The sequence below is a fragment of the Manis javanica genome, chromosome 13 (genome assembly GCF_040802235.1).
Source record: "Manis javanica isolate MJ-LG chromosome 13, MJ_LKY, whole genome shotgun sequence".
NCBI lineage: Eukaryota > Metazoa > Chordata > Mammalia > Pholidota > Manidae > Manis > Manis javanica.
In genome coordinates this window covers 42,480,060-42,624,238 of record NC_133168.1, presented here as the reverse complement: position 1 = coordinate 42,624,238, position 144,179 = coordinate 42,480,060, and the positions used below count along the sequence as shown (strand labels likewise).

Below are 144,179 nucleotides of genomic sequence, written 5' to 3'. Positions count from 1 at the left end.
TTCCAGTAATATTTTATCATTTTTTTCATGACATCTTTTGTTAGATTTATATCTGGTATCCTATAATTGTCATTATAAATGGAAACTTTAAAAATTTCATTTTCTAGTTGTTTGTTGGTATATAGAAATGCGATTGATTTTCTACCTTGATGCATTCTTTATGTATGTGTATATGTAGATAACATACTGTGGGTAAAATTGCAATATTTCCAGAATATCTCACCTGGCTTTAGTACATGTGCATATCAGAAGGCATTCAGAGGTGGAAAGGAGTATGGCTTTAGTGCATTTGTATCATTACCCAGGGGTGGAGAGAAGTTCACTTCCATATCAATGGGTAATTACCTGGCCAATGGAGGGCTTATCTGTACCTGAGAGGTGAGGGGAGAGCCGGTTTTGCTTCTGCTGGAGCAGGAAAGAGAGAAACGACCCCAGACTGCAGTTTGTAAGCAATAAGTTGATTATAAACTTTATTTCTCCCTTTGACTCATTTCAGTTTTTAGAGGTATTTTGCCCTGGGATTTCCTCTCCCTGGACTTACACATATATATAAATAAATACCTGTTATCTTTTATCTATATATCTCTGTGTCTATCATCTACTTATTCTTGTCAAACAGAGCTAGCTAGGACCTCCAATACAATATTATATAGTATTGTTGATAGTGAGCATCCTTAGCTTTATCCCAGGGAACATATTTCTAATATCTCCCTATTTAGTATCATCTTTGCTTTAAGCAAACAGGATATTTCCTTCTATTTCCAGATAGGCTGGGTTAAGCTGTAATAATAATAACACTTGAATGTCTTTCAAAGAAAGGTTTATGTCTAGCTCACACTTTTTTTCCTCTTGTGGGCCAGCCATGGCTCTGCTTTCATCACCTTATGCCAGGTGAAAGTACGAGTGAGCTGCTTCTGTCTATAACATTAGCAGTTACATGGCTAAGGGAAACAGTTTATGGTGAACAGTGTCATGGCTCCTAAAGTTTCTCTATACACACACAAACACCTTCACATCACTTACTAATTTACATCTTATAGTGATAATCTATATTATCTGACAAATGAATTTCCAGTGTTTTTCTTTCTTATTTAAATACGTAATTTCCTAAAATACATGTCTAGACATGGGGACACATCTCTTCTGCTTACATTTCTTTGACTAAAGAAAGTCTAATAGCCCTGCCTAATTTAGACAGGTTGGGAATATACAATCCTTCCTTAGGGATAGGGCACCATAAAGAGAGGTTGCAAGTATTTGAACACTAATATAAATGCCCACAATGGGTAGATTCAACTTTTTAAATAGCTATATCTACTTCAGTTTTATAATGTATTTTGTCCACTATTTCAAATTTATTGGCATGGAGTTATTTTATTCTCCCTCTTTCTCTTCTTCTAAATGAAAGGAAAGTATTGTCTGAATAAATAAGCAAACTTCTCCAAATCTTAACAAATCTAATTTAAGTAATCAATATCTTTTTACACCTTGTTAAATGTCTTTGGGGAGAATTATTATCTCATGAAGATAAATTGTTGGCATTCTCCTCTGAATGGGTTTGGTTCTAAGTGTTATGATATAGATACAGGAAAGCTGAAAAATGCAGTTTCTTTTTCTTGATATAAACTTATGCTCCTGACACTTCTGATAGAGTCATGAGTATTAGAATATTATCTTCTAAGAATGACATTATTATAGGAGAGGGCTCTACGGAATCTGGGATTGTTTGAGATTATGACTGATTGTATTTAAATAAGATAGAAACCAAAAGGAAAACATTGGAAACTCATTTGTCAGATAATATAGATTGTCACTATAAGATGTAAATTAGTATAGTGATGTGAAGGTGTTTGTGTGTGTACAGAGAAATTACAGAAGAGATTATAACAGTTGCCAGACATCTATATAAATCTGATGCAAGTTTTCTGCTGTGTTAGGTTTAAGAGATTCCTATGGTGTTCTTGAGCACGATGTCCTTATTATGAAGAGAATAAAATTTCATAGGCCTTTTGTGAGGAAGGTTAATGTCAGTTGTCTTTGTCTAGCCCAGGATCCCAAGGTGCTCTGGCTGAGTGGAGGACCCTGGTGTGGCTAGGGTGTTTCCAGCCAAAATACTTGCCTCTCAAAGACTGAGATCAGTATTTCTCAACTCTTCTTTCTCATCTGTTTTACCTGCTTCTTTTGAGTCAATAATTGAAAGCCAACTATTTTAGTTACATGTATTATATTAGACTTCTAAAACTGTACAACTTCTTCTTTGTACTTGCCTTAAAAGATTTACCTATTTAAAAAAAATCAAATATTTTACAGACAAAATTTTTCTTAGTTTTCAAACATCATTATGAAAATTACAAAAATAACTCTAGGCATAGTAGAAAGATTTCTGGACTGGGAGTCAGAATACTTGAGCCCAGACTGTTAATAAGCATTTTTCTAGTTACAGGACTTAGGCAAATAGTGTAACCTGTCTGGGTCCCACTATCCTCGTACCTAAAATAAGTGGGTGAGACCAGGTGAAATTTGCTGAGTAGTTTTTCACCAGTGTATCTAAAATAAGTTATTTTTTTATTGTAGGTATTCTGTTCAAGGTAGGCCAGCCTCCTTGAACATTAAAACAAGGAAATAAGTGTCAGAGAGAAAATGGTCAATTCTTGCAACTAAAGTTAAAATATTTTTGGAACACCTAGCACAAGTCTGTACTTCCTTAGCCAAACATACAGATTCTTCCACTGACAGACTTCTGCCTAGCTTTCCAATGTTACCTTTTTTCTCATGCTGAACAAGTGTGCCAATAGCTTTCCCAAATAAACCTCACTGTTTCATGACCCCAAGACTTAATGCACACCATTACACCATTTTCTCTGCTTTGGGTGCTCATATTTATCTTATATGTCTTGTGAATTCTTAGTCTTTCATAGCTCAGATTTTCTCAGTCTCCTTCATGAGCAATGTTTGCTAGTTTCTTTTTTTTTAAGTGTTGCCTAGTATATTCTTTTATCATGTCCTTAATCATGGACTGACCTGTTTGTTGAAAAAGATAATACAGATAAAATCTTAGCACAACACCTGGCACATAAGTTGTGTCCAGTATATGAACCTATATATATAAACAACATATAAACATATAAAAAGTCTGATGCATGTAGGTGCTCAAAAAAAATTAGTTCAATTAATTTAAGAACCAGTCTCTTCTTTATTTCATTAATCCTGTTCATTCCTTTGAAATTCTTGTTTTTGTATTTAAGATGTCATTTCAAAAAGAAAATCATTAAGATTTGTTGTTCACTTCTAAATTCACATACAAATCATTTCCACAGGCTGTGATCAGAGAAAATACATCTGTTTCTCAGTTTAAGTAACAGCATTTCCATAGCAAGATTTCTGATGCCAGCTTACAAGAGGGCAAAGTCTTTAAAAAGGCGTTTTGTTTTTTTCAAACATGATATTGGTTTTCTATTGTTGTGTAACAATTTACCACAAACTTAGTGGCTTGAAACAGCAGTCATTTACTATTTCACAGCATATAAGTAAAAAATCCAGGTAGGTTCAGCTGGGTACTCTAGCCTCACAAGGCTAAAATTAAGGTGGCAACTAGATGAGGATTTTATATGGTGATTCTGGGCAGGGGGAGGCAATTGGCTTCCAGTCTCATTCAGGTTAACAGAACTCAGTTCCTTGTGGTTACAGGACTGCAGTCCCTGTTCTCTTTGTGGCTGCTGCTGCAGGGGTTTCCTAGCTTCTGGAGGTTACCTACATTCCTTGGCTCAGGTATATTCTGTCTCCAAAGTCAACAATGGCATGATGAATCCTTCTCCTGACTCTCCCTTCTGGCACCACTTAGAAAAGTTCTTTTGTTATTAGATTTCCTCTGGGCTTGTGTGATCTCCCTATTTAAAGATCAGCTGTGCTGTATAGCATTGTGTAATCACAGAAGTGGTATATTTACAAGTTCTGGGTATTAGAACATCTAATAGTTCTAGGGTAGAACATCTTTAGAAGACCATAGTTCTATCTATCCCTCTGCTCTCCACCCCCAAGATTTGTATCTATTACACTTGTAAAATACATTCATCCCATTTCAAGGACCTCAAAAATCATTTCAGTAAAACATCATCTCAAAATTAAAAGTCTCATCACATAAAGCATCTGCATCAGTGCAAATGAAGCTCCTGGGCATAATTCCTAACATGTATGAATCTCCAATAGTAAATAAACATTTAATTTTCTCCCAACATAAAATGGTGAGACATCAGGAAGATAATAATTCAGACATTATGGCACAAAATGCGAAGGGGAAGATAAAAGGGAGTCACTGGTCCAGAGAAGTTTCAAAATCCATCTGGGAAGATTCCTTAGGCTTCAAAGCCTGGTAAAAATTGTTTGGCAGCTCTCAGCTCTCAGTTTCCCTCCCTGGGCTCTTGGCCCACTTGTTCCTGCCTGTAGAATTCCAACAACCTTCTCTCATTTTGCAATCTCTTTTCCCTTCTCAGTCTATGCTGGCAGTATATCTGCTGACACAGATTTCTCAAGAAACTTGTGGGTCTCCCATAACACAAAGATTCATCATTTGACAGATCTTGAGTCTACACATCATTTTGAGATGATCCCTTCTCTATCTTTGGCTTCTGTTGAAATGCTGAGGGACAACAGCCTTAAGCTTCCTAGAAGCTTCCTGATTTGAATGAGAGGTAAACTCTTGGTCTCTTGTAACTTAATATTCTGATGTTTTGGACTTTCCCAGATTAGAGCAAAGGCCGCATACTCAGCCACCCTCTTAGCTTTTCCCTATGCTACACTTTCAGAAGCAATTTCTTTATTTCAAATCTGAGAATTTCCCAGATCATCAAGTCCTGGTTCCTTTTTGTTTAACAGTTTTCTATCAGGTTGTCTCTGTCCTCTCACATATTACTACAAGCAGTAAATCAAAACTAGGTCTACAAGCTACTGGTCTATGGAGTAGCCAAAGTCTATTCTACAGCTGTGGCAGTCTACAGCTGTGGCTCTGAACATTGGCTTGCATTAGAAACACCTGGAAAAGTAAAAAAAATCCTGTGCATAGGTCACACCCCTGAGCAATTAAGTTAGAATTTTTGATACTGAGACCCAGGCTTCAGTGTTTTTACAATCTACCCCAGGATATAAAAATGTGTAGGTAGGCTTGAGAAACCAGTGGTTGGAAGATTACTGTCCCTCGTCATTGGCAAGAGCTGGTGGGTTAACTCCAGTGGTACTTGAGAATCACTCATAAACAGTCAAATTACTCTATTACAATAGACTGCAGCTGAGAAAACAAACATGTACCGCATTATTTAAATAAAATCCCAGCACACAGAGAATATGTTTGGCTTCATAGATCCTCAGACATGTTATTGTTTATGTCTTTGCATAATTTTGCTGTTGAGTTCCTGTGTATAAGCACATCTTGGGAATAGTGGTTAAAATAAGAAAAATAAGCCATTACATTTTTTCCCTGCATGATCCTGGAGTGATTGGAAGGCTGACTTCTTCACATGACTTGTCTGATCTTCTCAGGAATGGCACTATTCCAGGGAATGGAGTCTTGAGTGTTGGTTCTAACTTATCCTGGTCCATTCTCTTAAAAATGAGTTTTTTCCCAATGTAGATCCTCTAATAACAGGGATTACCTCTATTTTCCACATATAATTAATTTTTAGTGTATCATCAACTCTTAGAAGTGTTTTCTTTTGCTCAAGCTAAAATATTCTTAACTGCAAGCATCTGAAAGGAAGTCTGAGCAAATTAAATAGAAAAGGAGTTTATTTAATCAGATAACAGGCAGTCAAAGGACCATTGGACATCTGAAGAACCAGATTCAAGGTTAAATGTGCAGCAACGATGCCCAGAACACACTGTAAAATTGTCTGAAGGAAAATATTGCTGCAGCTGTTAAATATGAAAATTTTCTCTGCTGCCATTTTGCACCAGGAATACAACATTGCTGTCACTTTGTGGCTGCTGTGGGATACATTCCCATCTCCACCCTCACTAGCAAACTGATTTTGTGTGCTTCCTCCCATTGTTCACTGAGGACTCCTACTGGGATGTCTGATTGAGTTTCAGGATTGCTCCTAACTGCAGGGTGATTTCCTACCTTGGCAAAGCTGGTCTTAAATGATGGGAAATTCTTCAGACACAGGAAGGGTATTAGAAACAAGCTGGGGCAATAAAGAACTATGTCAACGGTCCACTGCCCCTACTAGGATCCTTCTTTTGTAGTTCAGGTTAAGTATAGGCAGCATCAAATTTATTTCACTGCAATGAGCATTTACTCAGGGTCTACTACACTCACAATGTAAACATACTTACAAAGTAAACAAGGTGGAGGTCTTTTGGTAGAAGTGCCTGCAGTTCGTTAGGAAAAGTGTTACATGAATTATTGTAATATAGCATTGTAAAATGTAATGGACTGACATATATATACAGAAGAGGATACCTTAGCACCATAATCTGAGAACAAAGTTGGAGAAATTAATATACCATTTCACAGCTCATTTTCCTTGATTTAAATCAGGTATAGTGAAATAGCTAGTGTGTGTATTATATTTGTGTTTTTCTGTGCCTTTCTTGACAAGGGTTATATAAGCTCTTCATAGGTACAAATCTTTTAAATTTTTTAATTTTCATAGTATCTAGCACATAAGTAGACACAGTAAGTGCCCAAGTATTCTTTGTTGAGTTGAATTATTTTGAGAAATGTATACAGTCAAGATGCTCCAAAACATACCCAACCATACTATGTCAATAATTTATAAAAGGAAATCCTGTTTTACATCTTAACTGTTTGACCAGTGCAATGATAATTAATAGTTGTTGAACTGACATTTGAAAGATTTAAGACTGTTATAGTTTTCAGGAGATTAATTCTTTCTAACTTAAACTATAGCTGAGACAAGATTTATGTGAAAAAAATGACATTAATATTTCTCATGATATTAACTGTCCTGATGTTTATTATCATTATTGTTGTTATTATTCCTTATTTAACAGACACTTTTCCAAGACTAGGTTTGAGTATGTGGCTTATTCACAACTAAGAGGATGGAAATGTCTCAGAGGTTTCTTGTGCATATTTGGGATGCCCATGGGTTAGGAAGATGATTACACAGCTGACTAGGCAGAATCAGAATGCTTAGGAGAAAACAAAGTATCCAAAACAATATAGTTTGCAAGGAATAGGAACCAGTTGGAAATAGCTTAAGGAAAAAAGGCAAATTTATTAAAATGATACACAGCATCCTGTATTATCCAAAGATAGAAAGCTGTGCCTCAAGAACAAACCAGAATCTGGAACTGGAAATGTGTCAAGAATTCAGGGAGTATTCTCTGTCTTTCATCTCTGCTTCTCTATGTCTATACAAGTCCTTGGCAGTACTAATCTTCAATTATTTCAATGCATAACTTTTGCTGGCTCACATTGAAAGTAACTGTTTTTCTTCACAATATCTTCATTTCTTTTTTGTTTTCCCCCCTCATTTTTATTGAGATATAATTGACATTTAACATTGTGTAAGTTTAAGGTGTACTGCATGATGATTTGATATATATTGTGAAATGATCATAGGATTAGTTAACACCTTCATCACCTCACATAATTTTGTGTGTGTGGTGAGAACACTTAAGATAATACTTTCTTAGCAACTTTCAAGTATGTAATATAGTATTGTTAACTATAGTCACGATACCATACATTAAATCCCCAGAACTTACTCATCTTATAACTGGAAGCTCGTACCCTTAGACATCTCCCCATTTCCTCTGACCCCTAGCCAACCACCCTTCTATTCTCTGTTTCTATGAGTTCAACTTCTTTAGATTCCTCTTGGCCAAGGATTTGACAGTTAAGATATCACTTCCCACTGTTATATTTTTCCTCTCTTCAGCTTTGCCTTTACTCAGTAGTACATCCCAGAAAACAAGGATCTTTCTACCTTTTCTCTCACTTTTGGTGGCCTTATATGTCTCACTGTAAAATTGGACAGCACTTACACAGTGTAAATCCAATATTCTCTTTCAATCCTGTTGCAATTTCATGATTTACACTTCTTGCCAAAAAACGAATACTTGGATCTTCATTTCACAAGTTTTTTTTCCAGAATTAATTTTTCTGAAAAGAACATATTCTACACTTTTTGCTCTTGGAACACTTACATAATTTTATTTTTACAATTAATTCATTTAAAATTAATTAAAAAAATAATGTATGCATTTTTCAAAAGAAAATCCAAGCATATAAGGAACCCATTCATTATCATCTACAAAACTAGTCCCGTCCACTCATTTGTAATTCTTGATTGAGATATATCAAGTAGGATATATCCTTTAATATCTTTCTACATGCCCTTAAAAACATGTATAAACACACACAGTTTATTTCTTAATTTTTTCTAACTTAATATATCAGCTAATAGCTATAGCTCTAATTATTTTTTTATCTTCAAAATATTCCATTTTAAAGTTGTACTAAGACATATTCAATCATTCTTCTATTATAAATATTCAGGCAGTTTCTAGTATTTTTACAATTAAAAATACTGTCACAACCTCCATGTACAAATATCCGTATATTATGGTATTTTTAACAGAATTGGGATTACTGGACACGATAGATTCTGCTTTTGTGAACAGTTACTCAATATCCCCCTCCCTGTCACCATAAAGAAAATATATACCCTCAATATTGTTATGTGACTTAGTACCTCCCTATGGGGTTATTAAAATTACAGACAAAGCTTTTCATCATATTTCTTCATCTTAATGACTTCAGGAGCTGTTGTGATGTCACTATTTCATTTATGATACTGGTAATTTGCATGTGTCCTCTGGTTCTGTTGATTATTTAATCTCTTGACAATGCTTTTTTTCCCTCTTATTTCTACTAAAAATCAAATTGTGATATTTAATAATATAATAGTACTCAGATGTATAGTCAAACATTATTCTGGATGTTTCTATGAGGGTGTTTTTGGATGAGAATAACATTTAAATTGGTAGCCTTTGAGTAAAGCAGATTGTGCTCCATAATGCGGGGGGGCCTCATTCAATCAAATGAAGGACTCAGTGAAACAAAAGACTGACCTTCATTGAACAACAGGGCATTCTGCCAATAGCCAGCTTCTGTACTTCAACTCCAACATCAGCTCATCCCTGAATCCTCAGCTTGATGGCCTTCAGACTTGAATTGCCCCATCAGTTCTTTCTTAGTCTCCAGGGTGCTGACACACCCTGCAGATTTTGGTCATGCCAGCCTCTATAATCACGAGCCAATTCCTTAAAACATATCTCTTTCTATAAATAGACACACACATACTATTGGTTCTATTTCCTTGGAGAACACTGATTAACAGACAAGTCTTGTAATTACTGATTGATTACCAGCCATTGTGTGGAGACAGTAGAGGCTGAGAAAAATAATATTGATGCTTTGGAATGCATGTACATTTTTTTTATCAGTTTATTATTATGAGAGTTTAGTCAATATAATTTATAGTGGTGCTAGGTTTTATTTTTGTTGTTGTTATCATTATCCTTATTACAATTTAGGCTTCAAATACATCCAGTGGTGGCCTGTTATTACCTTGTGCTTACTATGGCGGCTGGAGTAGCAGATAGTTTATCTCTGGGTTCTTCCTCAACCCCAAAATTGGAGCAGTCCTTTTACTTGGTCTTCTTGTCTGTCCTCAGTCTTAGGCAGAGTGTGCATGCCCAGATCTTGGAAATGGGGCCTTCTCAGCATTCTTGGTCCTCTTTTTGATGGCAGTCAAACACGTATTATATCTTTGGAGGTTTATTATATCCTGGGCAGGATAGAGTTTTCTCACTCCTTCACAGTGGAAGCTAGATTTTTTTTTTATCAGTGTATGATCCTGGGATCAGAAGATTTTCCTGCCCCTTCCACAGAAATAGATTTTACTTCTATTTCTTTAAAAAGCAGTTAATCTTTGATTTTTTGGGGTGGGAGATGATGATTTCTACCACTGCTCAAAAGCAGTGATCTGTTTTTGGGCTGTGGTAGCAAGAATATTTACTACTTTTTGTCCAGTATCTTAAGGTTTTTGCCTCATGTGGGAGAATGGAAGCAGCAGTCTTTTTTGCCTGGGCCTCAGATGTGGCTACTTACCATCCATGTATTCCTTTTAGGGGTGGCTGTCCCTGTTTTTCTGCCCTGACCATCCATGTATTCCTTTGAGGGGCAGCTATCTCTTTCTTCTGCCCTGATCCAGAATCTTTCTTATGAGTACCTAGTAGAGGCCCATGAAAAAGAGTTTGTGAATATGAGGGTCTAAATTATTCTAGATTCTAGAACCTTTGTCTAGGGCTCTAAATTATACCAAATTGTTATGTGCCCATACTTGGCCTTTAGGAATTTGTTAAAGTTTTAGCTGATTTATTCTTGCCTACATTTTTGGCAGCCACCATTTCCTCCTGTGCTCTACCTAAGATGAAACAGTTCATGTCTCCAATCTCCTTTCAGAAACACTTGTCACACTTGAAATTCCATGCAGTTGGTTGCTTTGTTACCTGAGGTCTCTGATGCATTCAAGAGAAAGCTTTTTGCAGATTAAACGGATTTTTCTTGTTGTTCAGATAGCCATGATGTTCTCTTGCAGCTTTCTAAACTCTAAGCAGAATAATTTTCATTTAAATAATATTTTGCCTTTTAAAGAAATTAAAAAGGGAAAACATTATCTTTTGCATTTACAACATAATTACCCACATATTTACCTTTTTCACTCAGTGCTTGTCATTTCTTCCTGTTTGAATCTCCATCAGGTATCATTTCTGTCAACCGAAGGAACTTCTTTCAGCATCTCTTCGTTCTGCTGACAACAACTTTTGTGAAATTTTATGCATCTGAAAATGATTTTTTTTGTGTTTATTTTTGAAAGATATCTCACCACATTCAAAATCTAATGTTGACAGATTTTCTGTTTTCATTTCAGACCTTAAAGGAACTACTATATTTTACTGGGTTAGGCAGCATACCTCATCTTATTTGTGTAAGATAAATTCTAGCTGAAACAAGCAGGCTACGAGAGGCAACAAAGGGCCAGGCAGTTTATTTGAGCACAATTCCCGGGCAAGGTTCACCAGTCTACATAAATAGAGGCTGGAGAAGTTGCACCCAGTCAGGGAGGTGGGGATTTATAAGGGGTTAGGAGGGGGAGGAGTGGGCAAGCTATCCTAGGGGGTGTGGAGAGGTATGATTGGCTAAAGGTGACATGATAGACAAGTAGATACTTTTTTTCCTTCCAAGAGGGAGGAGGCTGACATCTGGGTCTTAGTTGGCACATCAGAAGGATGGAATTCAGGAAGAGCTGTCCCCTTTCCATATAAGGCACGGACCTTGGGGTCTGGTCTGTTCTCCTTTTATGGTATCTCTCTTTTCTGTTTGCATGTCCTTGTTTTTCCTTCCTCCAGCCTAACATTCCAGCCTTTTGGTCATAATGGGCAATGACTTGATCTGGCTACTTCTGGCTGACAAGGGGTGTTGTGGGGGTTTGAGGCTGGTATTAGGCCGAAGGAAGGGGTTCAGTAGGAAAAGGTGCATAACTGAAGTAACATCTGGTTGGTGGTGACCTGGGTCATCTGGGCTAGCTGCTGTTGGAGGAACTTGAGGACACAAGGGGCAACTAAGAGTAAACCACAAACTATTAAGGGGCCTAGTAGGGGCATTAGCCAGGCCATTATGGGGGACTGAAGCTACTTATAAGAGTTGCCTTCAGGTACTCGCGCTTTGTGGAGGTCTCTTTGTAGTTCTTGTAGTTTTTTTACACTTTGTTCCACGACCCCAGACTCTTTGATATAGTAGCAGCATTCTTCCTGCAAGAAAATACAGGTTCTGCCTTTTTCTGTGGTAAGCAGATCTAAGGCCTGCTGATTTTGAAGGGTGACCTGGGCAAGGGAAGTAAGTTGTCACTGGAGGAAGATGAGGGAGGTTGATGTTTTTCTCAAGGTTAGGCTCACTCTATCATTTAATGTTGCCAATTGACTTGCTAGACACTGAGAGCTGACTAAGCTATGGCCTAACACTCTTGCCCCTGTGGCGGCTGCAGTCACTGCAGTAACTAGGCTCACTCCTACTAGCACAGGTAGAAAAATTGCCCTCTTTTGTCTAGTGTTTTGATATATAGACTATTTGTCCAGTACCTGTGTTACTTCAGGTTTGCTGTACAATGTTAGTTGGGAAACCAGCATCACCGAAAAGCAGGGTTCTTCCGTGGTGCTGTTGATGCACTGGGTAAGCGTATTATTGCACCAGAAGAACTCACCCTCTTGAAGAGAAATTAGAGTGTCTACTGTCACCTGTCACCAGCATTGGTTTCTTATTGGTAGCCTGAGATGTTGGAGCATTGGGTCAAGTAGCTAGTTAGAGAGGAAGATGCTTTTTTGCGCTGTTTCTCTGTGGTCCTGGGTCTACATTGAGTCTCGGGCTTATGGCTCTCTTCTACATTGGTATTTCACCTAGGAGGAGGCTGCAGTCTTTCTCATGAGAATTTACTGGTATAGTATGAAAGAAACTGATGGGAACTGCCGCCACCAGGGGGCGGTGGAGGGAAGCACAGAGGAAGCAATTGGACACGTTTCTTAGGATGTGTGAAGTGTTAAGAAACTGCACTGTTTCTCCAATGATTCCGGCCCACGATGGTGGCACTGTAGCTGGTCGTAGGGAATGGGGGTATGGGTCTGACTGAATTTTCTGTTTTAGTGCCTGTTCTGTTTGTAGAATAGTACTAGCTACTTGGACTTGGGTGTTTAGGACTTCCGTGAGAGTGAGATTTACAGTGATCCATTATCTCTTTACGTATACTGTGCCCTGTGGGGACCATTGGTAACTATCGTATGGCTTGCCCTGTACTCCTTTTCCTCAGCATGGGTCTCATGGGTCACTAATGGTAATGTATAGCCTATCTTGTATTCTGAAGAACATGTTGTCAGAGACTCTTCTTGCTGTATCTTCTACTGCATGAATTCTACATGTGTCTAATTCAGGATGACATCTCCCATACATGTCGGACTGGAAAATACATGTATGAGAGATTTAGTCATACGGAGACCACAGTGTAGGGTTTGAGAAAGTGTTTAAGATGTCTGTGTGTACCGGTATTTGAATTGGTGCTTGACAACTCACGTGGGCAACTTTGGGTGCCTACTTCTCAGGCTTTGGTTCCCTGAGGAAGAGTTAGTTGGAGCTTAAACTTCTATGCAGAGTAACTTTGCCTGGAGACCCCCGGGATATTCATCAGGCTGGCTGCATTTGACATGATTAACCTGCAGCTTAAGAGGACCCACCTCACAAGACACCCAATCATCGTGTCTGAGCACCCGTTTGAGCCTAGAAAGGTGATACCAGGAGGAATGCCCATGTAGTTTGACTGCTGAGAGCATAGTGAGGATTACTGTATAAGGCCCTGTCCAGTGGGGTTGGAAGGACTTTGGCTGGAGTTTTCTTAGAAGTACCTTGTCTCCTCACTGAAGGATCGCTGCATTTCCTGAGTTGTTGGATGACGTAGGTTGGGGTTGGAGCTGGTCTGCGTGTTCTCTGAGAAGATGTCTCAACAGTGAAAAGTAAGGAAGATAGGTGGCCAAAGGAGGAGAAGTAGTGGGCAGGCTTGTGTTCAGTAAGAAGGGCCTGCCATACATTAGCTCAAATGCTCTTAGTCTAGCTGGTCCCTGGGGGGCAGCACACAGATGAGTGAGAGCTATAGGGAGAAGACTGGGCCATGAGAGCTTTACCTCTAGAGACAGCTTAGTTAGTTGGTCCTTTAGGAGACAGTTAGCCCTTTTGACCTTACCCGATGATTGGGGGTGATAGGGTATATGGAGGTTCTAGGTGACATTGAGAGCCTTGGCTATTAGCTGAGTGACTCGAGAGATGAAAGCAGGCCCGTTGTCTGACTGTAGCAAGGTAGGCAGGCTAAAATGGGGAAAGATATGCACTACTAATTTCTGTGCTACTACCGAAGCTGCTTCCTGGCTGGTGGGGAAGGCTTCAATCCTCCCTGAAAAGGTATCAACCAGAATTAGTAAATACTGGAACTTTTTATGCTTAGGCATATGGGTGAAATTGACCTGCCAGTCCTGTCCGGGGATTGTTCCTCTCATCTGGTGGAGGGCCATTTGGGTCTTCAGAGCACCTTGAGATGAGACGCAATGACAAGTAGCGTAGGTATGATGCACCTGATCTATTGTCTTGTGGAGACCATAAGGAGCAAATATGGGGGAGAGAAACCAGTGCATGGTCTCCAGCCCAATGTGTAGAAACTGATGAATTTTGGATATGATATTTCTGCCTTGGACTTGGGGGAGGGCAATTCATCCCCCAAGGTATATCCATCCCTGATCTCCCAACATCCCCTCTTGATGTAGAAGCAGTCGCCATTCGTCATCAGGGTATTGGGACAATAGAGAGGGGGAAAGAAACAGCACAGAGGGTGGGCTAGACCCGGATGTTAACTGTGAGGCCATGGTGTCTGCCAATGCATTACCTTTGGTTACTGGATCGTTTCCAGACTGATGTCTCTTACAATGCATGATGGCCACCTCTTTGGCAACTTATAGGGCCTGTAGCAGGTGGCTGATAGCTCTGCCATTGATGATTGGGGTTCCCTTAGTGGTAAGGAAGCCCCTTCCCTTCTAAATTGCAGCATGAGTGTGTGTAATTAGGAAGGCATATTTAAAGTCAGTATAAATTTTGGCCCTCTTCCCTGCTGCCAGCTGTAATGCCTGGGTAAGAGCTACTAATTCAGCTTTCTGGGAGGTGGTTCCAGATGAGAGTAGGTTTGCTTCTATCACTTGCGACAGAGTCATCACTGCATAGGCCGCCCTTCACACCCATCACTCCTCTTCACTGAGCTTCCATCTATGAAAAAAGTCAAGTCAGGGTCCTTGAGGGGCACATATTGTAGACCCTCTCTAGGTTTTCTAAGAGCCTCTACAATCTCTACACAGGAATGAGTGGGCTGATCTGCCTGATTGCTGATGGGAAGCAAGGAGGCTAGGTTAAGGGGTAGAGAGACTTGTAGGGTTACCTGTGGCTGTTCAATGAACAGAAGATGGAATTCCTGTACCCTTGAAGGACTCAAGGAGACCAGGGATTTATGACTCAAAAGATCTTGCAACCGTTGTGAGGGATATACAGTAATGGGCTGTTGAAGAGTTAATTTCAGGGCTTCTCAGGCTAGACTTCTCGCAGCTGCCAGGGCTCAGAGGAAAGGCTGCCACCCCCTGGTGGTCGTATTTAACTGTTTGGAGAGAAAGGCAACAAGACAGTACCTTGGCCCCACTGGCTGTACCCGGACTATGGTGGCCACCCCTGCCCTCTCTGCTTTATATAGGGTGAAGGGCTTAGTTAAGTTGGGGAGCATCAACAGGGGATGATGAGAGCAACACATCCTGCAACTGATTGAAAGCAGAAGCCACCTTGGTGGGTGAAGTTAGTGGCCCAGTAGGAGTCTCTGTGGCAGCTACATAAAGCAGTCTGGCCAGAAGGACAAAGTTAGGCACCCAGTGTCTGAAAAACCCTACCAATCCTAGAAAGGATAGTATTTTGGGTCCTAAAGTAGGTGGCAAGAGACCTTTAATCGCAGCTGCTTGGCCTGCTGTTAGGGCTTTAGTGGTGGGAGTTAGAGTTAGCCCAAGGTATGTAACCCAGGGTAGAGACAGCTGTGCTTTGGCATTGGATACCCCATATCCCATGTCTGCCAGGAACTTAAGAAGGTATGTGGTGTCCAGAACTGAGGCCTCCTTTGAGGGGCTGCAAAGTAAAAGTTCATCTACATATTGGAGGAGAGTACTCTCACCCATTGAATGTCACATGAGGTTTTCTGCCAGGGCCTGTCTAAAAAGATGGGGGGTATCTCTAAAACCTTGAGGTAGAACTGTCCAGGTCAATTGTCTACATCGACAGGTGTCAGGGTCTTCCCATGTGAAGGCAAATAGCGGCTGCGAGTCTGAGTGGATAGGTATAGTGAAAAAGGCATCTTTAAGGTCCAGTACAGTAAAATGAGAGGTACTGGAAGGGACCTGAGACAGAAGAGTATATGGGTTAGGTACCACTGGGTGTAAGGGAATAACAGCCTCGTTAACAGCCTCGTTAATTATTTGGATGTCCTGAATGAGGTGTTACGCTCCAGAAGGCTTTTCTACTGGCAAGATGGGAGTATTGCATGGAGAGTTAGTTGGTATACTAAAAGCCCCTGCGAGAGTAGACGATTAACAATAATCTTTGGTCCCCTTTGGTGAGCCTGCGAAATAGGAAATTGAGACCAAGAAGGGAAGTGGGATCGGTATTTAAGGTGTATTAAAACTGGGGTGTGGTGGGTTGCCACCACAGGGGTGGAGATGTCCCACATGACTGGACTGACAGCAGTCCAGGGAGTTGGGAGACTCAGGTTCCTATCGTCTAACCCTCCTTCACCAACTAAAGCAATGAGGGAACCTAAGTGTTCAAAAGGTGGGAGGGAAATAGAGGCTCCTAACTTATAGAGCAAATCTTGTCCTAACAGAGGGGTAGGACAGGAAGGCATGACCAGAAAGGAATGGTAAATGGGATGCCTTGAAAAGTGCAGTCCACCAGGCCGATCTCTAAAGGCTTGGAAAGAGTTCCCATGACCCCAACTATGGAGATCCTGGCACGGTACAAAAGCCCTTTAAAGGAGGGGAGAATAGAGTAGGTAGCCCCCATGTACATCAAGAAGGAGATGGACTTACCCGCTACCCACAGCTTGACCTTGGGCTCGGCGAGGGTGATCGGGGTGTCCGAGTCCAGGCGTCTTCAATCTTTGAGGATGCCCAGCAGGTCTGAGGGGTAGTCTCTCAAGGGCATTCACCCCCTGTGGGGCTCTGCTGCTGGTGGAGGACAACCCCCTAGTGGACAGTCCACTTTCCAATGACCTCGCTTACCACAGCTGGGGCATGGTTTGGTCGGTTTGCATGGGCTGGGGCACTTCCTTGCCCAGTGCCCTTCTTCACCACACCAAAGCAAGGACCGGAGGTTCGAGTCGATCTTCAGGGATACCCCAACGATCTCCATGAGCCGGCTGCAGAGAAGCTGTTACAGTGTGAGTCTGTTCTGCCATTTGGGCAGCTGACCTCCTTTCGCTCTTGTCCTCTCGGGCATGAAAACCTTTAAATACCGTACCTACTAGGTATCTTGGAGGGGTCTGGGGACCATCCTCAGCCTTCTTTTTTTTTTTTTTTTGAGAGGGCATCTCTCATATTTATTGATCAAATGGTTGTTAACAACAATAAAATTCTGTATAGGGGGGTCAATGCTCAATGTACAATCATTAATCCATCTCAAGCCTGATTCTCGTCAGTCTCCAATCTTCTGAAGCATAACAAACAAGTTCTTACATGGTGAACAAATTCTTACATAGTGAATAAATTCTTACATGGTGAACAGTACAAGGGGATTCATCACAGAAACTTTCAGTTTTGATCACGCATTATGAAGTATAAACAATCAGGTCAAATATGAATATTCGTTCGATTTTTATACTTGATTTATATGTGGATCCCACATTTCTCCCTTTATTATTATTATTATTTTTATTTTTAATAAAATGCTGAAGTGGTAGGTAGATGCAAGATAAAGGTAGAAAACATAGTTTAGTGCTGTAAGAGGGCAAATGTAGATGATCAGGTGTGTGCCTGTGGACTAAGTATTAATCCAAGCTAGACAAGGGCAGCAAAACATACACGAATGCAGAAGATTTCTCTCAAAATGGGGGGTGAGGTTCTAAGCCTCACCTCTGTTGATCCCCAATTTCTTACCTGATGGCCCCCCTGCAACTGTGCCTGTCTTAGTTGTTCCTCCCTTGATGAATCTTACCCGTATCTGGCTAACCAGTCATCTTCCGGGGCCATACAGGGAAATGTAAAGTTGGTAAGTGAGAGAGAAGCCATATTGTTTGAAAAGGTTAGCTTTTCACTTCTTTTCAGATTTATGCCCTGTGGCTTCTATGCCCAGCACTTGTCTCGAGGTATCTTTACCACCTGGAGGAATTATGATACTCAGTAAATTCGATATGAGGCATGAATTCTATTTAAGGGTTATAATTAGGAAGGAAGAAGAAAAGCTATAGAGGTAGCATATGGAAGAAAACATGGGAGGATTGATTATTTCTTTGACATATCTTCTTGTAGAGTACCTTAAGTATGTATAGGTTTTAAACTACTAACTAATTTGCACACACATATTAACATACTAGGAATACAGTGACATAAACAAAGCAAATCTATAATTACCATCCATCTCCAGTGAAGCCACGAAAACCATTTAGGCACCCTAGGCATTTGTGAAAATTTGTCTATGATATGATGGATATTTTCCTACTGTACTTGAATAGTCTGAGAAAAATCAGACAAATTAAAGCAACCCATTTGTGGGATCTGTTCACATCCCATATGTTCTTTTAACCATAGATAGTCTATAGTCATAAGATTTTGGAGTGCTACAACTTGCACCTCTCCCAACTCCTGGTTGAGTTCCAACAGTACAGATCTGGTCAAATTCGTTGTCTCACTGTATGCACATGCCAGCCTAGACATCTCCCTCCTCATTCCAATGGCAAGTCCAGGAAACGGTGGGGTGGATGCAGCCACAACTGCAGCATCGCCCGGATCCCTGTGGAGGCTTTTTGATGATCATCCCCCAGCACGAGTCCTCCAGAGAGTGCTGATGCCGGAAACTCCTCCTCATATCGTATCTTAGTTCATTTTCTGGGTATCCAAGCTAGGCCTTGATCTTGTGCATAGAAACAAACAGACCCTTTGCCAACACTTTGACATGCCCTCTATACCACTGTGCAGAACTCATTGGAGGTCAGCACACAGGGACTGCTTTTTTTTTTTTTATTAAGAGAAAGGAATATTATCAGAAAAGAGTACCTCCATAGTTGATTATCTGACACCCTTTAAGTGATCAACATTAACGATATTTAAAGCATGCATTGATCTTTGATTTACCAATAGTTTTATCCTATCAAGGATTAATCCTTTTCTTTCTTTCTTTCTTTTCTTTTTTTTTAATCTTTAATCTACACTTACATGAAGAATACTATGTTTACTATGCTCTCTCCTATATCAGGTCCCCCCTAAAAACCACATTACGGTTACTGTCCATCCACTTAGTAAAATGTTGTAGAATCACTACTTGTCCTCTCTGTGTTGTACAGCCCACCCTCCCCTTTCTCCCTCCCCCCCAGTGCATGCTAATCTTACTACCCCCCTTCTTCTTCACCTCCCCCCTTATCCCTCCCTGCCCACCCATCCTCCCCAGTTCCTTTCCCTTTGGTATGTGTTAGTCCATTTTTGGGTTCTGTAATTCCGCTGCTGTTTTGTTCCTTCAGTTTTTTCTTTGTTCTTATACTCCTCAGATGAGTGAAATCATTTGGTATTTCTCTTTCTTCGCTTGGCTTATTTCACTGAGCATAATACTCTCCAGCTCCATCCATGTTGCTGCAAATGGTTGGATTTTTCCACTTCTTATGGCTGAGTAGTATTCCATTATTGTGTATATGTACCACATCTTCTTTATCTATTCATCTACCGATGGACATTTAGGTTGCTTCCAATTCTTGGCTATTGTAAATAGTGCTGCGATAAACATAGGGGTGCATCTGTCTTTCTCAAACTTGATTGCTGCGTTCTTAGGGTAAATTCCTAGGAGTGGAATTCCTGGGTCAAATGGTAGGTCTGTTTTGAGCATTTTGATGCACCTCCATACTGCTTTCCACAATGGTTGAACTAATTTACATTCCCACCAGCAGTGTAGGAGGGTTCCCCTTTCTCCACAGCCTCGCCAACATTTGTTGTTGTTTGTCTTTTGGATGGCAGCTATCCTTACTGGTGTGAAGTGATACCTCATTGTAGTTTTAATTTGCATTTCTCTGATAATTAGCGATGTGGAGCATCTTTTCATGTGTCTGTTGGCCATCTGTATTTCTTTTTTAGAGAACTGTCTGTTCAGTTCCTCTGCCCATTTTTTAATTGGGTTGTTTGTTTTTTGTTTGTTGAGGCGTGTGAGCTCTTTATATATTCTGGACGTCTAGCCTTTATCGGATCTGTCATTTTCAAATATATTCTCCCATACTGTAGGGTTCCTTTTTGTTCTATTGATGGTGTCTTTTGCTGTACAGAAGCTTTTCAGCTTAATGTAGTCCCATTGCTCAGTTTTGCTGTTGTTTTCCTTGCCCGGGGAGATATGTTCAAGAAGAGGTCACTCATGTTTATGTCTAAGAGGTTTTTGCCTATATTTTTTTCCAAGAGTTTAATGGTTTCATGACTTACATTCAGGTCTTTGATCCATTTTGAGTTTACCGTTGTATATGGGGTTAGACAATGGTCCAGTTTCATTCTCCTACATGTAGCTGTCCAGTTTTGCCAGCACCATCTGTTGAAGAGACTGTCATTTTGCCATTGTATGTCCATGGCTCCTTTATCAAATATTAATTGACCATATTTGTGTGGGTTAATTTCTGGAGTCTCTAATCTGTTCCACTGGTCTGTGGCTCTGTTCTTGTGCTAGTACCAAATTGTCTTGATTACTATGGCTTGTAGTAGAGCTTGAAGTTGGGGAGTGAGATCCCCCCTACTTTATTCTTCTCTTTCAGGATTGCTTTGGCTATTCGGGGTCGTTGGTGTTTCCATATGAATTTTTGAACTATTTGTTCCAGTTTGTTGAAGAATGTTGCTGGTAGTTTCATAGGGATTGCATCAAATCTGTATATTGCTTTGGGCAGGATGGCCATTTTGACGACATTAATTCTTCCTAGCCATGAGCATGGGATGAGTTTCCATTTGTTAGTGTCCCCTTTAATTTCTCTTAAGAGTGACTTGTAGTTTTCAGAGTATAAGTCTTTCACTTCTTTGGTTAGGTTTATTCCTAGATATTTTATTCTTTTTGATGCAATGGTGAATGGAATTGTTTTCCTGATTTCTCTTTCTATTGATTCATTGTTTGTGTATAGGAAAGCTACAGATTTCTGTGTGTTAATTTTTTATCCTGCAACTTTGCTGTATTCCGATATCAGTTCTAGTTGTTTTGGAGTGGAGTCTTTAGGGTTTTTTATGTACAGTATCATATCATCTGCAAATAGTGACAGTTTAACTTCTTCTTTATCAATCTGGATTCCTTGTATTTCTTTGTTTTGTCTGTTTGCCGTGGCTAGGACCTCCAGTACTATGTTACATAACAGTGGGGAGAGTGGGCATCCCTGTCTTGTTCCCAATCTCAGAGGAAATGCTTTCAGCTTCTCGCTGTTCAGTATAATGCTGGCTGTGGGTTTATCATATATGGCCTTTATTATGTTGAGGTACTTGCCCTCTATTCCCATTTTGCTGAGAGTTTTTATCATGAATGGATGTTGAATTTTGTCAAATGCTTTTTCAGCATCTATGGAGATGATCATGTGGTTTTTGTCTTTCTTTTAGTTGATGTGGTGGATGATGTTGATGGATTTTCGAATGTTGTACCATCCTTGCATCCCTGGGATGAATCCCACTTGGTCATGGTGTATGATCCTTTTGATATACTGTTGAATTCTGTTTGCTAATATTTTATTGAATATTTTTGCATCTACATTCATCAGGGATATTGGTCTGTAATTTTCTTTTTTGGTTGGGTGTTTGCCTGGTTTTGGTATTAGGGTGATGTTTGGCTTCATAGAATGAGTTTGGGAGTATTCCCTCTTCTTCTATTTTTTGGAACACTGTAAGGAGAATGGGTATTATGTCTTCTCTGTGTGTCTGATAAAATTCCTATGTAAATGTTTTTCCATCACTTGACTTTTAGTCTATGCTTATCTTTAGGTTTAAGGTGAGTTTCTTGTAAGCAGCATATAGATGGGTCTTGCTTTTTTGTCCATTTTATTACTCTGTGTCTTTTGATTGGTGCATTAAGTCCATTTACATTTAGGGTGACTATTGAGAGATATGTACTTATTGCCATTGCAGGCTTTAGATTCGTGGTTACCAAAGGTTCAAGGTTAGCTTCTTTAGTATCTTACTGCCTAACTTAGCTCGCTTATTGAGCTGTTATATACACTGTCTGGAGATTCTTTTCTTCTCTCCCTTCTTATTCCTCCTCCTCCCTTCTTCATATGTTGGGTGTTTTGTTCTGTGTTCTTTTTAGGGGTGCTCCCATCTAGAGCAGTCCCTGTAGGATGCTCTGTAGAGGTGGTTTGTGGGAAGCAAATTCCCTAAACTTTTGCTTTTCTGGGAATTGTTTAATCCCGCCATCATATTTAAATAATAGTCGTGCTGGATACAGTATCCTTGGTTCAAGGCCCTTCTGTTTCATTGCATTAAATATATCATGCCATTCTCTTCTGGCCTGTAAGGTTTCTGTCGAGAAGTCTGATGTTAGCCTGATGGGTTTTCTTTTATAGGTGACCTTTTTCTCTCTAGCTGCCTTTAAAACTCTTTCCTTGTCCTTGATCCTTGCCATTTTAATTATTATGTGTCTTGGTGTTATCCTCCTTGGGTCCTTTCTGTTGGGAGTTCTGTGTATTTCCGTGGTCTGTTCCATTATTTCCTCCCCCAGTTTGGGGAAGTTTTCAGAAATTATTTCTTCAAAGAGACTTTCTATCCCTTTTCCTCTTTCTTCTTCTTCTGTTACCCCTATGATACGAATGTTATTCCTTTTGACTTGGTCACATAGTTCTCTTAGTGTTGTTTCATTCATGGAGATCCTTTTTTCTCTCTCTATGTCAGCTTCTATATGTTCCTGTTCTCTGGCTTCTATTCCTTCATTGGCCTCTTGCATCTTATCCCTTCTGCTTATAAATCCTTCCAGGGATTGTTTCACTTCTGTGATCTCCTTCCTGACATCTGTGATCTCCCTCCGGACTTCATCCCACTGCTCTTGCATTTTTCTCTGCATCTCATCCCATTGCTCTTGCATTTTTCTCTGCATCTCTGTCAGCATGTTCATGATTTTTATTTTGAATTTTTTTCAGCAGGACTGGTTAGGTCTGTCTCCTTCTCAGGTGTTGTCTCTGTGATCTTTGTCTGCCTATAGTTTTGCCTTTTCATGGTGATAGAGATAGAAACTGAGGGACTCACAGGAAAATAGTCCATGCAGCGGAGAGCAGGCTGAGGTACTGGGTTGGGGAAGGAGGGGGGCAGGGCCACCAATGGCCAGTTCGGGCCCCATGTTCACTGCCCTTCCCAGGTTTCGGCACCAAATGTAAGATAAATTCTAGCTGAAATAAGCAGGCGACAAGAGGCAACAAAGGGCCAGGCAGTTTATTTGAGCACAATTCCCTGGTGAGGTTCACCAGTCCATGTAAATAGAGGCTGGAGAATTCGCACCCGGTCAGGGAGTTGGGGGCTTATAAGGGGTTAGGAGGTGGAGGAGTGAGCAAGCTCTCCTAGGGAGCGTGGAGAGGTATGATTGGCTAAAGATGACATGATAGACAACTAGAAACTTTTCCTTCCAAGAGGGAGGAGGCTGACATCCAGGTCTTAGTTGGCACATCAGAGGGATGGAATTCAGGAAGAGCTGTCCCCTTTCCATATAAGGCACGGACCTTGGGGTCTAGTCTGTTCTCCTTTTATGGTATCTCTCTGTTCTGTTTGCATGTCCTTGTTTTTCCTTCCTCCAGCCTAACAATTTGTGATTTAATTGCACAACTTTTGTTTAAAACAATTTTTTTTTTGTTTCAGAGTCTAAATTTGAGAGGTAAAACTAATGGCATTAAATCCAGAGTAGCTCAGGAAGAGGAGTAACATTTGCATAACATATGTCTAGATAATGACTGCTCAGCTGGAAGCAATTCAATTACAAGGTGTCCTCATCTTTTAATAGCTGCCATTATCTTCTAAATCATAGTAAGGAGCCACATTTTAGTTCCTTACTAACTGATATATTGCATCAAGTTTATTTACAACAGGCAGTACAATCTTCCATTTTCAGTGGAGAAAAAAGCACTTTGAGACTTCAAAAGTAATATTTTTTGAGATTCCAGAAGTAATATTTTATAAGCCCAAAGGACCCTTGCTGGAGAAAGTAGTCAAGAAATAGTCATGTTTATTATTGGTTTCTCAATGTTTTTTCTGTCATGAACCTAAATTATTTCTCCAACTAGGTACACATTTTCTTTACTTCTTCACAGTTCATCAAAACAAAGACTGAAGTAATTCTCCTTACTGATAAAAAATTTACTCTTGGTATTTGCCAAGAACCCATTCTCAGTTCAATGTCATTTTCTCTATTTTCCAAATACTCATGATGTTGTTTGCTTGCTAGACTGCCTATTGCTTCATTCCACCAGCAGTTAATATCTAGTTGATAGTCAAATTACTTTAGAGTTGATCAAAATATAAGCATGCCTAAGAATAAAAGCAAAAATTTTAGATATTAATAAAATATTTAAATTTTTGTTTTTCTCATTCAGCCATTATTCAGTTATGACATAAGGAAGATAGATATTAAAAATAAGAGAAAATGTGAATTTAAATGGCATCAGGAAGTCAACTTTTAAAATTTAATAATGGTGTCATCTTTCAAAAGGGCCTTGTTATATTGTTTCATTGGAATTTTGCTAAAGAGAATAGACAAGATCAGATTCATATGGGAAATTCTATTTACTATTGAGTATTTAATATACCTATAATTTAATTATATCAACTAAATATTTGTCAATACTTTTTCACATACTTTATTAAATTTCTCTAAATTATCTTATTATCTTCTGAGCTTTGCAACCATATTGTCACCTGTAAGTTGGTAAGTATTCACTGTTAACATTTAAAACTATTTTAGAGAATATAACTGCAATTAATTGATAACCCCTAGAATGTGGCATGTTTTATCTTTGCTTTCCCTTCTTGTTATAATTTACATCTATACAAATCCTTTAAAAGAGCCATATACAACTATAGCAGATATGGACCTATATTGTCACTGTTTATTTTCTGTGAAACAACTCAATTTACATTTTCCATTTTCACTCATCTCTGCTGTTGCAACAAGTTGAGGTTAGAAATTAGGTAATATTTATCCTTCCTAGTGTTTCCTCTGACTCTCTGGTTTTTACCAATGCCCCAGGGTCTTAGCCAGGTGTGAATGTGTGTACAGCAGCAGTGACTTTATCTTTGTTCTAGCAATGATAGAGATGGTCCCAGAAGTATGGCTCTTTTAGTTCTGGCTACTTTCTGGTGTTTCAATACCATTCTTGGGGCATGGGGATCCTTTGAAAGACTCTTTCTACCTCGATGTACCATAAAGCCATTTATTTGTTGAGTCTTATCTTTTATTCCTGGCGCTGTTATAAAGCAGAAAGCATTCTCTTCCTTCTGTTAGGATCCCCACACTTCTGTTTCTCACTTTTCCTTACCTTTGTTGGTTGGTGATTGAGAAAATATGAGGGAGGCTGAATATCTATTTCTCCAAAATTAGTATTAGATTGGAAGACTTAAGGGTAACAGTGGGCAACTGAGTGTTGAGTGGTGGCTAATTATTTCCATATTTCTTTTTCTGAATCACCTGCATTATAACTACTTCTCCTATGGTAGACTACATCTTGGACCAGCCCGATAGTCAAATGAGAATGGATAAGTTGGAGGTGAGATACTGTTCTCAGGCAACAACTAATGGAAGGGAAAGAAAAGAAAATAGAAGAGGAAAGAAAGTTTCTAATTAATGAAATGGTGAGGGAAGATGGGAAGATGTGGAAGGGGAATTTTACTGTTGTCAGGCAGGGTATGATTCAGTGATTTACTGTCTTTTCAAACATGCATACATGCACACTTAATAGAAACCTATTAGAGCATGAATTTTAATGTGATGCAGATGTTATTTGAAGTGTATCTGCAAATAATAAGACTTGAAAATGGTGGCTAGAGAGTAAGACTTCACCACATATCCATGTGATCTTTTTTCAGTTAGATGGAGACCATGTGTATAATTCTGACCATGGGCAGAAATGATGCATCCCGATTATGACCTGACTATGAAATAGTTCTTTAGGACCTTCTAGCTACATTTTCTACTGCCACAGAAGTCCTAGAAGCCAGGAGTCGAAATGGAGAGAGCCTGAATCACTGAGTTACCTCATGAAAGAGAAATGCTTTAAATTATTCCTTAACTAGTATCAGAATGTGATTAAAAAAACCTCAAACTTTGATATGTTAAGCCATTGATACTTGGAATTTATATGCTATTGTAGCATAGGCTACCCCATAATAACTAATATAATTTGGAAGGTAAGATGAATATTCTCTGGAGCTGCCATTTTGTTACATGAATTTTTGTGTCCCAAAAATATTCACTGCAAACGTCCTTTGAGTAAAAAAATAGTATCCATTTCTTCTTTGTTTTAAAATTATAAATCATTTACTATAGGACAGGTTCTCACTGAGAAACTAAAAGACAATTATTGAGCATTTCTGCCAGTTGAAGAATGATTTGGGATAAAGAAAAAGCATGTTAGAAATTATAAGTTAGTGGAGAAATATGATTCCATTAGAAAAAATAAAAGATTTATGAATAACATTTGGATGACATGTCCATCCCCAAAAATGAGGTTTTCTCAAGACGAAGTCATACAGATTGAGGCAGTTTCTTGCCATTAAAAATTGATTTAAATGTTCTCTATTATCTCAGTAAAGTTCAACATCTAATGTAGAGAAGTCTTACATGAAAGACCCATATTTTATGATGATGTGTATAGCTATTACCCCAAACCTGAAAGATATAAGTTTAGGGGATCTCAGTGTTTTGGGTTATAGAAGGCCTTAGTAGTTCTTTTAATCTGTTTGTAAGCAAAAAGCTCTTGATTTAGAAAGTTAATATTTTTTTCTGAGTAAGAATTTAGATTCTCTGGTTCTCTTCTTCTAGTTCCTTTTCTTCTTTTTCTTCCTTCTTTAAATTCCTTTGATTCTAGAGGAGTTAATTCTCTATTTTCATAATTATTTGAAATTAGGTCATATAAAATACTTTTAAAGTATTTGAGATAATCTTTGTAAGTCCATTTAATTTTCTATCTCCTCTGAAATACTTTCTGTAACATTAAAACATTAGATGTATATTCCTAGGCTCTTCCAGCTTGTCACATTGTGATTATTTCTGGAATTTATTTACCTCTGTTGAACTTTCTCAGGCAATTGACTTGAATTCACTTATATTAGTAGAGTCATATTATTTCCCCACACTTTATTATAAAACCTTATTACGACTTACAGAGATATTTAGAACAAATTGGAAAACATATCTTTAAGGTTTATTCTTTAGCAGGCATCAGAGCTGTATTTTTACAAATACCATAATCAGAATTTTGGGGGTTCATGGTAAATAGTGAGTGGGAACAAAGAAGGAAGTTATTTTATGACAAATGGGGAAAAGGAATAAGCCAAAGTGCAATTTAACATCGGAATTTAATATGTCTAAACTTCCCTTATGACCTGAGCAGATGTTTTGCCTTCTCCCAGTACACACCTAATGGCAGGAATATTTAATGGAAAGGTGTGGTGGTGGTGGTGGTGGGAGAATATAAGTTCTAAAGTTAGTTCTCAAACTGAAATCATACAGTCACAATTACCTTTAAAAAAAAAATCTCTCAATAGCCAATAAGCCATCAAGACAATATTGGTTTGTTTTTCTTTGCATTGTCATGACTCCCCTTTGTCTGGGACAGTGGAAGACAAGACTTTGTTTAAGTTGGGAGAACAAGTTCAAGATAAGAATTTCTCTCCCTTTCCCTACCTCTTCATACTCTATTACTATAACATAGTCTATTTTGCCTAAAGCATTATTCTGAGGAAAACACTTTAACAAAAAAGTCCTGAGTTCCAGATGGCATGAAGAGAAATTGCCCACAGCATTACTTAACAATCACCTATTTGCTTATTCTTTTTCATTAGGTAAGTTGCAACTGTGAGCAAGTAAAGGAAATGGAGTGGACAGCTTGCTCTTCCTGTCCAAGGGTTGGTCTGTCTCTCCTCTCCAGGCTGCTGTTCACTCCTAGCCAGTGTCTTGTGATCTCTGTTCATGATTTTCACAGTGTAGGTGGCCTCTTATGGTCAGTGTTGGGTGGTCTGCAGGCGGCTCAACAGTCTGGGAAGATGGAGGGAGTTGATACTCAGTTCTGGTTTGATGGGCCAAGTTCACCTCCTAACTGAAAGGGTCTTGGACACTATGACTATTGGTCAACAGCTAAAACAGCCACATTAAAATTGGTTACAGTTTATGTTATTCATTAGATGAATTATAGGAGTTATATATTTCCAAGTCAGTGCATTTCAGAACCTATTAGCATGTTCTAAAACATGTCTACATACCCTGAGGTAAACACTTTTGAAAGAAAGAACATGTTTACCAGCAAGGAATATTTATAGCAGGAAACCCAGTTTTAGATACAGTAAACATATTTATACTTGCATATTAAAATGTAGGATTAAAATTGTTTATAAGCTTCATTTCACACATAATTATCTAAAAAGCATGTATGACATGACTCTGCTTTATCGGTCATAATGGTATCCTGTTATTAACCCAACAGAATTTCTTCAAAAGGGTATGTCTTGAAATCAATTTCAACATATTTTTCCTCTTCGAAATATAATTTTCCTCATGTTCTGGAAATGTCAAAGCATGTTTCCCTGGTTTTAGGTCATGCACTGAATCCTAATTTGCTACTAAACTTTCCCTCGCTTTCTGTTTATGCTTTGAGCCAGCCGACTCCACTTGAAAATGTTGATGTATTTGTGTATGTGTGTTCACATAAAATGTGCAGCTCAAATTTATATTTTCAATTAAAAAAGTGTCCAGACACCAATAAAACATTAGGTTAAAGAAGAGATCAAATATATTGTAAAATATGTTTCCCAGTAGAAATAAAAAAAGTCACAACTGCTTGAATATAATATAAAAGCATACATGATGGAGAATCTTAGTACCATGGCTTACCTGCCAAATGCTAAATTATTGTTTACTATTCATGCTTGGAAGGCAGGATATACAGTGATTAAGATCTGGTGTTGTGGAATTAGGCCAACCTTGGTTAAAATCCCAGTCCCATTATTTTCTATTTATGTGACCATGGGCATTTAGTTAATATTAAGAATCACCTTTCTTATCTGAAAGTGAGGATGTTAGGACCATCCTCATAAAGTACAGTAGACCTTAAATGGGACGATGTATGCAGAAAACCTATCCTAGTACATGGAAAATAATATGCTTGTAGTTAAAGTTATTATCAATATTTTTATTAAACTTTCAGAAAAGAGATTTCCAATCTTTTCCTAGAGCAATTGATAACATTTATAAATGTGAGGCTCCAGGTTTCTCTATTTTGCTCTATATTCCATTTTTCTCTTCTGTTTCATTAATCTGTTCATAGGAACAGTATAAATATATAGAGGATGGATTAGGTGGCTCATACAACACAGAAGTTGATTTTCTCTCATGTAATAGTACAGAGGTCGATGGATCCAGGGCACTTGTCAGCCCTGTTCAGTGAGGTTGTCCACGAATCTGATCACCTTTACTTTTGTTGTGCAGTCTTTTAGGATGTCTACTTCAACACCTGCTTCCCTAGCACCTTGCCCATGTTCTCATCTTGGAAGTGGGGAAGGAGAATGTAGACAGCAAGCATCTTCCTTTTAGAGGATTGTCCCAGAAGTGGCATATCTCAATTCAATCCACATCCCACTGATCAGAATATAGTCATATAGGGATATTTATCTGTAAGGAAGGATTTAAAAGGTGGTCTCTATTGCGTGACCCTGAGCTAGGAAAAAATGCAGTGGTTCTATTGCTAAAGTGAAGAGGACAGTCACAGTCTTTGCCACAAATAATGTGATAAAGTGCAAAAATGCCACTGGCTTAGAGGTCAGCACAACTGGTAATATGGCTTCGGTCAGTTCAAAGCAGTCTTGTGACCAGAAATCACCGAGCTTCCAGGAGTCTTAGCTTTCTCTAGGTTTCTATGCCTTTCTGCTTCACTGTCTAGGGCACTGCTTAATCCTTCATCATATGACGTATTAATGATTAACTTTTATTGAGCTCTTGCCTCGTGCTAGTACTAATCCAAATATTTTATGTCTCCTCTCATTTAATATTGTCAACAACAGTGTGAAGTAGGTACTATTGTCATTTTTACTTTATAGACAAGAAAACTGAAGCATGGAAAAGGTAAGTGACTTGTACTGTTGGGATTTAATCTCAGGTTTCTTAACTCTATAGCTCAAGGGTTGATGTAAAATGTAGCAACTAGTTTAACCACAACTAGTTTAATGGCTTAACTGAATGTTTTAGGTTCTTATTTCTGCTGTAGCAAATTACTATAAATTTGGTGGCTTACAATAACACATATTTATTATCTTATAGTTCTGGAGGTCAAAAGTATGAAATGGTCTCATGGGACTAAAATCACGATATTAGGAGGGCTGGTTTCCTGGAGGTTTTAGGGGAGGGAGGATAGGTTTCCCTGATTTTTCAGTTTCTAGCGGCCACTTGCTTTCCTTTCTCGTGGCACCGTGGCCAGCAATTGTATTACTCCAAACTTAGTTTACTTCTTTCACTCTCCTGCCTCCCTCTTTCATTTGTAAAGACATGTGATTATATTTAAGACAAGCCAAGATAACCCTTCGTTTCAAATTTTTAAATTTAATCACATCTGCAAAGTTCCTTTTGCCATGTAAGGTAAACTTTTACAGGTTCAGGAGATTTGGATGTGGACAACTTTGGGGAGCCATTTTTTCTGACTTCTTACCACAAATTTTTTTTGAAGGATGTCTGTCATTTATTCGCAAATCCAAACGACTTCCTCAGGTTTTACACATTTGACCTACTTATAACAGTTGATACTGTCCACCATATACTCTCTTGAAACTCTTCCCACCCATGATTTAATTACAACTTGCTCGCATTTCTGCCCTCTGTGATGACGTTTTCTCTTCTATTCCTTCTCTTGCTCTCTTCCATGCAGATGTTTCTCAAGGACCTGTTTTGATTCTTCATTCTTCTCACTCTGTACTCTTTGCCTTGGTATTCTCTTTTATCCAGTTTTAGAACAGAATCTGTAATCAATATAAGATAACACTTTTGTATCTTTTGAGTTTTTGCTTTTGAATTTCGATGCAACATTTAAAAATGTCTGCTAGATACATTCCCCTGACTGTTCTGACTTTTCAAAATAAGCATTCCAAGCTGAAATTACGGACTGCCTTTCCATATCTGCTGTTCTCTTGGGTTTAAAATTTTTGTTGATGACTCTTCATCTTCACAGTCATCCAGCCTCATGAACTCATGGGCCTTTTAGAATCTTTTAACTCACCTGTTCCTGAAAACTTTTGGATTCTACTTGTATAATATATTATTCTCATTCTTCCTATTTGCTCCATTTCCACTGCCATTTTTATAGTTCTCTTGTCAGGTGTGTCTCATTAGCATACCAATCCATTTTACACATTGCTACCAAATTTTTCTGTTTAAAACTGAGCTTTAGTCTTATTACACCCATTCATCTCAAACATCGTTGGTTACAGAATTGGCTAGCTTTCCAAGAACCTCCTTCATTTACCTTCAACATTATTTTTTCATAAACGTACTTACATACTTTTTGTTTCTGGCAAATTGGACTCTGTTACCTATTCCTCATGTACTTTCTGTCTGCTTGCTCATCATTTCTTTATATTTGAAACATCTTTCTCAACTATTTAAATTTTTCTGAATCCAATCCATTCTTTGAGTCTGTGTAATACTACTTCTATCAAGAAGCCTTCAGATATCTTTCACTTTTTTGAATTATCAGATACTTTCCCATCTTTTATTATATTTAACACATTTTATTCATTTATATAGTTATTTTTGAAAATAGCAATGAAGAAAAAATTGTATCGGGTTCATCACCCAGATAAGTGTTTGAAAAAGTCTTCCCAAGGGCATGAATCCGTAGCATGGGAAAGTTGGACAAGAGCAATGATTTTCAATCAGGAGAGTATGGGAAGAATGCCAGAATCTTGCATGTGTGGAATTGTTTCAAAAGGTATAGAATTGTTTCTTCTTTGGAGAATTATCTGTCCATATCCTTCACCCATTTTTTTAATCATGTTATTTGCTTGCCTGTGAGTTCTTTATATATTTTGGATATTAACCCTTTACCAGATGAGCCATTTAATAATATGTTTTCCCATACTGGAGGATGCCTTTTTGCTCTGCTGATGGTGTCCTTTGCTATACAGAAGCTTTTTAGTTTGATGGAGTCCCACTTGTTCATTTTTTATTCTATTTCCTTGCCTGTAGAGATGTATCCAGGGAAAACTTGCTAATACTTATTTTGGCCAGAGTAATTTAGTTAACAATCAGGTTTACAGAAATTTCAATTCTTTAAACAACAAATTGTCAAGCTAAAATGACTCAACCATTAATGATCAGCTTTATTTTAATTATAGATTTCTCTCTGGTGGTGTTCCTAGTAAATTAAAATAAACATGTTTTTTTTCTATCCTCTTGCAATGTCAACTGACAGAGAAGAAAATCGTTTATTTTATAAGTAAATGTTTTCAACATAGATGTAATTGAAAGGGAATATACAGGGAATGATAAAAAGTATAATACAGTTGTTGAATATCAAGAAATTTTTAACTCATGAGCATAGCTGAAATAATTCATCTGTATTTTAATTTTAATTATGTTATATAATAAAAATGTACAAATGAATATATAGCATTGCCAACTTTGGCTATACATTAGAATCATTTTGGGAGCTTTGAAAAAAAAAGCCAATTTGATCAGAATTCCTGAGAATGAAGTTGGGACATCCATAATTATTAACAGCTCCCAAGGAGATTCCAGTGGTCAGTCAGGTTTGAAAACTGCTGGGATGATACTTGGCTTTACCTATTAGGTTGACATATGAGAATGCACATACTGCCTTTGTGTGTGTGTGTGTGTGTGTGTGTGTGTGTGTGTGTGTGTGTGTGTGTGTGTAATATATACTACACAGATTTGCATAGAAGGGAAATAAGATAATGAATCCAATTCCTTATTTTTGCATGTGTGGCTTTTACTATGACATTTTTTTATTTTTTATTTACCAGGATATACTTTTACATAACATTTATTATGATAAGGCTAATGTTTAATGAGCCAAATGCCAGTGACTACTAGTGTCCTTAATGTATTTTTAATTTATGTTTCACAATACCTTTATGGAATATGTATTCTCTCCACTTTAATGGTGAAGAAACTGAGTCACGGAAATGTCAAGTTACTTGTCCAGTATCATATTACTGAGAAACTGTACAGCCATAATTTGAAGATAAGACCTCTGAATCAGATCCTGTTAATTATTTTGCCACACTGCTTATTTAGTAGTAATTTTTAAATTACTAGTTAAATGGTTATAACAGTAAAAAGTTAACTAGATGACATTAAGACAGCTATGAAACTATAGATTGAGATATTTATTATTTATATATTATTTGATATATGAAAGCTAATTTGCTAAAAGTATTCTAGATTTTAAATACTTGTCATTTATTTTTTTATTAAGTGTATTTTGGTTTAAAAGATAAAGTCCAACAAATACGAAGAAATTTCAGATATCATCTGGAAGGTTCTAATGAACAGGGAGCTCTCTCATCTATTCTTTTTTTGGAGAATGTTGGCTAATACATCAAATCTGTTTACTGTAGGAGTTCTTTGTCCTTTTATATCAGAAAAAAATTTAAATATTTAGGCTAAAATTCCCTAAAGCCTGTAGATGGCAGCAACTTTCTATTCTTGTGTATTTGCTCTTCATAAGCACTTTTGGCTGGAGAGAAGACTGAAGTTAGATGTAAGATGATGATCTGTGGTGGCTGTGTGCTAAGGTATGCAAGTATCCTGAGGTGTATTCACTCTTTGGCTTTCCAAAAGCAATTTTCTTTTATTGGCTTTGAAAAGCTATCCCATGCCCTTTAAATAAAGATTGAATCACATTTGTCTGAATCTGAAAGAAAAAGCTGAACCAAAGGCAGGGCATTCTCAATAAAAATAATATCAGGGAGCATTCTGTTATTCTTTGACATCGCATTTAGGCAGTTATACATTTTTTCTAAATACAGTGACCTGCATGATTTAAGTAGAATTCTAAAAGCAATGATCCAGTAAATTTACTAACAGTTCTAGTAAACTTGCTTCACAGATCCCGCATCTGATGATTGCCTTCTGCTCTTGACATTTTCTGCCTAATAGGCCGTGTAATATGGTTCAAATCAAGAGTTTTATTTTGTCAAATCATTCAGTGGAGAGGCAAGTGAAGCCTTTTACTGTGTATTAAACCAATCAAAGCCACTGATGGTTTGGGTTTCATTGCTTTTGAAGGTCTTATTAGAGATGCCAAGGAAAAAGTCATCCATAATCTTATTGCCCTTCAAACAAATTTACTTAAACATCTTGGATGCTTCTTATTTTTATGTTACATTACAAAGTACTAAAACTGCTATAACTGAGGTAACTTTTTGTTCAATATCCCTCTTTGGATTAAGTGGAATTGATGAGAAAGGATGGCTCATTAACAAGATTTAATAGAATTAGGACATTAGGTCTCCAGTATCCCAGACATTTGGAACTTTTGCAGCACTTTTTGAGTTTAAAGAAACAGAGAAAACCATTTCGTGGATCTGACCCTCTGTGTGTTGCCATCTAACTGACAGATAAGTTTTGGCTTAACTGTATTATTCAGGCTGGTTTCTGACATCTTTTTTTTTTTTTTTTGTCAGTGGGCCAGAATCCAAATAAATATTTTTGGAAGCAGGACACCTTGTTCAAAAGTTGACAAGTCCAAGTAAATGTTTGTGTTTACTAAGACCAAATGAGAGATGAGATGAGCCGAAAATTCTTACAGATGGGAGCTCATTCTCTTTATGTAATTGGTCCTAAATGGAAGAAGAAAGCTAATGAGCCCCAGGGATTTACCCTGTAATTAGTTTTACACTGTCATGGATACAATGATGCACAATTTGTAAATTGATGCACAATTTATAGAGTAGAATGCCTTTACAATTCTAACATGTAATGGCAAGAGCAACATCTGCTATTTGTTAATTTAGTGGAGAAGTTTCTTTATATAACTATCTCCAGGAATTTGATTAGCACCACAAAATCATTTTATAGTCAGATGATTAATGGAGTAACTCTATTCTATGACAGAACTGTCACCCAACCTTTTCTTTTTTTTTACTTTTTATTTTGAATTAAGTTAACACTATGGAAAAGTTGTAAAAATAAGATAGTTATCATATATTCCTCAATTGATCCCCATAACATTAGGTGACCTTTACATAACCATAATACAATTATTAGAACTAGGAAATTAACATGGAGACAATACTGTTAACCAAATTATAGATTCTGTTAGAACTTTACCAGTTATTCCACTAATACATTTAAAAAAAAATCAGTACTACATTTAATTGGTATTTCTTCTTAATCTTGTCCAATCTTTGTCCAATCATTTTTTAATTGTTTAAAGTAAAAAAGACTATCAGTACAGTTTCTGTCATGTATAGAGGTGTTTAATGAACCAGAAAAAAGTATCTTTAATTTCTCTGTCTTTACTGATATCATGTTCAGTAATATAGCTGAAATAGTATTAATGGTTCAAAGGATTTTGTTTCTAGTGCCATTAATGAAATTTTCTGAAGGCCATTTCTTGGAGCCATAAGAGATTATTCCCAATTTTAATTGAATACCAGAGACTTGAATTTCATAAAATAATTCTTTCATACAATAAATATTTGAGTGCCTATTTTATGTAGCAATGTACTTGTCAATGAAAATGACATGGTTCCCACACTCATAGAATTTGGGTTCTTCCAGGGGAGAAGGAGGTTAAACAACAAATTTTACAAGGTTACTTTAAAAATTATAACCGCGGGTTTTATGTTAGAGTATTATGTGTCATGAAAACATTCAAAAGAATGGTATAATAGAATATGGAATTTAAGAGGAAACTTCTTCAGAGTTTATTTTTAATTATTAATCTAAAATAACATAAGATTTTGACATATACATAGTTTACTTATTTCTACTGTTGAATGGAGGCTCTACTTTTACATAGTACGGTTATATGACAACTCAAAGCACAAAATACGCAGGAATTAGAAAAAAGTTGGCATATTCCGTTAGCAAAAACATGGATATGTTGGCTATAAGTTCTTAATAAATCTCTCATATTTATCAAATAGACATATCTGACTTTAAATGAGAGAAGATAGATATATTTTTAGAAATGAATTTAACTTCCATTTAAATGAATTAAGTTTGATTTTTAAGTTACTTTGTAAGATGATCCTTAACAGAATCATGCAAGTGGATTAAATTATCCTGGAAATGCATAGTCTAAAAACTAAGAGAATATTTCCTAGGAAAAAGCATGTTAGATTCGGGTGAATATAAATTGGTAGAAAAGTAAGTCAGGAAAATATGTGATATTCAGTTCTGTGTATTGGTTTTGCCCACCTCTTGTGAAAATGGATCAGAGTTCAGACTTGTAAAGCATCGATACTTTATCCTAGACCCCAAGGGAGACAAAAAGCTCTTCATACCTTTGACATTTAATTCGGATCAATTTTAAGTATAAGGGATTGATTTACAGTGATAGAGTTTGATTTTAGCAATAGAATAGTTTTTAAAACTCAAAAGTTGCTGGAAATGTTTAAGAGAGAGAAAAAAAGAGAGGCTCTCAACAACAAATTTAGTGGGAAAAAAAACAAAAAATGCTGAAAAAGAAACATAAAATGACAACTGAAAGGACACATTCAATCCTGGAAGATATAGAGAAACGAACTGTCATTTTGATGCAAGAAATCTTTCTTTCACTCCTAAAATATATGCAAAAATGCACTAACTGTCCATGTCTTTGACATACTTTTTAAATAAAAATTCTCTTTTTATCTACTTCATCCTGTATGTATTTTCAAGTCTTGTCAGCTAAGATGTCTGTTTTTCTCTTCAGTCTTATCAAAACTTCTTTCATCGTGCATGTTATTTTATTTACTTTTTTATGAATGTATGATTGATATACACTCTTATGAATGTTTCACATGAAAAAACAATGTGGTTACTCCATTTACCCATATTATCAAGTCCCCACCCATATCCCAATGCAGACACTGTCCATCAGTTCAGCAAGTTGCCAGAGATCCACTATGTCCCTTCTCTGTGATACACTGTTCTCCCCGTGATCCCCCACACCATGTGTACTAAACATAATACCTCTCAGTCCCCTTCTTCCTCCTCCCCACCCGCCCTCCCACACCCCTCCCCTTTGGTAACCACTGGTTCCTTCTTGCAGTCTGTGAGTCTGCTGCTGTTTTGTTCCTTCAGTTTTGTTTCGTTGTTAAACTCCACAAATAAGGGAAATCATTTGGCATTTGTCTTTCTCCACCTGGCTTATTTCACTGAGCATAATATCCTCCAGCTACATCCATGTTGTTGCAAATGGTAGGATTTGTTTCTTTCTTATGGTTGAATAGTATTCCATTGTATATATGTACCACATCTTCTTTATCCATTCATCTACTGATGGACACTTAGGTTGCTTCCATTTCTTGGCTATTGCAAAAAGTGCTGCGATGAGCATATCTCTTTTTGAATCTGAGAAGTTGTATTCTTTGGGTATATTCCAAGGAGTGGGATTCTGGGGTCAAATGTTATTTCTATTTTTAGTTTTTTGAGGAACCTCCATATTGCTTTCCACAATGGCTGAACTAGCTTACATTCCCACCAGCAGTGTAGGAGGATTCCCCTTTCTCTGCATCCTCACCAGCATTTGTTGTTCTTAGACTTTTTGATTCTGGTCATCTTAACTGGTGTGAGGTGGTATCTCATTGTGGTTTTAATTTGCATTTCCCCGGTGATTACTGATGTAGAGCATCTTTTCATGTGTCTGTTGGCCATCTGAATTTCTTCTTTGGAGAACTGTCTCTTTGTATCCTCTGCCCATTTGTTAATCGGGTTATTTGCATTTTGGGTGTTGAGGTGTGTAAGTTCTTTATATATTTTGCATGTTAACCCCTTGTTGGATATGTCATTTCCAAATATATTCTCCCATACTGTAGGATGCCTTTTTGTTTTGTTGATGATGTCCTTTGCCGTACAAGCCTTTTTAGTTTGATGTAGTCCCATGAGTTCTTTTTTGTGCATGTCATTTTTTTATGCAGAATTTTGCTTTGTTTCATGAATATTAACCTCTATAATTCGTTCTGAAGTTTATGTTAGCCTAGATAAATTAATCCAAAACTATGCAAATTCCTCTCAAATTGAACCGGAATTTAAAAATTTGGTAAAACATGTCCCAATGATTTTCATTTTTTTTTGCAGAAGTTATTCTACTGTGGTTACTTAAGAATTTTCTTAATCAATTTCATTTTGTATTTAGTTCCTAGAAGTTTCTTCAAAGACGTCTTCAAAGAAATCACTTGTTACCCTGCTGACATACAATGTGTAAAGATACCTGCTTAAATAGTTAGATTTGAGGCTGTGCACACTACTAACAATGGGTATATTTTTCTGTGATATTTAACACTCATCTACTGTATGCAAACATAGTGCTACTGATGGTGTTCAATGAACAAGACTTATTTGTTGAAGAAAATAAAGAAAGATTTACTAAGTCTCTGAAGCCATAAAACATTGAAAAAATTATTATTATGCAAGGGATAGTGACCATCTGTTCTCTATCTCCACTGAAGCCAGAACATGAGAAAATAAACTTTGCAGTATGAGGTAGCTAGGTTAGAATAATTGAGGAATTTCCTAATAGGGATGTTAAATTCTAAAAGGAGTCAGGAAGAGAGGTTGTGAAATCGGCTTAGATTCTTTTCTCCCTTTATTATTAACTTCTGAAGATCTAATTGCCTGTATGATTTCATGAATTCTTTCGAGTGTTAATGTAAGAGCAGGGACCATGAAAAACTAACAATAATCAAATAATAGCCAAAATTTGTTGGATTTTTATTGTAAGGTAAGTTCCGTGAAGAACTTTGCAAACACTGTCATTTGGATGCAGTAATGAAACAGGTCATTCAGTCTGCATGGATTCCACTTTTAAGCTGATGTGACGACCACAGTGAAGAACTCATTGCTGCCAGCAGAGTTGTTACCTCTTAAACTTACTAAGGGGATTGAAGAGTCACTCTTTCTCTAACAGTGGTACTTCCTGTATTTTGAAAGGGACAGAAACACAGCATGGGAAATGACTTGGCCAGGTCATTTTGGATATGCGAACATGACATAGCGAAACTGAGTGTCACTTTCACAGAGCTGTGTCAGGAAACTCGTTATTTCCAAAGCTCTGTATTATCTGTAATGATAACATGATTATGGGCTCTCCTATGCATGTGCTGTGACTCATTGAGCAAACTGAAGAATTCTGTGTTTTTCTTCCCAAAGACAGAATGCACTTTGCAAAAGAATGAACCCAAGTGGCTAACAATAGTTATCATACAGAGAAGAAATCTATGTTTTTAATGGCCCCAGATCTTTGATGCTCAAATAACAATAACCATCCCTTTGCCATCTCTTCTTCCACTGAAACAAACCCTTCATTTAGGTTTCATAATGGGTAAGTCTTAGGTCTTCCCTGAGTTTGCCAGTCCCATGTGATGAAACTTGGTATTTATATTTGTTCTTTTGATTGTGAACTTTAGCAACAGGGGTGTGTCTTGATTTCACAACCTTGTAAGCATGCCCAGCAGTTTCATTGATGAGAGATGCTGTTAAATCCAATGGCAGGAAATAATTTTGGTGAAAACATGTAAGTTGGCAGACAGTTTGCTAGATTCCCCTAAGTTGGTGAAAGAAAAGAACATTCTCCTCTTTTGATAAGGCTTCCAAAATGCATGCATATTCTTTAGTTATGCTTGCACTACTGTTTGCTGTTTCCCAGTCCTGGTCTGTCTTATGAATATTGGAAATTCCCAAGGGTGGGAGTAGTGAACAAGAAGTCCAGAACTCTGAGTTCTAATTGAGGCTTGCCATTTAAATTACCAAGATTAAACTGACACAGGCCACAAAATTGAAACAGATTTTCTTTGTGGCTTTTAGATTGTTTTAAACAACTTTACTTTTTTTTTAGAAGAACAGCAATCAAAAACAGCACAGAGGTATTGATAAGGCCAGATATTTCCATGGCTTAGGTAATTCACAGAATGTAAATTACACATCTTTAAAAAGTGAGTGAATTATTTACTAAGGTTTGTCATTGCCTTCTTGGCTTTGTTTAATTTTTCTTTTCTTTTTTCTTCTTAACATTGCTGCTAGAAATCATTCTCATCCATGAGAGCAAGGGGCCTTTAACCCTTCTTGGCTTACAGGAGGACCGTGTAATACAGCGCCTACTTGTTAGGGCTCTTCAGTTAGATACTCCTCCTATTAACAGTGTGAATATGGGCAATTCACTAGTTGTCCCTCTCGTCTCCTGTAGGATGTGCAATCTCCTGAATTTTCATGACCTTCACATTTTGTCAGATACTAGTCAAGGATTTTGTAGAATGTGCCTTAATTTTGGTTTGTTTAGTATTTTTTTCATGCTTAGACTGGTATTGTGATTTTGGGGGAATAACAGAACTGAAGTGCCGTTCTCATCAGATTAGATCAGGTGGCACATGCTATCAACACGACTTATTGCTGTAGAGGTTAGCACTGATCACCTGCCAGAGGCAGTGTTTTCCTAGTACTTTCCCTTCTTTTTTGTATTTTATTCTTTGGAAGCAAATAAGTTCAGCCTACCTCCAAGGGGCTGGGGATGTAATATTTTAAGATTATTTATTCAGCTAATCATCAGAACCAAAGGCATAAGGTATAGAGCTTTGAATTTCTTAGAATAAATATACAAAGTTAAATGAAACTGTGGATCACCTGACTTTCATTGAGTCACTGTCCCAAGTTGAATTATGACACTCAGTAGTAAGCAGTTATTTTTTTCTTTTCCATCAGTTGGGATGAATTGGAGCAAAGCTGATAAAGGTCAATTTCATGTTGACATGATGAAGTGACTTCATCCAGATCCTCAAGAAGACATTGAGTCAGGTCTTAATATAGTGACTCAGGATGTCCCACCATTATGGTGGCCATATCTAGACCTGTAGCACCATTTTATAGTCAGTTTATACAAATCTTGGAAGAAGTAGCAATGGTTTGCACAATGAATACAACCCTTGACTTGTACCCAATAGCTACCACCTCCCTCATTAATTATTGAGCACCTATTATGTGGTACAAGCTTTTGAGGCATTTGTAGTACTTTATCTTAATGATAAAATGATTTTATGATGTAGTGTTAATATTCCTATTTTATAAGGAAATTGAGGCTTAAAGAGGTCAAATAACTTGGCCATACTAGTAGGAATTGGGTCTGGAACTTAAAATAAGTTTTCTCCACCCTAAACTTCATAATTTTTCTACTGTATGTGAATTACATATAAACTAAATATAATTTAGAAAATCTGTCATAATAGTAAATGTCTGAGAATGTGGGATTTTAGTAGTTATTTTCATAATCACAGTAAGATTTTTTCTATAATAATTTAAGGTTAATAGCTATTTCATTTGGATTACAGCAACACAAAAGTAATTTTGTGGCCACACTATCCCCAGATCCAAGTAAATTCTGAATATTATGGTGTATGCCAAAATTCTCCAGGTGGATAAAAAAGTTCATTAGGTTGAGAAGCATTCATCTGAAGGTGCTGCTGGAAGCAATTTTGTTTCATTTTCCTCTGATTGCACACTTGCTGCTAATTTTGTTTTGTGTATTGAGAGTTAGCATCAGAAATTGTTTAACAGTCAAGGTACAGGAGAAAATCAAGTCAAAGATCTGTCTTGAATATTGTTTGAGAAAAGCTAATCTGTAGGCATCCAGTTCTTAATTCCCAGATACTTTAAAAATATGATGAAAAGTCATTGAGCATGGAACAAATCCTTAAATTCCTGTAAAAGCTTATAAAATTATTTTCCTGGTAGCTGAATAAAGAGCTGAGTTAAAACCAAATATGCAGGTGAAAAGTCCATTCCATTACCCATTTGGAAAACCCTCGCTTGCTGAATATGAACCAGAAAAACTGATCACTCCTCTATTTCCAGGTTTCTTTTGGAAATGGTTTTATGTAGCTTGACATTATTCAAATTCATTATGAGCTCACAATAAAGTTTGCTGCTCAGAAGACAAGTGATTTGAGATTTAGGGAAAGGTGGCTGTTTCATACATTTGATGGAAAATTATGACCAGAATTAAAAAAAAGAAAATATCTAACTGAGGAGACATGGAAGTGACATCTGTGGAAATCTTTAAAAGCAGAACAGCTTCTCATTGGTTTTGTACTGTCCAGATTTTCAGTGTCTTTTCCTAAATCTGTCCATCTGGCATTGTGTAAGAGAGAGAACACCAGGAAAAAATTTAAAATAGTGATTTTTTCCCCCATTCTTTCTTGCCACTTTTGTTATAGTTTTTCCTTCACTCAAATCACTTTTTTTAAATTACTTAGGTCCTTCTTGCCAAGCGGAAAAGATACAGTCTTTAAAAGCTTGGTGTGAGTTATTTAGAGTGTATATTTATAGAAAGAAACCCTTAGGAGGAACCCTTGAGTCACTGTCCCAAGTTGGATTATGACACTCAGTAATAAGCATTGAATTTTGGATAAATAATGTTGGATAAATAATGGATAAATTATTTTGGATAAATAATGTTTTCATGCACAGTTCTAGATAGGAAACATATTTTGGGCAACTAGATCATTAAATTAATCAAAGTCTAACCATATCAAAGATCTTCCTGTGATATTTTAAAAACTATTTACCTTAGCTAAAAGAAACAAGGACAATTTATTTATTAACAATATTCATAAACACTTACTTAGTATGAGTCAGGCACTATTCACAGTTAGGCAGAAGTCTCTGTTCTCATGGAGTGTATAGTCTAGAAGAAGGATGCAATAATAAGAAAACACACACATACACACACAAGTAAATAGTTGCCAAATGGTAATAAATTGAAAGAATTTAAAAATAGGAAGAAAAATTATTAGTGTATAAACTGTTGAAATTGTCAGGAGGCAATGATGACAACAAACAGTTTTTTTACTTTATTTTTTAGAACAGTTCTAGGTTCAAAGTGAAATTGAGTGGAAAGTACAAAGATTTCTTGTATGTCCCCTGTCCCCACACAAGCACAGCATCCCTCACTAGCAATATGCCACACCAGGGGGGTACATTTGTTATGACTGATGAACCTACATTGCGACATAATCATCAAAGGTCTATAGGTTACATTAGGGTTCCCTCTTTATATTATGCATGCTATGGGTTTTGACAAATGTAGAGAAAATAAAAGTTCCTATGGCCAGGATTCTCAACTGACCTTGGTCGGCTTGCTCACTGGACACATGTAGGCAATACCTTTTATTGACTCTATAAAAGAGCTCTGCCCAGTGTTCTGGGCTGCAAGCCTGCAGGAGAGCAGAGGTTGGAGTGGTGGCAGCGCCAAGGACAGAGACTGAGACAGCTGAAGGGGTAGAGAGGCCCAGAGACAGAGACCAGCTTGCGGCATGCAGATTCGCTCTGAGTGGACAGAATCTTAGCGCTTGACTTGCCACCATGACAATAAAGTTGGGTATAAACCCTTTCACCCAAGAAAGTTCCATTGTCAGTTTTCAGTCTCACCGAATCAAGAGTGAACTTGCCTGAGGCTGAAACCCACTGGCAAGCAACATGTATCCACCATTACAGTATCACACAGAATAATTTCACTACCTTAAAATCCTCTATGCTCCACCTTCTTCTCCTTCCCCCTCTCCTAACTCCTGGCAACCACTGATCTTTTCACTGTCTTCACAGTTTTATCCTTCACAGAATGCCATGTATTCAGAATCAGGCAGTATGTAGTCTCTTCAGATTGCCTTTTTTCACTTAGTAACAGGTGTTTAAGGTTTATCTACATCTTTTCATGGCTTGATCACTAATTTCTTTTTAGTCCTGAATATATTCCAGTATCTGAGCATACTAAAGGTTATTTAGCCATTCACTTACTGAAGAACATCCTGTTTGCTTCCATGTTTTGTCAATAATGAATAAAGCAGCTATAAATATTTAAGTGAAGGTTTTGTGTGGACCTAAGTTTTGTGGACCTAAGTTTTCAGCTCATTTGGATTAATACCAAAAGCCTAGTTGATAGATATTATGGTAAGAGTATGTTCAGTTTTGTAAGAAATTGCAAAACTGTCTCCCCAAGTTGATGCACTATTATGTGCTCCCTCCAGCAATGAATGAAAATGTTGCTCCATGTTTTCACCAGCATTTGCTGCTGTCAGTTTGGATTTTTCATCATCCTAAGAGGTATGTGGTAGAATTTCATTGTTTTAATTTTCAATTTCCTAATGAAATGTTATGTTGGGCACCTCTTCATATGCTTATTTGCCATGTATATATCTTTGCAAGGTGTCTATTCAGGTCTTTTGCTCATTTTTAATTTTGTTGTTCATTTTCTTATTGGTGCATTCAAGAGTTCTTTTTCTGTATATTTTTAATAACAGTCCTTTATCAGATATTTCTTCTGTGAATATTTTATTCCAGTCTGGCTTGTCTTGGTAATATAAACTTCTGATGTGGGGTAATATAGGACATTTTGTAATGAAAATAGCTGCATCTTTGGAATGTTTTAGCAGATCAAGGGGAAGGCACCAGAAATAGAGTAGACTAGTCCATGATATGCTCCAGTTTTTAATCTCATTTAAGTTTCCTATACCTTAAAAACACTAGTTTTTATATGCTGGGCAACATACAAGCACATCACATGTCTTATTTCACTTAATCCTCACACTGATCTTGTACTGTAGGTAGGATTACCCCTACTTGTAGTTTAGAGATAAGGGAACTGGTGCTCAAACAGGTTAGGTACTTTGTCTGGGATCACAGTTAGTAAGTGTCAAAGACAGAAAGAGGACTCAGCACTGTCTGACTCCATAGCCCCTGTTTGAGTTTTCACATCTGCTCCATTGCAGTCTGTCAGCACCTACCTATTTTCCTGTTTCCATCTCTCCTAGACTTTTAGCTTGACCATGATGTGTTCATTCTGAAGGATCAGTCTCACCTCTTCCTGAACAAATACTAAAATAGGTAAGATTGAAAGAGAAACAATAATGGCTCCTTGAGGATGTACAAATAACTTGGGAAAAGTTAAAATATATTACAAATAATGTGAACTATTTTGGAATATTTGGACAGCTCCATAACAAGTAAGTATTTTTGTTGAAGCAGATTTCATTTTAAAAAACAAATTACAAGGACAGAAGGACAAGTTAAATGTCACCACAAACAGGTGAGTCTAGTATGTAGGACATTCTATGGGAAAACAGACCTGGTTTTTGTGTTAAGTCAAAGGCATGAATAAAACCTGGGGGTGGAACCACTCTGGATTAAAAGGGATGAGAGAGACGTAACAACCAAATGTAATATATGGGTGTTGTTTCAATCCTGATTCAAACAAATCAACTTTAAAGAAACAATATCAAATATTGACTGCTATTTTTGTTTGTTGGGAAAATGGCATTGTGATTATGGAAGAAGAAGTTCATATATTTTTTATAGATGAATACTGAATTATTAAAATAGAAATAATACAATGTGGGAATAAAAGGAAAAAGGTAGTTGAAGCAAATGTGGCAAAATTGTGGTAATTATTGAATTGGCTTGATGGATATACAGGAGTTCATTTCCTAATGAAATGTTATGACTTGACTGAGAAAAGTTATTTTCTTTACTTTTGTATATGAAGCAATATTTTTACAATAAAAATTAAAGCTGTTTCTAGGAACAGTGACAAATGTGTGGGCACTTATCTTAGGATTTGGCAAATACTTCTTGGAAACTTTTGCTATGAGAGCAGAAAACAGAGTCCTATCACTTTCATTAATCTATTCAACAAATATTTATTGGGCTCTTTTGTGTGCTCAGCAATGGATATACATGTTGTCAAGCATGGTGCAAAGTTCCTGATGTCACAGAAATTACCACCTAGTGGGAAATACAGATGCAACAAACCATTTCAACCATTAGAGCATCAAGAAAGGTGAAGAACAGGGTGCAGAGTATCACAGGGCTATGACACAGAAACCGGAGGTCATGGAAAGACTCCCCTGGGGAGCAGAGTTAAAGCTGAGAGTGCTGTAGGCATAGAATTGAGCCAATAAAATGTTGGAGTGATGTAACACTTAGAAGGATGAGCCAATGTGGTAGGGATGTTGGGAGGTGGAGTGGGGGACAATGGAGCATTGGCAGAGATCAGCATTTCAACGTTCTGGAAGCAGTAGAGACCATGGTGAGAGTATGAGGAGCAGAGTTGGGAAAACAGAAAAAAATGATTGTCAAGAAGTAGGCAGCCGTGGTCCTCTTATGCTTTATAGTCCATGTTAAGATTTTATTCAATCTTATCCTAAGGAAAATGGAAGGTTAAGCAAATGTCTTAATGGGAAGGAAAGACGACACAGTTAAAATATCCATTTGCAGATTGAAAAGTGGATGGAATATGGAATGATTGGGAGGAAAGGTATCAGTTATGATGATACTGTAGAAATACCTGTGAGAGAGCCTTTAGCTTTGACAAGATGGTGGTGATTGGAAATAAAAAGATAAGAGAAACAGGAGGCAGAACTGACAAGATTTGATGATAGTTTAAATGTCATTTACCCTAAAAACATCTCTCTTTGGCTATGGTCAGGGAACAAGCCTAAGTAAGAACTGAAGGCACTACTGGTTATTAAAGGAGGAAGATATTTCTTAGGTAAAAGGTATCTGAACACCTTAGGGCAGGTAGGCAAAGAATTTGATAAATGGTATCACAAGCTGTTTAATTATTTATTTGGTACCTGTCTAAAGACTATAAATTTTACTAACTTTTGAGAGATGCTAACTTCTGGACCAACCACCCTGATAATGCAGAAATGAAAAAAGTCCTATGTAGTGAGAACCCAGCTATATCACAAGCCCCATCCATTAGACTGTGTGAGAGGACATGCCCTTCACGGTGGGTTTTTGGAAGATGTCTTGACTGAGAAAAGTGTCAAATTATACAGAAAAATTGAACAGTTTCTGAATAGCATAACATGCCGGTTTTGAGATGTACAATCAGATTTTCTGCCACTCTTTGCCAAAAATCTGATTTGGACATCAGCCTTCCGATTGATGGCCCCTGACTACTCTTTTGGAGCGATTCAACAACCTCCCTTCTAGGTAGTGCAGAAGGGCTTCTCCAGGCTCTGCAGAAGTGGCTTGCAGACAAAAAGATATGAAGAATGGCATTCTCATGAAAATAAGCTCTAGCAGAAATAAGCAGAGCTGAAAATCTCATTAAAAAGCCAGTGAAAAATCAGGCTGTAGGCCAAAAGTGACTTTACCATGGCACTAAAATAAATGAAATAAAATTTGCCTTTCTTCCACTTGTCTGGGAATCTGTGTTCTTAGAGCTATAAGGTATGGTCTCTTGGCTTAGTAATTTGGAAGCAGTGACAGAGCGGAGAGGTTGCCTCTGAGGGATAAAAATGTTTTTTGAGATAAAAAGACAAGACATTAAAAATATTATGGTCTGAATAAAATTTTTGCAAAGCAGGTGAAATCTAAAAATGATTTGCAACATTATTTGATATGGTAGAACTTGAGATTTTATTGACCATTCGTTCCAAATGTTTAAAGACTTTCTTCACTTAGTCCTGCTTACTTTCTCACAAAGTCAGCAAACCTGTAAAGTATTGTACAGCTGTTTGTCTTCTGCAGGTATGTGGGTTAATGAAGTGAGGGCAGACAGGTGAGGAATTTGTTTAGGCTGATGCAAACATATAGCTCTTTTTATCCCTTTTGGGGGAATACACTGAAGATTTTGTCTCTGTTATTCTACTCAAGCAGTTCTCTTACATATAGTTAATGATGGAAGGACAGTAGCCGGATCTGACTTACATAAAAGTGGATTGAGAGGCTGATGCAGTAGTTTTTGTAGATGTCAGCATGCAATTGACCAAGAATATTACCCTACTGTGGACTCCCTGTCTCCGACCCCACTGACATGTTTATAGTATTATAATGCCCCTTGATTACCAACTTGTGACATCTGTTTCAAATGGTTAGAATAGTATTTTCCCCAAGAAGATGCATGTTAAATATCAACCTATCCTCAATGATTAATTTATCTATTTACCTATTATCACCTGTTGTTACAAATCTCAAGGTAGGTAGTGAGAAAAAAAAGTTAATTTTTGTTTGGCAGAGAAGAATAGAAATATTAGAAACTGGAGTTGGCATGATCTCATAATGGAGGGAAGGGAGGTGCTGAACTGGACAGTGAGAGAGCAGCAGTCCAGCACTCAGAGGGTGGAGCTCTAACAAAACATGGGTTGGACTAAGCCGGAGGTGTTATTGTAGCATAGCTAGATAAGGGCATTGTCTTTGGAATCCAGCAAATCTGGGATAGCAACTTAATCCTCTTAGTAAATGTTTGGCCTTGGAAAAGTCACTTAACCTCTCTAAGCCTTGATCTCCTCATCTGTATAATAATTATAATAATGATACCTTTATCAAAACATTGTCAAAAGTCATTGAACATTATTGTTTTAATATTGTTAGATCAATATTATTATTGCTTCCATTTAATGATAGAGTCTGGCAAAACCTACAGATTTATCAGAGAGGTCTTTCTGGGCATGAAGAATCCACTAATGCTGGATTAACTTGGAGAAACCAGACAGAGTCTACTTAAATTATTCAAGGGCAGAATCTCCTAGGTAGCCCCCATTACTATATACTTGTTCTTCTTTATGCCCAGCAGTAAAATGAATCTATGTCTGCAAATATTGATGTTTTCAAGTCTTGCCACTTGCCTATCTGGGTCAATCATTATGGCCAGAGGAAAGAATGAACATAGCTGATTTTAGATCATAGGCTCCATTCTTGGGCCAGTAGGTAAAGACAGTTTTATCAGAACCACCTGAATCTGTAAATTAAATTGGAAATTTTTCTAATAGGTAAAGAGAAGAAAAACCAACGTATGGCAACCCCAGAATGTCTACCACACATGAGCCAGAGGAAATGGCCCTCACAGGATAGAATTTTTGGGGTTAATGATAGGTGTTATGAGGGAGTGCTGGGGACAGGGAAGCAGGGCTTTCCTGGATGTTACGATACCATTCATGAGGAGAACTTAAGCATTCATGGCATGAGTATAGCTAGCTAGTTGGAGAGACCTCTAGCCCAAGTGCCAATTTTAGGTTTGAATTCTGGCCCTGCCACTTAGTAGATGTGTAACCTTGGGGAGATTGCTTATCCTCTGTAAGCTTCAATTTTCCCATCTGTAAAATGGAGGTGGTAGTAGTAATAATATCTATAATACTGTGTAAATGAGATAATTAAAGTGTTTAGCATTAAAGTGTTCTGGCACACTTAGAAGTAGAGAGTTAATACGTGCTAGCTCTTACTGGAATTACTTTCATATACTTTCTACAGAAATCCCTAAATAGGCTGTAAGCCTAGATAATTGAATGAACAATTTATGAAAACGTTTAGCCATAGTAGTCAGAGAGTGATCCTCTTTCATTTTGCATCACTGATATGTCTCCTGGAGACAGAATCATGATCATTTTTGGAGTAATGGCCTTATGCTCTCCACCAGTCTTGGGAACTACTGAAATCCATCATATTTAGGGTGACCGTATAATTCATCATTCAAATCAGGACACTTTTGAAAGTGATAGGAGGCACTTAAAACAACTAACATGTAATTGAGATAGAAGAGGTATAAATTGGAACTTCCTCAGGTAAACTGATTCAGTCTAATGATATTGAACATATTTTTATAAGACAGAAAGCTTTAGAGCAAAATTGCCTAGGGGCCTAACAAAGGTAAATGATTCTAAAAAGAAAAAATGTTTTCTTTTCTCTTTCCTTATGCACTATCAGTGAAAACTGTATCAGCATTAAGCATTATTTATTTATTTATTTATTTATACCCTATATTGATTAGTATTCTTTTAAGAGATGGAATATTTGCCTTACACAATGTTATACTTTAAGCTTAGTTACAGAATATTAATAAAGAGATTTACAGATAGAAAAATGAATAAAAGTTTTTATGTACTTTAAAAATGTTACCTAATAAAAAATGATTGCTACCTTATACATAAAGGAGATAACTGAGTAAAATATCTGAAGCATTGAACATATAACAATATTATTGTAAATGCCAATATTTATGACTATTATGAAGGCAGTAGTAAAAAAGTAAGTTGTAACAAAAAGTTTGGAACAACTACTTAAAATATCTTAATTTTAAAATCATTGTAAATTCAAGTGTTTTCCTTCTTCTAAATTTTTACTTCATATGATAGTGAATGCCTTATGTTTATAAGCAGGCATTCATGAGTACAGTATATCTTACACACAAAATATTCACAGAGTCTTCCATGATTCTTCTGTAAACATAACTATTGTCTATCTATTGCTATCAGTTGTAAGGTTGGAAGGCACTTTGAAACAGATGACTGATTAAAAAAAGAAGAAAATGTATCTTTCATTAAGACAGACCACTGACAGTGAATGCTGGTTCTTCAGAATCCAAAGGATTTGCTAATCCTTATGTCCCATAATTTTGCAGGCAGTCTGTGCTCTATATTGCTTTATGGCCATATTAATCTTTCATTCCAATGCATTTTCTTAGTTCAGCTGCAGTTTTTTCCAGTTTTTCAATGTTCCATTGCTATTGTCTTCTGTTTGACTGAAGTTTGTTCACCTGACAGTGCAAATGCTTAAGAATTGCACCATATCTCTTATGTTGTATGTTTTGTCCTACTATTTTTAGTTTTATAATAAATCTTGATCTCTATTTCTTTTCTTAATTTTTCATGGGTATTTTTTTCTTCTTCAAGAAAACAAGTTCTTTCAATGATAGATTCTTTTACAGTTATAATTTGATCCTTTAGCTTTGTAATGTCTTCCTGTACTTGTTTTATCTGGTTTCCTTCTGTATTTTGGGAATCTTGTGTAAGTTCCTCTTTCATTGTCATTAGTTTTTTAACAAGATCTTGTTTTTCATGGAGTTCAGTCATGAATGACCATTTGCTTTCTATCTCCCCCAAACTATCTTTATGTACTTTCATTTTTGCATAATATTCATTATATCTTAGCATGTGTTCCTCTAAGTCTTCTTGGGCTGCTTCTATGTCAAATTTAAGCTTTACATTTTCTGTATGTAAAGATTTGATTTGAGTTTCCAGGTTTCCACACTGAAGCTTGATATTTTCTATGGCAGCATCTTGTTGATAAATTTGCATTTTTCTTTTTTTAGTTTCTGCAGAAACAGATGCTTTGTTTTTCAAGCTCATGAAGTTCATTCTTCTTCAGGAACTCTATGACTCTTCCTTTCTTTATTGAATGACATTCTTCTGTGCTTCTTTTCCCCTTTTTGCTTTACCTTTACTCCTGAGGAAAGGCTTCCACTTGCAGAAGGGTCCGCCGTCTCCTGCCAGCCAGCCGGCATTGCCCCATGCCCCTCTGGGGCCACCCGCCAGCCTGCCTGCTGCCCTGCTCCCTCCGGGGCCTGCCCGACACCCGGCTTCGCGATTGCTGACCCTCTGGCTACTGTCACAGGGCCCTTCGGCAGCTCTGGTTCCTGTTCTGCCCCGACGGGGTCACTGAGCTCGGGTTTGGCGGGCTGTTTATTTATGTAAAATATTGTTAGAGTGGTTCATACATCCACACGAATATTATAGTAGATGTATTTTTCTCTTAATTTGAGTTCATTTGTAACATAAATTGAACTAGAGCCAAGAATAATTAATGTAGAAAAGACGGTCTCTTCGATAAATGGTTCTGGGATAATTGTATATTCACACGTAAGAATGAAATTTGACCGTATCTTATACCTCCCATAGAAATTAACTCAAAATGGATTAAAGACAAATGGAAGTTCTGAAACCATGAAAACTTCTAGAAGAAAGCATAAGAATAAAAATACTTGACATGGTCTTGGTAATGAATTTTTGCATATGATACATACAGCACAAACAACATCAAACTAAAAAGATTGTTTCAGAAAAAGAAACCATTAACAAAGCAAAGAAATAGCCTACAGAATGGAAAAAAAATATTTGTAAACCACATATCTGAAAAGGGGTTAATGTCTAAAGTATATAAAACTCATATAACTCAATAGCAAAAAAGACAAACAACCCAATTTAAAAACAGGCCAAGAACCATGAATAGACATTTCTCCAAAGAGTATATATTAAAGGCCAAAAGGTACATGTAAAGGTACTCAACATCACTAGTCATCAGGGAAATGCAAATAAAAACCACAGTGAGATATTACCTCACACCTGATAAACTAGCTATCATCAAAAAGAGAAGACATAAAAAGTGCTGGCTTGGGTGTGGAGAAAAGGGAACCCTTGCGTACTTTGGTGGAATTGTAAACTGATACAGCCACTATGGAAAACAGATGGAGGATCCCCAAAAATTAAAAATAGAACTACCATATAATGTGGTAATTCCACTTCTGGGAATATATCAAAAGGAAACAAAAACACTAACTCAAAATGGTATTTTCTGAACCCCCATGATCATAGCTGCATGATTTGCAATGCCAAGACATGGAAATACCTAAGTGTCCATTGATGGAAGAATGGATCAAAAAGTAAGAATATATACACGTGGATATATACATGATGGAATATTATTCAGTCATAAAAAATGAGGAAATCCTCCCACTTGCAATAATGTGGATGGGCCTTGAAGGCATTATGCTAAGTGAAATAAGTCACACAGAGAAAGACAAATATTATATGATCTCATTTATATGTGGAACCTAAAGAGCCCAAAGCTCATAGAAATGCCATAGAAAAAGATAATCTGACTTGTGGTTACCAGAGGCAGAGATAAAGGGGCAGGAAATTGGGGGAAGGTGATCAAAGGCACAAACCTCCAGTTATAAGATAAATAAGTACTAGATATGCTTGATGACTATAGCTAATGCTGCTGATGTATAATATACGGGAAAGGTAAGAGAGTAAATCCTAAGAGTTCTCATCAGAAGGAAAACTTTTTTCCTTTTTTTCTTTCTCTTATTTTACTTGTTTCTAAATGAGAAGATGGATGTTAGCTAAAACAATGTGGCAATCATTTCACAATATATGTAACAAACCATCAAACTGTATGCCTTAAACTTAGTAGTAATGTATGCCAATTGTTTCCCAATGAGGCTGAAAAAAAAGTTATTAAAAATTAATTGAACCAACCCAAACACATTGGTATGGTTATATTTAAATATATCAACACTTTTAAAATAATAAAATTGATTAAATTTCATTCTGTTGATGAACGACTGACATGTTAATCTGAATTTGGAGTCAGTATAGTGCTTTAATATCAGGTTTCTGATTTTTGAACCATTAAATTTATTTGATTTCTCATGCTTTTATTTTCCTATGAGTTAAATAGAATTTATAGTACTGATAGCCAAGGACTCTACAAACAACTCTTGAGTTAAGATGATATAATTATCATTCATAGTCTATTTTAATTCCTGTATTACTTTAGGTGTCTTAAGTGGGTAACTAAAAATACCAATGATAGCATAGCTGACTAGTCAATTAATGTAGAATCTGTGTTGTTCCAGAAGTGATTTAAGAAATAGTACAGGAATATCTACATTTGAAAAGATGAATGATTTAAATTAAGCAAAAAGGAAATAAGAGTAGGAAGAAAAGATGGCCTCTGGAAATGATGTTAGAACATAAAACATAAGTCATGAATTTATATTTGCTTCCTGGAAAGGGTACATAAATAAAATAAATCCCTAAATTTTAGCAGTCACAAATTAAAAAAAGGAAAACATAATCAGGTCCAACTGTTAGAAAGTTCATAAGCTAAAAACAAAGCCACTGGTCAGAAAAAGCACAATTCTTCTTATACTGAGAGTAAAGAAAAATTTCTTCCCTTAGAGATGTACATGATATGACTTCCTTTCTATTCCACAAGATTGCTTATGTCATAATCTAATAATAGCAGATAACATTATGTTCTCTTCCTTAACTTGGTGCTCACAACACTAAAAAACAACAAATTCCCTTATTTATTTTTAACCCTTTCACTCAAGTAACTGGCTTTTGTACTGTTTATGTAATAGTCTGATGTTCTAATAATATTCTTCTTGTATCTTGTATAAAAATATGCAGATTGCAATGTGAAGTAAATATGAACTTTCAACAGATTAATATAAATGCACATGTGGAGGTGCAATGTTTCAAAATACAGACTTTATTTTTATCCCACATAAGTATCTTTTTGTATTTATAGGCCATGCTAGCTTTCTTTCATCTAATAGACATTATTTTTCTTGTCAGTAGCCTTAAGCTTAAGGAAGCTGGTTCAGGAAGCTGTGTTCCGTGAGACATGATACTCTGAGAAGATTAAAATGGAGGGAATCTTGGCCTATGGATCTTGCATCTGTGAGTGTGAAGTAGATTTGTCCTACTTGAGAATCAGATTGCCTTTGCTAAGGCAAACCCACTTCTGTGAATGTGAGTGTGGCAGAAAACATACATTTAATGTGTATGCTAAAATCCAGACCAGGCATTTAATAAAAATATTGATGTAACACAAATTGAACTGGAGAATGGGCAATCATCTGGCTAATTAGAAATGAAAATAAATGTTGCGGTTTAGGAGCTCCAATACATATCATCCCTGCCCTCTTCTGGTTTGGAACTAGTGGAAACATAGACATAGATTCTGATAGATGAAGATTTAAAAGCTGTGAATTTGAGCATGCAGCTTAACCCATGGCCACAATTCAGGGCTATAAAGATGTAACACCATGAATTAAACTATGATGTCTTCCTGGGTCTGGTAAAGACCTCTATAGAGAGAAGTAGCACGTGTCCAGAGAAGAGGATGCTTCACAAAGGAGGATCCAAAGGAAATGAAGTCAGATTTGGTTTCATATAACAGAAAACTCAAAATTGCAGAGGCTCAAACAGTTAAAGGTTATTTTTCTCTCACATAAAAGAAGTCTGGAGGTAGGCTGAATCAGGCCTATTAGGGAGTTGGCCTCCATTGTTTCCTAGCTGCGTAACAAGGAAAGTTACATCTCATTATGAGTCTCAGTTTCCTCACATATAAAATGAGTACATTGGTGGCTGTATCATAGAGATGTTGTTAGATTAAATAAGATATAAGGCAATTATCAGAGCAGGCAAAATATACTATTTACCTTTCAGAGCTATAGAGCAAACTAAGAAAGTAAGTTTTTAAAAATACTTGAAGAAACAAAGGTGAGACTACGATGGAAAACAGCAATAGTTGCTGGAGATAGGAATGGTGTGAGGGTGACTGAACAGCAATAATTTTTGACTGGTGTGAATTTTTTGGCATACAACTATTATATATCTTGATTTTGGTAGTATTTCTGTAACTGTATATGTTCATAAACTCACAGGACTGTAATTGTACACCTAAAAGGGTGAATTTATTTAATACATTTATATAGTAGCATTTATTTAATACATTTATATAAATGCAGTTTATTTTTAAAAGTGGGAAAAATCATGAAGAGAAGCATAAAGTGAAAAGCTTGAAAATTCCTTTGATTTTAGGCATATGCTTATGCATGCACACATAAATTATAAACATATTCACGTGAATAAAATGAACACAGATAAACAGAATTCACCTAGAAGAGAGAAACCTAGATTTAAATCTAGAAGAAAGCTTATATAAGTCACACAGTCTAACCACGTTAAAAACTAAGAAACTTGAAGCCTGTCAGGATGACATGACTGATAAAGAAAAGGAACACAGCTATTTCTCTAGTGGCAGATAAATAATTTGAAATCCTATTTCCTAACTTAGATTCCTGTGCATTCTGCCACATCATACTTTCCTTTTGGTAAATTATTTTTATTTTCATTTTTTAAAGCAGGCATAGTTTCCTTTTTAATTAAAAAAGTTGCTTTTTCTTAAGTGGAAAAATACTAACATCTTAATTGCTGGATATAGAAATTAAAATATTTAGACTATTCTTAACTATAAATCAAATGGAAATTAAAGAGAAATTCTAAGTTGATGTTGAATTTCCTACAGTCACATCCATATAGCTATGTCATTTTAACTGTATGTGGTAGGGTGGTCACATCTTATATTATTGCTGTAGCTTAGATATAAAAATTATGGACCAGATGTCAAAAGACTAGAATTGCATCTTAGCTTTACCACCAATTAGCTCTGTCATGCTCTTTTGAGCCCTTAATACCCTCATCTGGTTTGAACTAGATCACTGCTTTTTAAATTAGAAGACTCATTTTAAAAATGAAATCTCAAACTGAACCCTAACATATTAAGAGTTGAAAGGAAAGCAGCTTCATTTGAAGGCACGGTGGGAAGATTGTGGTCCCATCTGCTTAGCCTCTTGCCCCTCCCCATGTCAGGCATACTCTTAAGCTACTTCTCTGGAGCTGTAAAGTGTGTGTGTGGGGAACACAGTTAAAAAACTTCTGGAAAGGATAGACCTTAAGGTACTTTTCCCTTTGAAAATAATGTTTTGTGAGACCAAAGATGAAAGAAAAGGCATTTTTTTTTTCTGTAGCCATAAGGAAGATTGGAAATCACAGATAGTAAGTAAGACTTTTTCTATGCAATTGCACATCATTTCACTGAGACTTTAACCTTTGACTTTTTTTTTTTAAAGAAAGGATTAAAGACCAAAAGAAGAGTGATCTCTTTGCAATAAATCCAACTTGCAGAACATTATCAACAAAGCTTACATCAGTGATAGAAAGATATGTGTGCTGGGGTTGCAGTAACTTGGGCTGACACATGCAGCCACAGAGCTACTGTAGGGTCTGTATATCTGTTTTTAGACCAATGGGAGAGCTTGGAAGGGTCTAGCAAATGCTGGGAAATATGGTGATTACAGTGAAATAATACTATTGCCAAAATTCCCTCAGTCAGATACATGAAAAGAATGGGTAACAAGCAGACACAAAAATAAATGTTCTCTAATGATAATTGAGAAGGCAGAAATAAGATTCAAGCAAAAATACAGTAAAGAAAAATTTCAAATAATGTTGATACTATGAAATGATTAAAAACAAATGTCCTGGAGCAAGGTAGCAGCCAAGGTTATTTAAACCCAATGGCTCAAGTATATACCACAAAATCACTTTTGCTCTCCAAAAGAAGGAAAAATGCTAACCCTATAATGGTCTTTTGCTATATACCTGGGCAGACGGTCACCAGCAGTGTTTCACCATACATAAAGTAGGAATGAGGTGAATGAGGTGAAAGGGGTTCTAATTTGGATAACTGTATATACTTTGGAGTTATAGGCAAGAGACTGTGACAAATAAATCCCAAATAACAGTGGCTCAAACAAAATAGCTATTTAATGTAACTAACCAGAGGGAGACTTTGTAACACTCAGGCACAGAGGTTCTTTCTGTATTCTTGCTCTGCAATTTCCTGAAGTTGTTAGATTGTCTATTGGACACTGGCTGATCACCATTTGCTTTGTAGTCTTATAGAGAGAAGGCAGTAGTTGCACATTATTCCTGCCCAGACACCATTCATGAGAAACCAATTGCAGGGTCACACACAGCTGCAAGGAATGTTGGGAAAAGCTGAGTGACAAGATCTTGAGAAGAGTCTTTCTAAAAGGAAGAAAGAAAGGAAACGGAGATAATTAAAAGTTTCTGCCACTTATGCCATGTAAACTCATTTGCATATGAAGTTTCAATTTGTAACACAGGATATGCTTTTGTGGTATGATTAATGGACTAAATGAGGGGCCTTTGGCTAAGGGAAAATGAAAGAGACACTTGTGAGGAGTATGATTAGTTACCTACTTTGTAGCATGATTGTTATAAATGGAGAACAATGGAGACCTGATGCTGGTATCATCATGGTGTAGAGCACCTTTGAGTCATGTTCAAGACATATGATTCACTTCAACTCAAATCTTCTGATGGTTGAGGGAGCAAGGCTAAGTCCAAGGGCAAAGGAAGTAAACTTGGTTTTATTTTCATCAGACTTCTCTGAGGGGATACTTATGCAAACATATGTCAAATTGTTCCTTACATTTTCTACTGTTCAAATTCCTGCACATTCAACTCCAATGCCTTTTGGAAAGATGACAGGGAATTAATCTGTTGGGGGAGATCTGAGTGTTATTAGTATTTGTCTATTACTCAGTATTACTGACTTTTGGTTAGAAGACTCAAAACTGTATCTCCAACTTGACAAGAACATAGGGTGCCCCCTGAACAACTTGTTTTGACTTAATTTCTTTGTAGAATAGCTGATAATATGCATTTAGTCTATGAGAAATTTTTGTAAATTAAATAAAGTTAGTATATCAGAAGTCCTATAGAAGAGTTAAGGTTTTTTTATATGTGGATTTTAATCACATTTTTGGCTCTGCTTTGCAAGCAGCCATAAGTGCTACAAACTTACCTCTTTCACGAAGTTCCTTTCTCAAATTCCTGAGTAGACTCCTACGGAGTTATACTGTTTGTGTTTGAAAGATCATACCCTGATTCCTCCTATGGAGCCTTTGCTCAGACTTCAGAAAATTTTTGCAGCTGGGGTGAATCTATAGCTTGCTGGGGAAAAATAACATGAAACAATTGATCAGTCATCCAAAAATAAGAATTCTAACAGAAAGGGGTGGTAACCGCTAAAAAAAAAGCATGCTGGTGTTAAATAACAGACATGTAGGGATAATTCTGCTGATAATACACAATGGTTTTTAAATAAATTCTTTGTGTTTAAGGATCACTTTTGTTTTCATTAAAACAAGAATTTTGTTTTCCTGAGAAGGATGAATCTTTATTTCTCAAAGGCTAATATCCTGCTGTTTGTGACCTATGTGAAATTATCATATGAGATATCATGTTATGTTATGTTGGATATTGCAGCATGGGATTTCTTAGTTTAAGAGAGAAGTTATGTGAATGAAAGTTGGAAAGAGTAATTCTGAATACTTTAACATCATATATTAATAGAAAATTTCCTGGTAATTGAATAACAGAATAATCACAGAAATCCAAATGATCAGTAATTTTCTGCAATTGAATGTTTTCAAAATATCTTCCACAATTTGATCCCAATATATAGACTAAATCTACAAATTTATGCCCTTATTTAGATATTTTCACATGCAATAACTGATTGAATGTAATTTAGAAAATGTATTGAAAAAGCATTTGTTCTTTCTGTTTGTGGGGTAAATCACAGAATTTCCAGGATCTCCAGCCTGGCCTTAGTCCATTGACATATCAATAGGTGTGTAATGTGGCAGCCTCCCACAGCCTCTGGGCCTAGGGGTGGAGAGAGGATGGCCATCTCTCCTTCCCCCCATTCCAGGTAAGTAATTGGTCTGGCACCTGCCAGTTACTGGAGATGCCTTCCCTTGGGGGGGGGGGTTCCTCTTGAAAAGGGTGGGGGAGAGGGTACCAGGGATGGGGAAGGGAGATTGTGCCATGGCTGCAGAGACACGGAGCACCAAGTGGGTTTGGCTATAGAGTAGTAGGTACCAGGGAGGAAGGAGAGGGTGGGAGCAGTGGCAGGAGGAGATGGGTGGGGCCAGGCCTAGCTGGCTAATTCCAGTGAGCTGTGAGCAATAATAATGGTCTAGCCCAACCTGTCTTTTCCCTTGACTAATTTCAGATTCACTTGTTTCATTGGCTATTCTCCCCAGGCAAGGAACACCCTTCCCCCAAGAGCTACATCTGTTGTGAGTTGGTGGGATCTGGTGAACCTGAAATCTGTCTTCATAGGTGTGATGTTTGGGTGGGCTGCCCCTAGAGATGGTGGGGAAATACCCATGGACCCCACTGTGGGTGGTGGGGATTCACCCAGGAACACCCCTGTGGATGGTGGAGCTTCACCTTGGGATCCACTTGTGGGTCATAGGAGTTCACTTTGGGATTCCCCAGTGGGGATTTGGTCTGGTGTAAAGTACCGCCTAGAGAGTGGGCTCCTCCCCCTGAGTGGACATGCTAAGCACCCACCTGTAGCTCTGCCTGTATCTTGGTGAGTGACAAATACTAAGCAGTATAAATTGCCTGGGGGCCACAAGGAAATTGGAGAAACTCTACAGGAGTTGGAGAAGGTGGGCATCATAAAGCCCACTCATAGTCCTTTTAATTCCCCAGTGTGGTCAGTGAAAAAGCTATATGGCTCTTGGCGTATGACCATGGACTACAGGGAATTGAATAAAATCACACCCTCTTGCATGTTGCTGTCTCCTCTATAGCAGCCATTATAGACACCCTCAGTCATTTACTAGGAATATATCATTATGTTGTGGACCTTGTTAATGCTTTCCTCTTTATTGACATAGCACAGAAAAGTCAGAAACAGTTTGCCTTCATGTGGGAAGGCCAGCAGAGGATGTTCACTGTCCTTCCATAAGGTTGCCTCCACAGTTTAACCATTGGTCATGGACTTGTAGCCCAGGATTAATGCCTTTAGGGTTCTTTTCTTCTGTCCTTACAGATTGGGCCTGCCTCCTAGCTGCCGCTGCTGCTTGCTGAGTGTGCCTGCAGCTCCCTGGTGGTTCAGCTGCTGGTCTTCTGTGGAATGGGTGAGGTATGGACTTAATCTGGGTAGGGCTTTGAAAAACCACCCTACTCAGGTTTCAAACTTCAGGATTGTCATGGTTTTATTGCTACCTGTATTTCTGTTGTTATTGTGTTAGTAGTCTGGTTATAATACTCTCACTTTCTCACACAAGAGCCATTGAGGAAAATGGGGTTGGGGGTGAGTAGATTCTGAGATGAGAATTCTGGAGAAGATGGTTGGGTATTTTGCATAATATCCAGAATCTCCCACCTGACCTTACCATTTCATATCAATAGGTGTTTACTGCTGCAGCCTCCCACAGACTCTCAGGGAAGAGATGGAAAGGTAACAGCCATTGTCTCCTCCCCTCCCTTCCTGATACATAATTGGTCTGGCATCTGCCAGTCACCAAGGACCTGCCAATGGAGTTCTTCCCAGAATGGGTGGGAAGGAGAGAACGTGAGTGGGGTTACAGCATGAGTGGCAGCTGGAGGAGATAGATGGGGCGGAGCTTAGTTAGCCTATTTGAGCAAGCTGTGAGCAATAAAAAGCCTTTCTCCCAGCCTTTCCTTTCACTAGACTTATTTCACTTTCACTATTTTCATAGGGGATTTGTTCTGGGCTGGTAACACCTTTCTCCCTGGAGCTATAACTGTTCTCTGATTTCATATTGCTTATTTTCAGGAGGAAAATGAGCATACTACCAAGCTGATTGGTCATGATGAATAAGAGCAGCAGTAGCCTAAGCTTTGATTCATATCCAGATGGTCAGTATTATTCTAGCACAGGATGCATTACAAGTGACATCTTTCCAAGCATGTTATGATCATTTAAAAAATTACTTTGTAAAAAATAGGATAAAGAACATGTATTCAATGAGTGTGGTCTAGAAATGGATTTGGATTTTTTGGAGTTAAATAATTAAATAGATATGAAATAGAAGGATAAATTATTAAAATATTCCCAGGCTTATTCATAAGCTATTCTTGTCTTCTGTGAGTTGAGAGAATTATTTTAGATTCTTTCATAAAGTTCTCTGTTAACTTACATTGAGCACTGAAAATTTAATGCCAGGGACTTTTTTTTTTAACATTTTAAAGGCAAACTATAAAGTATTTTTCCAATTAAAATGATGAACTCTTTGACGGGTCTCTGTAGTTTTCAAGTTCAGGAAGTTAAATAAGCCTAAGACTTACAAATGCTTCATTAGGGAGGATCAAGGGTTGATAGCACCTAATTGGTTCTGAAGGGCCTCTGGATCTTGTCATTTAAATGACAGTGACTTTTGTTAAAGCTTGGTTAGCTGCTCAATCATTAAAAATCATTTTGATTTTGAAATGTTCTTCTTGCATTAATTTAGAAGAGTTGGGGCAGATTGAGAGAACTACTGCATAGTTATTATTGATCATTTAGTGTTATATGAATATATTTCTCCTTTTGGAGACAGTTGATTTCTAGAAAATGCTCCAAGTATTTTATTTCATTGTTGTCTTATTAGTGGTTGCATTCAAAGATGTTTTACAGACTTGAATTATTGTGATTATCATCTTGACAATGTTTAATTTTCCATCATGTGACCAGGAGCCTCTCAGAAATGCATTGAATCTGTGTAACACTCCAAAATGGCTTTAAATTTTCTTTAAAGCTCCTGGATTTCGTGCTTCCTGCCAAGTGTGTGTCCCTGAGGCACTCCGCATTGTAGTCTCACCTCTTGTCTTCTTCCTGTTCACTGGGCTAGGTCCTCAGAATTCCACTACCAGGAAAGATATCAGATGCAGTGAGTCGTAATGGCATTTGAAAATGACACCTGAGTATCAGTCAGGGCAGCTTTGACACTTTGAATCTCATCAGAAGAATGAGAGACTAGCAATCAGAGAAATCCTCACTGGTTCATTTCGAGAGCCTCCTGCCTCTTCCCTCAGAATCATTCTACAATTTCTTTGCAGTGGCAAGTGTGCAGTTCACTTATGAGTTCTGAAAAATGAAATAGTAATCTTTGATAACATGTGAAATGTATTTCTTTGAACTTATAAACTGATGTTTAACAGCACTTGCTATTGGTATTTTGAAAAATCTCAGGGTCTTTATTGAAACATGAAGCTTAAATGTTTCCATAGTTTTTCTGCTGATAATTTGATTTTTGACTTTTATTTCCTAATTTGAATCTCAAATACTTTGATCCTTTTGGCTTGATGAATAATCTTCTAGAAGAGCTTTTGCGCTATTTTTGATTGAAAAATATCCAATATGCTCTTAGTTATTTGATAGGTCTTGGTTTAGTATATTTAAAAAACATATCTTTACAGTAAAAACTACTTAATATTATGGAACCATGTTTATGCTTTGTTTTTGTTGTAAGGTTGAAAGACAAAGGCAGATGGAGGCTTGTTTTGTTCATATTTAAAACTTTCTCTCTGACAAAGAAGAATGATAATGATTAGAGTAGGATTTATAGTATATTGTTTGGACAAAACCAGCATTTTACCAGAAGTACTTCAAGTTAGTGACTCTAAGGCTAAAAGAAAGCCCACTGAGAAAACAGGCTTGATAACATGACAACATGTGCCACGCTCACGGAACAACACAGCTGTACACGTAAAAGCCTGAGTGCTGGAGCAGGCACTGACGCAACTGATAAAATTGCCACAGCTGAATGATTAGAGGGGATTAGGGGCGGTTCAGAGATCAAATTAAAATGAAAAAGCTATAAACATTAGACTTTAATCCTGTGGTTCCAAGTTTAAGTAAAAATAGTAGTCAGGTAAAATTGTGGAACTACTGTGAGGAAAAAATAATTTTTCTAATTTGTGTTCTCCTCGATATAAGCCCAGAATAGTAGATATTTTCTTTTTAGTGGAACAGGTCTACCAATGGAGAATTGTTGAGTTGGAAAAAAAACAACACATACTATATAACACATGAACATGATAGGTAGGGCATAATTATAAAGTTAAGGTTAACACTGGACAATATCTGAGTGTTCTATTTCAGGTAATAGAAAAGACTTTTATAATTTGTATTTTAAAACAACAGAGGTAGGCAAAGAAGGAAAAGGCTGACCCACCTAATTTTCAGTTTAGTTAACTTTGTTAAGAGTGTTAAATATTCAGAAAAAAGATTTAAGATCCTTTAAAACATATTTTACTTAGAGTTAGAAATAGCTGTGATTTCAGAGTATTATATTTCTTATTTTTGTTGAGTAATTTTATCCTAGCAAAATTCTCTGTAGCTTTCAAGTTTAGGAAGTTAAAGAAGCCTAAGACTTACAAATGCTTCATGAGGTAAATATCTCTAATTTGCAAGATACATTCCAATATTCAGAGGCTTTTTTATTACTATCCAAATAGCTAAATAGGTAAATCATGGTAAAAAATTAGTGCTATGGAGGCTAAAGAAAAAGACAAAGCCCATTAATAATGTGAAACCTCAAAAGAAATCAAGCCACAGTAGAAAAGAAAAATGTTTCCAAGCCATAAATAGGATACTCAGGAGAAAATTCTCAGAAATCCAGTGAGATCAATGAATGAAGAATTGATGGATTTTTCTGCACATTTTTTTCCAGTTAAATGTTAAGACAATGATCCATGTGGCTGTTAGAAATATTTTTGTAAGTAATTTTCGCAGCATTATAAAACTGCCACCTTGACTTGCAGCTAATAAAATTGTGATTTACAGGATGGTCCAGTTTTCAGTAATAAGAAAAAACAAATACTTTGAAATAAAGCAGGCCTGGCAATTTTGATTGCTTGATTTTTAGTATATCTGATTTGGGTTTTTCCTGATACTTTGAAAAATAACTGGACCTTTCAAGAGTCATCTCCTTCTGAGAAGCTGAATATAATACCTCTTGGAAAACAAGTCATATCACAAGTTTTATGCTCTACATACTATACTATTTCCCCAACTGATTTGAGGTAGACAGTAAAGTTGAAGGATTTGTGAGAAAAGTACATACATAAAATAAGAAGAGATCTACCTACATTATATTATTTTGCTCATCAGAATATGTAATCAACATTGTTTAATTCATCTTAAAATTTCAAAATGGGATGAAAGATCAAAGAAATTGCAGCTGAATTTAGAAGTGGAAATATTTCTCAAACTTTTTCCTTATCTGCTTCTCTGTACCAGAGGATAGTATCAGTATATATTGTAGTACTATAGGTTTCATGTGAATGGAATATTAATCTGGGTAATGAATTGACCAATTTTATTAGCACTACACTATAATCAACTGAGCTAACCAGCCAGTTAAATATTGACCAATTTTAAATCTGCATATTTTTTGAGTGACAGTGTTAGATATATTGAGAGATAATATTAGTACCAGTCTAAACACAGATCCCTTTGAATATTTATTATTTGATAATAAAGTACTTTCTGAAAAGATCACCAATTTATGACTTGTAAGAATAGTTCTTCAACATATCAATATTTGTGGGATGTGCTAAAAGTGAAATATATAGCTGTAATTGCCTATATCAAGAAAAAAGGAAAAATCTCAAATCAATAACAAAACTTCTATCTTAATAAACTAGAAAAAGAAGAACAAACTGAACCAAATATAGCAGGAGGGAAATAGTAAAGATTAGAGTGGAGATTAATGAAATAGAAAAAAGAAAAAGAAAAAGGAAAATCAACAAAATCAAAAGTTTGTTCTTTGAGGAAATATTGCTTTCAACCTCATAGAAGATAAAGTATTAGAAGGAAATACTATGAACATTTATATGCTAGCAAATGATAATCTAGGAATAAAAGAGGAAATATTGCTTTCAACCTCATAGAAAATAAAAGCATTAGAAGGAAATACTATGAACATTTTATATGGTAGCAAATGATAACCTAGATGAAATGGACAAATTCCTAGAAAGACATAAACTACTGAAACTATTGCAAAGAGAAATGGAAAATTTCAATAGGTCTATAATAAGTAAAGAGATTGAATTAGTTACAATAAATTCTCACAAGAAAAGGAGTGGTCCAGAAGTGAAGCACATAGTTTTAATGGTGAATTGCACCAAAAATTTAATGAGAAATTAACACCAATCCTCACAAACATTTTGAAAAGTAGAAGAGGTTATACTCCCCAACTCATTCTGTGAGACCAGGATCACACTCATACCAAAGCCAGACGAAGACATCACCAGAAAGAAAAATTATAGATAAATATGCCTTGTGAATATACATGCAAAAATTCAGCAAACTGAACCAATAACATAAGAAAAGGAATATACATAATGACCAAGTGGGATTTAGCCCAGGAACACGAGGTGGTTTAATATACAAAAATCAATCAATGTAATATATCATAATATAATATGGGACAAAACCCACAAGATCATCTCAGTATATGCAGAAAAAGAATTTAACAAAATCTAACAACCTTTTATAATAAAAAATACTCAATAAATTAGAAATAGAACTTTCTCACTCTGATAAAAGGCATCTGTGAAAAACTCAAAGCTAACATCAAACTTATTTATTTAAGACTGAAAGCTTTCCCACTAAGAGCAGAAATGAGAATTTCCATTTTGACCACTTTTATTAAACATTGTACTGGAGGTTCTAGTCAAAGTAATTAGGCAAGAAAAAGAAATCAAAGCATCTGAATTGGAAAGGAAAAAATAAAACTATCTCTATTTGCAAATAATGTGATCTTGTATATAGAAAATCCTAAGGAACACACACACACACACACACACACACACACACACATACACACAATTATTAGAGGTAATAAATGAGTATAGTAAGATTGCAGGATATAATATCAACACAGAAAATCTATTGGATTTCTATATACTATCATTTAAGAATCCAAATATAGTTTTGAAACAATTCCATTTATAATAGAATCAAAAAATAATAAAGCACTAAAGCACTAAAGAAAAAATAAATTTCAGACTTCTAAACTGAAAACTAAAAAACACCACTGTAAGGAAATATTTAAATAAATAAAAAAATTCCTAGGTTCATGAATTAGAAAACATCATTTTTTTAAAACTGCAGGTTTTCTAAACATTCAATATACTCCCTATGAAAAAATCCCAGCTATCTTTTTTTGAAGAAATTGACAAACTAACCCTAAAATTCATAGGGAAATACAAGGCACCCAGAACAGTCAAACAATCTTGAAAAAGAAAAATTAAGATGGGGAATTCACACTTCCAATTTCAAAACCTACCATAAAGCTCCATAATTAAAACAGTGTGGTACTGGCATAAGTATACATATACCAATTAATAAAATAGAATCAAGAGCCCAGATAGAAACCTTTACATTTACAGCCAAGAGCATTTGACAAAGGTAGTGAGACAACTCAGTGGGGAAAGAATAGTCTTTTCCATAATTGTGAAGGGACAACTGGATATCCACTTGCAGAGGACTGAATTTGAACTCCTATGTTATACTATAGAGAAAAATTAACTCAATATGCTTCATAGACCTAAATGTAAGAGCTAAAATGACAAAACTCTTTGAATAAAGCAGAGACATAAATATCTATGTGACTTTGGGTTAGGCAACAATTTTTTTAGATATGATACCAAAAGCACAAGCAACAACAAAAAATTAATAAATTAAACTTCATCATTTGGGACTCATATTTAAAATATATAAAGAATTCTTACAACTTAACAATACAAAGAATAAATTCAATTAAAAATGTGAAAAAGGTTTTTCTCTAAAGAAGAAACAAAAATGTCCAACTTGCACATGAAAAAAATATTCAAAATCGTGTTATTAGTAAAACATGCAAATCAAAACCACAATAAGATATCACTCTGCATTCATTCAGATGAGTATAATAATCATAAAGATAAAGACAATAACTGGAATTGGTGGGAATGTAAAATGGTGACACTCCTAACAATTTGTCAGGTTTTCAAAATATCAGTATGTCTATTTTTATGCCGTTCCTCTTAATTCCATGGTTTATTTCATGGTGCCTAGCACCTTCACTACCACTTTCTCTTTTTCTTCTTTCCTTTTGAATTTCTTTAACTGGATTTTAGAATGAAGGTTTGTTACTTTAATATAATAAAGCATACAAATTTTTTCTATAGTTTAGAGTAGTTTAATAAATATAAGTACTGTCCATAAAGCAGGAGCAAATTACAGCCATAAGAACTATCTGAACTGGCAAAAGCTTTTCTAATAAGCCTTTGTATTTCTAATATCTTCTATGATTTTTAGTTTGGCCAGATTTTCTCATTTTACTTATGTCAGTGTCCTTTGTTTATCTTTTCTACTTTCTTCTTTTCTCTTTCAATGCTTTCAATTTCCTTTTATTAATGCCATTATTTTTCTTATTTTATTATACTACTTTTGCTTTTTCTTCAAAGTGAATATTTATTATTTGTGCTTGAAATAAATGAATTTCAGCTACAAATTGTCATCTGAATCTTATTTTAGCTGTTTGCCTCATTAGTGTGATGTTTTAAATTACATTTTGGTTAATTTGTAATTTCTGTTTTCTCTTGGAGTCATTGGAAATTTTTTAATTCATAATTTTTTTATCCTTTAATATACATTTTTATTTTATTTACAGAATGATTGCTATGACATCTCTCCTTTTAAAAAAAATTAGAAGTTTTTAAATGTGACATGTTAAAATGTTGATGAATATTTTTAAGATCTGTAAATATAGAAATATATATTTTTAGTATATTATTTTATACAAATAGATATAAATTCAATCAGTTAATTTAATCAACTGAATAATTTATATCCTTGTTTTCACTACTTACTTTGTGAAATTCTGAAAAAGATAATAAAATCTTTCCCCATAAATTATTTTAATTAAGTTAATCCTTTTAACCCAGTAGTTATTAATTTTTAAAAATTTTCATGTGGTTTCTTGCTTAAAGGTTTATTACTGTTTTATCTTCTTGGCCAGATTATATCACTTCCCAATATGTTCCAATGTCTCCCATTTTTCTTTTCAATGTCATTAACTTTAAAATTCACTTTATCTAATATCTAAATTGATAGTTATTGATATCTTAAATACCTTATCTTATTTTCATTTTGTTTGCATTTACCCATTCTTTTATATTCAAATTTTGTCATTGTTTTAAATATAATTTTTGAAAACAACAAAAGTCTGCTTTTAAAAAAAAGTTTGGTTTTCTGTCTTTTGGTAAGAGAAACATTTTCATATTGATTGAAATAGCTGAGGTACTTGCTTATATTTCTTTGATCTCATTTTATTTTTGCCATTGTTTTATTTTTTATTTCCTTAAAATTTTTCTCATTTGGTCATTTTAGTTTATCCTTTTCCTTCTTACATACTTGAGGTTTTATGGCTCATGATGTTGATGGAGGTTAGTAAAGCATTCATTTATTGCTAAATTAAGGGCTAATTAGTTTCCAGCTTCTGAGGATACATATTGAACAAGAGTGTTAAGGGGATTTTTGTCATGAACCTTATACTTAAGTGGAGGCAGATAGAAATCTGCCAACTAACTAAATAATAAATAAACAAGATAATGTTGGAAAAATACTGTGTAGAGAATTCAAATAGAAAAGTATTATAGTAGGTGACTGGAAGCCTTCCTAGAAGTGCCCCCTGAGTTGTGCCATCTTCCATGTCCTGGCAGGTGCCACTTGACAAAGAAAAAGGCAGCAACATGGTCACCATCTTCTTAGACATCCCCATGCTTTTCCTTTTCCTTTCTAGATAAGTTTACACAGCCAAACACATGCCTAGGATTTCTTTTCCTATTTTTTTCTCATTTAAAATAATGTACATATGAAACTTGCCTTGGGGAGAAAGGGAACATGTGTGTTTCAGTAAAACTAATTTTTTTTTCCTTTAGTAAAACTGAATGTTTTTCCATTCTGACATTTCATTAATTTTGTTTAAAGGAAAAGAAATGAGATAATTGAAAGTAGAAAAAGTGACAGTAGTAGCATTTTATGGTAATATATTTGTTTCATGTCAAATTAAATAAAAAAAGAATGAGTGAAGATTATATTGTAATACTTTCATCATTTTGTTGAGTATTTTGAAGATCTTTTTAAAGAAACTTGGCCAAGAAGTTGATTTATAGCATAGTTGCAGAAAGCTGACTTATATCACAGATTCTATTGTGGCAAATTTTGAGAATGAAATTCATAAAGATCAAAGTAGTACTCTTAACTTATTTTAGTTTCAAAATTTGCTTAGCATTGCAAAACATAATTATAAGAATTAAGGTTTTCATTTCATCATTAGTAAATATTCTTTTACATTGTGTTTATAGTTGTGTTAAACAATACTGGCAAAATCTTTAACTATTAATTTTCTAGGTATTTATCACTATAAATTAGTTTTTTATGGAAAACTAGTTTTCAAATCTCTTTTTGAAATTACTGGAATGATTTTAAAAGTGAAGTAATAGAGTAATTAAAATTAAGTTTTACTTGGCTAGTGCCACTTCAGAGTTTGTGTATCTGTATAGCTTTAAAACAAAATACAGATTTGGCTTTACTCATTATATTACATGATAGTTAATTTGATGTTATTTAAAACTGTCTGAGACACTAAGCACTTGGTGGGATTTTGATTAGTAACTGGCAAATTTCAAAAGAACCTGGTCTGGTTTGGATAAAACTTGATTATATTGGATGTCTATACAGATTTTCCCTCACATTTCCTAGGGCATCTTTCCAGGTCTTCCCTGTATGAATATTTCATTCTTCATCCATCTCCCAAGAAACTGAGATTCATGATTTAAGACTGCAGTTCCTAGCCAAATGTGCTAGCAGCCTGTCCTTATAAAGATTGACAGGCTGTATGACCAATGATATTTTAGCACTTTTATAACCCTCATATTTGCTTATACAGATAATTTTCTTTTCCTATTATCAGAATCATGAGCTTTTAGAACTAGGGAAGCTCTGAGATCTAGTCAATCCTAATTATACATGCTAAGAAAATGAGTTCTCTAAGCTCATTAGTTATGTAAGCTCAGTTGTTAAGTGGAGATACAAGTAGTTTGAATAGGAGTGTAGTAAGGCATCAATCAGACAACATACTAAGAATATCTGGCCATATTAGGCTACATGCACATACACGCGTACACACACACATACACACTCCTTTTACTTTTCTTCCTTCTTTTCACAGAGTGAGATAGGGATAAACATGTACTGCATTGGACTTCACGGGTCCTCTTTGGAGGACCTAAAATCCTTTCCCCTATAGCTTCCCTTATTAGAGCCATTTCTTTTTTTTTTCCTCTTCCTTTCCTTGATTTTTTTTTTCTCTTGGCCCGTTCAATCTTTGCTTTTCGAGTCATATGGATTTTTCACATTGTTTGCTGGGATTAACAACCAGGATTTCAAAAATAGCATCAATATTACATGCCATGGTTCCTGATAATCCATTACAAAATGATGAACATAATGGATGTTATATGCTATTTGTTTTTTATATTCCAAGATGTTTTACTTTTATTTTTTACAACCTATCATATCAATATATAAAATTATCTTTCTTATTTGCTTACTTGTTACTGTTTTCTCTCCCTTGACAATAGTATTTTAAGTCCCATGACATCATGGATCTTGTCTGTGTCATTCATTGCTGAATTTCTAGCACCTAGATTGGTGCCCTGTATAGATGAATGTTCAATAATTACCAAATAGTTTCATGTTACTTCCACTGAACCAAATCTAGTAAGGTTGATTAGCTTATCCCAAATCACAGAGCTAGGGAGGGGCAGAATTGGCAATCAAACCCATGTTTCCTCCATTTCAACATCCATGTTCCTCACCATGTCCTTTTAATTGCTTTCAGACTATTTTTGGGTTCTACCTAGAAAACAAAAAAAGCCATTCTATTCTTGTGTCTGCCAATTCAGAGTCATATACTTCCAAACATTTTAGACAATATTGTTGTTATCTCTAAGACAACCAAGAATGTTTTCCAGATTCTCAGATTTATTACAGTTATCTTGTAACAATTTAATTAGTCATTTCTTCCCTTAGTCATTTGGAAATTTCCAAGGAGATCCTTTGGGCTCTTTTCCATATGTGATATGAGTGTGACCAGTTTTTTAAATCCTCTCTTTTTTATTCATTCAGTAATCTGCAGTCTACAAAAGAAGCTATAGCTGTTCATTGGTCCAAGGATCTTTCTGTGTTTATAACATATATTATCAGGTTTGACTATGTCATTCGAATAGGTTTTGAGGTACTTATGCTTCCAGTAGTTAAAATAATTTCTGATTTATTAATATGACAATCCTGGAGCTGGAATTTATTTGTATTATGTTTTCCACATCATTACTATCCCTATCCTATTACCCAAAGAATTAAAATTTTAGTCCATGAAGGAAAATGGTGTTGGCATTTCCTTCTCTATAATTCATCTGTGAATGAGCATCAGCCATTTATCAGAAGAAATTCGAATTTTATTGTTAATTGAAAAAGAGAGATATATAATTTGTTTTTTAAAGGGATTTTAAAAAATACATATTTTTCATTTTGCTAACTTTCTTCTTAAAAATGGAAATAATGTCATAGACACAAGTTAATTTTGAAAGTCAATTTGATAGGTGCACTAGAATTTGAATGCTTATATATAAATAGCTATATCTTTATATAGATATAAAGAAGCTAAATACACTGATTTAAGCAGTTTTAATCTATCTTATTCAGAACATTGGGGTCATAAAAACTCAGAAAATATGTAATTTCAGCTACTCAATTATATAAATGTTTTCAACTGGAGAGGTAGAAAAAATATTTTAGATATCTAAAAATAAAGATTGTAAGCAAATTAACTTTTTATTTACTTTTCTGAGCACTGGTTTTATATAAAAGCTACATAAGAAAATATTTTCGCATGTACTATTCAGTCAGTGTTTTTACATAATTTGTGTTTACTATAGGTAGACTCTGTTAAAGAAGAAGTAGGCTGAGGACAACCTATAGGAAATTGTAGGCCAAGAAGTTGAAAGAAGCTTCAATTTTATCAAGACACTCAAAATTGTGGAAGTGTAGCACATTCAGAAAGATTTAAAGGTTACATTCAATTCTAATTAATTCTGTCATTTTGCTGAAAATATTATTATTATTTTTTTTTGAGAGGGCATCTCTCATATTTATTGATCAAATGGTTGTTAACAACAATAAAATTCAGTATAGGGGGGTCAATGCTCAATGTACAATCATTAATCCATCTCAAGCCTAATTCTCGTCAGTCTCCAATCTTCTGAAGCATAACGAACAAGTTCTTACATGGTGAAAGAATTCTTACATAGTGAATAAATTCTTACATGGTAAACAGTACAAGGGCATTCATCACAGAAACTTTCGGTTTTGATCACGCATTATGACCCATAAACAATCAGGTCAAATATGAATATTCGTTTGATTTTTGTAGTTGATTTATATGTTGATCCCACATTTCTCCCTCTATTATTATTATTATTTTTATTTTTAATAAAATGCTGAAGTGGTAGGTAGATGCAAGATAAAGGTAGAAACATTAAGGCATTTAGTGCTGTAAGAGGGCAAATGTAGATGATCAGATGATCAGGTGTGTGCCTATGGACTAAGTATTAATCCAGGCTAGACAAGGGCAGCAAGACATCCACGGATGCAGAAGATTTCTCTCAAAGCAGGGTGGGTAAGGTTCTGAGCCTCACCTCTGTTGATCCCCAAATTCTCACCTGATGGCCCCCATGCGACTGTGCCTGTATTAGGTTGTTCCTCCCTTGAGGAATCTTACCCATCTCTGGCTAACCACTCATCTTCTGGGGCCATACAGGGAAATGTAAAGTTAGTAAGTGAGAGAGAAGCCATATTGTTTGAAAAGGTTAGCTTTTTACTTCTTTGCATATTTATGCCCTGTGGCTTCTATGCCCAGCACTTGTCTCGAGGTATCTTTACCACCTGGAGGAATTATGATACTCAGTAAATTCGATATGAGGCACGAATTCTATTTAAGGGTTGTAATTAGGAAGGAAGAAGAAAAGCAATAGAGGTAGCATATGGAAGGAAACATGGGAGGATTGATTATTTCTTTGACATATCTTCTTGTAGAGTACCTTAAGTATGTATAGGTTTTAAACTACTAATTTGCACACACATATTAACATAATAGGAATATGGTGACATAAACAAAGCAAATCTATAATTACCATCCATCTCCAGTGAAGCCAAGAAAACCATTTAGGCACCCTAGGCATTTGTGAAAATTTATCTATGATATGATGGATATTGTCCAATTGTACTTGAACAATCAGACAAATTAAAGCAGCCCATTTCTGGGATCTGTTCACATCCCATATGTTCTTTTAACTGTAGATAGTCTATAGTCATGAGATTTTGGAGTGCTACAACTTGCAGCCCTCCCAACTCCTGGTTGAGTTCCAACAGTACAGATCCGGTCAAATTCGTTGTCTCACTGTATGCACATGCCAGCCTAGACATCTCCCTCCTCATTCCTATGGCAAGTCCAAGAGACGGTGGGCTGGATGCAGCCACAACCGCAGCATCGTTCGGATCCCTGTGGAGGCTTTTTGATGATCATCCCCCTGGCACAAGTCCTCCAGAGAGTGCTGATGCCGGAAGCTCCTCCTCATATCGTATCTTAGTTCATTTTCTGGGTATCCAAGCTAGGCCTTGATCTTCTGCATAGAAACAAACAGACCCTTTGCCCACACTTTGACATGCCCTCTATACCACTGTGCAGAACTCATTGGAGGTCAGCACACAGTAACTGCTTTTTTTTTTTTATTAAGAGAAAGAAATATTATCAGAAAAGAGTACCTCCATAGCTGATCATCTGACACCCTTTAAGTGATCAACATTAAGGATATTTAAAGCATGCGTTGATCTTTGATTTACCAATAGTTTTATCCTATCAAGGAATAATCCCCCTTTCTTTCTTTCTTTCTCTCTTTCTTTCTTTCTTTCTTTCTTTCTTTCTTTCTTTCTTTCTTTCTTTCTTTCTTTCTTTCTCTCTTTCTTTCTTTCTTTCTTTCTTCTTTCTTTCTTTCTTCTTTCTTTCTTTTCTTTTTTTTTTAATTTTTAATCTACACTTACATGAAGAATACTATGCTTACTATGCTCTCCACTATATCAGGTCTCCCCTAACAACCACATTATGGTTACTGTCCATCAGCTTAGCAAAATGTTGTAGAGTAACTACTTGTCCTCTCTGTGTTGTGCAGCCCACCCTCCCCTTTCTCCCTCCCCCCCATGCATGCTAATCTTAATACCTCCCTCTTCTTCCCCCCCCCTTATCCCTCCCTGCCCATCCATCCTCCCCAGTTCCTTTCCCTTTGGTACCTGTTAGTCCATTTTTGGGTTCTGTAATTCCACTGCTATTTTGTTCCTTCAGTTTTTCCTTTGTTCCTATACTCCTCAGATGAGTGAAATCATTTGGTATTTCTCTTTCTCCGCTTGGCTTATTTAACTGAGCATAATACTCTCCAGCTCCATCCATGTTGCTGCAAATGGTTGGATTTTTCCACTTCTTATGGCTGAGTAGTATTCCATTGTGTATATGTACCACATCTTCTTTATCCATTCATCTACCGATGGACATTTAGGTTGCTTCCAATTCTTGGCTATTGTAAATAGTGTTGCGATAAACATAGGGGTGCATCTGTCTTTCTCAAACTTGATTGCTGCGTTCTTAGGGTAAATTCCTAGGAGTGGAATTCCTGGGTCAAATGGTAGGTCTGTTTTGAGCATTTTGATGAACCTCCATACTGCTTTCCACAATGGTTGAACTAATTTACATTCCCACCAGCAGTGTAGGAGGGTTCCCCTTTCTCCACAGCCTCGCCAACATTTGTTGTTGTTTGTCTTTTGGATGGCAGCTATCCTTACTGGTGTGAGGTGATACCTCATTGTAGTTTTAATTTACATTTCTCTGATAATTAGCGATGTGGAGCATCTTTTCATGTGTCTGTTGGCAATCTGTATTTCTTTTTTAGAGAACTGTCTGTTCAGTTCCTCTGCCCATTTTTTAATTGGGTTATTTGTTTTTTGTTTGTTGAGGCATGTGAGCTCTTTATATAATCTGGATGTCAAGCCTTTATCGGATCTGTCATTTTCAAATATATTCTCCCATACTGTAGGGTTCCTTTTTGTTCTATTGATGGTGTCTTTTGCTGTACAGAAGCTTTTCAGCTTAATGTAGTCCCACTTGCTCATTTTTCCTGTTGTTTTCCTTGCCCGGGGAGATATGTTCAAGAAGAGGGCACTCATGTTTATGTCTAAGAGGTTTTTGCCTATACTTTTTTCCAAGAGTTTAATGGTTTCATGACTTACATTCAGGTCTTTGATCCATTTTGAGTTTACCTTTGCATATGGGGTTAGACAATGGTCCAGTTTCATTCTCCTACATGTAGCTGTCCAGTTTTGCCAGCACCATCTGTTGAAGAGACTGTCATTTTGCCATTGTATGTCCTTGGCTCCTTTATCAAATATTAATTGACCATATTTGTGTGGGTTAATGTCTGGAGTCTCTAATCTGTTACACTGGTCTGTGGCTCTGTTCTTGTGCCAGTACCAAATTGTCTTGATTACTATGGCTTTGTAGTAGAGCTTGAAGTTGGGGAGTGAGATCCCCCCTACTTTATTCTTCTTTTTCAGGATTGCTTTGGCTATTCGGGGTCTTTGGTGTTTCCATATGAATTTTTGAATTATTTGTTCCAATTCATTGAAGAATGTTGCTGGTAATTTGAGAGGGATTGCATCAAATCTGTATATTGCTTTGGGCAGAATGGCCATTTTGACAATATTAATTCTTCCTACCCATGAGCATGGGATGAGTTTCCATTTATTAGTGTCCCCTTTAATTTCTCTTAAGAGTGACTTGTAGTTTTCAGAGTATAAGTCTTTCACTTCTTTGGTTAGGTTTATTCCTAGGTATTTTATTCTTTTTGATGCAATGGTGAATGGAATTGTTTTCCTGATTTCTCTTTCTATTGATTCATTGTTAGTGTATAGGAAAGCTACAGATTTCTGTGTGTTAATTTTTTATCCTGCAACTTTGCTGTATTCCGATATCAGTTCTAGTAGTTTTGGAGTGGAGTTAGGGTTTTTTATGTACTGTATCATATCATCTGCAAATAGTGACAGTTTAACTTCTTCTTTACCAATCTGGATTCCTTGTATTTCTTTGTTTTGTCTGATTGCCGTGGCTAGGACCTCCAGTACTATGTTAAATAACAGTGGGGAGAGTGGGCATCCCTGTCTTGTTCCTGATCTCAGAGGAAAAGCTTTCAGATTCTCGCTTTTCAGTATAATGATGGCTGTGGGTTTATCATATATGGCCTTTATTATGTTGAGGTACTTGCCCTCTATACCCATTTTGCTGAGAGTTTTTATCATGAATGGATGTTGAATTTTGTCAAATGCTTTTTCAGCATCTATGGAGATAATCATGTGGTTTTTGTCTTTCTTTTAGTTGATGTGGTGGATGATGTTGATGGATTTTCGAATGTTGTATCATCCTTGCATCCCTGGGATGAATCCCACTTGGTCATGGTGTATGATCCTTTTGATATACTGTTGAATTCTGTTTGCTAATATTTTATTGAGTATTTTTGCATCTACATTCATCAGGGATATTGGTCTGTAATTTTCTTTTTTGGTTGGGTGTTTGCCTGGTTTTGGTATTAGGGTGATGTTGGCTTTATAGAATGAGTTTGGGAGTATTCCCTCTTCTATTTTTAGGAACACTGTAAGGAGAATGGGTATTATGTCTTCTCTGTGTGTCTGATAAAATTCCGACGTAAATGCGTCTGGCCCTGGGGTTTTGTTCTTGGGTAGTTTTTTGATTACCATTTCAATTTCTTTGCTCGTAATTGGTTTGTTTAACTTTTGAGTTTCTTCTTTGGTCAGTCTTGGAAGGTTGTGTTTTTCTAGGAAGTTGTCCATTTCTTCTAGGTTTTCCAGCTTGTTGGCATATAGGTTTTCATAGTAGTCTTTAATAATTCTTTGTATTTCTGTGGAGTCTGTCGTTATTTTTCTGTTCTCATTTCTGATTATGTTGATTTGTGTTGATTCTCTTTTTCTCTTAATAAGTTTGGCTACAGGCTTATCTATTTTGTTTATTTTCTCAAAGAACCAGCTCTTGGTTTCATTGATTTTTGCTATTGTTTTATTCTTCTCAAATTTGTTTATTTCTCCTCTGATCTTTATTATGTCCCTCCTTCTGCTGACTTTAGGCCTCATTTGTTCTTCTTTTTCCAGTTTCCATAATTTGAATGTTAGACTATTCATTTGGGATTGTTCTTCCTTCTTCAAGTGTGCCTGGATTGCTATATACTTTCCTCTTAAGACTGCTTTTGCTGCGTCCCACAGAAGTTGGGGCTTTGTGTTGTTGTCATTTGTTTCTATATATTCCTTCATCTCTATTTTGATTTGTTCATTTATCCATTGATTATTTAGTAGCATGTTGTTAAGCCTCCATGTGTTTGTGAGCCTTTTTGTTTTCTTTGTAGAATTTATTTCTACTTTTATACCTTTGTGGTCTGAAAAATTGGTTGGTGAATTTCAATATTTTGAAACTTACTGAGTCTCTTTTTGTGAGCTAGTATGTGGTCTATTCTGGAGAATGTTCCATGTGCATTTGAGAAGAATGTATATCCTGTTGCTTTTGGATGTAGAGTTCTATAGATGTCTATTAGTTCCATCTGTTCTAGTGTGTTGTTCAGTGCCTGTGTGTCCTTATTTATTTTCTGCCCGGTGGATCTATCCTTTGGGGTGAGTGGTGTGTTGAAGTCTCCTACAATGAATGCTTTGCAGTCTATTTCCCTCTTTAGTTCTGTTAGTATTTGCTTCACATATGCTGGTGCTCCTGTATTGGGTGCATATATATTTAGAATGGTTATATCCTCTTGTTGGACTGAGCCCTTTATCATGATGGAGTATCCTTTATCTCTTGTTACTTTCTGTGTTATGAAGTCTATTTTGTCTGATATTAGTACTGCAACCCCTGCTTTCTTCTCACTGTTGTTTGCCTGAAATATGTTTTTCCATCACTTGACTTTTAGTCTATGCTTATCTTTAGGTTTAAGGTGAGTTTCTTGTAAGCAGCATATAGATGGGTCTTGCTTTTTTGTCCATTTTATTACTCTATGCCTTTTGATTTGTGCATTAAGTCCATTTACATTTAGGGTGACTATTGAGAGATATGTACTTATTGCCATTGCAGGCTTTAGATTCGTGGTTACCAAAGGTTCAAGGTTAGCTTCTTTAGTATCTTACTGCCTAACTTAGCTCGCTTATTGAGCTGTTATATACACTGTCTGGAGATTCTTTTCTTCTCTCCCTTCTTATTCCTCCTCCTCCCTTCTTCATATGTTGGGTATTTTGTTCTGTGTTCTTTTTAGGGGTGCTCCCATCTAGAGCAGTCCCTGTAGGATGCCCTGTAGAGGTGGTTTGTGGGAAGCAAATTCCCTCAGCTTTTGCTTGTCTGGGAATTGTTTAATCCCACCATCATATTTTAATGATAGTCGTGCTGGATACAGTATCCTTGGTTCAAGGCCCTTCTGTTTCATTGCATTAGGTATATCATGCCATTCTCTTCTGGCCTGTAGGGTTTCTGTCGAGAAGTCTGATGTTAGCCTGATGGGTTTTCTTTTATAGGTGACCTTTTTCTCTCTAGCTGCCTTTAAAACTCTTTCCTTGTCCTTGATCCTTGCAATTTTAATTATTATGTGTCTTGGTGTTGTCCTCCTTGGATACTTTCTGTTGGAAGTTCTGTGTAATTCCATGGTCTGTTCGATTTTTTCCTCCCCCAGTTTGTGGAAGTTTTCAGCAATTATTTCTTCAAAGAGACTTTCTATCCCTATTCCTCTTTCTTCTTCTTCTGGTATCCCTATAATATGAATATTATTCCTTTTGTATTGGTCACATAGTTCTCTTAGTGTTGTTTCATTCCTGGAGATCCTTTTTTCTCTCTGCATGTCAGCTTCTATATGTTCCTGTTCTCTGGCTTCTATTCCTTCAATGGCCTCTTGCATCTTATCCGTTCTGCTTATAAATCCTTCCAGGGATTGTTTCCCTTCTGTGATCTCCTTCCTGACATCTATGATCTCCTTCCGGACTTCATCCCACTGCTCTTGCATTTTTCTCTGCATCTCCTCCCATTGCTCTTGCATTTTTCTCTGCATCTCTGTCAGCATGTTTAGGATTTTTATTTTGAATTCTTTTTCAGAAGGACTGGTTAGGTCTGTCTCCTTCTCAGGTGTTGTCTCTGTGATCTTTGTCTGCCTGTAGTTTTGCCTTTTCATGGTGATAGAGATAGTTTGCAGAGCTGGTACAAGTGACAGCTGGAAGAGCTTTCCTTCTTGTTGGTTTCTGGCCTTCTTCTCCTGGGAGAATAGCGACCTCTAGTGGCTTGTGCTGGGCAGCTGTGTGCAGACAGGGCTTCTGCTTCCTGCCCATTTGCTATGGAGTTTATCTCCGCTTTTGCTGTGGGCGTGGCCTGGCTGGGGCTCTCCTCCAAAATGGTGGAGCCCTGTTGGAGGGGGAGCGGCTGGGAGGCTATTTATCTCCGTAAGGGGCCTCTGTGCTTCCTGCTGCCCAGGGGGTTAGAGTGCCCAGAGATCCCCAGATTCCCTGCCTCTGGTCTAAGTGACCTGTTCTGCCCCTTTAAAACTTCCAAAAAGCACTCTCCAAACCAAAACAACAGCAACAACAGTGAGAGAGGGAACAGAAAGAAGAAAAAAAAAAAATGAAAAAACACGCGATTTTTTTTTTTTTTTTTGTCCTCAGGTGCCGGTCCCAGGCTCCCGCTCACTGGTCCTGCTGCCCTGTCTCCCTAGCACCAGGGTCCCTCTCCCTTCAAGGCTTCCAAAAAGCACCCACCCACTGGTCCCGCAGGGAAAAACGCGCGATATTCTTTGTCCTCAGGCGCCGGTCCCAGGCACCCGCTCACCAGTCCCGTCACCCTGCCTCCCTAGCACCGGGGTCCCTGTCACTTTAAGGCTTCCAAAAAGCACTCGCCAAAAAGAGAAAAAAAAGGGAAAAACGGGCGATTTCCTCCGTCCTCAGGTGCCGGTCTCAGGCACCCGCCCACCGGTCCCGCAGGGAAAGACACGGGATATTCTTTGTCCTCAGGCGCCAGTCCCAGGCACCCACTCACCAGTCCCGCTGCCCTGCCTCCCCAGCACTGGGGTCCCTGTCCCTTCAAGGCTTCCAAAAAGCACCCGCCCACCGGTCCCGCAGGGAAAGATGCGGGATATTCTTTGTCCTCAGGTGCCGGTCCCAGGCACCCGCTCACCGGTCCTGCCCCCCTGCCACCCTAGCAACGGGGGCCCTGTCCCTTTAAGGCTTCCAAAAAGCACTCGCCAAAAAAAAAACCGGTGCGGTTTCTTTCCACCAGCCGTGAGCCGGGGGGAGGGGCGTTCGGGTCCCGCCGGGCCGGGGCTTGTATCTTACCCCCTTCGCAAGGCGCTGGGTTCTTGCAGGTGTGGATGTGGTCTGGATGTTGTCCTGTGGTCTCTATTTTAGGAAGATTTTTCTTTGTTATATTTTCATAGCTCTATGTGTTTTTGGGAGGAGATTTCCTCTGCTCTACTCACGCCACCATCCTGGCTCCGCCCTGAAAATATTATTTAAAAAATTCATTTATATTTTAACTTTGTTAGATGAGATAAATGGTATATTGTTCAAAACTTATATAAATGAAAAACACAGTATAACTTTATGATGGTGTATATTAAAATGTTCTGGGCTTATGTGGCTCTCTATAATAAAAATTCATTAACCTAATTTTATCATGGAGATTTTTTTTTACTTCAACCTCTATTCTTTGATTTTCTAGAACAGTTTTGGGAGGTTAGTGTTACTACTTATTTTCTGTAATTATATTTTATTTTGAAATTATATTTCAACATGTTGAGTTTTGGCTCTTTGTGAGGTCAACAGCAATATCTTTATAATTATTCCTATTCCTCATGAAAATGTTATTTGATTTTATTTATCAGTTTTGTAAACTAGTAGCTTTTCTTAGTGGTAAGATGGTTTTAATTTATTTAAGTACAAGAAGATATCTGTTGCCAGCCTAAAAATGAGGAAATACAAAGCCAGCTGTCAGGGACTTGTTTTAAAGCAGTGTGCCATAGAAGGTATAGAACACCTGATGCCAACTAGAGTGATTTTTCATTAGCTTTCTTGGCTCATCTATATTTAAAGAGTAGCCAAACCAACTTGTTTGCAAATATATTTTAAAAAATGCTATTATTACAATGGGACTACCTCTTCACAAGTGCCTCGATTATAATATAGGGGCTTCCAGGTTAAGTGGAATAAACTTTTTAAAGTTTCCCATCTCAACAAGGGTACTCTCACTCTAAGCTGAAGAACTTATCTTTGTACCCATTACTGAAAATCATGCTCTTTGCTCTTGTACCCTTGGTGCTCAATGTTGAATGTATGCATATTGAATTATTTCTCCATTATGTCAGTAATATTTAGATATTAGCTGTGGGTACCTTTGTAAGTTCTCTTAAACCGTGAAGTGGGGGACTTTCTTGTCCCCTCCTGGCATGAGTTAGGAGCTCTGTCCTCTCACTTTATCTATAAATAAAAGCCTCTGCCTTGCTCTCCTACCTTGAATGTTTGCGAAATTCATTCTTCGACTCTGTGAACAAGAACTCCAGCATCATTTCTGGGGGCTCGTCTAGGGTAACTTCAGAGATGGGATCATTCTCTTCAAGCTTAAAGCCAGACATGCTTCTGGCATGCATTCTAAACAGTTGGGAGCAATTTGATCCCCAAACCCTGAAAAATGTGCCTTTATCTTCTATACACAAGCCTGGTCTCAATACAAACACTCTGATTAGAGAGGCTTGGCCCCTGAGAGAAGTGTATAATATAATAAGGATTATGCAGCTAAATTTATTTTGCCACAAGGAAGGAAAATGGTAAAAAGTCCTATGGACTACTACAATATAAAACTGTTTTTCTAAATCCTCTTTTTGGAAATCTTTCTCCTTATTGGGTTCATCATTATCCTCAATAATTGGCAGGCTTTTAAATTAGACTCTCTGACACAGAAGAAATTTATCTTCTGCAATACAGCCTAGCTTAAGTTTTTCAAAAGAAAAGAATGTTTAAAAAGAGGCCTGACCTTGTCATGTTTAGTGAAGGTTTTGTAAATAATCTAACATGGTTGTTAAGAATGAGTCAACTTAAATAAGTGTAGTAACTGAACTTCTTGTTTGCGAGGATGTTGAGTTAAGAACATCCCACATCCTGCAAACTTCCCAAGCCTCCAACGTTGATGAACTAGGAGTGTTTTTCATTGGTATGATCACTTAGCCTCCATTTTTATACCATCTCTTGGTTTAGAAGATGTAATTTGGCATATCAAATCTCAACCAATTTTACTAAAAAGGCCTTAATACTAAAGTTAAGCTAATGCACCAATAAGTTGTACAAAATAGAATGGAACTAGACATCTTAGCAGCACAGGGTGGGTCCTGTGCTATAATTAGAGTTGAGTATTGTGTGTGCATTCCAAATTATTCACAAAATGTTTCTGATTCACTGCAAGCTATATCAGACCCAGAAGTCCCATGGACTACTATGATATGGAGCTGTTTTTCTAAATCCTTTTGAAGCCATAAAACTGCAAATGGTGATGGAAATGGAACCCAAAATAGAAGTGCCCATCTTCCGAGGCCCCCTTTATTGACCAGTGATGGAGATCTAACTGTACCCTTTATTGTGCCCCCTCTCAGCATGAAGCAGCCAGAGTGGTTGTTGCCCCCTTTCCCTAGCAGCACCTAGGGTCTCCTTCTATAGAGGTGGGAATGAGACAGGGATCATGGGCTTAGACAGAGTAGGGTGAGGGCCTCTGGAAAAAACAAAGCAAAATAATCTATTGTGGGATTTGCTTTGGCCTGCTGGGGACCCAGCTTACTTTCCTGACTTTACCCAGGTGCTGCTTTTCTTCCTGCAGCTCTCGTCAAGTGATTTGCCACCTGGACAATTTAACAAACAAACCCAAAACAAACAGGAAGGATTCCATTTTGAAAATAAAATTGCATTTTAAAACCTAATTTTTCAAAAAGTAATTTTCTTAACATACTTTTTAACAAACAGACAATAACTCAGCCCACCTTGGGAGCAAAGCAGGCAGTCTTGAGTGATATGCTCCAAGACCAGGAAGCTGCTATCCTGGGAGGAAATCAGAGCAGTAAATTTCTTGTAAATAACCGGGAAGATTAATAAGAAACTTAATATCTCTTCAAAGATAATCATTTTGAGACCATTTAGCAGGTGTACATCCTTAGCCCTTTGTCTCTCAACAGCCTATAAAACCCCTAGACAACACACCACCCTGGGACTCTCTTGTCCTCTCCTGACCTGAGCCAGGAGCTCTGTCCCCTTGGTTTATCTCTAACTAAAAGCCTCTGCCTTGCTCTCCTAAAAAAAAGAAAACAAATCATAAAGGTGCTCAGGGATGCAGAAAACAAAGTGAGTTAGTTTTAATAAAAATTTAAACACTTCATTATATGGTTCATTATATTGATAGATGAGGGGAGTGTGTCCACAAAGTGGATTATTTATAACTTTAACTGAAATTAAATAAAGCTTTTAGTATTGCCCATGTATTCCACACAATACAAGGCATACCTGAATGAGGTAGACCAATATTGATATTAACGTAAGATTCTCCAATTTTATTTTGACAAGTCTATGAGCAATATATGGGAAAAGGGAATAATTGAGCTAAAAACAGAAACAGTTAAGATGAACCTTGGTACTCAAGAAAATGTTGTTTACAGCAGTTATTCTTAAAAGGCAGGGGGATAAGTCAGAATTGTTAATGGAAAATTTCAATGCACATCTTCTCCATATATACATGCAAAAAACTTTACCAAGAGCCTTAAGTGAGAGCATGGCCTTTGAAGAGAAACCAACCTGGTTTTGATTTTAAATCTTGAAACTTACAAAAATAGAATCTTTGATAAATTATTCAAAGCCAGATCAACAAATCTAAGTGCCTCCCATGAGCTGGCAAAACTGAAATGTGGAATGGGTATTTGGTAATCTGAATTGTCTGTGCCTCATTCAAACTGTAAGTCACTTGTTTCCACTCACAGTGTTATTAGATCTCTGATTTCTCAGAGAAGGTGGATATATTTATCTATCTATCTATCTATCTATCTATCTATCTATCTATCTATCTATCTATCTATTTATCTATCTATCTATCTATCTAATCTATCTAATATATATTACTGTGTCCAATCCTTTGGTTTTTAAATTTGGTAAGTAATTAAAATATCCTAAAATCTCTTTGGTTTAGATTAAACATGTAAGCATGAGATCATGGTGTCAAGTTTTGTATTAAACAAATATACTTGTATTTCCTAATAAAGAAGAGGGTTTTTGTGAAAATTAATGAAATAATGTCAAAATTTTTGATATGTGGCAGATCTCAGCTATGCTAAGATTTACAAGGAACAACAAAATCAAAATCCAAGACTGTTAACTTTTAGATTAATTAAAAAAATGTAAGAAAAATTTCAGCCAGATGAGTTCATGTTTTAGAAAATATGTACCAATGACTATAATAGTACTTAATAAATTATTAATAGACATTTAATATTTGTTGAACTGATGAAAAGAAATTAGGTAGTTGCAGGATACAAAATTACTACACAGAAATCTGTTGCATTCCTATATACTAATGATGAACTAGCAGAAAAAGAAATCAGGGAAACAATTCCATTCACAATTGCATTAAAAAGAATAAAATATCTAGGAATAAACCTAACCAAGGAAGTAAAAGACCTATACCCTGAAAACTACAAAAACACTCATGAGAAGCATTAAAGAAGATACCAATAAATGGAAACACATCCTGTGCTCATAGATAGGAAGAATTAATATTGTCAAAATGGCCATCCTGCCCAAAGCAATTTACAGATTCAATGCAATCCCTATCAAAGTACCAATAGCATTCTTCAACGTACTAGAGAAAATAGTTCTAAAATTCATATGGAATGACAATAGACACCAAATAGCCAAAGAAATCCTGAGAAGAAATAATAAAGCTGGGGGGATTATGCTCCCCAACTTCAAGCTCTACTACAAAGCCATGGTAATCAAGATAATTTCATACTGGCACAAAAACAGACCCATAGACTAATGGAACAGACTGGAGAGCCCAGATATAAACCCAACCATATGTGGTCAATTATTACATGATAAAGGAGACATGGATATACAAGGTGGAAATACAGCCTCTTCAACAGCTGGTGTTGGCAAAACTGGACAGCTACATGCAAGAAAATGAAATAAGATTATTGTCTAATCCCATACACAAAAATAAACTCTAAATGGATCAAAGACCTGAATGTAAGTCATGAAACATAAAACTCTTGGAAGAAAACAGACAAAAATCTCTTGAATATAAACATGAGCAACTTCTTCCTGAATGCATCTCCTTGGGCAAGGGAAACAAAATAAAAAATGAACAAATGGGACTACATCAAGCTAAAAAGCCTCTGTACAGCAGAGGATAACATCAACAGAACAAAAAGGCATCCTACAATGTGGGAGAATATATTTGGAAATGACATATCCAACAAGGGGTTAACATCCAAAATATATAAAAAACTCACATGCCTCAACATCTGAAAAGCAACTGACTAGATTTAAAAATGGGTGGAGGATATGAAGAGAGAATTCTCCAGAGAAGAAATTCAGATGGCCAAACAGACACATGAAAAGATGTTCCACATCACCAATGATCAGGGAAATGCAAATTAAAACCACAATGAGATATCACCTCACACCAATAAAGATGGCCAGCACCAAAAAGACTAAGAACAACAAGTGCTGGAGAGGATGCAGAGAAAGGGGAACCCTCCTATGCTGCTGGTGGGAATGTAAACTAGTTCAACCATTGTGGAAAGCAATATGGAGGTTCCTCAAAAAACTAAAAATAGAAATACCATTTGACCTGGAAATTCCACTCCTTGGAATTTACCCAAAGAAAATAAGTTCTCAGATTCAAAAAGACATATGCACCCCTATGTTTATCGCAGCACTATTTACAATAGCCAAGATATGGAAGCAACTTAAGTGCCCATAAGCAGATGAATGGATAAAGAAGAGGTGGTATATATACACAATAGAATGCTATTCAGCAATAAGAAACAAATCCTACCATTTGCAACAACATGGATGGAGCTAGAGGATATTATGTTCAGTGAAATAAGTCAGGCAGAGAAAGACAAATACCAAATGATTTCCCTCATTTGTGGAGTATAACAATGAAGCAAAACTGAAGGAACAAAATAGCAGCAGACTCACAGACTCCAAGAAGAGACTGGTGATTACCGAAGGGGAGGGGTGCAGGAGGGCCGGTGAGGGGGGAGGGAGAAGGGGATTGTGGGGTATCATGATTGGTGCACATGGTGTACGTGGGGTCATGGGGAAGACAGTATAGCTCACAGAAGACAAATGGCATGTCACTACACTGATGGACAGTGACTGCAATGGGGTGTTGGGAGGGACTTGATAATAGGGGTAAATGTAATAACCACATTATTTTTCTTGACAAACCTTCATAAGAGTGTATATCAATGATAACTTAATAAAAAATAAAAAAGGAAGTTACATAAAAACCATGTCATAAAAAGAATGGATATTACCTTTTCTTGTATTGTTTTAGAGTAAATGCAACATAGTATTTTTATTAAGAATAGTTTAGCATGATGTCCAAAAAATAGGAATGAATACAAGGTAATGCACAATGTTTCTCTGGTCCACCTGGCTTTGTGGTTCTTCTCGCTTTTGTCTATGATGACATTAGACATCCTTAAAAAAAAATGATTGCAAAGGTTATTTGAATTAAGGAAAGGTAAAATTGACAAATCAGTGTGATCTGTTTCTATAGCTTAAAATGACCCTATGCTATTCTAAAACTGCACAGTGCTGAAAATATATTCAATATTCAAATACAAATTGCATTTCTCCTGTATTTATAGACTAGATGAAAGGGAAAGATCAGGAATGGAAAAAATGATTAGCACACATCTTCAACTATAGTTGAGCATATCAGTAAGAAAATCATCAGCACTATTATTCTTGCAAACAGAGGTATTTGTGGCATTTTAAGAGAGAGATTCAGGTAAACTCAATAACAGTATAATCTTAATCATTTCAAATTTAATATTATTTACAAATACATAAAACCAAATTCTTCTCTGGATCCTGTATTTGTTTTTGGCTTGCCTTAGTTTAATTATTATTCTCTTCCTTTTGTTGCTTCTTGCAGGAGACATACGAATGATCTGTTCTGATTTTCAGTGCATTCAGCCTCAGAAACGTTGGATGGATTTTTCTTATGTTTTCTCTTTTCATCTCCTGAAGCTTACTATTTTAAAAGCTTTGGCAGTTAGGCAGTCTTGACAAATCACCTTGTTTATGAGCGAAGTTTAACAAATGTTGGCTGGTAAAAATAGGCCATTAGTTTTTAATGATAAAAAGTAGAGTATGTATACCTATATCATGAATGCTCACTGAATAAAGAATTATACAGACCTGAAATTCTTACAACTATACTTATTAATGTGTCAAGTAATGAGAATCTAAGAAAAGGGCAATCTATTACTTAATTCCATAAGAAGAATAAGTTGATGAAAACAATTTTTATATAATCTAAAGCATCTGTCATTAAGGGAGGCTATAATAATTTTTAACCACTTATACTCTGTTACTTTGAATTAGGCAGAGGTTCTAGAAATTAATTAAAATGCCAAAAAGGAGATTTACATTGCTAGGAAAAATTATGTTTATTAGTATCTAGTGAAAATCTTTAATTTTTAAATGCTGAAATATATGAACCAAGATTAAATGATTTTTAGCTAAGATTAGATTATTTCCCAGTAATAAAATGTGTCAAATCATAACACGTTTTTTTATTAATATAGTTTTTGTTTTTTTAATTCAGAGAAGAGTCTATACAGAATTGGCATCTTTTAGAAGCTAAAAATAACTCTATAAATTGTGATTTGGAATTTCAACTGTATCTTACTTCTTAGAACCAAATTGAGTCATACTTCTAAAATTTTAGAATTTATTAAATAACTGGTTTAAAATCAGACACCTTTTTGTTTCTCTTTGAGGAAGAATCCAGATCTCAAAGTAATCTAAGAGTGAGAAAAAATGGACTGTTTGAAACATTACAAAAGATTTTGAAAGTTTATTTTCCAAGTGGAAGAAAGTAATTTAACCTTTTTTTTTGTAGATAATTATTTTTTATTGAAGGGTAGTTGACATACAGTATTACATTAGTTTCAGGTGTACAACACAATGATTCAAAATTTATACACATGATAATTCTAGCTAGCAGCTATCACCGTAAAAAGTTGTTACAATATTTTGACTATATTCCTTATGCTATACATTACATCCCGGTTACTTATTTATTTTACAATTGGAAGTCTGTACTTTTTTTTTTTTTGAGAGGGCATCTCTCATATTTATTAATCAAATGATTGTTAACAACAATAAAATTCTGTATAGGGGAGTCAATGCTCAATGAACAATCATTAATCCACCCCAAGCCTAATTTTCATCAGTTTCCAATCTTCTGAAGCATAATGAACAAGTTCTTACATGGAGAACAAATTCTTACATAGTGAATAAGTTACATGGTAAACAGTACAAGGGCAGTCATCCCAGAAACTTTTGGTTTTGATCAGGCATTATGAACTATAAACAATCAGTTCAAATATGAATATTCGTTTTATTATTATACTTGATTTATATGTGGATACCACATTTCTCTCTTTATTATTATTATTTTTAATAAAATGCTGAAGTGGTAGGTAGATGCAAGATAAAGGTAGAAAACATAGTTTAGTGTTGTAAAAGAGTGTGCCTGCAGACTATGTGTTAATCCAAGCTAGACAAGGGCAATAAAACATCCACGGATGCAGAAGATTTCTCTCAGAACAGGGGGGGGGTGAGGTTTTAAGCCTCACCTCTGTTGATCCCCAATTTCTCACCTGATGGCCCCCATGCGACTGTGTCTGTCTTAGGTTGTTCCTCCCTTGAGGAATCTTACCCATCTCTGGCTAACCACTCATCTTCCGGGGCCATACAGGGAAATGTAAAATTGGTAAGTGAGAGAGAAGCCATATTGTTTGAAAAGGTTAGCTTTTTACTTCTTTGCATATTTATGCCCTGTGGCTTCTATGCCCAGCATTTGTCTTGAGGTATCTTTACCACTTGGAGGAATTATGATACTCGGTAAATTCGATATGAGGCACGAATTCTATTTAAGGGTTGTGGGCAGGAAGAAGAAAAGCTATAGAAGTAGCAGGTGGAAGAAAACATGGGAAGATTGATTATTTGTTTGACATATCTTCTTGTAGAATAACTTCAGCATGTACAGGTTTTAAACTACTAATTAAATTTTGCACACACATTAACATAATAGGAATGCAGTTACATAACCAAAGCATACCTATAATTAACAGGCATCTCCAGTGAAACCAAGAAAACCAGTTAGGCACCTTAGGCATTTGTGAAAACTTATCTATGATATGGTGCATATTGTCCAACTGAACTTGAACAGTCTGAGAGAAATCAGACAAATTAAAACAACCCATTCCTGGGGACTGTTCACATGCCATATGTTTTTTTAACAGTAGATAGTCTGTAGTTGTAAGATTTTGGAGCTTTACAACTTGCACTTCTCATAATTCTTGGTTAAGTTCCAACAGTATAGATCCAGTCAAATTTGTTGTTTTACTCTATGCACAGACCAGCTTAGATATTTCCTTCTTCATTCCCATGGCAAGTCCAGGAATGGGTGGGATGAATGCAGCTACAGCTGTAGCAGTGCCTGGATCTTTGTTGAGGGTTTTGATGATCATCTTCTGGTATGAGTCTCCCAGAGAGTGGTGATGTTGGAAGTTCTTCTTCATATCGCATCTTAGTTCATTTTCTGGGTAGCCAAATTAGGCTTTGATCCTCTGTATAAACACAAACAGACCCTTTGCCTACACTTTTATATGCCCTTTATGCCATTGTGTAGAACTCATTGGAGGTCACCGCACAGGAACTGCTTTTTTTTTTTCTTAAGAGAAAGGGATATTATCAGAAAAATGTACCTCCATAACCGATCATCTGACATCCTTTAAGTGATCAAAATTAAGGATATTTAAAGCATGCATTAATCATTGATTTACAGTTAGTTTTATCCTATCAGGGAGTAATCCCCCATTTCTTTCTTTCTTATTTTTTTTGTTATCATTAATCTACAATTACATGATGAATTTTATATTTACTAGGCTCTCCCCTATACCAGGTCGCCCCTATAAACCCCTTTACAGTCACTGTCCATCAGCATAGCAAAATGTTGTAGAATCACTACTTGTCTTCTCTGTGTTGTACAGCCCTCCCCTTTCTCCCACCCCCCCATGCATGCTAATCTTAATACCCCCCTTCTTCTTCCCCCCCCACCTTATGCCTCCTTACCCACCCATCCTCCCCAGTCCCTTTTCCTTTGGTACCTGTTAGTCCATTCTTGAATTCTGTGATTCTGCTGCTGTTTTGTTCCTTCAGTTTTTCCTTTGTTCTTATACTCCACAGATGAGTGAAATCATTTGGTATTTCTCTTTCTCCACTTGGCTTATTTCACTGAGCATAATACCCTCCAGCTCCACCCATGTTGCTGCAAATGGTAGGATTTGCCCTTTTCTTATGGCTGAGTAGTATTCCATTGTTTATATGTACCACATCTTCTTTATCCATTCATCTATTGATGGACATTTAGGTGGCTTCCAATTCTTGGCTATTGTAAATAGTGCTGCGATAAACATAGGGGTGCATCTGTCTTTCTCAAACTTGATTGGTGCATTCTTAGGGTAGATTCCAAGGAGTGGAATTCCCAGGTCAAATGGTAAGTCTGTTTTGAGGATTTTGTTTGTTGAGGCGTGTGAGCTCTTTATATATTCTGGACGTCAAGCCTTTATTGGATCTGTCATTTTCAAATATATTCTCCCATACTGTAGGGTTCCTTTTTGTTCTATTGATGGTGTCTTTTGCTGTACAGAAGCTTTTCAGCTTAATATAGTCCCACTTGCTCATTTTTGCTGTTGTTTTCCTTGCCCGAGGTCACTCATGTTTATGTCTAAGAGGTTTTTGCCTATGTTTTTTCCAAGAGTTTAATGGTTTCATGACTTACATTCAGGTCTTTGATCCATTTTGAGTTTACTTTTGTATATGGGGTTAGACAATGGTCCAGTTTCATTCTCCTACATGTAGCTGTCCAGTTTTGCCAGCACCATCTGTTGAAGAGACTGTCATTTTGCCATTGTATGTCCATGGCTCATTTATCAAATATTAATTGACCATATATGTTTGGGTTAATGTCTGGAGTCTCTAGTCTGTTCCATTGGTCTGTGGCTCTGTTCTTGTGCCAGTACCAAATTGTCTTGATTACTATGGCTTTGCAGTAGAGCTTGAAGTTGGGGAGTGAGATCCCCCCTATCTTATCCTTCTTTCTCAGGATTGCTTTGGGTATTTGGGGTCTTTGGTGTTTCCATATGAATTTTTGAATTATATGCTCCAGTTCATTGAAGAATGTTGCTGGTAGTTTCATAGGGATTGCATCAAATCTGTATATTGCTTTGGGCAGGATGGCCATTTTGACGATACTGATTCTTCCTAGCCATGAGCATGGGATGAGTTTCCATCTATTAGTGTCCCCTTTAATTTCTCTTAAGTGTGACTTGTAGTTTTCAGAGTATAAGTCTTTCACTTCTTTGGTTAGGTTTATTCCTAGGTATTTTATTTTTTTTGATGCAATTGTGAATGGAGTTGTTTTCCTGATTTCTCTTTCTGTTGGTTCATTGTTAGTGTATAGGAAAGCCACAGATTTCTGTGTGTTAATTTTGTATCCTGCAACTTTGCTGTATTCCGATATCAGTTCTAGTAGTTTTGGGGTGGAGTCTTTAGGGTTTTTTATGTACGATATCATGTCATCTGCAAATAGTGACAGATTTACTTCTTATTTACCAGTCTGGATTCCTTGTATTTTTTTTGTCTGATTGCCGTGGTTAGGACCTCCAGTACCATGTTAAATAACAGTGGGGAGAGTGAGCATCCCTGTCTAGCTCCTGATCTCAGAGGAAAAGCTTTCAGCTTCTCACTGTTCAATATAATGTTGGCTGTGGGTTTATCATAGATGGACTTTATTATGTTGAGGTACTTGCGCTCTATTCCCATTTTGCTGAGAGTTTTTATCATGAATGGATGTTGAACTTTGTCAAATGCTTTTTCAGCATTTATAGATATGATGATGTGGTTTTTGTCTTTCTTTTTGTTGATATGGTGGATGATGTTGATGGACTTTCGAATGTTGTACCATACTTGCTTCCCTGGAATGAATCCCACTTGGTGATGGAGTATGATCCTTTTGATGTATTTTTTAATTCAGTTTGCTAATATTTTGTCGAGTAAATTTGCATCTACATTCATCAGGGATATTGGTGTTTAATTTTCTTTTTTGGTGGGGTCTTTGCCTGGTTTGGTATAAGGGTGATGTTGGCTTCATAGAATGAGTTTGGGAGTATTCCCTCCTCTTCTGTTCTTTGGAACACTTTAAGGAGAGTGGGTATTATATCTTCTCTGTATGTCTGATAAAATTCCGAGGTAAATCCATCTGGCCCGGGGTTTTTATCCATGGGTAGTTTTTTGATTACTGCTTCAATTTCGTTGCTGGTAATTGGTCTGTTTAGATTTTCTGTTTCTTTCTGGGTCAGTCTTGGAAGGTTGTATTTTTCTAGGAAGTTGTCCATTTCTCCTAGGTTTCCCAGCTTGTTAGCATATAGGTTTTAATAGTATTCTCTAATAATTCTTTGTATTTCTGTGGGGTCCGTCATGATTTTTCCTTTCTCATTTCTGATTCTGTTGATTTGTGTTGACTGTCTTTTCCTCTTAATAAGTCAGGCTAGAGGCTTATCTATTCTGTTTATTTTCTTGAAGAACCAGCTCTTGGTTTCATTGATTTTTGCTATTGTTTTATTCTTCTCAATTTTATTTATTTCTTGTCTGATCTTTATTATGTCCCTCCTTCTGCTGACTTTAGGCCTCATTTGTTCTTCTTTTTCCAATTTTGATAATTGTGACATTAGACCATTCGTTTGGGATTGTTCTTCCTTCTTTAAATATTCCTGGATTTCTATATACTTTCCTCTTAAGACTGCTTTTGCTGTAACCCACAGTAGTTGGGGCTTTGTGTTATTGTTGTTGTTGTTTGTTTCCATAAATTGCTGGATCTCCATTTTGAGTTGGTCATTGATCCATTGATTATTTAGGAGCGTGTTGTTAAGCCTCCATGTGTTTGTGAGCCTTTTTGCTTTCTTTGTACAGTTTATTTCTAGTTTTATGCCTTTGTGGTCTGAAAAGTTGGTTGGTAGGATTTCAATCTTTTGGAATTTAGTGATGCTCTTTTTGTGGCCTAGTATGTGGTCTATTCTGGAGAATGTTCCATGTGCACTTGAGAAGAATGTGTATCCTGTTGCTTTTGGATGTAGAGTTCTATAGATGTCTGTTAAGTCCATCTGTTCTAGTGTGTTCTTCAGGGCCTATGTGTCTTTAATTATTTTCTGTCTGGTGGATCTGTCCTTTGGAGTGAGTGGTGTGTTGAAGTCTCCCAGAATGAATGCATTGCATTCTATTTCCTCCTTTAGTTCTGTTAGTATTCGTTTCAGATATTTTGGTGCTCCTGTATTGGGTGCATATGTATTTATAATGGTTGTATCCTCTTGTTGGACTGAGCCCTTTATCATTATGTAATGTCCTTCTTTATCTTTCGCTACTTCCTTTATTTTAAAGTCTGTTTTGTCTGATACTAGTATTGCAACACCTGCTCTTTTCTCTCTGTTGTTTGCATGAAATATCTTTTTCCATCCCTTGAATTTAAGTCTGTGCATGTCTTTGGGTTTGAGGTGAGTCTCTTGTAAGCAGCATATGGATGGACCTTGCTTTTTATCCGTTCTACTACTCTGTGTCTTTTGATTGGTGCATTCAGTCCATTTACATTTAGGGTGATTATTGAGAGGTATGAACTTATTGCCATTGCAGGCTTTAAGTTTGTGGTTACCAAAGGTTCAGGGTTAGCTTCTTTACTATCTTGCTAACTTAACTCGCTTGTTGAGTTATTATAAACGTGGTCTGATGATCTTTTATTTCTCTCCCTTCTTATTCCTCCTCCCTTCTTCATATGTTGGGTGTTTTGTTCTGTGCTCTTTTTAGGAGTGCTCCCATCTAGAGCAGTCCCTGTAGGATGCCCTGTAGAGGTGGTTTGTGGCAGGCAAATTCCCTCAACTTTTGCTTGTCTGGGAATTGTTTAATCCCTCCTTCATATTTAAATGCTATTCGTGCTGGATACAGTAGTTTTGGTTCGAGGCCCTTCTGTTTCATTGCATTAAGTATATCATGCCATTCTCTTCTGGCCTGTAGGGTTTCTGTTGAGATGTCTTATGATTGCCTGATTGGTTTTCCATTGTAGGTAACCTTTTTTTCCCCTCTGGCTGCCTTTAATACTTTGTCCTTGTCTTTGATCTTTGTCAGTTTAATTATTATGTGTTTTGGTGTTGCCCTCCTTGGATCCCTTGTTATGGGAGTTCTGTGTACCTCTGTGGTCTGAGAGGCCATTTCTTCCCCTAGTTTGTGGAAGTTTTTGGCAATTATTTCTTCAAAGACACTTTCTATCCCTTTTTCTCTCTCTTCTTCTTCTGGTACCCCTATAATGCGGATATTGTTCTGTTTCAATTGGTCACTCAGCTCTCTTCGAATTCTTTCATTCCTGGAGATCCTTTTATCTCTCTCTGCATAAGTTTCTCTGCATTCCTATTCTCTGTTTTCTAGTCCATTAATGGTCTCTTGCATCTCGTCCATTCTGTTTTGAAGTCCTTCCAGAGCTTGTTTTATTTCTGTATTCTCCTTCCTTAGTTCTTGCATATTTCTCTGCGAGTCCATCAGCATGGTTATGACTTTTGTTTTGAATTCTTTTTTTAGGAAGACTGGTTATATCTATCTCCCCAGGTTCCTTCTCAGGGGAAGATGTAGCAGATGCCGAAGCTGTCTGTGTTAGTCTTGTCTGGATCATATTTTTTTTGCCTTTTCATGTTGATAGGTGCTATTGACTGTCAGCTGGGGTGGCCAAACTTTTCACTTGCTACTGGCCTTTCTTTACTGGGACAACTGCGACCCCTAGTGGCTTCTGTTGTGTAATTGCGTGTAGGCTGGGTCTTTGTGTCTTGCCCGGTGGGTATGGAGGAAGCTCCCTTTCTTAGGGCTGGGCTTGCCTTAGGCTGCTTCTCTGCTTTCACAGCGCCTGGAGGGGTAATGGACGGGGGGCTGTTTGGCTGTTTACCTCCGTGAGGGGTCTCGGAGCTGTTGCCCAGGGGGTTAGTGCACCCTGTTTTCCCTGTAATTTCCAGCCACTGTGCTGTGACCTGTGTTGTTTCCGTCCAGCTGTTATGTCCCTGTCCCTTAAGATTTTCAAAAAGCAGTCGCTTTTCTTTGTCACAGGGGCATCAGCTTTGGAACCCACTCAGAGTTCTTGCTGCCCTGTTTCCCTAGTTTCCAGCCCTCCATGCATGCACTTTTTCTGCACTCTGGTGTGCGTGGCTGGGGCTGGGTGTTTAGCAGTCCTGGGCTCCTTCTCCCTCCCTGCTCTGACACCTCTCCTCCTGCCAGGAGCTGGGGAGAGGTGTGCTCGGATCCCGCTGGGCCAGGGGTTGTATCCTACCCCTTTCACCGGGCGCTGGGCTCTCGCATATGTGGATGTAGTCTGGCTGTTGTCCTGTGTCTTCTGGTCTCTCTTTTGGGATTAGTTGTATTTGTTATATTTTCAAAAATATATATGTTTTGGGGAGGAGATTCCCACTTTCCTAATCATGCTGCCATGTTGGCTCCACCTCAGCAATTTAACCTTTTACATTTACTTGGCTAGAGAACATTTAAGAAAATTTTCCATCTCTATAAAGATATATCATATTGAAAAGTCCAACTTTTTTGACAATCAGATTTCATTATAAAAATCTTGCTGTTTTGCCTCTCAATGTTTTCATTGCTGATAATTTTAAATTAATCTATATTTGAGAGTAAATAATTTGAACCAAATTCCACATTCTATTGCCATAGATACCATACAATTATATCATGTACTGTTTTATTATTTCTTTCTGCTTGTTTTAGGTATAGGTTGGTCTTCTATTTTAGTGTCTTCAAGTGGAATCTTAAAATATTGATTTGAGACTTTATTCTTTTTTAATTAAAGCATTTAATGCTAGAAATTAATTTTTAGATGTTGCTTTAGCTTCCACAAGTTTTGATGTGTTTTTTCCTTTTGTACTCAATGCAAAATATTTAATAATTTTGTTTATAACTTTTTCTTTGGCTCATGGTTACTTAGGACTGTTGCTTAAATTAGGAGTACTTGGGGAGTTTTCAATCATCTTTCTGATATTGAATTCTAGCTTACTGCCATTGTGATCATAAAACATACTTTGTACATCTTAAATTCATTTAAATTGTTGATGTTCATCTTATTTAACAGTATATATTTGTGGATGTTTCATGGGTATTTGAAAAGATTATATATTCTTCTGACTTTAGATGGAGTATTGTATAAAAGTAAATTAGGTCAACTTGGTTTATAATGCTGCTCCAATTTTCTATACCTTTACTGATGTTCTCTTTTCTTTTACTAATGATTCAAAGAGAAGTGTTGAAGTCTCCAAAAACAATTTTTTTCCCATTTTAACTTTTATCAGTTTCTGATTTTTCTATTTTAGAGCTCTGTCATTGGGTGTATGTACATTTAGAATACTATGTCTTCTTGATAAATTGACTTCTATAATATTATGTAATATCTCTTCTCTTTGTACTATTTCTTATCTGGTTTATTTTGATATGATTTCAATTATCCCAGTTCTATTTTATCAGTGTTGTGTAAATAACATGTATTTTTCCTTCCTTTTACTTCTTATTTGTGTCTGTAGTCAAAAAAGTTTCTTGCAAGTAATACACAGTTCTCTATTTCTTTTTCATACCACTTGGCAATCTCTGCCTTTGAATTGGGGTCTTTAGACCACTTGCATTTAATGTAATTACTAGTTTAATGTTAGGATTGTTATATATCTACCATCTCACTATTTGTTTTCTATTATCTTATCAGCTTATCTCTTGTCCTTTTGCTGCTCTTCTTTGGACTATCTGATTAATTTTTACGATTTCACTTTATCTCCATTATTGGTTTATTAGCTCTACCTTTTTTGCTTTTTAAGTTGTTGATTTATAGTTAGCCATACATGTCTTAACATCAGATTTTACTTTCAAATATAGTTTATTCTACTACTTCCATTTCATCTTTTATGACATCATTGTCATAAATTTTACTTCCACATCTGATTTGTCCCACAATATATTATTACTATTTTTGGTGTGGACAGTTTTTGTCCTTTTAAAGTGAAAAATAAGGGAAAAAACCCCTTATGTTTATCTTCACTTTTATTATTTCTGGCACTTTTTCATTTCTTTGTATGAATTTAAATTTCCATCTAGTTTGGTGTCTCTCCTGAATGAGAATTTCCTTTAACATTTCTTGCAGCATAGGTATGGTGGCAGTTAATTCTTGTATTTTTTTCTGAATATAAATATTCATATTATCTTTACTTTTAAGAGATTTATAAAAACTGCATGTAAAATTTTAAGGAGACATTTTTTCAATCAGTGTTTTAAAAAATCATTACATAATCTTTTGGTTGGTATAGGCTTTGATGAGAAGTCTGCTGTAATTTTTTATTTTTGTTCCTTTTCATAATGCTAATTGTCTTCAATACTTAATCTGTTAACATGTTAATCACAGTTTTTGTAAAGTAGCTTTCTGATAGTGCCACCATATGGAACATCTCTGAGTCTGATTTATTGATTGATTTATCTCTTGACAATGAAATTTTTGCTGTTTTTTTTGGGGGGGGTGTCTCATAATTTTTTACTGAAGCCAGATATTGTATGTAGAATAGTCATAGACATTAAGGTGAAAATGATATACTCTCAGAAATCACATCTCTTCTGTTTGTTAAAATTGAGGGTTGAGTCAATCTTGTTACTGCTTGAGCTGGGTTTGGGTTTGGTTATTGCTGTTTTAAACTTTATTGCACCACATGCTTTAAATTCATATAATCATGGGGTGTTGTTATCTTGTATTTGGAGTGGTGCTTGGATGCTGGAGGCTTTTCTCAGTGTTCTTCCTCTACCACCAGCATATAGCATTCCCTCTATGCTTACACTACAGATATCTCTTTCCATGTTCTTACCCCCTCCCCAAGAAATAGAATGCTATTCATGTTAGGGGAAGAAAATGATCTGTTTTTCTGATCCAGCTTCATTTTTAGGTAGGTTCTCAGTTCATGGGCCTTTGGGGATGGAGTTTTCCTAGATGTGGCCTTCTTTATCCAAGCCATGCTTTGTATATTTTCAGAGTCTTAGGTGGAAGAGTATTTCTTGCTCCTTCTCTTCTGCTTTGTATCATTGTAGTATCTTGAGCTCAAGAGGTTTATCTTCTCCTCTTTGAGGAGCAGAAAGATTTGGCTTCTTCCCTTTCTACTGATCCCCCAGAATCAGTGAATATATCTACATCCTAGAGATGGGAGGGATTCCTATTCATTCCCCAGAAGCAGATGTGCTGTGCTTGTTTTCCCCAGAAATAGCAATTTTGTCTGGATCCTAGGATAATTAGCACTCTTGCACCTATTTCAGCAACTTAATGCTTTTTCTTTTTATGAGAGAAGGATCTGAGAAAGTATATAGAATTTTTGTATCTGTTCCCCAGGGATGGTTGAATACCTATATACCTGTCTTACTGAGGGAGGCTCTCTCCAGGTTCCTGCCCAAACCTTAAATTTAAATAGAATTGGCTCATGGAAAAGAGCTTGTGAGTGAGTGAAAAACATAGAGAAAGTATATGATTTTGCCGATTATTTGACTTTTTCTTACTCTTAGTATGGTAGTAACTTCCTCTTATGGTGTTTCGAATCCTAAGCAAGTGTAGAACTTCCCTGCATCTATAGTTGTTTTCCAGTTAACAGACAAATGTATTAACTTAGTAGAATTAATCTTAACTGCAAAACAATGCAATATGTTTCACTTAATTTGGGGTTTACATGTAATAAGCATGACTTTAAAAGAATTATAATATTGAAACATGATCAATAAAGTTATGGTAAACTGTATAAGAGGCAACTGGATATTTATACCTAGAATCATAAATGTAAATAATGAGTAATGTGGTATTTAATAGATTCCTATGGTTATAATCATAACAAAAATACTAGTTTTACTTTATATTGGGCAGATAATAGAACATAAATTTTGTCTTAAATGGTTTATAACTTGAATTAGACAAGAAAGAGAGTTGGACAGTTCATATTAGGAAAACAGAAAGTTCAAAGGCATGAAAATAGAAAAATGAGTGGTGAGATTATGGTATATTGAAAAATCATAAATATACTAGCCTTGTTTTACCTATGTCAGAGGTTGACAAACACAGGTGGGAACCGCATCTAATATACAGCCTGCTTTTGTCTGACCTGTGAGCTAGAATGCTTTTTACATTTTTAATGGGTTTCTGAAAAAGAAAAAAAAAGATCAAGAAGATGGAGACGTAGAAAAAGAAAATGAGGGAAGAGGGGAAAAAAGAGGAAGAAAAGAAATGGAGATAAAGGGAGCAGTAAAGGAAGAAGCTACTGAGACTATATATGGCTTGTAAAGCTTGAAATATTTGCTATTTGAACCTTCACAGAAAAAGTTTTCCAACTCATGATCTGTATAGTTTCCTTATTGTTTGTTATTCTATTACAGAAAAATAGAACCTCCCACCCTGCAATTTTTCAAAATGTGTACTAACATAATGTAATTGTTATATGATCTAATTCTTCTTTCTTTTGCTTTCAATTGGTTTATCAAAATAACAGCTTATAATTACACTTTGAATTACATATACTTTTTGCACAATCCACAATATGCTTACTTAGTTCTAATTCATTAAATTTGAATTTATAATTAAACAGATCACATCTATTACCACCTAGTTTTTACACAGCTCTTTGTTTATTGGTGAGACAGATAAAATAATTTAATTTTCTAAATTGCCATAAATCCATGACATATTTAAGGAAATTGTGGTGAGTTCAGGGATTTGGAGGCTGACCAAGACAAAGACAGGGCCATGAGAGAACAATAACATGTAACTGACTTGGCCATCAGGAGACTTTCCAGAGACAATAGGACAGGGTTACCACCCAGAAGAGGAAGAGGGCAAGGGAACTCCTGGTGGGAAAGGGAATCACAGAAGGGGATAATATTCAGGCAATGGTACTGGGCAGCTCAGTGAGCACAGTTTAGAGTCTGGTCAAAGAACTCAGAAGAGCAGCAGTAATTTTTGGTCTTTTATAGACACAGGGTTTATCTTAACTAGGGCTATCAGGTGTTGAGTACTGTGTACAGTATGCAAAGCAATCAAGCTCTAGATGGCTAAAAATATTCTTATTTAGGCTATGTTAAACCAATTGGATGGCTGGTGGACTTGGACTAATGGTCTTAACCTACTGTGAAGAAATAAACGCAGGGGCTAATACACAGGGGACATTTGTAATCCACTTATGTACCAGAAACAAAACAAAAAGCCAACTAAAGAAACCTCATGGAAGAAATAGTTAACCCATCAATGTTGGAACAACAGATTGACACTGGTTCTGTTTTCGATGAAGAGAGTTTTGACTTTCTGATTTCTTCCCTGTCCATCCCTTTTTACTATTCCTGTTTGTCATGTTCTATCAGATGGCTGGAGTAGCCATATAATTTAGACAGAACTATCTTCTAAGCCCATTTTTTCCTTTTCTTTCTGTTTGATAGTGACAGTCCTTATTGATGCCCCTTCAGAAGATGTGTAGCTGCAGGAAAATGGGAAAACATATCTGACATTCTGACTTCTTTCCAGATGCCGTTTTTAAAATGTAGGTTAAAACAAATGGAGAGGATACCATCTGGATGGCTAATTGAGGGATTTGAATAAAACATTTCATACTTGTCCATTTTTTTTAACAGCTGTGAGGTGATATTGTAGTTTTAATTTATATTTTACATATATCATCATGTACATTTAAAATATATTGCAATTTTATTTGTCAATTACACTTCAATAAAGCTGAAAAAAATAAATATACTGCATAGATTTTCAAGAAACTGAAGTTTTTCTTTGATGGAAATAAAAATTAGATTTGAAATATATTTAAATATATAATATGAAGCAAATAATGCAAATATTAAATGAAAAATTTAACTTTCTGTTTTGGACACTTTGAAACAAAGTAGAGAATATTCTATAATGAATTTCTATGCATCTATCACACAGCTTCAGCATTTGTCATCATTTTGTTGTTCTTGTTTTATCTTCAACAACTTTCATTTTCTACTTTTGCTTTTATCCCCCAGAATGTATATCAAATTCCAAATATTAATATCAACAACAAATATTTTAGCATATGTAAATAATAGTTATGAACTTCCTTTTTAGCATTACCATAGTAATATTACAACCAGCAAAATTAACAAAATTTAATATAATCTAATGCACAGTCCATGTTCAATTGTTTCATTTTCCAATTATCTTGTTTGAATCATGATCCAGTTCTTCCATTGCTTGTGCTTTTCTTAGATGTCATTTATTCTGTATTAGTTCCACCTCCCTCATATCATTTATTTCTGGAGGGCCAGTTTGTAAGGAGAATTTCCCACATTCTGGATTTGACTGACTGCATCCTAATGGTGTTACTAAACATATTCCTATATTCCTGATATGTACTGTAAACAGATGGCTCCATATGTTTGACTGGACAAAGTATTGATTTTTTTTCAATTTTTTATTAAGGTATGATTGATATACACTCTTATGAAGGTTTCACATGAAAAAACAATGTGGTTACTACATTTTCCCATATTATCAAGTCCCCACCCATACCCCAATTCAGTCATTGTCCATCAGTGCAGCAATACGTGTCCATTTTTATGGGCACTCGATAACAGTATTTAAAAATAACAAATGATGTTTTAAAAAATATTGCTTAAAATTTAACTTTTATATGGCCAGTTGCTCAGTCAAAAAAGTGTTCTTAACTGGTAAAGTATTTGTTAAGCTACGTGTACTTTTAACTTTTTCACCTGCATCTTCAAACATGCCACAGAAATCACTTCTTCATGGAGAACTTTAGTATGCTATTGAATTTGTTCAGGACTTGACATGTAAAAGGCAGAAAGGCCAGGTGCATTACTTTCTGATATCTGTTGTTCTCAGCAAATACACACCAAAACACAGTAGGAAAATCTCTGCTCTTTGTTTCAGATATTTTGGAAAATAGCTTATAAATCCCCAAAATCAAATTTGATATTGTTCATCCCTTGATATGAGGATCAAAAGAAGAATATAAAAGTCAAAGTAAGAATAAGGTCAAAAAAGAAGCATGAATTCATTTTTTTGGTCTTGTTTTATTAGTGGATTTGACAAAAGAATTTCAGAACATTCTTTCTGCCAGTTCATTGTTTGACTCGATGGCTTTGATGATTGCTGGCTCCTCCTTAAGCCCAGTGGACTTCATAGTGAGGAAAATTGACTCTTTTTGTTAAGTTAAACGTCGAGATAAACTCAGTAGGTTTTTTGTTAAGACAGAGATTTAAACTTTGGATTAAGAGCACAGCAGAGGTAAAGAAAACATATTTTGACATTCAAACTTCAGATGTGAAGACCTCATAATACTAGCAATGACCTGTTAAGTAATGATCATGGTTTCAAACATTTGGAAACAAATCCTTTGGTCTTAACAATTACTGACATTTGCTTCTCAACCTTGCGGTCAACAGCAAGACTGTACAATGCTAGCCTTCCTCATTTTCAATGGACACTAATTTATTCATTTAATTTTTACTTGTATCAGGAAGTACCAGTAGAAAAAAATATTGTATAACCCACAGCTAATCTCTGAGAAACTTAATTGATTGATTAATATTATCGACTAAATTGGGTTTCTACTGAAATTTATATGTCAAAGCCCTAGGCTTCAATGTGACTTTTCCAAAAACACTATTTAGGAGATAATTCAGGTTGAAGAAGTTGGTAAGTATGGGTCCCTAAAATGATAAAGCTATGGCCATTTAAGAAGAGAAAGACCTCTCTGTCTTCCTCTCTCCTTTCCTCCCTCCCTCCTACCAGGTGACAACCCAGTGAGAGGGGAAGAGAGCTCTCACCAGACACTGAATCCTGCTGGACCTTGACCTTGGGCTTTCCACCATCAGAGCTGTGAGAAAACAAATGTCAGTTGTTTAAGCCACTCAGTCTATAGTATTCTGTTATGGCAGGTGGAGCTAAGACAATTAATTTGCTTTTTGTATATCTGTCTTAATTTTACACAGGATTATATGAGAAAAAACAATTCCTTGAAATGCTTTTAAAGTCTGTTGCCAAATGAAAAACAAAAAAAAAAAAACAGCAGACAAAATAATAGCCTAGAGATGTTGATAATTGATCCTGTAGTTAAATTATCTTTCAGAACCTATTCATACCAAAACATTCAGTTGCCTTTTATAGTTTGGGATGAGCATAGTATGGGGTTCCTCCTGCCAGCAGACCAGAACTTCTTAGGCAACACATTCCACTATTCAAAGGTTAAGGCTCTCTTTTAGACTGTGTACTATAGATATTTAATTAGATAAAGACTCAGTATTATGTCTCGTAAGTAAAAGATTGTATTAAGATATAAGCTCATAACCACTTGAACTTTTCCTTATTGCCTTTTACCCATAAATGCCTTTCTTTGTTTCAAATACAGTATCTTACCATTTATCTGGTCTTTGTTCTATTTATGTGATTTGATTTTATGATAAGTTTAACTTCATATTTTGCCTTCATTTTTGACTCTGAAAAGCCTCACCAAATCACCTGTGAAATAATAGTTACTCTTTGGCTATGTATTTGTTTACATGCAGGGAAAAAAACATCAGAAGAGATGGAATTCAAGGACATGAGAGCCAAATAGCATACTGCTGCTTGCGGCATATTAGGCCTTACTCTAATTTAGTCTTTAGTTTGTAAGGATATCTGCGTATGGCCAAATAATTTTTAGTTTTTAATTATTAATTATGGAATTGGTGAAGGTGGCATATCTTACATGTTTAAAATGTATGATAGAAACTATCAAATGGAACTTGTTTACCTAAAAGGAACTTATGGAAGCTTTAGGCTATTCTATCATTGATGCTCAAATATCTATCACTTGATATTTTAAGAGTATAAGAGATTGAGTTTTTTTCATTAGCTGTATAAATTTCAATTCTTTATTATTTTGTTAGTCATGAAGGCTCTAGAAAGTATATTTCTATCCATATATTTGTATAGTATTAATCTAAGTACTTTATGGAAACTTAATACATAAAAGTCCTTCTACCTACCCATCCATGTTCTAGATCAATTGAAACATAGAAATATTATGTAAAAGAGAATAAAAAAATAGCTTCTTCCTCTAAAGCTGTTGGAGAATTTAATGATAAATCTGTTTGCCTAGTGAGCTTTCTCAAATTTCACCCCTTATAACAGTTACCCAGTCATAGATTAGCTGGGCAATGAGAGGTTTTCCCTATGAGGGCTTGCCCCTTTAAATTTATGACATGGAAGAGTTGCTGAATGTTTGATTTCAGCAAGCAGGAAGATCTCAATGAGAGAGAAGACTTAGGTGAATCAGAGCATGCTCAGTTCCTACTATTAGATGCACCCATCAGATAATCTTCCTATGGAGAAGAGTATATAAGGCTGTAGAGAGAGGCCAGAAATGCTATTCTACTAGAGGCCTCTTCACAAGGAAGCATCTGGATTGGGGAGGAAGTGTTTTCCTGAATGCTTGGCTAAATCACTGTACTTCTCTAAGCCACAATGTTTTCATCTATAAAAAAATGAATTCCTTTCTCATTTACTATTAGAAATTTATTAGTATAAGAGATAAAGTAATCCCCTTCATGGACTTAAGAAGAAAAGGGCTAAGGCCTTGTTTTAAACTCCAGTATTGAATACCTGGGTAAAGAGGAACAACTTGTCACCAGACAATCCTGAAAGGCAGAGTGAGGGGAGACAGGAGGAAAACAGGAACATACAGTGTCACACAAGCCAAAGGAAATGTGTTTCAAGGAGCAGTGAACCGTTTTGGTTTTTACTGCTACAAGCTCAAAATGAAAACTAAAACACAACTGCTGTGTTTAGCAGTATGGATAAAATGACTACTTTAGTGAAAGTTGGATATAAAGGACTAGGTGGGAAACAACGCAGATGGCAGGAAGGCAAGAAAGAGGTGAGGAAAGGGAAATCTTGAATATAAAGCTGTGAAGGGAAATAGGACAACAGCTAGAGGGGAATGGAGGGAAGGTTTTAAGGATAAGAGAGATTTGAGATTGTAGCACTGATGGAAAAATTAGGCAAGTAGTGAAGACAAGTAACTGGAAGACAGTTCCTGGTGAAGCAGCAGAGGTTGAGGCACCTTGTTTACATAGTAGGCCAGGGGGAAAGGATGGGCACAGATATATAAGCAGGTTTATAGATTCCCTATGGAAAATTTTAATCCCTGTCTCATGGCATATACTTCCTTAATAGGTAGGAGCTATAATCACTTGCTGATAATGAAATTGGGAATCAGGTAGGTTATGGGGAAAAATGGAGATTTGACTATAGTAGAGTTAATTAAAGTTAACTGTAAAATAATTAGTTGACTAGAAAACCACCTTGGCAGGCCAATATAGAGGGCCAGTTAAAGTTGTTGGTTCATGCTTCATGTACAATTCTGTCTTCCTTTACTAGAATGTTAAGATTTTGGAAATTAAAAGCCACACTTGCCTTACTCGGGCACCAAATACACATTTCACAGTTAGCAATATTTCCCACAGTTAATAAAGTATAACATTGTATTTATCAAGATCACTGGTAAGCTTTTCTAGCCTGACACTTTGAACTATTGAAACTATATCCTATCTTACATTTTGTAGTAAACAATTCAGATACTAAGAGTGAGCTCTTAACTTTCAGGTGATGAGATAGTTTCATAATTATCTTTAGAAACTTTAAAACTAAATATGGAGCAAAACAGCCTGCCAAAATATATTTTAGTATTTTAAGCAACTGAAATGATGAAAATCTTTCATTGTTTTTAAGATCCTACCTTATTTTACTCAAATGTTATAGTTCCTCATAAAATTTGCTAACAGTATCAGAGCTTGAAACTTGATCTTTAGATTTCTCTTTGTAAATGAGAAAGTAATGTAATTTTCCATCCTTGGATTAGGGGTTAGCTCAATTAGTGGAGTAATTTTTGATGTCCCTGGATGTTTATATATGTAAGCCAAACACTAATGGTTTCAGTTTTTCCTATAGTGACAGAGGATACTTGAGGATAATTATAATGGGAACTGTTTTCAGGATTCTGTCTTTTTCCCCTTATTTCAGATGGAGCTTTCTATGTTTTATTGCTCAGGAAGTGGGAGTAGGTTTCTTTTTTCCTTGCTTGTAACAGACTTTAAAAGAAGACAATTGCAGATGTCTTTTAGTGGATATTGGTTTGGCCTGGTGATCCCTTTCTGCTCTATTTCAATTTTATATAAGAGGAATTCATGTCCACCAGCTAATGTAACCAATTTTTTATAAAATCATCAGATCTTTCTCTCTCACCAGTTTCTAGTATATTTAAGTCATCATACCCTTATACTCCTGTTACATTACTTCTGGGCAATATTGTTTCTTAGAGTATATGAAAATATCCTAATGATTAAGATGTTCAAATTCAGGTTTGATTTCTTTTTACAATTTTTTTTTTGTCATTTGGTAAAGATCATTTCAAGAGCTGGATGTTAATTTTAATCATCATTTGAATTTTTTTTCTTTATTTTAGTCTCCTTTGGCTTGATTTCCAAGAACCATGTAAGGGAATTTGACACTGGTGGTTCTTTTAGAGATGTGCTTTGGTTTCTGGCTTGACTGATTGTGCTTTGATTTGAAGTTTCACAGTGGATTTTAAGGAATTTGGGCTTCCCTCAAAATCCAAATATGGCTTGCATGTATCTTCTCTTTTGTTTTTACAAAGACACTCATAATATGAAAAGAAATTAGATATCATGGAATGTTTACCCTCAAACAATTTTATAAGAACACATTTTGTCTTTCTTTAATGATTTACGTTTTCAAAATCCTTCATGTATTTTAGCCCACAAAGCACACAGACTTGTGAAAGTATGCTTATTACAGCGGGAAAAGAAGATGAGTGTTTTGGGCTCAGACAGCTAATACTCCCTCTCATTCAGTGGTTATAGACTTCTTTTCACTTTTAGAGTAGTGATGCATAGCCATTGATGTTGTCTGTAATGAATCAGTTTCATTTACACATGGAAAATAAGTGTGTGCATTCTTAGAAACACCTGTTACATATCACAAGGTTTGTTCTCTGGGGTCAGATTCTTCAACACCTGTCCAAATGTTAGAGTTCCATCTTGTTCTGTGGTCTTACATTCCTTTGAAAGATGGAGATGTAATTCTTATATTTCTGATACTTGTAAATAAAGGAACATTAAAACAGATTATTTTGTGGATTTTCTATTTAAAGTCTTATTTTTATTCATGTTTGTTTAAATCCTCTGTTCTTCCTAAAATGGCTTGAGGATCCACAAATTTAGTTTAAAGAAACTTGAGAAAATAGTTTTGATACAAATATGTGGAATGTAATTGAGTACACTAAATAGAGCCCTTAAAATGATAAAAGATTTATTTATTGAATGTTTTTCTCCTTTTTAATCTGATCTGGAAGAGGGGGAAAAAACAGAGGCCTGAAGTCATTCAGTGATATTTATACAATGCTGGAGAAATGTAATACTAACTGCAGACTTTAAGGCAAATGGCAATGATTGAAAGGCATTTCCCATCATCATATAGATGAGGTTCAGAAAGATTCATCCCATAGGAGAAAAAGCCCACTTAAGGAAATAGAACTTGTCATTAAGAGACATCATCAGTTCATCATAAGGATAGCAAAATACTAACAGCTTTTTTAATTAGAAAATATTACTTTTCTAAAGTCAATGGAAAAATTTTATATGACATTTATTTTTATCCCAAATAAGAAAGCACTTAAATCTTACTAGCTGAACTTAAGTTTCTACTTTGGGTTTTGTTATCTTTTATTATTCTCTGTTTCAGATCTATTAGTATCCTTAGCTGTTTGGTTAAGTCTTTGAAGGCAGAAACTCTATTGTATGCATCATTATATTTCCTAAAATATTTCAGAGAAATTAAATAAACATTCAAAAATTAATTTCTTTAGTGAAAAAAATAAATTGAGAAGAATTAATGTGCCCACAGTTACTTGCTTTTCTGTCCCAAAGGCAAAATTTTGCCCAAGGTTCTGTGCTCACACTACAGAACTTAGAACATGTTCTGAGCTGGCTGAAAATGTAAGCAATCAAGTGGTTAAGCAAAAATTGTGCTTTAATGCTATTGAGGAGCTCAGCTGAATGCAGGCCATCTCAATTACTATGAGACTCAATAAGCTTTCCAACTGAAAGCTGTGTTCTTACCTCTTAAAATGCTCCCCACTGAATGCTCTTCATAAATAATGGTCTGTTTTTCATACTTCTTGAAAATGGCTTGCTCTTAGTTTGTCAACTGATAGGGAGGAAATAGAAGTAAATGGTTTGTTAATGTATAATCTATTCCCTGTCATAAGAAAAAACATTTAGATGTAAAAAGCAAAACTCATTGTTTTGCATTTTTTATTTGTGTTTCATTTTTTTGTATATACATGCAGCATATCACATGTATTTGTTTTCTTCGTTTGTATATAAAACATTAAGCAGAGGAAAAATTTAGGTAATAAATGATAACACTTCAAAGTTTAAACCTACAAAATAGATAAATGTTTAGCAATCAAGTTACATTTATATTTTCATATTGTATAGTACTGCTGTCAGTACATTGCAACATAATACATTTCAAAAACATTTTATGAAAATTCACATGCTTATTTAATACACTTTTCTTCCCCGTAAAGTATGTAGAGAGAAGATAAAACTTAATCCTAAATGACACCATTCAGGTTTCTTTCCTCAGATGGGTCATTTTTAATTCATGATCTCTATTCTCATCCAACTACCTGCATGCTTCCCTAAGACCTCATTCCAGTGTTAATGTTTTTTTATTGCTTTTTATTTTGGTACCATTAATCTACAATTACATGAGGAACATTGTGTTTACTAGACTCCCCCCATCACCAAGTTCCCCCCACATACCTCATTGCAGTCACTGTCCATCAGTGTAGTAAGGTGCTGTAGAATCACTACTTGTCTTCTCTGTGTTGTACAGCCCTCCCCGTGCCCCCCCCCACATTACACATGCTAATCATAATGACCCCTTTCTTCCCCCTACCTTATTGCTCTTTTCCCACCCATCCTCCCCAGTCCCTTTCCCTTTGGTAACTGTTAGTCCATTCTTGGATTCTGTCAGTCTGCTGCTGTTTTGTAACTTCAGTTTTTTCTTTGTTATAGTTCACAGATGAGTGAAATCATTTGATACTTGTCTTTCTCCACCTGGCTTACTTCACTGAATACCCTCTGGCTCCATCCATGTTGTTGCAAATGGTAGGATTTGTTTTCTTCTTATGGCTGAATAATATTCCATTGTGTATATGTGGTATTCCATTGTGAAGATGTGGTACATCTTCTTTATCCATTCATCTGCTGATGGACACTTAGGTTGCTTCCATTTCTTGGCTATTGTGAATAGTGCTGCGATAAACATAGGGGTGCATAGGTCTTTTTCAAACTGGACTGCTGCATTTTTAGGGTAAATTCCTAGGAGTGGAATTCCTGGGTCAAATGGTATTTCTATTTTGAGTTTTTTGAGGAAATTCCATACTGCTTTCCACAATGGTTGAACTAATTTACATTCCCACCAGCAGTGTAGGAGGGTTCCCCTTTCCCCACATCCTCACCAACATTTGTTGTTGTTTGTCTTTTGGATGGTGGCAATCCTAACTGGTGTGAGGTGATATCTCATTGTGGTTATAATTTGCATTTCTCTGATGACTAGCAATGTGGAGCATCTTTTCATATGTCTGTTGGCCATCTGAATTTCTTCTTTGGAGAATTGTCTCTTCTTATCCTCTGCCCATTTTTTAATTGGGTTATTTGCTTTTCAGGTGTTGAGACATGTGAGTTTTCTTATGTTTTGGATGTTAACCCATTGTTGGATATGTCATTTCCAAATATATTCTCCCGCATTGTAGGATGCCTTTTTGTTCTGTTGATGGTATCCTCTGCTGTACAGAAGCTGTTTAGCTTGATGTAGTACCATTTGTTCATTTTTTATTTTGTTTCCCTTGCCCAAGGAGATGCATTCAGGAAGAAGTTGCTCATTTTTATATTCAAGAGATTTTTGTCTGTTTTCTTCCAAGAGTTTTATGGTTTCATGACTGACATTCAGGTCTTTGATCCACTTCAAATTTACTTTTGTGTATGGGGTTAGACAATGATCCAGTTTCATTCTCTTACATGTAGATGTCCAGTTTTGCCAACACCAGCTGTTGAAGAGACTGTCATTTTCCCACTGTATATCCATGGCTCCTTTATAATAAGTTAATTGACCATATATATTTGTGTTAATATCTGGAGTCTCTATTCTGTTCCACTGGTCTGTGGGTCTGTTCTTGTGCCAGTACCAAATTGTCTTGATTACTGCGGCTTTGTAGTAGAACTTGAAGTTGGGAAGTGAGATCTCCCCTGCTTTATTCTTCCTTCTCAGAATTGCTTTGCCTATTCGGGGTCTTTTGTGGTTTCATATAAATTTTAAAACTATTTGTTCCAGTTTGTTGAAGAATACTGTCAGTATTTTGATAGGCATTGCATTGAATCTGTAGATTGCTTTGGGCAGGATGGCCATTTTGACAATATTAATTCTTCCTAGCCGAGAGTATGGGATGAGTTTTCATTTGTTAGTGTCCTCTTTAATTACCCTTCAGAGTGTCTTGTAGTTTTCAGGGTATAGGTCTTTCACTTCCTTGGTTAGGTTTATTCCTCAGTATTTTATTCTTTTTGATGCAGTTGTTTTCCTGATTGTTTTCCTGGATTTCTGGATTTCCTGTGTTCCTGGAATTGTTTTCCTGATTTCTCTTTCTGCTAGTTCATCATCAGTGTATAGGAAAGCAACAGATTTCTGTGTGTTAATTTTGTATACTGAAAATTTGCTGAATCCATATATTAGTTCTAGTAGTTTTGGAGTCAACTCTTTAGAGTTTTTTATGTACAATATCTTGTCATCTAAAATAGTGACAGTTTGACTTCTTTACCAATCTAGATGCCTTGTATTTCTTTGTTTTGTCTGATTACCATGGCTAGGACCTCCAATACTATGTTGAATAACAGTGGGGAGAGTGGGCATCCCTGTCTAGTTCCTGATCTTAGAGGAAAAGCTTTCAGCTCTCTCTGTTAAGTATGATGTTGGCTGTGGGTTTGTCTTACATGGACTTTATTATGTTGAAGTTCTTGCCCTCTATACCCATTTTGTTGAGTTTTTATCATGAATGGATGTTGAATTTTGTCAAAAGCTTTTTCAGCATCTATGGAGATGATCATGTGGTTTTTGTCCTTCTTTTTGTTGATGTGGTGGATGATGTTGATGGATTTTTGAATGTCGTACCATCCTTGCATCCCTGAGATGAATCCTACTTGATTATGGTGTATGATCCTCTTGATGTGTTTTTGAATTCAGTTTGCTAATATTTGTTGAGTATTTTTGCATCTATGTTCATCAGGGATATTGGTCTGTAATTTTCTTTTTTGTTGTGGTCTTCGCCTGGTTTTGGTTTTAGAGTGATGCTGGCTTCATGAATGAGTTTGGACATATTCCCTCCTCTTCTATTTTTTGAAAAACTTTAAGGAGAATGGGTACTATGTCTTCTCTATATGTCTGATAAAATTCAGCGGTGAATCCATCTGGACCTGGAGTTTTGTTCTTGGGTAATTTTTTGATTACCAATTCAATTTCTTTGCTGGTAATTGGTCTGTTTAGATTTTCTGTTTCTTCCTTTGTCAGTCTTGGAAGGTTGTGTTTTTCTGGGAAGATGTCCATTTCTTCTAGGTTTTACAGCTTGTTAGCATATAGATTCTCATAGTATACTCCAACAATTTTTTATATTTCTATGGGGTCCATAGTGATTTTTCCTTTCTCATTTCTGATTCTGTTTATGTGTGTAGATTCTCTTTTTCTTTTAATAAGTCTGGCTAGGGGCTTATCTATTTTGTTTATTTTCTCAAAGAACCAACTCTTGGTTTCATTGATTTTTTCTATTGTTTTATCCTTCTCAATTTTATTTATTTCTTCTCTGATCTTTATTATGCCCATAGTTCTGCTGACTTGGGCCTCATTTGTTCTTTTTTTTCTGGTTTCAATAATTGTGACTTTAGACTATTCATTTGGGATTGTTCTTCCATCTTGAAATAGACCTGGATTGCAGTATACTTTCCTCTTAGAACTGTCTTCTCTGCCTCCCACAGAATTTGGGGCTTTGTGCTGTTGTTGTCATTTCTCTCCATATATTGCTGATTTAATTTGGTCATTGATCCATTGATTATTTAGGAGCATTTTGTTAAGCCTGCATGTGTTTGTGAGCATTTTTGTTTTCTTTGCACAATTTATTTTTAGTTGTATGCCTTTGTGGTCTGAAAAGTTGGTTGGCATAATTTCAATCTTTTGGAATTTACTGATGCTCTTTTTGTGGCCTAGTATGTGGTTTATTCTGGAGAATGTTGCATGTGCACTTGAGAAGAATGTGTATCCTGTTGCTTTTGGATGTAGAGTTCTATAGATGTCTGTTAAGTCCATCTGTTCTAGTGTGTTGTTTAGTGCCTCTGTGTTCTTACTTATTTTCTGTCTGGTGGATCTATCCTTTGGAGTGAGTGGTGTGTTGAAGTCTTCTAGAACAAATGCATTGCATTTTATTTCCTCCTTTAATTCTATTAGTATTTGTTTCGTGTATGTTGGTGCTCTTATATTGGGTGTGTATATATTTATAATGGTTATACACTCTTGTTGGAGTGACCCCTTTATCATTATGTAATGCCCTTCTTTATCTCTTGTTACTTTCTTTGTTTTGAAGTCTTTTTTGTCTGATACAAGTACTGCAACACCTGCTTTTTTCTCCCTATTGTTTGCATGAAATATCTTTTTCCATCCCTTGACGTTTAGTCTATGTATGTCTTTGGGTTTGAGGTGAGTCTCTTGTAAGCAGCATATAGATGGGTCTTGCTTTTTATCCATTCTATGATTCTGTGTCTTTTGATCAGTGCATTCAGTCCATTTACATTGAGGGTGATTGTTGAAATTTATGTTCTTATTGCCATTGCAGGCTTTAGATTCTTGGTTACCAAAGATTTAAGGGTAGCTTCTTTACTATCTAACTGTCTAACTTAACTTTCTTATTAAGCTATTATAAACATGGTCTGATGATTATTTATTTCTCTCCCTTTTTATTCCCCCTCCACCATTCCTTATATGTTAGGTGTTTTATTCTGTACTCTTTTGTGTTTCCTTTTACTGCTTTTGTGTATAGTTGATTTTATTTTTTGCCTTTAGTTAGTATTTGGTTGGTCTGCTTTCTTTGTTGTCATTTTATTTTCTCTGTTGACATGTATTTAGCCTTAGGAATGCTTCCATATAGAGCAGTCCCTTTAAAATATCCTGTAGCAGTGGTTTGTAGGAGTCAAATTCCTTTAACTTTTGCTTATCTGGGAATTGTTTAATCCATCCTTTATATTTAAATGATAATCATGCTGGATACAGTATTCTTGGTTCAAGGCCCTTCTGTTTTATTGCATTAAATATATTATGCCTTTCTCTTCTGACCTGTAAGGTTTCTGTTGAGATGTCTGATGATAGCCTGATGGGTTTTCCTTTGTATGTGACCTTTTTTCTCTCTCTGGCTGCCTTTAATACTCTGTCCTTGTCTTTGATCTTTGCCATTTTAGTTATTATATGTCTTGGTGTTGTCTTCCTTGGGTCCCTTGTGTTAGGAGTTCTGTGGGCTTCCATAGTCTGGCAGACTATTTCCTCCCCCAGTTTGGGGGAAGTTTTCAGCAATTGTTTCTTCAAAGACACTTTCTATCCCTTTTTTTCTCTCTTCTTCTTCTGGTACCCCTATAATGCAAATATTGTTCTGTTTGGATTGGTCACACAGTTCTCTTAATATTATTTCATTCCTGGAGATCCTTTTATTTCTCTCTGCCTCAGATTCTCTGTATTCCTGTTCTCTGATTTGTATTCCATTAATGGCCTCTTGCCCCTCATCCCATCCAGTCTGCTCTTAAGTCCCTCCAGAGATTGTTTAATTTCTGTATTCTCCCTCCTAATTGATCCTTTAGCTCTTGCATATTTCTCTGCAGCTCCATCAGCATGGTTAAGATCTTTATTTTGAATTCTTTTTCAGGAAGATTGGTTAAATCTATCTCCCCAGCCCTCTTGGTGGTTGTCTGGGTAATTCTGGACTGGACCAAATTCTTCTGCCTTTTTGTGGGGATAGAGTTGTAGGCAGGTAGTGCATGCATCAGCTGGGAGAACACAGTCCTTTCCTGCTTGCTGGTCACCTTGCCCTTCTCCACTGCCTGTGTCAGTTACCTGCACACCTGGAGCAGCCACCAGATTAATCGCCTAAGTTACCATGGGTGGGGCTGCCGTCAGGGTTTTCCAGAGCCCTGTGGGGATTGGCAGGTGTGTGCCAAGTCTGCTCTCCTGTGAGAACAGTGCCCCTTTGCACCTTGCCTTGGATTCCTCTGCCTGTGCCTGGCAGTTGCGTGCCAGCGGTGGCCTCTGGGTCTGGCCTGGGTGGCTGTGTGCTGGGAGGAGATTCTGGGCAGTTGTTGTGGGTGCAGCTGCTCTCCAGCTGCTTCGCTGCTTCAGGCGTGCATGGGTGCTCTGCCGCTGCGGGTGCGTGTGGCAGGTCTACAGCTGCTCGGCTGCTCTGTCAGGACCATGCAGGTGGGGGAATGAATGGCATGCTGCTTATCACCATGAGGGACTTCAGAACTCCCCTGCCTCTCAGGGGTCTGGGGCACCTGAAGCTCCTCAGAATTCCCAGCTTGCTGGGCTGAGTGTGCCGGGTTCAATTCCATCCAGCTGTGAGGCCCCTGTCTCTTTAAGATTTCCAAAAAGCACTTGCTTTTCTTTTGTCCCAGGGGAGCTGGCTGTGGGCACCTGCTCGCAGATTTTACTTTTCCATTTCTCTAATATCCAGCACACCATGCAATGTGTGTCTGTGCTCCCAGTGTGGATTACTAGGGCTGGTTATTTAGCAGTCCTGTGCTTCCACTCCCTCCCACTACAACTCCTGTTCTCCTGCTAGTGAGCTGGGGTGGGGGGAGTGCTTGGGTTCTACCAGGCCACGGCTTGTATCTTACCCCCTTTGTGAGAATGCTGAGTTCTTGAAGATGTAGATATTGCATGGCTATTGTACTGTATCCACTGGTCTCTCTTTTAGGAATAGTTGTATTTGTTGTATTTTCAAAAATATATGTGGTTTTGGGAGGATATTTCTGCTGCCCTACTCATGCCACCATCTTGGCTCCTCTCAGTGTTAATGTTTTATGAACTTATTTTAAATCTGGGATCATCTTACTTAGCAGCAATTTACACATTGCCCCTGGTTAAATTACCTTAATTTAACTGTGTGTTTGTAATTTCAAAAGAAATAGCTGGCAGGTTCAGAGCAAATAGAAGTGAGTTCTTCAGAGTAAAGAAATTATCTTCAAAAAAAATAGTCTGGAATGCATTACCCCTGACTCCAAACCATATAAAGTTTTAGAGGTCTGTAATATCACTTTTATCAAACCAAAGAAAATTTTCCCTTACTTTGGTAGGAATTTTATATAAATTAATGAATCATTGTCACTTCCAATAATAAGTGTCTGAATATTCCGCATGGCATATGTTTATAGAGTAAAAATGAGGAAAAGAGGAACAATGGAAATGTGGTTGACAGGATTTATATAAATTTTAATTACTGAAATTTGAAGTTTTTAACAGAGAAGCTAGAAAACAGATTTAGACTATTAAATTTGTCATCAGGAAGTATTAAGATTCATATATACTAGAATGGGATATTACTCAGTTCTGGAACAATGTAAGAATGTGAAATGGATGAGGGCAAGCTAGTTTACTCAGTGCTTCTGGGGCTGTAGTTTTCTGGAGAAATACCATTAGTTAATATTGGAACATTTTCATTGGTTTCATATATTCTTTCTAACCTATGGTACATATTTGGACTGTAAATGAACTATTCATTACAAACACGTGTTCAGTAAGCCACATATACTCTTGCTATCTTTATAAAGTCTCAAATCAAAAGGACCCCAGTAAGTATTCTGAAAAGGAAGAAACTGAACAAGTAGTTCATGGATTTTTATCATCACTTTTCTTCTGTTACAAAAAGAGGTAGATTACATACATAATTTCCCTTTAAAGTACACAGAATAGAAACAAATATCAACATTTTAATGCTTAAAAATGGGTATAAAGAGAATTGCCTTGCCTACCCATTTTTAAAAATTATTTTTCATGTTTGAGAAGATGTATCTATTACATTTACTATGATTATATTATTAAGTAAAATGCAAGGCATGTTGATGTTCTGCAAAATCTCTCTGCCAACAAAGCAGTAACATATTATTATCTTCATTCAAGTAGTTTTAGTAATTATTTTATTAATATTTATTATACTTTATATTAATTTATTCACCAATAGCAAGTATTATTAACTCCTATGTCCTAGATTTTAAATAAGAAATGTTTAATTAATAAGTTTTTGGGAAAAAAATAACCAGCTCTTGCTTTGGAACATTTTTCTGTTTTAAAGAATTGACAAGACCAATTCTACAGCAAATAAGTTCACACTCACACAAATAAAGAATATATATATATAACCTTTTCAGAGTTAAGGCTCTTACTCTATTATTTTTGCAGGGTAAGAAATTCTAGACTGAAAGGTTTTTTTTTTAACTTAAATTACTTCGTGATGTAGCTCCCTGTCTTCTGATTTGCATTGCTTCCAATGAGAACCCAGTTATCGTTTCTTATCTTTGTTCTTTTAATGTTAATTGTATTTTTTCTCAGGCTATTTTTTCTGTTAATCATTGATTTTAAGCAATCTGATGATGATATGATTTAGAGTAATTTTCTACATATTTATTGTGCTTGGGCTTTATTGTGCTTCTTGGATTTGCAGGTTAACAGTTTTCATCAAATTTTAAAAGTTTACACATTAATTTCTGCAAATGTATTTTCTGTCCATTCCTATCTATTCTCCCTCACGACTTCAATTACAAATATATTAAGGAATTAAAAATTACTTTGTAGATCACTGATGCTGTCTTTATTATTTTTTCAGCCTCTTCTCTGTATGTCATTTTGAGTATTTTCTATTGCTGTATCTTCAAGCTCACTAACCATTTTTCTGTATTTTCTAATCTGTTGACACTTTCTAATGTACTTCTTCATTTTAAACATTATAATTTTCATCTCTTAGCATTTCATCTTTTGCCTCTTTTTTATCTTAATGTCTGCACATATTATGCCTGGTAATTTTTTTAGCTTTCTAAAATGTGGAATACAATTATAATAACATTAATTGTCCTATCTTCTAATTGTATCGTCTGGTAGGCTCTGGGATGGTTTTGATTCATTGATTTTCCTCCTCATTGTATGTTATATATATTGTTTCTTCAAATACTACTAATTTTTTATTGCATGTCAGACTTTAAGACTTTTATCTTATTTTGGTCTGCATATATTTGTGAAAATATATCTTGAACTTTGTTCTTGAATGCAGTTACATTACTTAGAAACATTTTGATCCTTTTTGATTTTGTTTTTAAAATTTTAGGTGGGACCAGAATAGTGTTTAGTCTAGGACTAATTTTGCCTACTACAGAGGCAGAACCCTTCTGTGTATGCTACCCAATTTCCTGCAAATTATGAGTTTTGTTTTTTGTTTTTTTTTTACTCTTGCTTATGTGAACAGGGACTATTCCTGGTCTGTATGAGCTTCAAGGATTTCCCCCTCTAATTCTTTCTAATGGTTCTTTCTTGAACTTAGGTAATTTCTCAGAATGTCTGCACTGGATAACTACTTTGATTTTGTTAAGGTGGCCCCTATACAGGACTCCAGAGCTCTCTTCTGTACTCCCCCTGTGAATGCTAGTTGCCTAAGCTTCCATCAATTCCCAGGTCTATTTCCTCAATTCAGAGAAGCTACTGGACTTAATGTTGATCCCTTTCTTATAATACAGCTGGAAATTTCTTTGGACAGGCAGCTGTGTATTCAGAAGGCTCACCTCTGTTTCCTGTGTCTCCAGAATCACTGTCTTTCACCACTTGAGTCAGTGTCTTGATCACCATTCTTCCATAGATGTTCCCCACTTTGGGGGATGTTATATATTTCATTTGCTGCAAGTAGAAGTTCTAACATTTACCTTTAATCTAGCTGAGTCTATTTATTAAAAAAAAATTTTTTTTGTGGATAGTGTGTAGTTTGGGTCTTGTTTTTCCAAAAAAATCCATCCTGATTATTTGTGCCTTTTAATTTGAGGGTTTATACCTGTGCTGTCAGATTGAAATATGGCTGTCAGACTTGATACATGCTGTCGGTATAAAATACAGATCAGATCTTGATTTCTCAATACAAAAAAAAAGGTGATGCATCTCATCAATAAATTTTTCTATTTCAAAAATTTTGAGTTAAATGTATTATTAGAATTATTTTTACCTGCTTTTTACCTTTGAAAATGTGGCTGTGAGAACATTTCAAAGTATATATCTAAGTTACATTATATTTTTATTAGGCAGTAGCATATTAGACTCTCCAACTTGGGTAGGTTTTAGGCCTTGTTTTCTGTTTTCCTCATTCTGAAACACCTGCTGACATCTTTTTTATTAAGGTATTATTGATATAAACTCTTATGAAGGTTTCACTTGAAAAAACAATGTGGTTACTACATTTACCCATATTATCAAGTCTCCACCCATACCCCAATGCAGTCACTGTCCATCAGTGTAGTAAGATGTCACAGATTCAGTATTTGCCTATATGCTACACTGTTTTTCCTATGATCCCCCACCCATGTGTACTAAACATAATACCCCTCAATCACCTCTCCCTCCCTCTTCACTGGCCCTCCCAAACCCCTCCCCTTAGGTAACCACTAGATCCTTCTTGGAGTCTCTGTGGCTGCTGCTATTTTGTTCCTTCAGTTCTGCTTCATTAATCCACTCCACAAATGAGGGAAATCATTTGGCCCTTGTCTTTCTTTGCCTGACTTATTTCACTGAGCATAATATCCTCCAGCTATATCCATGTTCTTGCAAATGGTAGGATTTGTTTCTTTCTTATGGCTGTATAGTATTCCATTGTGTATATGTACCACTTCTTCTTTATCCATTCATCTACTGATGGACACTTAGGTTGCTTCCATATCTTGGCTTTTGTAAAAAGTGCTGTGATAAACATAGGGATGCATATGTCTTTTTGAATCTGAGAAGTTGTATTCTTTGGGTAAATTCCAAGGAGTGGGATTCCCAGGTCAAATGGTATTTCTATTTTTAGATTTTTGAGGAACCTCCATATTGCTTTCCACAATGATAAAACTAACATATATTCCCACCAGCAGTGTAGAAGGGTTCCCTTTTCTCCGCATCCTCGCCAGCATTTGTTGTTCTTAAGTCTTTTCGATGTTGGCCATCCTTATTGGATTGAGGTGATATCTCATGGGGGTTTTAATTTGCATTTACCTGATGATTAGTGATGTGGAGCATCTTTCATGTGTCTGTTGGCCATAGGAATTTCTTCTTTGGAGAACTCTCTCTTCATATCCTCTGACCATTTTCTAATAGGGTTATTTAGTTTTTGGGTGTTGAGGCTTGTAAGTTCTTTATATATTTTGGATGTTAACCCCTTGTTGGATATGTCATTTAAAAATATATTCTCCTCACCTGCTGACATTTATGCTCAAGTTTATTTAGACCTCAACCATCCTCAAAGCCAAACTAGCTCTGTTGATCTGGTACTCTGGTTTCATGGCTTCCTTATATTTTGGCCTAGTATTTTCTTACATTATCAGGTCTTTGATGCTTTTATGGAAGCTTACAAATATTTTACCAGAAATTTTTTAATTTATTGGAATGTACTTCATATATAATACTATATTGATTTCAGATATGTAACATGTGACCTGATAATTATATACATTACTTAATGCTTAACATAGTAAGCATAGTTACCCACTGCTACTATACCAAGATATTACAGTATAAATGGCTAAAGTCTCCGTACTGTACTCCCATTCCTATGACTAATTTATTTTATGAAATTTGTACTTTATCCCCTTCACTTATTTTATCCATCCCCTCATTTCCCCATGGCAACTGATAGTCTGTTGTCAGTATTTATGGGTCTATTTCTTTTTTGCTTGTTTTTATTTTTAGATTCTACATATAAGTGAAAATGTTTTACCCAGAATTTTCAGTTGACTGTTTTCTTTGGAAAGGTGTTTCTAGATAACCTAGCCTTTAATTTATTACAGGTAGAAAGGTGAGAGAGTCCAGCAAGTTGCTTGTTGAATGAGTTTGCTAGGGTGGCTGTAACAAAGTGCAAAAATGTGGAGGTTTAGAACAATAGAAATTAATTTTTTCATAGTTATGTAGGCAGGAAACTTGAAGTTAAGGTGTCAGCAGGACAATGCTCCTTCTAGGTGTGAGGGAAGGATCTCTTCTATGCCACTTCTAGTTTCTGGTTGCCTCAGGCATTTCTTACAGATGGCTGTTTTCTCTCTGTGTCTCTTCATAGGATGTTCCCCTATGTTCTTGCCTATCTGTGGGCAGATTTCACCCTTTCTAGGACACCAGTCAAATTGGATTAGGGCCCATGCTAATAACCTCATTTGAACTTAATTACCCCTGTAAAGACCTTGTCTCCAAATAAAGTCACGTTCTACATTGCCAGGGGTTAGAACACTAACTTGTCCATTTTGTGAGACACAGTTCAAACCATAATGCTCACCAGTCCCATGTCCTCTTCATGGGTGTCCTGAAGGAAGACTTCCTCATCTCCCTTGCAGCTAAGTTCAGACTAAGTGCTTCCTTCTGGCCAAAGGAATGTGGATAGAAGTGATGTAGACCATTACTAAACCTAGTCATAAGGCATCCTGTGAGTGATATGCTTCACTTTTACTCTTTGTTCATTGGTTGGCTGGATGTTGACAACATTGAGGAGGCCCTGGAAGATGTCAGCAACACAAGGTGGAAAAGCCAGATCCCAAACTAGGGGAGGCTAGTTGGCAAAATCCGCTTGGACTGTGATGCGAGTGAAAAACATGCTTATTGAATGAAGGAATAATCAATGGTGTGTCCTACTCTTACTTCTGTTAATGCCTTTTGATTCTGCTTTTTGATACCAGCATCAAAATATCCCATTTGAAAAACACTCTTTTTCCTCAACACCCTGCTTTGTCAAGTTATAGCATGGTAAGTTTTTATGGCAAACAAAACACTTCAGTGAAAGAATTCTCCTTCTCTGTTTTCCTAACAGTTAATATTGTCAAAATATTAAAGTTTAATAATAAAGTTTAATAATAAAGGTAGTTCCATTCACCTTATATAAAGCATGGAGGCAGTATTTGGTATGATGGTGCTGCTGCTTATTCAGCAATGGATGTTATCATATGTAAATTAGATTCAATCTTAAAGGATCAATTTAAAAGATATTATACTTTATCAAATTTATTATAAGCTCTTTGCCTTGGAAACATGGCAACTATAATCTTCTTAAGTTTTAGAAGAAATAGGACACACATACACACACCTCTATGTAATGCTGGGTTTTGTCACAATATAAAATATATCAACTTCAACGTTTGCATTTCTACAATATGCTAAGTCAATTCTAGATCACAGAAGAAGTATGTTCATTGAGTCTGGTGCCAAAGAGTAGAAAGTAAATGAAAAATAAGAAAAAAAAATGAACGGTATCAGAAAATAATGGTAACTTATAAAATTCTTGTGTATGTTTTTTTTAAATGTTTTCAAAGTAGGTCACTTTTTCCTCCATGTCATACAAACCCAAAAACAATGCCATTTTTAAAACTTGTGATTTGACTTTTAAAGAACACTTTATTTCATCTCTTCTACCTTTAAGGCAGGGATTATTTCTGTTCGGTATGGTAATGACTTACTATTCTTTTTTGGATAGCTAAATTATTCACATACATAAAATATTATCAGGTTATGACTACCTTGTTGTGGAGGGTATATATTTTCATTTCTAGAAATAAAGTTCTATTATATTGTAATAGAAAAAGTTTAACAAGTATAACTTTCAGTGTGAGAAAGAATTTACATGGGTGTTTTAAAGATAGAAGATGGCATTAAAGAATTGGAGGAGAATTAATCTTCCATGAAGAGTAGCAGAAACATATTTCTTTGTAATATTTAAAAAACTAGGCAAGGCAGAACATTAAAAAATCAGTGTTAAAAGGGAATTTAGTGTACTCGGGGATATGGAACATAAAGCCTAAGATACCTATTTTAGCCTTCACCAAGTTTTACTGCTTATTATGCTTGCTGGAAAGGAGATGGCAAAGAAGTATATCTCTTAAAATATTTTACAGTATAAAGGTTTGCCTTTTACAGTGGAGCTAGGGTGTATAGAACCACTTTCTCATTTTATGGGAGTACATTTCTGATAACCATCAATGACATATGCTTGTACAATGCAACATTTGCTGGAATAGATATATCACTTAGACTATCATTTAAAAATATATATTCAGTGGAAAAGACTGCTAGTGATTTGTACTAGTTTAAACCTATGATGGACTGCTATGCCCCAGTGCTTATGCTTTTTGAGTCAACTTAAGGTAGGTTCTCTGGGAACTGACAAGGAGAGTAATCAAGCGGTAATGTCAAGATATTATTTTGTTTCAGACATTTTAAATGGTCAGGAGAGAATATTAGCTGAGCAGCTGCTCAGGTCTTGGCAATTGCAGCTAACTAGAATAAATTTTGTGCATGAATTTATTTGTAAATTGAAGTAGATACTAGAATGATGATTTCAAAGAGCTTGTTTGGTTGCAAAATCTTGGAATGTGCAGTTACAAATGAAATGATTATTTATAACATACTTGTAATTGTGAATTATTAGTTTGTATCCAGCAGGTATAAGCTCTGTCATCAGCCATGTTCTGGCAGTGGGAAATTATTGTTTGTGATCCACACTGTCCAAGTTCTGTAACGATGGTTGATACAGCCAAACAGGGTAATTGTACTTCCTTCACTTTGGACTTTGTAGCCACTGAGTGGAATATAAAATATTGGCATAAAACTCAGTATATTTGATAAAATTTCTAAAGCAGATTAAGAACTGCCTGCCCTTGATACAGTTCTACAACACTAAAAAATTAGAATTAAATAAAAATTCAAAGTTTGTAGCATCAACACTCAAGGCGAACAAAGGTTCATTCTATAAAGACTAGTTTATGAAAATTTAACTAGTCTTTTATGAAGTGTCAGTGTTGTCACTAAAATTAATTAAGGTAAACAACACTCTAGATATGCACAAAATTGAAAACTGTTTAACAGTTGCTTTAAGTGTTTGAAAATCTCTGCTTCCAGCCAGATTTTACTGAACTCCATCTGAAAAAAGTCCTAAATTTGGAGATCTCAGTCTCTCCTCAACACCTGTGGTCTATTTCTCTTATGTTGTCTCTTCTCAACCTGCCATTTGTCAACCTATCTATCCCCTTACTCTTAGTTTAACAGTTCCTTCCTGGTTCTACTTTTTCCCTCTACTCCTTGTGCTTCCACCATCCTCACCTAACTAGTTAGTTTTCTATCACAATTCAAAGCAGCCACTGCCTGTTTCTAATTTGGGTTCAAAAATTGTCTTGCATTGGTGCGGAACATTGCTTGCTTATGCAGACTGGTGCTATCTATACAAGTCATGATTTTCATTCTAAGCGGGGCCCTCAGTACTCCTCAGTGTTACTTCTACTTGCTCTTAGTGGTCTCCTTTTCCATTCTTTTCCAAAACAGTGCAGCAGAGTGAGAGCATGGATGTTAGTGATAGACCTTGATTCATATCCCAACTTCAGCACTTTTTATCTGGGTGACCTTGAGGAAATTATTAACGTCTTTGATCTTCAGTTTCCATATATGTGAAATAGCAACAATAATTCTTATCTTATACAATTTCCTTAAGGATTTCAGATAATGTAATGGAGGTGATTTAGTGAATAAATTGATAATTAATGGTCACAATTATTCTTAAGCTGCTTGGTCCTATGTCTCTAAGAGTTTACTGGGGTCCTTAAACTTTCTACATTTCTCTAACTACCTAATCATCAGCAGATGATATTGCCTTTACCTTTTGGAGAAAATACAAGTTATCAAGTAAGTACTTAATTTCCCTCCCCTTCCACTTCTGTGCATAACTATGATGTTACCTATCATTTCCTTTTCTCCTGTTTTAAAAGAATCTCTGTTTCATGCTCTTTCCAAAGGCCTCAGAGTCAGTAAAACACAGTGATTAAGAGAACAGTCTTTAGTTCCAGCTTCTTGAGTTCTAATTTTCCCTCTACCACTTGGGCCAGGTTTTTAACTTTCTGTATTTCGGGTTCTCCTTCTCTAAAATGGATATAACAAAGACATGTACCTCATAAGGTTCTGAAACAGATTGCACTGATTGAAACATTCAAAGCATAAAGGACACTGCCTAGTTTTATATACTATGAACTTCAATTAGCCATTATTGCTACTTGAAATGTTACCACTTCCTGCCTCAGCAAAGTCTCAGATCACAAGTCAAAGTCTAGCTTAGGAGTTAGACCTCCACTGAAGTGATGTTCTGTTGTTGGCATCTAGTGAAGAACATGTATTGTTGTTCTTAGAACACTGGCTGGCAAATATAAGATACTACATAAAAAATAAGAACTATTAATAAAAGTTCAAACAACTAATTGTTGGACACCTAATTTATTCTTATATTATAGTTCAAAAAGTAAATAAAACAGTTAATAACTGAAGTGCATTTACATTACTTCTAGGCTTTTTCCACAACAATAACTTAATACTATAAAATAGAGCCAGAGAACAACACCCAGCAGCACCTGGAATGTTCCAATCACAATATTCAACAATGGTAAATAAAATGTCTGTTATAACCATATTTATATTTAAGACAAGAAAGAGGAGCAGCACAATTAAGGTGTTTGGCTCTAGATTAAAACTGAGAAGATAACTGAGGCTGTATTATGGTAAAGTAAAAAAAAAAATCTTAAAAAAAATGGATGGCCTTTGGTGACAATGGATTAATGAATTCAAGATCCAAATTTTTCATTTTTCAAGTTCACTATCTTTGTGAACTTGAACCACTTGTTATGTCTGGGCTTCGTTTATCCTATTCTATAAGGAGAGTAGACTAGATTAAAGGAACTCAATATTTTTGTGGAAAAGAGTTATTTTTTATTCAAAAGTGTTGGTGATAGTCACCACGGACACTGGGAGGTAAGGAGACAGAGAAATCTATAGGAAACAGAAATCCATCTATCTGGGAATGGAACCAATATTGGGTTTTGTCAAGTGCAATCTCTTTACCTTGGAAACTGAGGTTGGTAGGTGGAGAAATCTTATGGATAATTAGAATGGCGGACAAAAATTTCTGATCTGAATCAAAAGCCAAGGACCATCAGACAAAATTGGAACTCAGCAAAATAATTAATATCTAAGCTAATTCATTATTTTAAAATGCCTTTATTGAATGCTATAATTACATTTTTATATTGAAATATAGTTGATATAAAATATTATATTTTTTAAAAATTTATTTTGGATTCATTAATATACACTTACATGAGCAACACTGTGGTTACTAGATTCCCCACATTATCAAGTTCCCACCACTTACCCATTACAGTCACTGTCCAGCATAGTAAGATGCTATAGAATCACTACTTGTCTTCTCTGTGCTATACTGCCTTCCCTGTGCCCCCCTGCCCCATATTACGTGCACTAATCATAAAGCTCCTTTTTCCCCTTATCTCTCCCTTCCCACCATCCTCCCCAGTCCCTTTCCCTTTGGTAACTATTAGTCCATTCCTGGGTTCTGTGAGTCTGCTCCTGTTTTGTTCCTTCAGTTTTTTCTTTGTTCTTATACTCCACAGATGAGTGAAATCATTTGACACTTGTCTTTCTCCACCTGGCTTATTTCACTGAGCATAATACCCTCTGGCTCCATCCATGTTGTTGCAAATGGTAGGATTTGTTTTCTTCTTATAGCTGAATAATATTCCATTGTGTATATGTACCACATCTTCTTTATCCATTCATCTGCTGATGGACACTTAGGTTGCTTCTATTTCTTATTTCTTGGCTATTGTAAATAGTGCTGCAATAAACATGGGGGTGCATATGTCTTTTTGAAACTGGGCTCCTGCACTCTTAGGTTTAATTCCTAGGAGTAGAATTTCTGGGTCAAATGGTATTTCTATTTTTAGTTTTTTGAGGAACATCCATACTGCTAAACAAGATGGTTGAACTCATTTACATTCCCACCAGCAATGTAGTATGGTTCCCCTTTCTCCACATCTTCACCAACATTTGTTGTTATTTGTCTTTTGGATGATGGCCATCCTTACTGGTGTGAGGTGATATCTCATTGGGGTTTTAATTTGCATTTCTTTGATGATTAGCGATGTGGAAGATCTTTTCATGTGCCTGTTGGCCATCTGAATTTCTTCTTTGGAGAAGTGTCTGTTCAGGTCCTCTTCCCATTTTTTAATTGGATTATTTGTGTTTTGATTGTTGAAGCTCATGAGCTCTTTGTATATTTTCAATGTCAACCTCTTATCAGATATGTCATTTATGAATATATTCTCCCATACTGTAGAATGCCTTTTTGTTCTACTGATGGTGTTCTTTGCTGTACAGAAGCTTTTCAGTTTGATGTAGTCCCACTTGTTCATTTTTGCTTTTGTTTTCCTTGTCTAGGGAGATATGTTCATGAAGAAGTTGCTCATGTTGATGTCCAAGAGATTTTTGCCTATGTTTTTTTCTAAGAGTTTTATGGTTTCATGACTTACATTCAGGTCTTTGATCCATTTAAATTCATAACTTACATGCAGGTTTTTGATCCATTTCAAGTTTACTTTTATGTATGGAGTTAGACAGTAATCCAGTTTCATTCTCTTACATGTAGCTGCCCAGTTTTGCCAACATGGGCTATTGAAGAGGCTGTCATTTCCCCATTGTATATCCACGGCTCCTTTATTGTATACTAGTTGACCATATATACTTGTGTTAATATCTGGAGTCTCTATTCTGTTCCACTAGTCTATGGGTCTGTTCTTGTGCCAGTACCAAATTGTCTTGATTACTGTGGCTTTGTAGTAGAACTTAAAGTTGGGCAGCAAGATCCCCCCTGCTTTATTCTTCCTTCTCAGGATTTCTTTGGCTACTCTGGGTCTTTGTGGTTCCATGTGAATTTTAGAACGATTTGTTCCAGTTCATTGAAGAATGCTCTCAGTATTTTGATAGGGATTACATTGAATCTATAGATTGCTTTAGGCAGGATGGCTATTTTGACAATATTAATTCTTCCTACCCAATAGCATAGGATGAATTTCCATTTATTTGTGTCCTCTTTAATTTCTCTTAGGAGTGTCTTGCAGTTTTCAGGGTATAGGTCTTTCACTTTCTTGGTTAGGTTTATTCCTAGGTATTTTATTTTTTTGATGCAATTGTGAATGGAAATGTTTTCCTGATTTCTCTTCCTGCTAGTTCATCATTAGTGTATCGGAATGCAACAGATTTCAGTGTATTAATTTTGTATCCTGAAACTTTGCTGAATTCATATTAGTTCTGTAGTTTTGGAGTGGAGTCTTGAGGGACTTTTATGTAGAATACTATGTCTTCTGCAAACAGTGACTTCTTCCTTACCAATCTGGATGCTTTTAATTTCTTTGTTTTGTCTGATTGCCATGGCTAGGACCTCCAGTACTGTGTTGAATAAAAGTAGAGAGGGTGGGCATGCTTGTCTTGTTCCCAATCTTAAAGGAAAAGCTTTCAGCTTCTCACTGTTAAGTATAATCTTAGCTGTGGGTTTGTCATATATGGCCTTTATTATGTTGAGGTACTTGCCCTCTATACCCATTTTGTTAAGAGTTTTATCATGAATGGATGTTGAATTTTGTCAAATGCTTTTTAATCATCTATGGAGATGATCATGTATTTTTTGTCCTTCTTTTTGTTGATGTGGTGGATGATGTTGATGGATTTTAGAATGTTGTACCATCCTTGTAGCCCTGGGAAGAATCCCCCTTGGTCATGGTGTATGATGCTCTTGAATTCAAAAATAATTTTGTTTGCTAATATTTCATTGAGTATTTTTTCATCTATGTTCATCAGGGATATTGGTCTGTAATTTTCTTTTTTTGTGGTGTCTTTGCCTGGTTTTGGTATTAGAGTGATGCTGGCTTCATAGAATGAGTTTGGAAGTATTCATTCCTCTTCTATTTTTTGGAAAACTTTTAGGAGAATGGGTATATGTCTTCTCTAAATGTCTGATAAAATTCAGTGGTGAATCCATCTGTTCTAGGGGTTTTGTTCTGGGTAGTTTTTTGATTACTGATTCAATTTCATTGCTGGTAATTGGTCTACCCAGATTTTCTGTTTCTTCCTGGGTCAGTGTTGGAAGGTTGTATTTTTCTAGAAAGTTGTCACTTTCTTCTAGGTTATCCAGTTTGTTAACATATAGATTTTCATAGTATCCTCTAATAATTATTTGTAGTTCTGTGGTGTCCATTGTGATTTTTCTTTTCTCATTTCTGATTCTGTTTATGCATGTAGATTCTCTTTTTTTCTTAATCACTCTGGCTAGGGGTTTATCTATTTTGTTTATTTTCTTAAAGAACCAGCTCTTGGTTTCCTTAATTTTTTCTATTGTTTTATTCTTCTCAATTGATGTAAAATAATTTATTGGTTTCAAATACGTATCACAGTAATTCAACAGATATACACATTATTAAATCCTTACCCCAACTGGAGCAGTTACTGTCAATGTAGAAAGATGTTAAAGAACTATTGACTTTATTCTGCATGCTGCACTTCCATGCCCATGACCAACTTACATATAATTACATTTTAAAACAACATTGAACTCTCTGTGGAAAGCGTATCTAAATTATTTGATTTAGAAAATTTCATTTTATGTTTAAAACTAGTGAAGAAAATGTACGGTATTTTTCTTAATCATCTTTTAGTTAAACAAATGGCACTGTTTAGTGAAAAATAACTTTTGAATGAAGTTGAAATGATTTTAATAACTAACCTAGTGTTCAAGTAAAGCAAGTATAATTTATCATATATATGTGGATTACCTTATTTTATTACTCTATTGATTGTGACTGAATTATTACCAAAGTAAGATTTTTGTTTTATTTTCCTTAAATTTTATTGTTTCCTCTCACGTTTATAAAAACAATTTTTAGTGCTAAGCACTTACATCCATTTTATCATAAGGAAACTGGGGCTCAGAAAAATTACTTGTCCAAGGGAAATTACTCATCTAGTACAGGTTAGAGCGAGAATTTATGTCCAAGTTTCCCTGACTCTGAAATCTGTGCTTTTACCTACCAGGGACTCTACTCTTACATAATTATTTCACAAGTATTTATTGAGCACCTATAATGTTTGCAATGACTCTCTAGGCACTGGATCTACAGGCATGAACAAAACATGCCCAAATCCCTGCCCTCTTGCAAGGTGGAGGCTGGGGGACAGAAATGAATAACTCAACTATGCAATGTGTTAAATTATAATGATGCCAAAGAAAAATAAACCAAGGAAAGAGGATAGAACATTCAGGGAATGATTGCTATTTTAAATAGGATACTCAGGGAATAACACTCAGAGAAGGTAATATATGAGCTAAAACGTGAGGGAGTTAAAGGAAACTTGTCATGGGGATACCTAGGAGATGAGGATTCCAGGAAAAGAAATAGCAATTTTGAAGGCACCGAAGTGTGGCAATGCCTATAAATTCAAGGTATATCAAGGAAGCCAGTGTGACAGAAAAGAAAATAAGTAGGATTGTGGAAGATAATATCACAAAGGCACTGGGAGTCATAAGTCATACAGGATAAGACTTTGTAACCATTGCAATTACTTGGACTTTTCTCTGAGTGAGATAAGAGGCTACTGGTGGATTTTGAGAAAAGTGCCATGATCCGATTTAAATTTATCAGTTTTGAGAAGATTGTAAAGGGGAGAAAGGGTAGAAGCAGAGCAACCATTGTGGTGTTTATTGGCAATAATTCAGGAGCCTTGGAATAATGATTATGGAGAAGATACTGGGAAGTGATTGGGTTCCAGATATATTTGGATGGTAGAGCTAATGGCATTTGCTGTGGATTCAATGTGAATTGTGAGAGAAACTTTGTAAGGAGTTTTTTTTTTTACTGAACAATTACAAGTTTGGAGTTGTCCTGACTTGACATAGGAAGAGGAGGTTTGGAGGGAGGATAAAGATTAAGAATTCAGTTTTGGACATGGTAAGCTGAAATGTCTGTTAGACATCCAAGTGGAGATACGATGTATAATTGGGCTTGGGGTTTAGGGAAGAATTTCAGGCTATATTGGGAGATACCAGTTATAGCAGAGACCAAATGAAAGTGGGGATATAAAAGATATTTGAGGATTGAACCTTTGCATATCTCAGCTCTCAGCATTCAGAGGTTGTAGAGAGACGATGAGGAAACATCAAAGGAGAATAAGTATGGTAATGAAAAAAGGAGGAAAACTGGATGGTAGTGACCTGGAGTCAAAGAAAATGGTTACAGATAGAAGTGTCCAATGATGCTGAGGGATCAGTAATATGTGAACGGAAAAGAGACCATTGGGTTGACCAACATGAAGGTCACTGGTGATGTCAACACGAACAGCTTGTGGTGAAAGCAAATCTTCAGTAAAGTGGATTTAAGAGAGAACTTGCAGAGGGGTTTTCCCTTAAAGGGAAAGAGTGGATTTAAGAGAGAACTTTTGAGGGGTTTTCCCTTAAAGGGAAAGAGATGTATCGGGTGTTTCATTGATGTGGTAGGGGGATGAGAAATGAGATGACAAAAGAATCTTTTATTTTTAAAAGTGAGATTAATATTTTTATGTGTTGATGGAACAATTCAGAAGATGTAGAAAAATTGATGATGTGGGAGAGAGAAGTGATGATTTGCTGGGGCAGTGTTCTTGTGTTGGAGAGAGCAGATGAGATTCAAATGCAAGTGAAAAGGCTGGCCTCTGCTGGGCCATTTTAACCAACAGGAAGGTGGAGCAGTGGGAACAGATTCCAGTGTGTAGGGAGGATCGTGGTGATAACCTGTGGATGTTTTCTTCTGAAGTCGTCAATCAGTGGCTCATAGTAAGACGTTGCTATATAATGTTACATTGAATTATACAGTATCCAAATGAGGTAAGTAAATCTCAGGTATCTTGAATTGGAGACTTACTGAATTTAAAATTTAAAATTTAAAATTTAAAATTTAAAATTTAAAATTAAGGACTAGAATGTGGCATTAACTGAGAGTATAACCTTGAAAATTGTAGCAGATTCACATAATGGCTGTTAAATAGCTTCTTTTTTATTGCTATAATAAAAGTTTACAGTTATTCATGGAAAGAGCTATTGTTCTCTTTTAGGTCTTTTTTCTTCAGAAACATGGAGATGGTAATCATTACTATCAACCTTATCTTTGAAGACCAAGGACAGCAATAAATATATTTTTAATGTGCAGGTTAAAATCATCATAGTATGAATAATTTCTATTCTATGAAGAATGAGTGACTTCTCAGTGACATGAGTCTGTGGACTATGAATGAAATGCACATTTGTGCATGAAAATTATGGATTACAACCATCTGATAACACTTATTGTCAAACAATTCTAACAGTTTCTCTTGCCTTTGGGAGTTAAAATTAAAGCTTAACAAAAATAAGGAAAATAAACTTGTCATTTTCTCTATACTTTCTGCCAAAAAAGACAGAGATCTGTATTTTACCTTTATGTTAGCAAGTACCGAAAGAACTAATAATGTGGGCTCTATCTAAGAGGAATATTAGCAAAGTTTGCTAAAAGAAAAAGCAAAATAGTGTACACCTAAGCAACATTTAGAATGTTCTGCAAGCTTAAAAGGATGTTTGGAGTTAGGTTTTAAAAACACTGGGATTTAGTGTAATAAGTTTGGCAGCAAAATCAGTACAGTTCATTCAACTGATGAACTGATGCAGACCCAGCTGACTAACACATACCATGTGTTTGTTTTGGCAGAGAATTTGGAAAAATAATTTAGAGAAAAAAGTTATATTATTCAACAGATTTCACTTTTGTTGTTGTTTTGTGAGATTTAAAAAAAAAATTCTAATCAGACCTGCAAAGGTAGAGTTCACAAAGACCTTCCATTGATTGGAACCATATCTGGACTTTTCACAGAAAAAAAAAGATGGAAGAGAAAAATTTACTTATTTCATATGTTTCTCTTAATTACTCACTTCTCAGAAATAGATTTATGACTAGTTGTTTCTCAATTGATACCATGTTTATGAATTTATTCTGTCTAAAACAATAGTTTAAATGCCCCTTAACAATATTTCTAATGTAATCATGGCAAATAGAATCTTCTTTTAAACTTTGATGTCCAAGAACAGCAAAGCATTTTGCAGTATAGATTAAGTATGCTTTTCTAATACTTTGTTGTTAATACATAGATTTGCTTTTTTTTGTTGTTCAGACATAATATTAAAGCTTGTTTCTTGCATAGATTATTTGATTATTGCTGTTAGGTTACCAAAGTGTGTTGGACTTTATTAAAGTCTTGGAATTCTCAATATTTACTAAAATCCACACACATTAATGACATGATGTACCCAAGGCTGGAATGAATTCTGATTTCATGGGTTGAAAGTTGCTTCATAGGTTTTTCTAACCATTATAAGGTAGATATGTTGAGTATACTCCTAAATTGGCTTCAGGAGCAAGACATACTATTTTCCACTATGGATTACCTTGAATCCTGTGCCAGGTTGCTGGACCACAAAATTCAGGAGATAATGGGTTATTATGGTCAATGAAGTATGAAAAATTCTTAAAGCTAGAGGCAGTTCAGTACAGCATATATAAATGATCAATGCTATTACATAGGAAAGAGCTGCAGACTGATGAAATAAGCAACTGATTCTCTAAAGTTAGCATAATTGAAAGTTACCCAATCTGGGGAAGGAAATAGTCTCTCAGGCCATGGAAAACACAGGCCTCCCAACACCAGGGACCCAAAGAAGACAACACCAAGACATATGATAATTAAAATGACAAAGATCAAGGACAAGGACAGAGTATTAAAAGCAGCTGGAGAGAGAAAAAAAGATCACCTACAAAGGAAAACCCATCAGGCTATCATCAGACTTCTCAGCAGAAACCTTACAGGCCAGAAGGGAGTGGCATGATATATTTAATGCAATGAAGCAGAAAGGCCTTAAACAAAAAATACTCTACCCAGCAAGATTATCATTTAAATATGAAGGAGGGATTAAACAATTTCCAGATAAGCAAAAGTTGAGGGAATTTACATCCCACAAACCATCTCTACAGTGTACTTTGGAGGGACTGCTCTAGATAGAAGTGTTCCTAAGGCTATATAGCTGTCACCAGAGAAAATAAAACCACACTAAAGGAAGTAGACCAATTAATTACTAAGCAACTACAAAATTAAATCAACTACCCACAGAGCCAGTTAAGGGATACACGAAGAGTACAGAGTATGAAACCTAATACATAAAAAGTGGAGGAGGAAAAAAAAGAAAGGAGAAAAAAAGAACCTTTAGATTGTGTTTAAAATAGTATACTAAGCGAGTTAAGTTAGACTTTTATATAGTAAAGAAGTTGCCCTTGAACCTTTTTTAATCATGAATCTAAAGCCTGCAACAGCAATAAGTACATATCTTTCAATAATCAACTTCAATATAAATGGACTGAATGCACCAATTGAAAGACATAGAGTTACAGAATGGATAAAAATCAAGACCCATCTACATGCTGCCTACAAGAGACTCACTTCAAATCCAAAGATATACACAGACTAAAAGCAAAGGGATGGAAAAAAAGATATTTCATGCAACTAATAGGGAGAAAAATGCAGGAGTTGCAGTACTTAGAAAAAGTAGAACTCAAAACAAAGAAAGTAACAAGAGACAAAGAGGGACATTACATAATGATAAAGGGGTCAGTCCAATGAGAGAATATAACCATTATAAATATCTATGCACCCAACACAGGATCACGTACATATGTGAAACAAATACTAACAGAATTGAAATGGGAAATATAATGCAATGCATTCATTTTAGGAGACTTCAACACACCACTCACTCCAAAGGACAGATCGACCAGACAGAAAATACGTAAGGACACAGAGGCACTGAACAACACATTAGAACAGATGGACCTAACAGACATCTACAGAACTCTACAACCAAAAGCAACAGGATACACATTCTTCTCAAGTGCACATGGAATATTTTCCAGAATAGATCACATGCTAGACCACAAAAAGAGCCTCAGTAAATTAAAAAATATTGAAATTGTACCAACTAACTTCTCAGATCACAAGGGTATAAAACTAGAAATAAATTGTACAAATAAAACAAAAAGGCTCACAAACACATTGAGGCTCAACAACATGCTCCTAAATAGTCAATATATCAATGACCAAATAAAAACAGAGATCAAGCAATATATGAAGATTAGTGAAAACAATAACTCAATACTGCAAAATCTGTGAGACACATTACAATACAGGCTTACCTCAAGAAAGAAGAACAATCCCAAATGAACAGTCTAAACTCACAGTTATTGAAACTAGAAAAAGAAGAACAAATGAGGCCCAAAGTCAGTAGAAGGAGGGACATAATAAAGATCAGAGCAGAAATAAATAAAGTTGAGAAGAATAAAACAATAGAAAAATCAATGAAACCAGGATCTGGTTCTTTAATAAAATAAACAAAAGAGATAAACCCCTGGCCAACTTATCAAGAAAAAAAGAATCTACACACATAAACAAAATCACAAATGAGAAAGGAAAAATCACTATGGACAACACAGAAATACAAAGAATTATTAGAGAAAACTATGGAAAATTATATGCTAACAAATTGGATAACCTAGAAGAAATGGACAACTTTCTAGAAAAATACAACTTTCCAAAACTGACCAATAAAGAAACAGAAAATCTGAACAAACCAGTTACCAGCAATGAAATAGAACTGGTAATCAAAAAACTACACAAGAAGAAAACCCCTGGACCAGATGGATTCACCACTAAATTTTGTCAAACATTCAGTGAAGATCTAATATCCACCCTCCTTAAAGTTTTACAAAAAGTAGAAGAGGACAGAATACTTCCAAACTCCTTCTATGAGGCAAGCATTACTGTAATATCAAAACCAGGCAAAGCCACCAAAAAAAAAGAAAATTACAGACCAATATCCCTGATGAACATAGATGCAAAAATACTCAACAAAATATTAGCAAATGGAATTCAAAAATGTAACTAAATGACCATATATCATGATCAAGTGAGATTTATTTCAGGGATGCATGGATGGTACAATATTTGAAAAATCCATCAACATCTTTCACCATATCAACAGAAAGGACAAAAATCAGATTATTTTCTCAATAGATGCTGGAAAAGCATTTGACAAAATTCAACATCCATTCATTATAAAGACTTTCAACAAAATTGGTATAGAGGGCAAGCACCTCAGCATAATAAAGGCCATATATAACAAACCCAGAAGCAACATCATACTTAACAGTGAGAAGCTGAAAGCCTTTCTTTTAAGATTGGGAAGAAGGTGAGGATGATCACTCTCATTCAACATAGTTCTGGAGGTACTAGCCTCAGCAATCAGACAACACAAAGAAATAAAAAGCATTCAGATTGGTAAGGAACAAATTAAACTCTCACTGTTTGCAGATGACATGATATTGTACATAAAAACCCTAAAGAATCCACCCCAAAACTACTAGAACTAATAGATCAATTCAGCAAAGTTGCAGGATACAAAATTAATACACTGAAATCTGTTGCATTCCTATACACTAACGATGAACTAGCAGAAAGAGAAATCAGGAAAACAATTGCATTCACAATTGCATCAAAAAGAGTAAAATACTTAGGAATAAAATTAACTAAGGAGGTGAAAGATCTATACCCTGAAAACTACAAGACACTCCTGAGAGAAATTAAGAAGATGCCAAAACATGCAAATACATCCCGTGCTTATGATAGGAAGAATTCATATTGTCAATGGCCATTCTGCCTAAATCAATCTACGGATTCAATACAATCCCTATCAAAATACCAAAAGCATTCTTCAATAAACTAAAAAAAAATGTTGTAAAATTCATAGGAACCACAGAAGACCCAGAATAGCCAAAGCAATCCTGAGAAGGAAGAATAAAGCTGGGGGGATTATGCTCCCCAACTTCAAACTCTACTACAAAGCCACAGTAATCAAGACAATTGGGTACTGGCGCAAGAATAGACCCATAGACCAATGGAACAGACTAAAGAGTCTAGATATTAACCCAAGCATATATGGTCAATTAATATACAATAAAGGAGCTAATGGGGGAAATAACAGCCTCTTCAACAACTGGTGTAGGCAAAACTCGACAGCTACATGTAAGAGAAAGAAACTTGATTATTGTCTAACTCCATACCCAAAAGTAAACTCAAAATGTATCAAAATGTATCTGAAAGACCTGAATATAAGTCATGAAACCATAAAATTCTTAGGAAAACATAGGCAAAAACTCTTGAACATAAACATGAGCAACTTTTTTCTGAACACATCTGCTCAGGCAAGGGAAACAAAAGCAAAAATGAACAAATGGGACTACATCAAACTAAAAAGCTTCTGTACAGCAAAGGTGTACCATCAGTAGAACAAAAAGGCACCCTAGAATATGGGAGAATATATTCTTAAATGACATATCCAACAAGGGGTTAACATTCAAAATATATAAAGAACTCACATGCCTCAACACCCAAAAAGCAAATAACCTGATTAAAAAATGGGCAGACGATCTGAGCAGACACTTATCCAAAGAAGAAATTCAGATGGCCAACAGGCACATGAAAAGATGCTCCACATTGCTAATTATCAGGGAAATGCAAATTAAACCCCCATGAGATATCACCTCACACCTGTTAGGATGGCCAACATCCAAAAGACAAGGAACAACAAATGCTGGTTAGGATGCAGAGAAAGGGGAACCCTCCTACACTGTTGGTGGGAATGTAAATTAGTTCAACCATTGTTGAATGTAATATGGAGGTTCCTCAAAAAACAAGAACAGATTCAAAAAGACATATGTACCTCTATGTTTATTGCAGCACTATATACAATAGTCAAGTCATGGAAGCAACCTAAGTATTCATCAATAGATGAAGGGATAAAGAAGATGTGGTACATATACACAATGGATTATTTTTCAGCCATAAGAAGAAAACAAATCCTACCATTTGCAACAACATGCAGAAAATTAGAGGGTATTATGCTCAGTGAAATAAGCCAGGTGGAGAAAGACAAGTACCAAATGAATTCCCTCATTCGTGGAATATAACAACAAAGCAATACTGAAGAAACAAAACAGCAGCAGACTCACAGACTCCATGAAGGAAAGAGCAGTCACCAAAGGGAAGGGGTAGGTGAGGGAGGGAGAAGGGCATTAAGGGACATGACGATTAGTACACATAATGTAGTGGGGTCACAAGACTGTATAGCACAGAGAAGTCAAGTAGTGACTCTATAGCATTTTACTATGATGATGGACAGTGACTCCATTGGGGTGTGTGTCTGGTGACTCAATAATGTGGGTGAATATAGTAACCACAATGTTGTTCATGTGAAACCTTTTTAAGACTGTATATCAATGATATCTTAACAAAAGAAAGAAAGATAAAAAGCAATTACATGAAGATGACTTCACTTTTACTTTTTGATGTCCTTGGACAAATTATTAATTCACTGTGAGACTCAATTGGATTTGCATAAAAATGGGGATACTGATACCTACTTAATTTGCTAGGTTATTAAAAAGATAAAATAAATTGTGCAGTATGTATTGTACTTGGTTCAGGGGAACTTTCCTTTCCATCCACTAGACTGCAGCCTTGAGAGTAGGATTTCAGGAATCTTTCAAATCACTGATCCATATTATGTCCTTAATAATAAATGTTCAATAGACTGAATTCCCCACGCTCCTTACTATTAATAAAATAGACATTAATTTTGTCTTCTAGTGAGTGCCAGGAAAGCTATGAAGTAAAACTTAATAGTTTTCTTTTGGTTTTTATTGGTTTTTAGGAAAACATTGAGTGTTAACAATCCCTAAGATAGAGGAAAGAAGTCAGAAATAGCTAGTGACTGCCTAGAAATGAAGAGTGTTGAGTTAAAGATGGTGATGCAATCACCAATAGTGAAGAGGTTGGTCAGGTTGGATGGAGAAGTTAAGTGCAGTTGTCACCATATTCTCACAGGTGTAGAGAGAATATTCAGGGAGGAGAACCTACAACTGCCAGACAACGTGAGAGGTGCATTTTATCTAATATGTACAATTTCTGAGATTGGGTTTATAGTTGGGTTTAAGGTTGACACCTTTATACACATACAAACACACACACAGACACATATACCCACAGGCACTATTACTGATCTGAAAGCTTTCATAGGGTTCCCAGAGATCCCTGACACAATCCTACCCCAAAGGGGCTCTCTATCCTCAGCATACCTACCTGATGTCTCTCATCATGCTTTGTACATCATAATGAACAATTAAAATTTAGAGGGATTTGAATAATTATGTGAATTAAGGAGAAGCATGATCAAGATTAGAATGGACTAGGCCCTTGTCCTGCATGGGCCTTTGCTGGGAAACAGCAGTTCTGTCACATTGTATTTCAAGTCCAACATCCTGTTTCCAATGCATATCTATCAGCACCTTCACCATTATCTTTTTATAAAGAACTTCTGTTGTTTCACAAACGTTTTCTTTTGACTATAAAATTTTGATTAAGCAGTGAAGTTTGATTTATTGTTAGAGAGATCAAGGACTATTTTTTATCTGCTCCATGCCAAGTGGGTAGTGTGTGGTAGAGTAGGCAGTAGGTATTTATTGTTTTTCAAATACAATTTTTTTCCAGTCACACATTCACTGGGAATCATGAATTCTACAAGTAGATTTATTACTAGGTCAAAATACAGTGGTAAATTCATTAACAATTATTTTATCATCTCCTCCATTCATTGCATCCATTGTACAATCAGGGTCTATTAAATAAAAAAAGGAGGAGGACATACTGAAGTCAGCAAAGTAAAACATGAAATACAGAGTTAACAATTAACTGGTAAATCTAGAGTATTCAGGCAAAAAATAAAAGGCTTGTTTGGCTATGTTTATTGTCCATACTTTCAGTTATTTCCTGGCCCCTTTACTTTGGGCTATATTGGTCAAGGATAAAAGTGACTCAGAGATCTGTGGTTTGATTTGATCATGAAAAATAAAAATGTTTCTCTTCAAAAAATGTTTCATGGTCTCATAGTTTGTGGACTGGTGCTAATGCTGAAAATTCAAGACTTTTGCTTTTGTAATTCTTAGTCAATTGTTAATGCTTGCCTTAGGCAGTGAAGTCCTAAAAAATGGGTTCATTAAGTAGCAAATACCTCTCAAGTTGGATGAACAGAACAGTTTTAAAATGTGTATTTGATCTGGCCTTTCTCTATTATTTGTTAACCCCACAAAATGTAGATTTTTATCTCCAACTTCTGTTCATTCATTCGTGGCTACTTGAGGAAGTAATTTTTCTTTTCTTCACTTGCATAGAACTGCAAGATCATTGTTGGTAAAACTTGGCCACTGCTTAACAGAAGCAGCTTGTTTATATTACTTCCTGTGTTTTTTAAAGACCAGCATTTATTATTCCTTAAGAAGTCCTTAACAGTGTTCTTTCTTAGGGTTTTTTTTTTTTATGGAGGAATGTGTCATGGACTCAATTAGACTAATAATTTCTTGTCTATGAGGCCATAATGAATTTATTCTCTACTCAGAAGCTTTTAGAGAAAATTACTCAATATTAAAAGGGGGAAATCAAAATACAAGAAATCTTTTCTGAGAGGCTGTATCTCCCAGATTCTTTTCTTAAAAAAATCCATTTGGATATTTAAAATAATCCTCATGTATTAAATTGAGGCTCTCTACTTGAATCTACCTACTCTTTTAGGAATAAAAGGTAATGAAAATTCTCTGTTGGCAGAGTAAAGAAATGTTAACAACCCTGTCTAGTAGTTGAATTTAGGCATATTAACCTGTAACTATGTTGCCAAAACAAATGAAAATTCATTACCTGCTATTGGAACGAATTTAGTAAGGTGACACTTCATTTTTGGGGCATCATCAGGGGAATGAGTTATTCTACTTAAGTGAATTTTCCACGTAAATGCTTCAGAGTCACCTTTGTAAAACATATTATCAAGGCATGTTGGTTTTGTGCTGAAAACCTTCAGTAACTTCTCATTTTCTAAGGAATAATGCATTGCTTTATAATCTACCATTCCAGCTTCATCTCCCTTCAATTCTCCTACCATCTATGGTCCACTTCACTTTGCTTACCATTCTCTAGACTTACCACTCTTGTTTAATTCTTTGATTCCCAGATGCTACTCCATGTAGCCCATGACTCCACATCAGTTTCCTAGATTTCTTTTCTGTGTTCTCATAGCACCAGTACCTGTTTCCAATACAGAAGCCAAATCGTATAGTGACTTTTTATTTCTATGCGAGCTTCTCCCACTAAATGGAAGTGAATAGTGGTTGGGGAACATGACCCCTTCACTTTCATATTTTAATCTTCATGCCTTTAGAGTTTCCTACAGTGCCTGACACATGACAGTACTATATTTATTTCTTGTGAGTAGCAAATTGCCAAAAACTGGGTGGTTTTAATGGTAGACATTTAAATTTCTTGGTTTCAGGTTCCAGAAATCTGACATCGAGATGTTGGCAGGGCTGCCCTCCCTCCAGAGACTGGCTGAGGATCCGTTCCATACCTCTTCTAGCTTTGGTGCCTGCCAGCAGTCCTGGGCATTACTTGGTTTATAGCCGTACCACTTAGTTCTTGCCACCATCTTTACAACACCTTCTCCTACACGTGTCTGTTTCAAAACTCCGTCTGCCTTTCTCTTATAAGGATATATGTGATTGCATTTAGGGCCCACCTGGAAAATGCAGCATAAGCCCTTCCTCTACGGATCCTTAACTGAATCATGTCTTTTGCCACGTAAGGTAATACTGACAGTTTCCAGACATTAGAATGTGGAAATATCTTTGGAAGCCATCATCCATCTATTGTAGTTACATAAGATATTTTTAAACTGAAATACTCATTCAAATACTAAAACTTTCAAAACACTAAGACATATTTGAAGAAAATATTACTAAAACATATCCCACACTTAATTACATCCTTAATTATAGAGTATGGCCTTCTGACTATAATTTCCTATTTTTTTGATGCCAGTGTTTTCTAATTTCAAAGCGAAACTGTACTTTCAGTCACGAATTACTTTTAGGCTCCCAGACAATTTAGGAAATCTCTTTCACTGCTCTCTAAATATGTTCAAACTACAGTAGTTTTTGAATAACTATGTAATATAAATCTATACATACAAATAAGATTCAGTTCTTTTTTCAAATAAATTATTTATTAGTGTGGAAAACAGACATGGAAGTAGAACCACATCAATACAATATTCAACTGTTATGTGGCTTAAAGGGTTAACACTTTTAGCTTTATGTATGAGAAGTTGTTATTTGGCTGTCTATCACTATTCCCCTGGAAACCCGGTAAAAGTGACATATTAACTGTAGTTTTGTTATTAGTTAGGTTAAAAATGGCCCTTGGTTAGCAATTGCATCTAGGCTTAGGAGAAGAATGGGTGAACCATATTAAGAATAAGTGAATTATAAATAACTGGGGATACCATAGCAGGATTGCCAGACAGTGCTAGGCATCTAGGTGGGGTTGGAGATAAGAACTCATGGCAGATCCAAGCTATACGGTTATGTAACTTTTCTACAGCAGAGCCTGGTCACCCAAGTATGGGAACAAACTAGGTGGGTTTGTAGTATTCTTCAAGGTTAGAGTTTTGCCTGGTAGTTTCAGTGAAATTGTTTGGTGCTAGAGACTTTGAGATGTTGGCTAGAGCAGTTCTGGTGACAAATTATGGGCTCTAGGGAATGCAAAGTGGATAGAAAGGTACTGGGAACGTAGTGGAGGCCACAAGGGTCTTTGTCCTCCTTGGCAGTGGAAGAGATGCTGTCAGCCAGGGCATGAGAAACAGAAAGGAAAGGAAAAAGTAGCCGAAGAAGAGCTGTTTGAATGAAGGAGATCAAACAGAACAATTACCTGTAGGGACAAGAACGTGCTTTGGGAGGGAGTGACTGAAGCAGAGTAGGTGGAAGGTAGCTGAAACTAAGAAGGCTCAAAATTATAATGCTGCCATGTGGTATGGATCCTCTGACTAATGCTCAGATGACTCAAGATGACAAGAGCACTTGAGGTGGAGGTAAGATCGCAAGTCACACTGCAGATCACCAAAGATATGGAGTGGTTAGTTACTCAGGGGTCAGCAGATGACAGCAGCCAGGAGGAGGAAAGGGACTCCAAGAACAATGCGTTGTTATGTGGAGGTGGAAGAGAATGGAAGAGCAGGGAGAGAAGCAGGGCTCTCCCCAGGCTCTGAGGTGGCTGACGGGTGAGGGAAGAGACCCTCTGTACTGGGTTCAGTGGCCTTGCAGGAGAGGAAGGTTTGTTTCTCACAGTGGAGAAAACATTTTCAGAAGAGGGTGATGAGTGTTCACAAGAGGACAGGGGTTACAGGAGGGTCCATGCCATGAATTTGGGTTGCAAGAGAATAGCAGTGGGGAGAGAGGCACTTAGTTGTGCAGAAGCTTTGAAGAAAGCATAAAGTAATTAAGTGATGAGAAGAAAAGAGGAAAATAGTCTAAGTTCAGGAAAAGACAATAACAAAGAGCTTAAGGAGGTAAGGTGCATGGATGGCATTGATAGCCTGAACTATCCCAATCTTCAAATCAGTCTCTTTGGTTGAGGGCCATCAGAAGTAACTGGCTTGGTTTTAGCAAAGCAGAAGAGAAACATCTCAAGGTGGTAAGGACCAATCTTCAGCTTGGAATGAGGGGGTGGTGAGGATTTGACACAGGAGGCACTTCTTACTGCTGTCAAGGGTGAAAAGTGCTTTTGGATTTTTGGTAAGTTATGTCATACTCAAAT

General features: G+C 36.2%; 1 protein-coding gene and 3 long non-coding RNA genes across 10 annotated transcripts; 1 reads left to right on the top strand and 3 right to left on the bottom strand.

Moving 5' to 3' along the window:
* Positions 1-30,084: 30,084 nt before the first annotated feature.
* On the top strand, positions 30,085-81,017 carry LOC118967474 (uncharacterized). Of its 7 annotated transcripts, none has more exons than XR_012124200.1 (9): positions 30,099-30,160; positions 44,272-44,347; positions 45,055-45,127; positions 54,391-54,495; positions 59,279-59,407; positions 60,542-60,634; positions 60,904-60,952; positions 61,292-61,374; positions 80,342-81,017. It is a non-coding gene; the product is annotated as an uncharacterized lncRNA (long non-coding RNA). The 7 variants fall into 7 exon arrangements; XR_005054546.2 differs by lacking the exon at positions 80,342-81,017 and adding an exon at positions 62,346-62,914; XR_005054552.2 differs by lacking the exon at positions 80,342-81,017 and having other exon boundaries at positions 54,394-54,495; positions 61,292-62,336.
* Positions 50,748-51,177, bottom strand: LOC108394188 (coiled-coil domain-containing protein 122-like). The gene is made up of 2 exons (XM_017655572.2): positions 50,869-51,177; positions 50,748-50,828 (listed from the first exon to the last, which is right to left on the bottom strand). Exons 1-2 carry the CDS (start codon positions 51,175-51,177, stop codon positions 50,748-50,750), a joined length of 390 nt encoding a protein of 129 aa, XP_017511061.2.
* Positions 57,469-81,116, bottom strand: LOC140845449 (uncharacterized). The gene is made up of 3 exons (XR_012124202.1): positions 81,008-81,116; positions 58,496-58,644; positions 57,469-57,693 (listed from the first exon to the last, which is right to left on the bottom strand). It is a non-coding gene; the product is annotated as an uncharacterized lncRNA (long non-coding RNA).
* Positions 81,117-103,561: 22,445 nt separating this feature from the next.
* Positions 103,562-141,611, bottom strand: LOC140845448 (uncharacterized). Its single transcript, XR_012124199.1, has 3 exons — positions 141,516-141,611; positions 109,271-109,358; positions 103,562-103,968 (listed from the first exon to the last, which is right to left on the bottom strand). It is a non-coding gene; the product is annotated as an uncharacterized lncRNA (long non-coding RNA).
* Between the last annotated feature and the right edge of the window lie 2,568 nt (positions 141,612-144,179).

Bases quoted from the DNA above. Each gene is read 5' to 3' on its own strand.
- LOC108394188 (XM_017655572.2), bottom strand. From the start codon at position 51,177: ATGCTAAGATATAATGAATATTATGCAAAAATGAAAGTACATAAAGAT. The intron at 50,829-50,868 runs ATCAAGATTTAT...GTAGGACAAAAC, and splicing joins AATTAAGAAAAGAAATAGAG to ATACAACATAAGAGATATGG.